A 139,421-nucleotide genomic window follows, 5' to 3' on the forward strand; every position below is an offset into this window, starting at 1 on the left:
CGGGTCCCCTTCAGGTGTGTCGAAGGTTTGAGACTCCTCGTCACTCCCCTCAGACTCGACCGCGCTCACGAAACCTGCTGTGATGTTATATGCAGCCATATACCTACCCGACATCTTGCCCTTGAGTATTTGTCGCGTTTTGCTGTTGTATATGGCTGCTTCGGCTTCCTCGAGTTCCACCTCCAGTAGCCTTTGGTGATCGTACTGGTAGGCCTGCATGATCTTTTTGCAGGTGGCCAGGCTTACCTCGCGGTTTGCCTTTATTATGGCCAGGAACTCGATTAGGGCGTTTTCCGCATGTTGAAACGGTGTGGACGCAGGTCGAAGTCTTGGTGGTTCTACTTGTCCCATATCGGCCCTAGTTCGAGCGGCGAGTGACGCCTCCGGGTGCCTCGGACTGTCGTCTTTGGTGAACCCGCTCAGCGCCCCCGATAGTCGCTCTCCCTGTCCAGCCTTTTTGGGAGAGGGTTGATGCGGAAGCTTACCTTGTTTCGGGGAGATGGTTGCCTGGATAAAGGTCGCCAATGACATCGAGCTCGGCTTAGACTCAGGTGCGGCCCTGAAAATCATATTTACGAATTACATATTTATAAAATATAAATAATATTTTTTTACCGACAATAATAAAAAAAATATATATAAATAAAAAATCAAAAATAAAAAATAATTAAAAAATAATAATGATAAAATATGAATAATATTTTTCGATTTTACTGTCATAATAATAAAAAATAAGAACTGCCTATTTAAATAAAAAATAACGAGTGCAATTAGAAAAAAAAAGAAAAAAATAATTGATCGAGGACATGGGGATTTGAACCATGATCTTCTCGGTTGACCCCGACCGGCCGATTTCCCACCGAGCTATTGCAACTAACTTGACAGATGCGAAATTTACCTTTGTATTCTAACGATATTTTTTCACTCCCTAAAAACAGGGATAAAACGACATTTTCTGAAAATGAATCCTAGCTAGATAGATTTATCTCCTCCGAAACCCCCTATATACTAAATTTTATAAAAATCGTTGGAGCCGTTTCCGAGATCCAGATTATATATATATATACAAGAATTGCTCGTTTAATAGTATAAGATAAGATAGCTCGAAAAGTAGTTGTTAGATCTCAAATAAATTTAAATGGGACCAATTGGCACACACCACCTTTCGATTAAAAGAAAATTTGTCGAAATCGCTCCACCCAGTCAAAAGTTCTGATGTAACATACATAAAAAAAAAAAAAAAAAAATACAGTCGAATTGAGAACCTCCTCCTTTTTTGGAAGTCGGTTAACAAATCGATAGTCCTGTGACTACCTAGTAAAGCTAGAACGTGGTCCGACGCTGATGTTTTTTTTATGTATACGTGTAACACTCACACTCATATAGTCACACAAACATACACACATACATTACATTACATACTTTATATTATACATTACATTACATACTAATTACAAAGTAAGACTATATGAATTATTGAAAGATCTTTATACATAATTATAACGGTTTTTTTTAATACTTTATTTATTTTAATTATGGTACTGGTAACACATTTAATAAAGGATTGTGTTCGATTGCGAAGGAAAAAAACTGACTTCAATTACATAAACCAATAATACAGCAAAAAATAGTCAAATAAATACGTATTATTAGAGATAACTAAGTATTCGTCAGATCTCGATTAAATTTAAATGCCTTTCGATTAAAAAATGAATCATCGAAATCGATCCACTCAGTATAAAGTTTTGAGGTATCATTCATAAAAAAATATAGTCGCATTGAGAACCTCCCTCTTTTTTGAAGTTAATTAATAAATTACTGAAACCTAGTGTTCATAATTTAACAATGAAAAACAATTCTCGAATTTTCGCACTTCATATATTAGAGCTTGTTTCAATGTGTAAGAATTCATTTTCCTAAGGGACTAAATGTACTACGATTTTATACATCAACTAAAATGGTAATTCATTTATAGTCTATATATTTAGTAGATTGTTGTGAAGAATTACATTTTTAATTTTTTTTTTTTTAAACAATTCTATAAAATATCTTGTCCCTTAAGTAATTATCAATATCTGAAGGTTATATAAATTACACTGTAAGCTTTAATGTATCAGACATATGTAAGGATTTGTGTTAATCGTCTGTTCTGGTCGTTCTTAAAGAATCACTGTTTTCTAACAATGGTATAACTATGATTTATTATAACATATCAAGGAGCAAGAACGTGACAAAATTAGCTTAATAAGTAACAAGTAAACGGCTGAACATTGTAGATACAATACAACTACAAAATATTACATACATTATATTTTATTGTATATAAGACATAAAAATGTAATATATTGCAATTAATATTATGAATACACGTGTCACAGAATGACATGTGATGGCAATAATTTGTTATAAGAACTAGCTGTGCCCGCGACTTCGTCCGCGAGGAATTTAATAAAAAAAGTTATTTTTCAGTTTGCAAAGTTATAAAATAAATACATTTCTAAAACAAGAGTAGCTTGAGTTACTCATTATTACACCAGCTATCTACCGGTGAAAGTCGCGTCAAAATCGGTTCAGCAGTTTCAGAGATTAGCCGGAACAAACAGACAGACAGACATACAGATAGGCAGACAAAAATTGTAAAAAATGTTATTTTCATATATGTACTGTGTATACATCCATATGCATGCATTTAGTAAAAAACGGATATTTTAATATTACAAACAGACACTTCAATTTTATTTATTTGTATAGATAACCATAAGTTGATATTAGAACCATACGAAAAAGTTGAATTGATTTTTCGAAATATGAATTCTATATACCATTATTACATAAAGCTAGGCTAAGCTCAGGTCTACTTTTGATGATAGCGAAGATTTTTTTAACCGATCCGTTTTCTTTGCGGTTCAGTGTATTATGTGATGTCGACAAGCCTTAATGTATTTCAACGCATAAAATGATAATAACATTCAACTCTTAATTTTTTATTCTTTAGTACTTACAGATGAAGCTAATACTGATTCAACATATTTTCTCGATAGTATTCAAAAGCACATAAAGGGGACTGTCCATTTTCGGCCCGGTATATGTAAACATTAAAGGTCAGGCAGAGAAGCCATAAAAAAATATTATTGCAACTGCATGGTTGGTCGACGTACAGTAGGTTGTTGTGCCCATGTCATGACAATTATTTGGTTTTTGGGCTGGAAATGGTTTGAAGATTTTATAAATCTACCTGCCTAGTTTTTAGATAACATTCTGTTAACGTACGAATCCAATAAGTAGAACAAAAATAACAAAAACAATGATTTTTTATTTCAGAAACCTTCTTGTAATTATCCACAAAAAAACAAAAAAGAAACACCTGGACACAAAACTATATCATTTTTCTAATTCCTACTTGTTAGTACTACTAACATAATATATAATTATTATTCTCAGTGACTGTCCACTCGGGGCCGAAACCCCCATACAAAGTGGACAGTCCCCTTTCACTTGATTTGTTAAGCTTTTTGTTAAAAATTACGCGCTTACGATCAAATTTTAATCAGAAATCTATATAAAAATATTAAGTGTAAAGAACAGAAAAATAAATTGTCAGACTTTGTTGGTTCTGAAATCAATACAAGTAAGAAATAATTAAGATAGGTACTTGTGTTATAGCATCTAAATTATTGTCCAAGTTATTGTAAACGATGAAATGTTATACATTGCAAGGCTATTTTAAGCTGCGAAAATAATAAATTAACCCACTTTCTAGCTACGCCAAGTTATCAAGATCTTATAAATCGAATTTGTGTTTTCATGGAATCTGTTAACCATGAACAGCATAACTGACTTTGAAATAATAAAGGTGGCCTACTTTTAACGTCCGTATAATATGTAATAATAGGTGAAAACCGCATAATGCTCGTAACATATATGGCAGAACAACGTTTGCGGGATCAGCTAGTATAATTTGGTGGTAAAAAATCTTTTTGTTGTGTGGTTACGGCATTAAAGAATATAGCCACCCACCTCACGTTGACGCCATTTTTGGCGTGAACTTGTGGAGGCCTATGTCCAGCAGTAAACTGCGATAGGCTGAAGTGATGAAGATATATATATATATATATATATATATATATATTCTTTATTGCACTAAGTAAATTTTACAATAGTCATAATAATAAAGGAAGTTGGCAAGGGCGAACTTATCTCTAAAAGAGATCTCTTCCAGTCAACCCATGGCAGTGAGTTATAATGTGAAACGCGGGGCAAAGTAGTGCAGGAATAGAGTAATAATAATAATAATAATAAAACATATAAAATGCATACACCACACATACATAAACATATATAAACATACACAGATACATCTAAATTCATACATACATACATACATACATATATACATCTACATACATATATACATAAAACATAAATATAATACATATATACATCTCATACATCTGTAGTGATTTTGGAAAGCAGATAGTTCTTAAGATTGTTTTTAAAAGTGGACAGCGATGAGCTTTCTTGGATGAATTTTGGGAGATTATTCCAAACATTTTTGAATATCATATCAAAAATTGACCGCTCCAGCGGGATCCGAACCCGCGTCTCCGACTGACCGTGTCGGCGCTCTAGCCAATTAAGCTATGGAACGATGTACCCGCTAGAGCGAAATTCTTGATATAAAATTTTTAAAATGTGTGTCAAAAATGTTTAGAATTCCTAATGTGTGGGTAACACAAAAATAAAATCGTACAGATTATTCCAAAGTTTAGCGGCGTATACGGAAAATGAATTTAATCGGAAGTTGGTGTTATGCCTAGGAACTTCAAGCATTGTTGTTATGCAAGAACGTCTAGAGCGGGTGGGGGTAGGAAGCAATTTGAAACGGGATCGAAGGTAAGGAGGAGATTTTTGATCATGGAGTATGTTATAAAGGAAAGAAAGGATGTGCATATCACGGCGAAGGTGGATAGGGAGCCACTTAAGTTTAGTACGAAAGTGGGAGATACGATCATATTTGCGTAAACCAAAAATAAAGCGTATAGCAAGATTTTGTAGACGCTCCAATTTACCAAGTAGCTCCTGTGTCACATCTAAATAGCACACATCTGCATAGTCGAGAATGGGTAAAAGAAGGGATTGCGCAAGCAAAATTTTGGTTTTAAATGGTAAAAAGAATTGGAGACGCTTCAGAGAGTGAAAAGTATGGTGCATTTTTCTGCTGACCTCGCTGACATGAGCTATCCAAGATAAGTTTTTGTCTATAACCAAGCCCAAGTTCCTAACTTTTTCACAGTAAGGAATATGTGTGCCACGGTACAAAATGGGAGGAATAGCACTCCAATCGATTCGGTTTCTTAAGCAACTGCTACCGACAATTATTGCTTGGGATTTAGCTGGATTAATAAGAAGACCGAACGATTTAGCCCACAGGTCAATAGCTGAAAGGTCTTCGTTTAGAGTTTTAATAGACTCATGCAGCTCGGTCAGCTCAAAATGACGATATATTTGCAAATCATCTGCATACAGGTGGTAGGGAGAAGAAATAGCACGAGAGATATTATTAATAAATACAGAGAATAATAAGGGAGACAGTACGCCGCCTTGTGGGACACCAGCGGTGAGATCCAACCAGTCAGACGAGTTATCATCGGACGTTACTCTCTGCTGGCGTCCAGAAAGATAAGAATGAAACCAGTCAAGGACAGCAGGTGAAAAGTTAACTGCACGGAGTGAGCCAAGAAGTATGTCATAGTTAACAGATTTGAAGGCACTACTGAAATCCAACAAGACCATTGCAGTGAGCTTGGTGTTATCCATAGCCCAACGAATATCCTCCGTGACATTCAGCAGCGCTCCAACAGTGCTGTGGGACGGACGGAAGCCAGACTGGTAAGGACATAAAAGAGAGTTGGAATTAAGGAAAGAATAAAGTTGATTGTGTACTATAGACTCAAGGACTTTGGATAATATTGGGAGGATGGAAATTGGACGATATCGAGCGGGGCCGGAGGGGTTAGCGGTCTTAGGAAGTGGAATAACAATTGCTTTCTTCCACAATGTTGGGAAGACACTGCATGACAGTGAGAAATTGATAATGTGAGTGACCACAGATGCAATGTCGTCCAACACCGGAAGAACCATCTCCAAAGAGAGATTGTCACTACCTATGGCCTTCGTGGAAATGGAACGGACATACTTCTTTACTTCTTCCGCCGAAACTGGTTTGAAGGAAAACAGAGCCACGTCGGGGAGAGCAACATCACCCAAGAGAGACAAAGTAGTGTTCTTGACGCTGGAGTCTAATGTTATAGGTGGAGTAACGAAGTGTGAATTTAACAAGTCTAGATCCATTGTGCTCTGAGAATCTTCAGTGAAGATGATGATGATGAAATCTTTTTATCCCATAGTGCCTGGTTTTGAGTCTTATTATTAATTATTTTGTCGCTGATTAAATATATAGCATCAACATGAAAAAGATATAATATTTTTGGGAATACTATTGACAATATTTCCAATGCAGACACGGTGATTTTACGCTTTTATTATATAGAATTAAAAAAAAAAAAGAAATACTGGAACAAAACTTTTTTCGTCACAATAAAAAAAAATCTGAAACTTTTTAATTTATTTTATTAATTTGTTCACCATCAGAGACATTATCCAGAAAACTTAAGCTATAAAACAACACGCTACCACGCAGAACGGCAGAACAGTAGCTCAAAACACGGGTGAAATCGCACGATCGTCTAGTTAATATCCGTCACAATTAATGACTAACAAACAAGTCATTCATAGTTTCTGTGGTTTATGAATGTATTAATTATAACATTTACGAGGACCTCAGTAAACACTTGGAAAATTACATAAATGAATTAAATCAATTTATCCTGCTATTTTCATCGTTAATGTCAACTGTAGTCACAAAGTGACTCACCTTGATTTCAAAAGGAAAAACATTTATGTTTTGGTATTGAAATAAATTAATAGACAAAATCGTAAAAAGATATTAATCTCTTTATAACTGGTGACTCATTTGTATAATCAGGCCGTTGTAAGAATGTTTTTTTTTTTTTTGATACTTGTCAGCTGATCAGCGAATGATGATAACAACATCGTTGTGACAAGGAAAAAGTTATATTATTTCGTAGGTATTCAGCCTACAATGAATAAAAACATATAAAACCTTTTCACTGTAATATGTATTGTTGGAAATTTTCTATTAGACATAGATTTTCTTGCAAAAAGATAAAAGTTTCAATACATTTTTTATTATTTTTCAATAAAATTTGTAGCCACAAAGACCATCGTTTCTATACATGTCAAGACAAACAAAGTTCGTAAATATTTGAAATAAAGTTTGAAAGTATTATGCTTGTTTGTCATTTTTAAAAGATGGCCATCTAGCCAATCTCTTATGTTTAATCTATGTGTTTATTATAGACTGACGTTTCATTAAACTGAGAGAGACAGGTAACGATTTTATATCCGTGTGATATTGTTTACGCATAGATCAAGTAAAAAAAGGTAGATAACGCACCTAGAACAGAAAACTGAAGCCACTTTTTTAAAGATGTGTGAGTGAGTGAAGTGTTGACACCTTTTAAAAAAAGTCCCTAAAATTTTTATTAAACAATTAATTTAATATAGGTAAAATGGGTATGTGAAAATAAAAACCTGTTTATAGTTTTAAATAAATTTACTAAAAATAAAACAAAAAATCGGTAGAATAATAAAAAAATATATTCGTAAGATAATCGTATGAATGGACACTTCCTATCCCCTCTGTTTATCTGTTTTCAGTTTGCAGTCGGTTTTTTTTAACTATTTTTCTTAAACCTAGAATCCTTTATGTTGTATAGGTTTTTTAAATTTTTGTCGCTTAGAACTCAGAGTCATCGTCATTGTTTGCATTTTACTAATATGATGTAGTCTTATGTTCAAATATTTTTCAATCACTAATCGTATTAAATTGACTTTATGCGCATGGCCAGCATAATCGTGGTCATTTTCTCAGTCTTACAGCCGCTACCCATTCACCTCTTATTAAAATATTCGTTGGACACCTAAAACCATGAAATTTGATAGTAAAATATGGGTACCTAGTTTACTCAAAAATTGTAAAAAGTTAAAACATAAAACAAACGAGTTAATAATTCATAAATATATTTTGATTTTTTTATTTTCAATTTATGTAACATAAAATAACACGAGAAAAAAAAACAATAACTGTGTCTACTTTTTACTTAATTATTTTTCTGATTGCGTACAATTTACTTACCCACATTTTGGGGTATTGAAAAAAAGAACTACTGGCAACACTCCCGTGGTACGTCGTTTCGTGACATTGAAATTATAAGTTCCGAATAACCTCAATATTATTTTGGAATAACAATAAATTTAAAGTTTTATATGTACTTACGTGTGAAACGATATTCCTTCAGATTTTTTGTTTACTTTGGTATTGTTTTTGCACCATTTAATCACACAAGACGGCATTTTATAAGCAAAGTTACTGTATGAAGCCTCGTGACATACTAACGAAAATGAGCGTAGTTTGATGCATATGTGTGCGTGAGCGCGTGTATTTACTTGAAGGAGCCGAGTTTTGTGGCTTCACTAACAACAAAGGCCGCGCATTATCTACTTTTTTTTTACTATATCTATGTGTTTACGATACTGCATCTGTCTTATTTGTCATAATCGTTTAGAACAGTGATCTGAGAAACATTTAATACAAAATGTATGTTATGTCTGATTATAATATTGTAAACTAAGAAAGTGTATAAAAAAAATAATAACTTGTTAATAGAATACGATTAATTGTTGTAAGAGTAGTCATCAAAGGATACATAGTTATAATTTATGTACACTGAGAATATATGCATACACTGAGAACTGCAGATGGTCTAATTTAACAAGTTAAATGTTTAGAATTGAAATGTGTAAAACAAAAATTTGTTTTTTTAACCGAGTTCAAAAAAGGGAGAAGGTTACTCAATTCGACTGTATATAGGTATATATTTTATGTATGTTCGGGGATAACTTCGTCGTTTATGAACTGATTTTGATAATTCTTTTTTTGTTGGAAAGGAGATATCCCTAGTTTGGTACCGTGATAAGTAAACCAGGATCTGATGATGGGATCCCAGAGAAATCGAGGGAAACTCACGAAAATCCGCATAACTTTTAACTGGGTGTACCAATTTGAATGATTTTTAATTTAATCGAAAGCCGATGTTTATCATGTGGTCACATTTACATTTTATCGAGATCTGATTATAAATTTTGGAGTAATCTTTGATAATGCGTTACATATTATACGTGCGTTACTTGACTATTTTTTCGTCTACCTACGTTGTATTACTTGTCGATATAATTGAAGTCAGTTTTTCTTCGTTTGCCTGCAAACACAATTATTTTTAAATGTATTTTACGAATTAAAAAACAATGATAATTACATCGTCATATCTATGCTTTATGATCATCAAATATTTTAATATTCGATATGAAATTATGTTCGTAATATAAAGCCAGTAATTGAGTAACCAAGATATTCATTGTATATATACTAGTTACAAAGAAATATAGGTAATATAAAGTTTAGAGAAAGAATTGTATTAGTATACATGTATTATTTATTAATTATGTGTAGCATAAATTAAGCTATCCATCGCTATATATAATTATAGCCAAGTTTTCATAATAATTCTGTTCATCAGACAAAAATAAAACATTATTTACGGACTATTGACACTCAATTCTTTGAAACAATACTTTTCAACAGATAAAGAGACACTGGCTAGTAATAAAAAAAAGAATAATAAATAACATTAAAACTTTTTTATTAATCGACCGCTTTTATCTGCGGTAATCGTGCGCAAAATAATCTACTAGTCACGTAAGTCGAAGGAAAAACGGAGATTGATCGTTTGAATAATTATTAAGTTTTATCGAATGCTATTATTCAAATTAAGATAGGTACAAGTGCCAGTAAAATTTAAAGCAGTAAACGTTTTAAAATAAAATTATGATCCAGATAACAATTTTAAAATAAATGCTCGTGTACTTAATAAATCATAATAGATTTTACGAAAATAAAATGTTATTGCTTTAAGAGTTATTAAACGTTTAAAATAAATTTGTTTTTTTTTTTTCTATAATAGTATTATATATAAAAAAGTGTGTACACACAGTGTGTGCAATTTACACACGGCAGAAGTGAATCTTCTGAAACGTCGAAGGAAGTTATACTGTTGCAATTTGTTCTATCGACGATGATCACGATCTCGTGAAAAATTAAGATGCCGTATCATTGTCGTGTCATTTAGATGTCGTACTTGTAGGTCATTCGATTTAGATGACCGAAACGGTACAAGGATTGCAGAACACTATACATAAACGGTAGATAATGACAGGATACATTACATACTACGAGTACCTATAAGTATGTATGTATGTATGTGTATTATGTACGTGTGTCAATAAAGAATTAGGGTTACTTTAAGATGGTACGACTGAATTTAATGGATATAGGATGGAAAGTTTTACTGTATGTTATTGTTTTATTACTATTCATTTGTATATGTGTTATAGAAAACAGACAATTTTATTTATTTATACTAATATGATATACTTTATATAGGTATACTTTATTTATATGATTGCTACATAGCATCGAAATACATTTAAAAAAATGTTATCGATTATATAAAATATATAATTATTTTATTATCATAACAATAAATTATAATATTATAAAAATTATAAATTACTAGCCCGTTTAGCAGTTTGTAGTGACCCTGCTTTTTGCTCCGGGGTTGTGGATTCGATTCCTGTTACGAGTCTGACTGTAATATTATATATATATATATATATATATATATATATATATATATATAATTTGTATGTATGTTTATTGAAAAACGCCGCGTTCGGCGATCACAGCACTGGTTTGTAGTTGTTGCGGGTTGAGGGTTCGATCCCCGCACATGACAAACATTTGTATTGGCCATACAGATGTTTGCCGTGGTCTGGGTGTTTGTGCAGTCATTGTGGATCTCCCCACCGTGTCTCGGAGAGCATACTAAACCGTCAGTCCCAGTTGTTATCATACGAGGAATATATCCACCAACCCGCATTGGAACAGCGTGCTGGATTAAGCTCTGATCCTTCTCCTACATGGAGAAAGAGGCCTATGCAGAACAGTGGGATATTACAGGTTGAAGCTTTATACAAAAAAAATGTTTCTATATCGATCGGCTGTAATCAGTTACTTATAACACAAGCATTAAGTTACCTGTTATTTTTATTATTGACTATGAAAGCTACACATTATTCTATTAGGTAGGTTCAATTTCATTCATTTCGCATAACGTAGCGCGTTCTCTGAACTCGGTGTCTAATTTGTCTGGTTTCATCTCCTTGTGACTCAACCCTCATTGAAGCAGTTTAAAATAATGAGGAGTAATTGGTACCTTGTCCATTTGACCACGTTAGTGAACTAAAATTTTGTCCAAATGGTGACAGAAAAACGTATATGTAGATAACATATATAGCATGTGTTGTTTTGTAAGACCTTGAAGTAGTTATTATTCACTTGCGTGAGATATTTCGGACTTATTGTTTGTTTTATTCCGTTCTTTTATTTATTATTATTATTTTTAAACTATAACTTAAAGTGTATTTATTGCTTGAACGTATTTCAATATTAAGGTATTACTAATATTAAAACCAAGTTAAATTCCTAACTCAACAAACTTTTTAATCGCTTCATCTTATGACAAAAATATGTTTTTAGTATTCAACGGTCTAGTTAACGGTCTTCGTAAATGTTATGTAATGACGACGTGAACGATTAACATTTTTTTTTAGTTTTTGACAGTACTTTTTCAATTGTCAAAGATAATTTAGTTTTCGAACTATAATCCAAGGTTGAGAGAGGGCTCACGACGATAGAGCTATAAAACTAGACGAACTAATGTAGCGATTATTGAATTATTTCGTCAACATATCAAATATGAACACGACGTAAACTTATGCCATAAGTCATGTTGGTCACGTGATAAAAATAATATTTTGATCAGTTTATATTACGACGTCGTTTGATAATTCAAGGTTTTTCGAATGTCATTTGCTAAATTACTTCAATATTTAGCCGAATCTACCATGGTATGTCATTTAAATGTAATAATCCCAGTAGTCACCGCCTGTTTGAATCTACTCGCGAAAATTCAGCCTGTTATTACTCACTGAAAAAAATAAAACAGGAGATAGCTACTGTACTATAACGTTAGTAAAATTATTAAAATCCCAAAAAAAATTTAAAATCCTCCAAGATCAACAATATTTTATATTATTTTAAAATCTAACAAAAAATTTAAACAATAATAAACTTTTAAGTTTAAAGAACTGCTTTATTTTTTTATTTCATTTAACTAAATCGGCAAACAAACGTACGGATCACCTGATGGTAAGCGATTACTCTAGCTTATACACACGCCTGCAACACCAGAAGCATCGCAAGCGTATTACCGACCCTACCCCCAATTCCGTCACCTTACTCACCAACAGGAACACAATAATGCTTGAAAATAGTATTATTTAGCTCAGATCTTCTGTAAGGTCGAGGAATCTCAGTTGGGCTGCTCCACATTTTGAGCAGGAAATTTTCTACTGTGCTAAGGCACTGAGGTAAGCGTCAGTTTTTCAAATTTTTAAGTATCTTTTTTTAATTAATCATTAATCATGTATTTTTGTATTATATTTATAGAAGAGGTTTTCATTCGCTGAACAAGATGATAATTTTTGGTAGCGAATGACTTCCACTAACAGTATAAGGAATATAGTTTTAGAAAAATACCGTCGAATATAGAACTTCCTTCTTTATTGGAGTCGGTTAGAAAAGCGGATATAACATATATGAACCTAGTCAATAATTTAATCTGTGCTATGGCTGAACAAGAAAATTTCGCATATAAAACATTTTTATACGTTTTCTATAAGTTAAAAAAAAGCCTATTTAAATAAGTAATTATTTATTTTGTAATTTTTGCAAGCTCGGCAGTTGCAATTAATAAAAAAAAAAAACCTTTTGGCTGTCGCCTCCAGCATTGCATAGTTATTAAAGTACAATAATAGCGATATAGGGCAGAGAAATGTATCGTGTGTAAAGTTCTTAGCCAAGCTATTAAAACCGGAGCCAAGGCTGCGATTTCTCATTTGCAATACCACGTGGAAGTAAAATTACAATACGAATCATTTTTAACCTACGACGAAATAAAGATTATATTTAGGTTTACTACTTTTACAAAAATTTAAGAAAAGTTTTCTTGGCTATGTTTTATTTTATGATTTTTTTTCTGTACACTTTTATCGAGTTAACTGGTATTATTCAACTAAACAATTATTTAAGTTTTAATAGCAACGAAATTTCAGTCTCATAAGTATTATTATTCGACGGTGAAATTATGATTTGTATGACAATCCATTAACGTAAGACTCGCTAAAAAGTTAGTAATACTGTGTTCAATGTTTATAATATTTTGTTGTTCTTAATTCAATATTAACTTTTCATTTACATTGCAATATTCAGACAAATTGATATGATATAGCCATAGCCACCTCATATACTACGTGGAATTAAACTGGCGTCCTTCCGTTTAGGAGTTAGAAGGCTTCCGTTAGAGATACATGAAGGCAAACAATATGCAAAATTATACGTGAAAAAAATGAAGCAGAAGTAAGTTCAGCTCATTACTACGTAACTTTAAAATTGACACATTTAAAAAATATGTTGAGAAGACATGGGTAAAGAGGCTATAAATAATCGACTTAACTGTAAAAGTCAAGTGACACGGTCATGACACAAACACCAACACAAGATGGTAATTTTATAAATAGCAATTATTTAATAAAATCTATTTTATTATTTTTATCAAAGCATTAGGTCATAGGTTATAATATCGATTCTGATATCGGAGTTAAATGGAAGGACGCTACTTTAAATAACATATGTGTTCTGGTTAAAAAAAAGTTCTTACTTAGGAGGATTTTTAAATTTATCAAAATTCATTTTGACAATAATTTCATGAAAATCGCGTCAGGATTCTATCGCTACTAACTAAAATTAAACTAAAAATGACTGTGAGAGTAACACAGAATCTTTTCAATTTGGTACCATTCGTTTCTTTTTTTTTTTCAGAAGCGCTGCTGATATTCCATTGGGGCATTAGGGACACAGTTATTTGCGATAGTTTTTGAATGATTAAAACTGGTTTCATAGCATAGCTTGTTCTGTTATGCAATTTATCATACTTTTATTCGAAATAGTAATGAATTCTCTTCCTTTGTTTATTCTCGTATCTGCTGTTATAATGCAAATTAGAGACGTATTAGTAAGTCGGAGAGTCAAAGTAATAAATTAAGTTTGCACTTGAAATTGTGATCACTGAAACAATTTTGTTATTTAAAGACTCATCAAATTACCCGTGATTAACTGCGTCATCTATTTCTTACTTATAAATTTTAAGACGCTTAATAGTATCAAAATGTTATTTCTTTTTAAAATGATGGAAAGTAAGATCTTTTGATGTTTCCTTATTACTAAGACATCACTCTTCCACCATCTATATATTATGCACCTGTCACATACTTTTCAAAATATGTTCACGTAAAAATTAGTGGGGACACGTAGTGTGTGACGTCCTTCGGCCAGCTAGACCGACGATCTACGTGATATTGCCGGTGTAGGCTGGATGAGGATTGCGGAAAACCGGGATATCTGGCGTGAACTTTGGAGACATATGTCCAGTAGTGGACTGCGATAGGCTGAAGTGAGTGAAAAATTAGTGAGCTCCCTAAGGGAAATAGGGTACTTTTTCGAAGTATGTAGCAGTTCCGGAAATACCGACTAACTCTCAGTTTTCACTATCTATTCCTTTAACATGTTAATATGCCCTTTCAAGATATGTTTATAAAATCGATTTTAGCAAATATTTAATTAAATAGACCAAAGGTCAAAGTAAAAAATAAAAACTTTTATCATCTTGTAATGGGGTCGTTATTATGATTTACTTACACTTTTTTAAATCTTTTACTTTAATAAATGTCTTTAAGAGTCTTTAACGAGACAAAGGCGCCGCTTAAAAGGATCTAAATATAACCTCTTAGAATTGACCTTGTTTATAAGAGGTTTTTTATTAAATATCGAAATACAATGACAACACCGAATTGAGTGAATAATTCTTTCATTAAGAAAAAAAGCTCTTGTTATTATTTCTACGTGAAAAATTGTGCAATCAATAAAATAGTAGAATTAAAAAAAAAACTTGTAATTCCGTTAATTCTGAGCATAGAGATATTCACTGAGGTAGAGCACAGCAGGAAATATCCTACTCAAAATCTAAAAAACCTGACTGGGGAAGTGACTTGACCTTACAGAATATCATAGCTAAATAATACTGCTTTCAAGCAATGTTGTGTTCCTGTGGTTTATAAGGTGACCAGAGCTCCTGGGAGCATTGGGGGTAGGGTCGGCAACGCGCTTGCGATGCCTTTTGTGTTACAGGCGTTTATAGGCTACGGTAATCGCTTACCATCAGGCTAGCCCTACACTTGTTTGCCGACCTTACGATGTTTTGTTTGTAAAAATTAAATGTTTTCCCAAGTAAAGTACGTCAAGTAATTTTATTTTTTTATTTTTTTATTTTATTTATTTAGAAAACCAACAGCTTTAAACAATGTATCTTACAGCTAGGTATATGCTATAGAATATAGCCAATAACAGGTTTCCCTTAGAATATTTAAATTATGGAATGTCCGCTTGCAACATCAAAACAACCGCCCCCAACTAAATGCGTAAAGATGCACATCACACATATACTAAAATAACATCCCCTACAACCAGAGGCGAAGTTGATACAAGATTGTGGCTGATAAAAACTATAAGTAACCGACTACAAAAAAAAAGAAAGGAGGAGGAGGCAACTCAACTCGACCGTAAATACATATATACATACACATACACATATAATACAACACACATGTAATAGAATAATAAAGTTATATTACGGGTAAAGAATAAAGCTTAATAGAGCTAAAATCGTACGATTTGCAAGAATCCTAAGATCACGAAATTTCGGTATTTAAAACCTAAAATCCCTTGATTTTTACGATTCTGTCGAGTCGTGATTTGACACAATAAAAATAGTAAAGATTTAACACGGTATAGCGCGATAACGGTGTAGCGTTGCGTTCCGAGTGCGATCCATTGGTTATAGAGGTACCTAATGCGTATCGCCTCTATTTTTATTTTTAAATTGATACGAAAACTGAACTATCACGTGCCCATGACGAAACGTCGACCCAAAATAGAAAGTAGGATTAACTATATATATATATACCCATAACAAACAGGACTATGTATAATTATTTATGGATAGAATTTTGTTTTATTGAATAAATATATTAACCTTTTTATAATGTAGAGATTTTTTAATTACAATACGTCCTCTATGCATTCAAAACATTGATAGATTATGATTGATCGTGGAATTGCAGTAAAAAGCTTTGCGGTTGACCTAACTAATGCAATTATTAAAGTTTTACTTTACACCCTTTTAAATAAAAAGAAATTATATATTAAGTAATTCAACTCGTTTGCAATACTGCATTTTAAAAATAAAAATAGCGTATTTAAGAATTTCAATAAAGATTTTGTAAGAGCAATGTGATATTCATGATTGTGCTAATTCCAATTTACTGTAAAAGAAACCAAAGAGTTTAACAGTTTACGTGTATTTTATGAGTATATTATAACTCAATATCATCGCTAAGTGTAAAATTTTAAGGGTTGATTTTTATTTGTGAAGTTTATTTATTTTTATACATACATTCAAATGTAGAGTAAAAAACGCTTTTGCGAAGTCGATTGTAGACAATAATTTTTAAGTTATCGGTATGAGCTACTATTTATGTAGTAAATATAAATGTTTTAATGTATTGTGAGTGAATTATTAAATGTTTCAATGACTAAAAACATTTTTTACAATTTTTCTGTACCTTTAAATAGATTTATAATTCAAAACATTAAAAGATTTTTATTTAGTGATGATCAATACCTATATATGTACCTATACAATGTTATCAAGATAATGACAAAATTAAAACTAATGCGCATTTGTTTTATCCACACTTTTACATATCATACATGACATACCATATATATAAAACATATTTTCTTCACACATTCAATTATCCGAACGCCTAACAACATCAATTAGACCGGTTAATCAAGTCTCTACTGTAAATGTTTCGTAATGACAGAATATGTAATACTCTAACGCCGAGTTGCACGAAAAGAAATTAAAATTTAAGTAGTGATTAAACTAATTTAATCGCAAGAATTGTATGAAATTCTTGTGATTAAATTAGTTTAATCTCTACTTAAATTTTAATTTTGTTTCGTGCAACTCGGCGTAAGCCTTGCTAAATTTCAAGTAGGTATAACCTCACAAAAATGTTGCGGGTACATTTCACTATCATGTATGCTCATCATGCTAGTGACCATTCTAATACAGTGTTTTATTCACACTTAAGAAATCCGCTCCATGCTTGTTTATAAATAAATATTAGTTTCTTATTTATATCTCCTTGGTCTCGTGCTACGGAGAACATGAAAAGCTCTTGAAATCCAAGTGGTTATCAAAAAATCATAATTGTGATCGTCACTGTTGGTTGGGGAATTACGTCAGTACGCAAAAGGACTGCGTAGTTCACTTTTCTTCAACGTTTCGCTCATGTGGAGAAGAGGCCAATTAGGTACTTAAAGGCTGTTATTGTTTCAACTCAAAATAAGTAATATTTATTAATTTAACTGTCAAAACTTTAATTAAACAAGCTGAACATAACTCATTTTAACTAGCATTGTAATTCATTATAGTTTACATTTTACAGAAAAATAAAAAAACCTACTAGAACAATGACTAAACATTAAACGTTCATTGTGTTACATATAGCTTTGAACCTTTACGTTAGTCACGATGGTGTTACGTGATGAATGAACAATGTCATATTCAGGATAAACAACGGTTGCTTAACCGTCGACCCTGTGTATGTATTCTTTTGGACAACGTGTTTATGTCACCGCGTTATTGTGTAATCTGTTTATTGCAAAACTCTTAAATTTTGAAGTAATAAATAATTGAAATATATTGCACTAAATTACTTTCTATGTTTCTGCTTTGGTGCGAGCTCTTCTTTGTCCTAACACTGGTTTTATTCGCTCAGCACGTGTAACGAACAATTTTATACTAATTTAGTATTAAATATGATATATACATTAACTTTGTTATAGTCATTTTTTTTTTGCCAATAATAATTAGAAATGGTTTACATTTTTACATTTAGTATTAGAACGATCGTATATAAGTATATTTTATCGTTTACATTTTAATTAATAAATTATGGAAGCTTACAATTTAATGTTTATTCATATACGTACAAATTGCATATGTCTTGAAGTTTATACTATGGGTAAAAATAAATAGAGCTTTTTTCAAACAAATTAACATGCATCTACGTTATCTTGGCTTTTTAAATTAAGTTATTTTTCTGTAATAAGATTTTTGCCTACACAATCAAATGCTTTTGATAAATCATAAAATATACGTCACTAATATTTGCCTTGCATTGGATTAGTCACACGATGGTTAGAGCCACAATCTAGGTTCTTTTTTTTTATTACATATATTTCTACTTTATTAGAAAGGACACTATCCAAAAAGTTTATACGAAATATCAAGATATAAGTAAACAATCCCAACAGAAATGTTCGAAAAGTTTTCTATGTTGTAATATTTATTATCACCAGAGGAAGAGAAGACAGTGTAACCATAACATTCGTATTTATAAGTCTACAATTTAAAAAAACACACATCGGATTATATAATACAGAAATGGAATAGATGATTCCTAAATTTTGACGGTGGTGGGGTGATTAGGTCTAAATTAAAATTACCGATCACACGACGATGACTAAAAGATCAATAGCCAAAAACTACCGCTGTCGCTGTAGTGTGATGGTTACATTTTATCAGTTTCAGGAAAGAGTAATATACTTTTCAAATACCAAAGAATCAAACCTTTCTGTCAGTTCCCTTTTATTAAATTATTACGCATACGATCATTTCTTTTACCACAAACAATTATGTACTACCTACATTGATTATTTTTACTATGCTTTTGCTATATATTAAGCTAGTGAACTTAACTTTGCCCATGTACCTAAACTTTTAATCACTTTTTAAATTTGTACATATACTACTATAATAAGAATACATACAAATTTTAGTCACAAATGATTCGAGTCACCCACTCAGTTTCACAAACAATCAAACGAACAATATCCTTATTTAATATTGCTAAATCAACGTTTACTTCATTTCCATATTTTTCGATCCTAATACTAATATTTAACGATAAGTATTTTCTATGATTATCCGACAACCTTTGACAACAGGTGCACCCTACATTAGTAAATGCGTTCGTCGGCGACGCGATGTCGGCAAGTGGGTTGGTGTTTCAGTCTTGGTTGCCCGTCGCGTGAGATCGCTCGCATATAATCAAAATAATTACAAATTTCGTCAATATACACCATACATAAATATGGCCCGAAGTGGAGTGCACCTCTTAAGCTTGGCTGCCCTATTGGCTGTCATAGAAATCGGTATGTTTAATTTTCCCGCCGTAATTTTTTAAGTTAAGGTTTTAAAAAATAACGAACTTATAGATGTAAATATAACAAAGAACTAACATTGTGCTACTTAGTGCGTCGTATTATATTGTTGTTGTTAAAAAACAAAGTCGGAATTTTAATTTCACGGTTTTGATTTCGTTAAATATAGCTTTAATATCAGTAATCATGATTCACATTAACTTAGTTAATGGATAATACACAAAAAATAATAAAATAATAACGGCGCACAGATTTAATAGTAACTTGGTAACAACTTTGATTTTGATAAATTCTATTTTTTATGTTCATATTACTACTATTATTATGTTCTTAAACACTAGCTGAATCGGTGACTTCGTACCTTTTTTTATTTATTTTTTTAATATTCTTAAAACAAACAGTATTTATAACACAATAATATTAATACACATTAACATTTTCAATAACCAGTAAAGTTTTCACAAATTTTATTTATTTATTTTTTGTGAATATATCGTTTTTTTCTTTAAAAAAAAAATCTAATTTAGTACAGTCGTTTCGTTATTATTTATGTGCGCGTACACACATTTCGGCGAATATTTTTTATATCTGTAGATATCTTACTTATAGTAACAATTAAGTAATTATTTATTACGGCAATACCTAAGACACGATTCATCTACATAATTATTATTTATGGGTAATAAAGTTGTTTTGTTTTTCTTCGTTACAAGGACAATCTAGTTATGACATCATAGGTTTTATGGTAGTTACAACTAGTTACAATAGGTATATAAAAATAATAATGTAGCAATTTTCTATACTCATAACTTATATATTTTATAACATTTCTGTCCGGAAAAATACCAGACTTATAAATCATGCAGAAATACTTTATGAAATTGTTTTATTTCAGCTTTTTTATAATATTACTAGCTGCCCGGAGGGACGTCGTTCTGTCAAAATTTTAAAACTGTTTTTTTTAATATTTAAAAAAAAATTAGTATAAAAACCTTCCGTGGCTCTTAAGGAACATACAAAAAAATAAATTAGCCGAATTGGTTGAGCCATTCTCGAGTTATGTTGCAACATTCATTTTTATTTATATAACTAGTCTGGCCATAAATACTCTTACATAAAAACTTTTCTTTTTTTTCAATTTTTTAATTATTTTGAAATTGGAACACGTATATTATTTTAAAAACTTATTTCGATTTTGCGCCATTTCACATATTTTTTCGTGTTCATTATCAAATTACAATATGGAATGGGGTGTTAAAGAAAATAGTATTGCAGTGATCGCATTGCACAAAGTGGGTATGGAGCCATCGATCATATTCCAGACACTTCAAAAACTTGGTATTAGCCGTATATAGTACTATCAACAGATACAGCAACAGGAAAGATCGGGGCGGTCGCGTGTTGTTAAAACTAAAAAGGCTGTTAAAGCCAGAATTCGTCGAAACCCATTAGGAAGCAAAAAATCTTATCGCGAGAAATGAAGATTTGCGAGAAATCAATTTTTATAATTAAAGAGAGTGGATCGATCAAAATACCTTCTGTCGCGATACGCAGGTGAAAGGCACAGAAATATCCTCTTTACCGATGAAAAAAATTTCACGATTGAAGAACACTACAATAAGCAAAATGATAAAGTGTACGCTCACAGTTCTAAAGAAGCTGCTCAAGTTGTCGGAAAGGTACATCGTGGTCATCATCCTGCGTTAGTGATGGTTTGGTGGGGCGTGTCTTATCAAAGAGTCACAAAACTACATTTTTGTGAAAAAGGAGTGAAAACTTCAGCCAAAGTGTATCCAAGATACAGTCTTGGATCATGTTGTGAAACCTCTCAGCAATACACTTTTTAAAAATATATCGTGGACTTTCCAGCAGGACTCTGCACCTGGTCACAAGGCACGAACTACCCAAGCCTGGCTTGAAACCAACATTGTTAACAAACAAACAAGTTGAAGACTGGCCCTCATCTAGCCCAGACCTCAACCCTTTAGACTTCAAATTATGGTCAGTTTTAGAGGACATGGCCTGCTCTAAACGACTCTTAAAAAATCTTTGCAGTAAGCAATGGCGAAATTTCCCTTGGAAACAGTGCGTAAATACATAGATTCGTGGCCAAACAGATTAAAGGCGGCCATAAAGGTGGCCATTTCGAATATAATATATTTTTTATTTTTTGCTGAAATATTAATAATTATGTAGGTTTAAATTTTAATAATATTAAATTACTTCATTTAAAAAAAATGCATTTTCATTTGTAACCGAACTTATGGCTGGACTAGGTAGATGGACTTTCCGGGGCGAGGTGGCGATTGCTAGTGCGACCCCATCTCGCCCCACCCAGGCGGACGACTGCTCACACGTGGTGGTTTTTTAGTCAGTAGGAGTCTGACATAACCCTCTGGCGCCCCCGCGCCGGAGGGTATCCATGATGGATTTTCCCCACGAAAAAAAAAGGTAGATGGAGTTTAGAATCTTAATTTCTTATACGAGTAGTTACATATATTACTAATAAATAATAATAATAATAATAATACTGATAGTAATTAATAACAACAAAGTATATAGTAGTTAAAACACAATAAATATTTATTGTTAATTAGTTAAACATGTAAGTTGTATATTGTTCCTTTTTTAACTTTTTAATAAAATTGTTACTAAAATTTTTTAATATTACGAGTAGGTATATAAATTTACTAGCTGTGCCCCGCGGTTAATTTGAAGGAAAAACGTACTAAAATATGTTTAAAACTGTGAATGTTACACACAATACATATATTATACATATACTTATTCCTAATGCATTAGTAAATTACTGTGCGAGTCGGGCGACTTACATAGACGCGCGGCGCAACGCGGAATCGTTTCATTTATTTTTATATTTTCTCTTAAACTATGCGTCTAAATTAAATATTATAATCGACAAAGTTTATATCCATAAGATTGCCTTATTGATGAAGTAATTTCATTCGTAAGGATTTATATGCCTGACTAACAATAATGCTATAAAATCACCTTTTATTTTTTGTGTTATTTTGTTCCGGAGTTATTTTAAAACTATGATATCTTTTAAGATATTCGTTGAAATTAAATGACGTCATGGACAATAATGTTGAAAAGAAGTACTTGTGATGAATAACTTATTTATTTGGATGATTTATATGTTGTGTATAAAAGAACCTTCGCAAATAACGCATTATTTTAGAATACTTGATTACCATAAAAAATGTAATAATGAGTCAACTTTAAAAGTTAGACATATCTCTGACTTTTTAACTTTTATGGCGACCAATTTCGAAATGATTTTGGTTAGCTTTAACCGTTTACGCAGCGCACGCAACGGAAGCTGTCAAAAAAGAATATTTTTTCCCGTTTTCGTAACATTTCTTATTATTGTTCAGCTCCTATTAGTCGTAGTCCGATGTTGTATGTAGCCTTCCACTTATAGCCTTCCTCGATAAGTGGACTATCCAACAGAAAAAGAATCTTTCAATTCGAACCAGTATATAGTTCCTGAGATTATCGTGCTTAACCAAACAAATAAAGTCTTTAGCTTTGTAATCTTAGTATAGATTACTGGTTATAGAAACATAACTTATTACATAAAACCACACTTTCATAAATAGTCGGTTAATACTAATAACTTTGAGAGGACTAAAATCGTTGCCAAATTAGGATTTCAATGGGAGAAATGTTATATGGAGTACCAAAATATATTAAACCACTGCGACGCCAAGTGTTTTTTGTAAATATGTATGTAAACATTGTTTTTATTTTTTTTAATTCTCTATGCATTATGTTGAATTAAATAAAGTCTTTTTTCGTTAAAAATATTGAGGAAAAACATTGTCATCAACAGTCATAAAAAATTTAGTATGAAATGTTATTTACGTGATCTTATTTGTTAATTGTCATCTTAAATATGACATTATCGTTGGTATAATAAATATTGTTTTTATAAAATAGAGATTATTTTTTAGTCCTTTTAGTAGTCCTAGGACTAGATTATTGATTATTACATTTGTGTTATATAGCATGTTTTTTAAAAATGATAAATGTCAACAAGTCTGACCTTTGTATTATAATACACTGTAAAAATAATAAATAATGAGATTTGTACACTCTTTAGAATGAACTGATCGAGTGACATCATTGTCTGTTTGGCCTTCATCACCTCAATTAAATATCGTCAATACAAAACACTATTCAAATTTTAAATATATACATTCATACATATCTTATACTATTAAACGATTAAACGAGCAATTCTTGCAACGATTATATATATATTTATATATATATATATATATATATATAATCTGAATCTTGGAAATGGCTCCAACGATTTTCATGAAATTTAGTATGCAGGGAATTTCGGGGGAGATAAATAAATCTAGCTAGGATTGATTTTTAGGAAATGTCGTTTTATCTCAGTTTTTAGACAGTGAAAAAATATCATTAGCTCGGTCGATTATTATTTTTTTCTTTTTTTTTCTAATTGCACTCGTTGTTTTTTATTTAATAATGTATGTTAAATTGAAAAATATTATTCATATTTTATCATTTTTTTCATTATTATTTTTTTATTTTTGATTTTTTATATTTATTTATATTTTTTATCATTGTCGATAAAAAATATGCATATTTTATAAATAATGATTTCCAAAAAACACGATTTACTAAAAATACCGAGCTAAACTCAGTCACCCAGGTACTCTATTATTATCCACTGCTGATTTTTGTGTTAAATAGCAATTAGGATGTATTGCATATTAATACAATAACGCATATGCACAAACTTAAATATTCTTCTATATAAACAACCGCTTCACAATCGACGGCCCCCAGTAGGATTTTCTCCTGTTTCGGGGTCCGGCAACATGATGTCGTCCAAGACGTATCCGTCTACGGCGACCCTCTTTTAGCGCCTGGCGTGCGCTCTGAGATGACTAGCGAAGCCAAACTTTGTCTTAAACGTTCGGCAGCAAGAAAAACAGTACAATTGGCCGTCTTTATTGTATGTGTAATCGTAGAAGGGCTTAGGACTGGATTTCCGTTGTTCGCGCTTAGTATCTAGGCTTGCTAAGCGACTGGATTCAAAGATTGATATACTTGATTTGATGGTTCGTCTCCATTCTGTCCTATTTTGTGCCAGCTCCTCCCACGAGTCCACAGACATGCCGCAAGTCGATAAGTGGCGCTTAAGGACGTCTTTATATCGGAGGTATTGACCTCCGGCTTTCCTCCTCCCACAACTAAGCTCCGAACAAAGCAATGCCTTTGGCAGTCTGGTATCGTCCATCCGTACTACATGTCCGCACCATCAAAGTTGGTTGGTCATCAGTAAGCATTCAATACCTTCCATTCCGGCCTTTCGTAACACCTAAGAGTTAGGCACTCGATCCTGCCATTTCACTCGGAGAATAGTACGCAAACACTTCATATGAAAGCTGTCAAGTCGCTTAATATCACCTTTGTATGCACAAAAAACTCTCAGCGGAGTACATTAGGGTTGGAAGTATTATTGCCTTGTATACTATTATTTTGGTTTTAAGCGTCAGGTCATGCGAATTCCATACCCTTGCATATAATTTTCCAAATGCAGCCGCAGCTCTTGCTATACGTGAGGCGATTACAGAATCTAAGCGATTATCGTTTTTGAGCAATGTTCCGAGGTATCTAAATGACTAGACTACGTCAAGTTCCCTTCCATTAAGGTGTATAGCGGACGGATCAGCAATCATGCCTCGAGCTGGCTGTTTTAGTATCTGCGTCTTAGACGCATTTACCGTTAATCCAAATCTTTGACAAGATTTGTCCAGATCTTCCATATACTGCCTGAGGTTGCTCATGCTATCAGCCATTAGACAGATATCATCGGCGTTCAATAATTTCCAGTACCGGACGCTGCTGAACTTTGCCTTTGGCTCTAAATCGAGACAAATTAAAGATCCCGCTATCAGTTCTTGTATTTATAACTATTTGACCGCTGCTACTCCGGAGCGCATCCTTCAGCACTGCAGCGAAATAGAGAGCAAAAAGTGTAGGTCTCATAACACAACCCTGTTTGACACCATTGGTCATCGGGAATTGATCATACACAATGGCCAAAATAAATGTCTGTCGTGAGTGGAAATCGAACCAGCAACGGCCAGCGCAACTGCCAGTGCTGTGACCACTGCGCCAACGATCACTTGTTAATAGCTTAAATTGTCACTCAAAATATTTGCAACAAAAAAGAACAACAAACTGCAAGTGTCAAACAAAAAGTGTTTTGAGACCAGACTAAAATTTTAATTCAGATTATTTCATATCAATGCCAGGACTTCAGTGTTTCATATACCTTTCTGCTATAATATAACAAACATATGCTTATAAGATTCAGAATAAAATAAAGAATTGTGTGGTATTATGAAACAACGATGCTTAGTATATAAAAACATTTACATTAATATAAAAACCAAAACACAAATTGCGCGGAACACATGCGACATGCAATAGATGAACGAAAAATTTTGGCTCTTAGCATAAAGTATATATATTATTTAAAATTTTAACAAAATGTCATATAAAATTGGCTCACTTATTTGGTTTATTTTTTGAGTAAACTGATCGCTACACTTATGAAACCGATATGACATTGTGTTTTGTTTTATGCAGGACGAACATCGAAAGAAATTGGTTTATTAAATAAACAAATGGACTGCTCTGGTGTAATGGTGCGTGGGCCGTGTCGTCGGTGCCTAAACACCGACTGTTTCGATTCCCGCTCGGAGTGAATATTTGTGTTTATACAAATATTTATTTCCGGTCTGGCTATTCGTCCTCCTGGGTCTCCCCACCGTGCCTCGGAGAGCACGATTGTTATCACGTACACCTGATAGCGATCATTACTCATTTACATTACTTTTAACAACCGTTCCGGTGTAGTGGTTCATGTAGGTGCCTAAAGCACTGAAGGTTTGCGGGTTCTATTCTCGCTCGGGATGGATATTCGTATTTATAGAAAAAAAAACTGGTTTGGATGTCTGTCCTTGTGAGTGGATCTCCCCTCCGTGCCTTGAGAGTAGTCGGTCCCGGTTGTTATCATAAATATCTTATAGCGATCGTTACTCATAGTAGGAAATATATCCGCCAACCTGTATTGGAGTAGCGTGATGGATTAAGCTCTGATCCTTTTCCTACATTGGGAAAGAGGCCTATGCACAGTAGTGGGATATTACAGGCCGAAGTGTATACAAACCTAAAATGTTATAACCTCCTCCTTTTTTTGAAGTCGGTTAATAATAAACATAACCGCCATGCACTCGTGCACTACAAATGAAGTAAAACGGAGAGCAGGTAAAACCACGCAAATGTAAATATAATTTTCAAAAGTATCGATTAGAGTTATTAAAACAAGGAATAATTATTAAAACTAAACGCTTCTATTGTAAGCATAAAAGTTTGTACTTTAGATTTTGGACAGCGTCCAGGTTTATAACGACTGCGCAACACAGAAGTTCACGCAATGTATATCTCTGTGTTTCTTTTGTACACAAATTGGTAATGTTCAATTACACAAATTGGTCTGACGTCTGTTGGCTGTTCTGGTTACGTAGAGGCATAATAAGTGCGAATATGATATAACAGTATATTTACATAAAAAAATTATTAAAACTATCAATAAAATTTCAAACATTTATTTTTTTGAATTAAAATTTCTTTACGCGCCTTTGACTTGGGGAGTAAGCTGGTGAATGCGTGACGAGAGTTTTACGAAAAGTGTGATCGGGCGAGGCGAACGGAAGCTGAGAGGGAGAAATATGTTAGTGAAGATAGAAAGTTTTACTTCAGTCGTGTGGTCTAAAGCACACTCGTTATTTGTTAAAACTATAATATTTTAAGAATCTGTTTATGTTTATTTACAATGTTCTCATAGCAACTGAAGTTAGAACGTATATATATATTTATAGAGCTGCAAACTTTACAATTTATATTATTACAAGTAAAACTAAAGTTAACTGTTTTAAAACAATAATATTAATTATACAAATGCGCAGTAGATAAATTTATTTGCTTAATAAAGATATAAAATCTAAGATAATAACGATAAAATATTAAGAATACCTTAAATGGTAGGTACATTTTTAATTTAATTGCACTATAAGTAATGTTTGTACTCATAACTAGTGCACAATATATCTATTAGAAAATTTGTGAAATTTCTATTAAGCTATCGCTACATCAGGAACATCATTATGATAACAAAGTCAGTCTTAAGATACAACATATCTCACGATTATTAATGATATAGCCGATATCCTTGAGAATACCATTGCAATACTAGATCGCTTCACCGCCTTTGCCTTGGTAAAGGTAACCAATACATCTATTTATAAGCAGCGAACCGCTTGAGCATTTGCCTTACTTATATTTCACGATATATCGTGTTGCTAGAAATACATTAATCATTGCATCGTTTGATTTATTTATTTTAGTTTATCGCATAAACTAATAATATATAGGTATGTCAATCTTAAAATTGTATAAAAAGAATAATTTATTTCTTAAAAATATCAAGTTTGTTGCCAGTTCAATTTTTTTTATGTATTAGTTCGGCGTTTATAGAGAAAGTTCATAAACAATGCACGCTTCTATTAATTATGGCGAAGCAGTAACCCAATATGTAAGTGAAATCACATATTTTATCTTGTGTGAAATGATTTTGAAACCCGCTTTAAGTACCCACATAGCACACATGTATGAAACGTTGGTGACGCAACCAATTAGCAAATTGTCGTTACACATGTCATAACCGTGTCTTTAATTTAAATTCTTAGAGAACCAACGACACGTATGTTAATTTTTCTGTAAATATTTAGAAACTACAAATAAATTAAGTAAAAATTAGTGTTTATCTGTGAAAATATAAATAGCGTATCGTAATCATATAAAAAATATTGAGCACGTTAAACATAAGGAATTGACGAAGAAAAAAGCCCGTGCGTACAAAGTACACAAATCAGAAGTGAAACTTCTTTGGCAAACTATTTTTAAGTCTCCTTTAAATTTATACAAATCTAAAACTGTAGATTTCCGTTCCAGCGCCATCGACAAAAACGTTGACTTTTCAATAAAACGTTGCCGTTTCATCCGTAAATTGTACCCTCATGCGCCTAAAGAATTTTCACTTCAAAAATTTTGTACTAATTTATTTGTTTATCGTCTGTTACATAGTAAAGACAGTTTCATTCCCTAGAAACTAGACGAAAAATATAAAAAGAATAGGATTTGATTAAAAATAGGTATTGTATACATACTCGCATATGTAGGTATCTTCATGAGCTGACTCATAACTAGCGAATTCGTTTCCGTAGAGATATCATTTTAAATAGTCGTCATCATATTACCTTGAAATAATTATTATTCATTTTATTTGATTATAAAACATAGAATAACTCTATTTACATTCATTAAGAGAAATGGAGTTTCTCATTTCTGTTTAATTGTCTAGTTTCTATGTTACACTTACACTCTTACTCTTTCAATTTTTTTCTGTCAGAACAAAAAATAGGCCTTTATCTCCAAGCTCAATCTGCGTAGTTATATGGCAGCAGTTAAGGTGCAAAATGTACGAGGAAATAGTGAAAAAGTATTATCTTATTTTACAATACTGGAATGAATTAAAATAATGAAATAACTATACTAAGTGAATTATTTGTGGAAAAAATATCTCAAGGCTTTTGTAATTATATTTTACTACGGACCTTGAAAATTACTGTCGCCTTTTCCACTATTTTTTTTTTGCACAATCAAACTAAATAGTTTTATATCGGAAAATAAATTGAAAATAATTATGAGGTTTATCAAATTATTGTATGATTAATTGAATTTCGACAGTACATTTTTTTTTCATTTGCGGTCGTTTGTTCTTTTTTATTGTAATGAGTTATTATTTTAGAGTGGTAAGACAACTGAAAAAAGAAACATATTTCTTAGTTTTTTTTTTTGTTACATTTATAATACGAGTAATGAGTTTCGGTATTTATGAGACACATTTTTGACATTTACTTTCTCCAATCTTACCTTAAATAGGTCATTGGATATCAACTTTAGAAACTATTTTTCTGACTAGACACTAACAATAGCGCGTCCAAATACAAGAAAAAGCCGTAAACAAGAAGACTACGTTTTTTATGGTAAGACATGGGTTTACGGAATACATTAGGTCAATAAATTTAATGTAATTTGGGATGAAGCCAAAATCAGCGAAAAGCATTGTACCTACGTAAGATTTTTTATTCTATTATTTAACTTAACACGGTTCTAGATTAATGTCATTAGGGACTATCCATAAATTACGTCACACAAATTTCACGATTTTTGGACCCTTCCCCCGTCCTTGTCACAGATCCAGGCAATAAAAAATATTCCGCGCCTGTTTGTTATAGAAACTTGTCGAAGGTGACGCGTTTGATCATGGCCTAAAGATATAAATGGATGGATGATATCATCGCCAACGGAGTCGTATATATCTAGTATATAAGAAGATTCTGATAAAGTAACTACGATTGTTGATAATAGTGAGAACCGGTTTATTTTATTACTGGTTAAGAAATAAGCAAATAAAACATGCTACTTTTATTTACTTTAAGGAAATAGTAACTCGTCGTTGTTAGTCAGTTTAGCCTCTTATCCAATTAGATCATAGTTAATAAGAATATCATTTTCGTATTGTCCAGTTCACGTAAGACGTCGAGACTGGCAGTCTAATTTTTTATTTTAGGCTTTAATTGGTCAAGAGCGGCTATGCTGTGTGACTGCGATGAGTCACTATAATCTTCATTGAACATCAGAAAAAAAGTAAATTGCAAAACAAGAAAAAGTATATAAGGCGGCCTTCTCGCTTAAAGCAATTTCTTCCAGGCAACCTCCATTATAGCATTGTCAATTAATCTTGTCCTAGTAGGTACGCTATACCGAGAATTAGTATTATATGTGTATTCATACTACTTACATAATGATATTATCCTTGGAAATGAAGATACTCATACATCTTTTGTCACAGTACTGTAATACTTATCCAGATACCGTGAACAAATAGAACATTACACTGTATGAGACCCATTTACAGAAGTTACTAGTACCTAAGTTCTTAAATAAGATTCGTAAACATTTCAAAACATCATACAACACACTAGTACTAGTACTCAAGAAATATATGAAATAATAATAAATATACCGATGAATAATAAAACAGCATATATAAATAATCCTAATTATAGTTTGATACACCATGTAGATACAAAATAGATACATGATAAACTCAAAGTACAAACTTATATAAAAGTTCATGTAAGAGATTTTTCGAATCGTAATACAAATTAGAAAACGGATTTATCAACGGAAATATCATAATTATATCGGAACCAACAAATCACGAAAGACACAAATAAGAATGAACAGCATGAGAAAAACACTAAATAATAAACATAAATAAACTAAATAAGAATATTAGATGTACCTCGTGGTTTCATTCGCGTAATTTCCGATCCCATGGGAATCTTGGGACAAAAAGTTTAATTATATAAAGTAATCCTATTCCTCTCCTATCTCCAACTACCTACGTACCAAGTTTCAATATACCTAATCAGTTCAGTAGCTTTGCCATGAATTATTATTATTACTCAATAAACATCCATTCATCCAACCTTCCCCACAAATTTTGCGTTATTAATACTAAGTAGGAACAACGAAACTTCTTATAGAATAAGAAACCATGTTTTCCAATGAATTCATTACAACGTCGACTAGACTAACATTGATTGTTTTGACCTATTTCCATTTATGTTTCAATGAAGATTTATATGGCGTTATAAATATTCTCCGTCGTCGATTTTTCCCAAGTATTCATATTTCTACTTAATTGCTTTGTTTGTGCTGGCTGAGACATAAATTATAACGTAGTACAGATTGTTCTCTTCACAAGTTTATCTTACTACGTGTAAGATACCTCCGGGAAACTAAATAGCTTTTTGAAATTATTTTATAAAAGTTTTTTAATTTGTTTTTGTTTTATGTATAACAATTCAGTTATGAAATTTTTAATTTTATTTTTTGGAACAAACTTAAAAAAAACTGATGTAAAATTAGTTCATAATGACGATACTAAAAAACAATTCAAAATAACTTTTTAACAAACTTTTAACAAAAATTTGATCACATTACATTCAGAAGTAATTACATGGTTACATTTTTGGTCGTGTTTTAAATGATACTATGGAAATATTTATTATATCAACGACACATCTTATTTATATAAAATTCTCATGTCACAATGTTAGTTACAATACTCCTCCGAAATGGCTGGATCGATTTTTATGAAATTTTGTGTGCATATCGGGTAGGTTTGAGAATCGGCCAACAACTACTTTTCACACCCATAAATTATAAGGGATTAAGGGGGTTAATAACATATGTGGCAAAACAACGTTTACGTTGGGCTGGCCCTGAGAAGAGCCATTGGGTTGGCTCTGAGAAGAGCCGTTAGGTTGGCCCTGAGAAAGGCCCTTAGCAACTCCATCTCTGCTCTCGCGTAGAAGAAACACCGCTTCACAGTAGTAGTCACACGGACAAAACAATCTACAACCAAGTACAACTTATAGCGTTCAGTCACCTGCCTGCCACCTTCGTTACCGGGGTCAGGACAGGGTCCAGGGGAGACGATGAGGACGTAGCTACAAACACTCAGAGACTCCCCCCCCCCCACAAAAAAGCTAGTCTTATATATAAAATTCTCGTGTCACAATGTTACTTACAATACTCCTCCGATACGACAGGATCGATTTTTATGAAATTTTGTGTACATATCGGGTAGGTCTGAGAATCAACCAACATCTATTTTTCATACCCCTAAGTTATAATAGGAGGGGGGATTAAGGGGGTTAGTTACATATATGGCAAAACAACGTTTGCGGGGCCAGCTTGTATGTATATCTATTCGTCAAAGACATCTAAAAAGTCGCTTTGTAAAAAATTAAATAGGAAGATTACTATTTTTTTTATTATAAATAAAGTAATTTATTATAATATAAAGTAATTTTTTATAATAATATATAAAGTAATTAGACGCTGAGTTGACGATTGATGATGATGAGATCTCGTCTTATCTTGGTGAATATGATCAAGTTTTGGATAGAAATCGGTTATAAAGTAACTTTTTTAATATTAAAAACTAAACACGCTTTTTTTCAACAGATGTTTCCAATATAAACAGAAATGTTTAAGTAGCCACTATTTTCATCAGCCGTTTAGTAAAAATTCCTCTTGCGTTTGGAATAACATACCTATAGAAAAGCAGACACGATTTTTATAAACAATATTTTCATTTCGTAGTTTAATTTCCGTTCACTCATGGTGAGAAGTGGTAGATGTAGAGCTAATTTTATAATAATTTTAAAAATAATTATTTTAAAAATAATTGAATTTACACACGTTTATTTTAAACAAAATCTGTCTCTATAATAAAGTAAACGTCACGATTCAGCCTGCAACATTCCACTGCTGAACATAGGCCTCTTTCACCATGTAAAACGAGGATTGGAGCTTAATCCACCACGTTGCTCCACTGCGGATTGTCGGATACGCACTCTACTAAGAGTAGATATGATCGCTATAAGATATTTATGATAACAACATATGATGACTACTCTTGAGGCAGGGTGGAGAGACCCACCCACAAGGACAGACTTACAAACCTTTTTTTTTTGTATAAATACAAATATCCATCCCGAACCCGCAAATATTCACGTGTTTAGACGCCTATACACGCACCACTACACCAGAGTGACTAGTACGAGTTTTGTTTAATCCGTCTCGTAATAACGGGCGTAAATTTTAACTTCATTTTGTATGGGAAATTCGGGATTTCAACCTAGTTCTCGCGTTTGCCGCTAGATGATTCCGTATCGATTGTATCGTATACTATTCTTTATCGTCTAGGCTGCACTGTTTAAATTCCCATACAAAATAATCTTCACGTATAAACGCGTTTCTGTCATGTTTCTGTAAATAAAACTCGCACTAAGCACTCTGAGTAGTTGTCAAAGTAAAGTATTTACTTTAAAAACTACAACAATATAATAATATGAATTCACTTGCTATTGTGAAAAATGTACAGACTGTTAGTGTGAATTATAAGTATTTGTTTTCGGAGTCGAGATGTTGCCATAAACAGAATACATGAATAGAACCCTCATACTAAACTTACGGATTGTGCCACTGTAATATTCAGTGATTAATATCTTAAAAAAGGGTCAATCAAGTATTCGTTGTGTGCTATCAATTACCTATGTTTCATCAATCGTCAGCCACGTTCACGATATCAAGGTCATCATTTTTTTGTTTTACTACAAGTCTATTTACATCAGTTAAATATAATGCATATTTAATTATTTTATCCAGGTTCGTGCCTGCAGTGCTACCAGTGTAACTCTGAATCAGACCCGAAATGCAAAGATCCCTTCTCAGCTACTAAGAGCTTAGTGGTAAGTGTTTAAAATTATAACAGGAAAGTTATTTCAGCCTGACCATCTACCAACATCGTTTATTAAATCAATTGTCATTTAATAGGAAAATAGCATAACGTTTAAAGGAGTAAGACATTTTTTAGATCATATATATGATGGTAACAACAATTCTGAATTAATTGCGACAGGTGAAAAAACAGAAAAAAAACAGATTCTTAAGTAGGTCAACAAGAAATAATGAAATTTTTAGGTTTTATACTTTATGTGTAATATGGTATATACCTATGTAAGTAAAAATACTTACACATATATGTACCTATATACGACTTATACATTCCTTTATATTTGTCTTTTTTCAGGACTGCAATACTCAGGATTCGATCAACTACAACCGCCAGTACTTGCGAGACATTCTGCCACGAGAACTCGTCGAAGGAGTCACTGGAGCACCAAGATACTGTCACAAGATTATCATGCGTTAGTACAGATTTTAATTCATATATTATTAACGGTATATAAGTATATCCGACAAAGTGTTGTGGTACCATATGGGTGGTAACTGGTAGTAACTTCCATATCGCGCTGAGTAGGAACGAAAAAAAATATAAAATGTGGTTAAAATTTGAGAAAACCGTAGAAGTTACTTTGATGTACTTGTACTAATACATAACGCAACGACTAACATTGCTCTGATATAATAATAGGCGTTGTAATTATACTTACTTATGTATTATAATTACATAGAATATAATCGAACTTTTCTCAAAAAGTAGATTCATTGTAGTCAAAAAATTTGTCATTGACAACGTGATAGATAATACGTTTGTCATTATATTATGCTTATCAGATTATTTATTAATATTAACTATATTACTTTTTTGTGAATCAAAATATTTGTATATAGGTACTTTCCTTTTCTATTTTTAGAAAAACAGTTTATCGAAAGAAATAATGAAATAAGACAGGGACCAAGTATGTTTAAATGAATTCTTTCTTAAAAATCTCTTAGAAACTGTTTGACGTTTATTAAAACCATTATGATTATTACGTTACGAGCAACGAATCTTCTCAAGAGGTTTAAGATACAGAATTTCCCAAAGAATTTATTGGGTTTTATTTTTGTTTATTGACATAGGTCCTCATGTATTGTAGCGTGAAATTTTACTTTAAAAATGAATAATATAGAGATCTCGTCAGACCTTTTTTGTAGGAAAATACAAGTAGTTTCTAGCTGTAGTTCCTACAAAAAAGGTTCGACGAGTTCTGAGCAATTTTTTTACCAAATATTTAAATTGAACAATTGTGAAATGCATTTTTTTTTTGATACGCTTATTTAAGACAGATATATGTATCATAATTAATTTTGTTTACAAATTCCAGAAAGCGGAGCAACTGTACGTACTTGTTTGGATGCTAATCCAACCGACCTGAACCATTCCTGCCGTCTCTTCAACAACCAGGCTACCCAGGCACCAGCTGATCCCAGCAAGCGTATCAAGTACTGCAGCGTGTGCGACAAGGACCGTTGCAATGGAGCTGGATCCATCGCCGTTTCTATTCCTCTAGCAATCTTCGCTCTCATCACGTCATACCTCTACAGCAAGCAATAATACAATGAACTAGAATCCGAAACGGTCAGCTTTTACCATGCTTACCGCTTTGATGATATTACACCTTAAAATTAAAACTTATGAACTACAACTAAGAGCTAATGCAAACAATGTCACCCTTTCATCACACTGTAAAACGTTTAAAAATTCAAATGAGTTAACGAGAGGTCAAGATTGTGACGATTAATAACAAAATAATTAGTTGTACATCGAAAACCGTAATCAGTTTGTAAGCTACATAAAAGTATAAAGATTTAATTTAAATAAGTTTACATAATTATTCTAGCTTTATATATTTAACTATATTTTTCGTAAAAAAAAATATGATTATTATCTATTGCCTATAAAACAGCGAACCCAACAAACAGTGTAACAGTATTTCTATCGCATATATGAAAATTATTATGATTTTAGAAAGGAAGATATTGTAACTGTTACTCATTACACATTTTTAAGAATAGGCTTTTAAATAGCCAAAATGTAAGTCAAAATAATCCGATGTTTATATCGTGTATTGTAAACAATTTTAAGTGCCAAAGCGGCTTATTTTAAATATATACAAAATTAAAATACAATGGCCTTGATTATATACAACCCGTCCAAAAATTATTTGTTTTTGCTTGTTCGAACATGTTACATTAAGTATATTTAACATAAATGTTATAGAAAGTAATAGGTAAATACCAAAAACTGATATTAATAAAGTTATTGTATAGTATTTTTTTTTAATTTTTAGTTTCTGGTTATAATTTAAATTCCTGCACAGAACATAATTTGTACATTTTACAATTAATTGCATTAAAAATATAATCTGGTATAAAATAGACTCATTTTCAATATTGTCAAGAAATTCCCAGACATTGTGTTACTAATATAGAATGGTTAATTTTAATTTGCAGTTGTATGTAAACAATTATTTTAGGCACAAGATAATTATATTAATCTAAAACATTATTTTAAAAAATAATTAACTAAGCATTTATATATACAATATTATGTGTTGACTGTCCCTTTAAGACGTATGTATTTGTAATAAAGTTAATAAAAACAGGAATAAAATTTTATTCATTACGTAGTATACGGTCTTCATAAAGTAACATAATTGTGTTTGCTAGCAAACGAAACAATAACTACTCTAGTATCTACTCGTAAGTTGTATTCAGTTTTCTTTCATAATTTGTTTCATTGACTATTAGGTTGAATACTGTTATTATTCTGTTATTGTTTTGACATATCTAATAATATTTTTTTATTTGTTTCTTGTGTGTGTGTGTGTGTGTTGTTTGTATTTGTTATTGTAGCCAGGTTGTTGTAGTATTTACTTGGCACCAACTTCAAAATTATAAAATATTTATTTAATCATTTCTGATTAACTAAATCAAAATACGAATTACTTTGTGCTAAGTAAATTTATTTTTCACTTTTTAGTTTCCTGTTTGAAGTCGGTTTTTTTTTTGTTAAAAATTATTTTATTTTACAATTTTTAGTGATGGGTAGACCTAACAAGGATGCTTTTTCTCTTATGTCGGGGGTTCGGAAACATACACAATACACAAGCACAAACACCCGATCATGACAAACATCTATATGGCCAATACAAATGTCTGTCGTGCGCGGGAATTGAACCCACTAACGCCAGCGCAACAGCCGGTGCTGTGACCGCTGCGCTAACGCGTCGACATACTATGAGTAAAGTTCGCTATCAGGTGTACGTAATAACAACCGGGACTGACAGCCTAGCGTGTTCTCCGAGGCTAGGTTGGGAGAACCACAAGGATTAACAACTAGACCAAAAATAAATATTTATATAAACATAAATATCCACTCCGAGCTAGAATAGAACCCGCGACCGTCGGTGTTTAGGCGCCGCCGACACGGCACATGCAACATTATATCAAAGCGGTCGTCAAACAGCAAAAGGTAACTGCTGTAAATTGTTGAGAAATTCCCTCGAGTGTTGATAGGCTCCATCATCAAACCTGGTCCTGCGACACAGACGACCAGACAGCAGGTAATTGCTATATATCGTTGAAAAGTTCCCTCGACTATCTTTCGTCTCCATCATCAGACTGTAATGGCACTTGTAACTCATATAGGTGCAAAGTTCTCATCAATAGAAACGAATTAAGTTCAAATAGCAGGTAATTGCTATAAGTCGTTGAAGAGTTCCCTCGACTATCTTTCGTCTTCATCATCAGATTGAAATGGTACTTATAACTCATATATATGTAAAGTTCTCATCAATAGAAACGAATTAAGTTCAAACAGGTGCTGTGTGGCTACGGCACTAAAGAATTTAGCCACCCCCTCTCTTCGCGTGGGTGTCGTAAGAGGCGACTAAGGGATAACAAGGTTCCACAACCACCTTGGAACTTAAGAAGCCGACCGATGGCGGGATAACCATCCAACTGCTGGCTTTGAAATACACAGGCCGAAGACGGGCAGCAGCGTCTTCGGTGCGATAAAGCCAGTACTGCAGTCACCAACCTGCCTGCCCAGCGTGGTGACTATGGGCAAAACACATGAGTTCATGTTATTTTTGGCGTAAACTTGTGGAGGCCTATGTCCAGCAGTGGACTGTATAGGCTGTAATGAATGAATGAAAGTTCAAACAGCAGGTAATTGCTATAAATTGTTAAAGAGTTCCCTCGACTATCTTTCGTCTCCATCATCAGACTGAAATGGTACTTAAAACTCATATATATGCAAAGTTCTCATCAATAGAAACGAATTAAGTTCAAACAGCAGGTAATTGCTATAAGTCGTTGAAGAGTTCCCTCGACTATCTTTCGTCTCCATCATCAGACTGAAATGGTACTTATAACTCATATATATGCAAAGTTCTCATCAATAGAAACGAATTAAGTTCAAACAGCAGGTAATTGATATAAATCGTTAAAGAGTTCCCTCGACTATCTTTTGTCTCCATCATCAGACTATAATGGCATTTATAACTCATACAGGTGGAAAGTTCTCATCAATACAAACGAATTAAGTTCAAAAAGCAGGTAATTGCTATAAATTGTTGAAGAGTTCCCTCGACTATCTTTCTTCTCCATCATCAGATCGACTCCAGACCTTTATTAAATAGTAGTGCTTTATAGTACTTAATGAAAACATGATTAAATTTACTAGTCACCCTTACGATTTTTGAAAGTTTCCTTCGATTTCTCTAGGATCCCATCATCAGATCCTGGTTTCCTTATCATGGTACCAAACTATGAATATCTCCTTTCCAACAAAAAAAGAATCATCAAAATCGGTTCATAAACGAAGAAGTTATCTCCGAACATACATAAAAAAAATATATATATATATACGGTCGAATTGAGTAACCTCCTCCTTTTTTTGAAGTCGGTTAAAAAATAGTCAAGTAAATACGGATTATCAAAGATTACTCCAAAAGTTTTAATCAGATTTCGATGAAATTTAAATGTGACCAGATGATAAATATCGGCTTTTGATTAAATTAAAAATCATCAAAATCGGTATCGGTTCTTTGAAGTCGGTTAAAAATCAAAAAAACAAAAGTGAATTTATTCCAGTAGGCTTCAAAAACACTTTTGAATCGTCATTTTACAAATTAAAATTATATTTGTTTTATTCAATTAATTACATTGTACAATTAATAATATTAATTACAAAGTTAAGCTACCTATTTGAAATGCAGATTCTGCAGAGAAGTATTAGCGCGAAACTAAAGAGTTGCTCTTTAAAAAAACCTGTTTTATTATAAAATTAGTCATATACTTGCTGTGTGGTTACGGCAGCAAAGAATATAGGCACCCCCTCTCTTCCCGTGGGTGTCGTAAGAGGCGACTAAGGGATACCAAAGTTCTACTACCACCTTGGAACTTAAAAAGCCGACCGATAGCGGGATAACCATCCAACTACTGGGTTTGAAATACACAGGCCGAAGACGGGCTGCTGCCCGTCTTCGGCCGTGCGTTTTCGATGCGGTAAAGGCAGCCCTGCGGTCACCAACTTGCCTGCCCAGCGTGGTGACTATGGGCAACACACGTGAGTTCACGCCATTTTTAGCGTAAACTTGGGGAGTGTGAAGTGAGTGTAAGTCATATCCTGTATGAAATACAGGCAATGCAGATAAATATAAAAATAATAACAATTAATTAGGATATTTCTGGGTAAATACCAGAAATAAGAGATATAAAATCACTTCAAACGCTATCTATAAGCTTAGTAGTTATGTACCATGTTGGCATACACCAGATAACCAGTCAATGTTTTTAAGGTTGTTCGGTAATTTAATATCAAATACCAGTGAACACGTTAGTGTTAGTACGTTTTTAATACCTACGATTTCATTAGAACATTATCACTAAAGAGGTTTGTATTATGTCCTATGATAATGGACAAGTGGGTATTACGTTTATGTACTGAGTACAGGATGTAGATTACGTAAAATAACTGGTATATTTTAATTCAACTGTAAAATGTTTCAGATATTCAATTGTTTCAGCTAATATATGGCATCTAGTTGACTAATTTTTATATTATAAATGTGGTAAACAAACTTATAGTCCATCTGATGGTAACGATTACTTAAGCCCAGGAGCATTACAAGCACCGTCTCCTTCCCAGGAGCTCTGACTACTCTAGTCACGAGAGGAACACAACACTACTTGAGACCAATATTATTAAGCTGTGGTCTTCTGTAAAATTGAAGTACATCCCTAGTCAGGATATTCAAGTATATATCTAAATAATATATTTCCTGCTGTACTCTACGTCAATAAAGACTACACTAGACTTACTGAGACAATGTTATAATAAAGTCCAATCAGATACACGAGTAAACAATACGAGTCTAATATTTAATTTAAATAGTATGTCTAATTATCTTGCAACATTATGATTGCGATTTGAATTTAATTGACTGAGTAATTAATTGAATAATTTTAATAAATTTCGTTCATGCAGACGACGACGAAAAACTTAATAAATAAATATATAAAAATTTTGTTTAAATAGTTTAAAAGTCTTACGCCGAGTTGCACAAAAAGAAATTAAAATTTTAGTAGTGATTAAACTAATTTAATCGCAAGAATTGTATGAAATTCTTGTGATTAAATTAGTTTAATCTCTACTTAAATTTTAATTTTGTTTCGTGCAACTCGGCGTTAGAGTTAATATCTGAAACTTTTCATTCGTCACTAATAAGCCCGTAAGAAAATTTGTTTGTCATACTTCAAGTTTGAAGTCGCCTATACATAAGATGAGAAAAAAATGGTATATTTTTGTAAGTAATTATTTCTGAATTTATGTACAAGCGTGCATTTTGTTAGAAAGAAGCTTTAAAATCGGTCTAGTAGGTTTTAAGTTTATTCATTACAAACAAAGAAAACTTAAAATCTTTTCTCTGTGTAATATAAGAAAAAATTGAGCTATATTTTAAAGTTAAACAATGTGTTCGTAAAATACATGTTGCTGCGGTAACAACATAAAAAGTGACAAATTTAAGTAAAAAAAAAAATGGATCTGATTCAGCGAAACTGAAAACTTATCATCATCATCATCATTACAGCCTAAACAGTCCACTGCTGGACATAGGCCTCCACAAGTTAACGCCAAAAATAACGTGAACTCATGTGTTTTGCCCATAGTCACCACGCTGGGCAGACGGGTTGGTGACCGCAGTACTGGCTTTGTCGCACCGAAGACGCCGCTGCCCGTCTTCGGCCTGTGTATTTCAAAGCCAGCAGTTGGATGGTTATCCCGCCATCGGTCGGCTTCTTAAGTTCCAAGGTGGTTGTGGAACCTTGTTATCCCTTAGTCGCCTCTTACGACACCCACGGGAAGAGAGGGGGTGGCTAAATTCTTTAGTGCCGTAGCCACACAGCACACTTATACTATATATATTAAACTTATAGGTATTAATCTAAATATTTTATTTTTTACATAGCTGTAATAGTTTTATTGTGTTTACACACAGAAAAGTCATACCCATATTAATTGAGTTCCAAAAAGGACGAGGTTCTCAATTTGTGTGTATTATTTTTTAAATGTATGTTACCTTAGAACTTTTTACTGGGTTGACCGATGTAGATGATTCTTTTTAATAGTAAGGTGGTGCGTGTCATGTGATCTCATTTAAATTTCATTGAGATCTAACAAGTACTTTTTGAGTTATGCCTAATAATACGTATTTTCTTGATTATATTTTCGTCGACCTACGTTGTATTATAACACATAACTTTTCACTGGGTATACCGATTTTGATGATTCTTATTTTAATCGAAAGCTAATGCTTGTCTTGTGATTCCATTTAAATTTAATCGAGACCTGATGACTTTTTGACTAATCTTTGATAACGCGTAATTACTTAAGTATTTTGCGTCTACTTACATTACTTGTCGATATATTTGAATTCCGTTTTTTTTTTTGTTCGTTTGCGAGCAAACAAAAGTATTTATTTATTTTTTGCACATTAGCTTCTACTATGGTTCAAATTTTCTCATTATAGTACACCCAAAAATTTTCTGTTAGAGATAAGAAAAATAGAAGAAATAATATCACTTACACTACAATAAGATGACATGTATATTTCTATTGTAAAAAGTCAACTGTAACACACCTTTGAACCTAGTCAAACTCCTTTGAATTGAAATGCCCAAAGCGTGATCTTGCAGATGCCGTTTAATCTTTAACGATAATAGATAGACACCAACAGTAAGATCAATTTACATTTTTTTTTGTATAAGGAACTCTAAAATGTAAAACATTAAATTTAATAGCATCCTATAATAATCCGTTTTTGTCAATTACTTAATCAGCCTTTAAGGTTGAACTATTAACCGTGAAGGTGCGTAAAGAAAATCATTATTTGTTATTGAGACACTTTGACGGTGTAACGCCTATAGTTTATTAAATGAATTTATTTTAATGAAACATCCTTTATAAAAATTAATGTCATATATAATCGTAATCTCGGCCACGCTCTTTATTCAGTGATAGGATATCGATTGTGGAACTTAGAGTTGCACGCGAAATGAAGATCGTATATGTACTTGTTGCTATTCTTCTAGTAGCAGCTGTAGCAGGTAATTATTATAATTAATAAATAAACACATTGAATTCTTATCTTTTTATTATTGGCTCAACAGCGGTCACTTGTGATCGTCGTCCCTGTAGAATGAAAACTTGAACATCTAGCTCGTAGTCGCAATATTTCGTAACTCATTACTTACTAATTTTTTGTTCCAAGATCCAATATTATGATTTTTAAAATATTGATTTAATTTCATTGGAACGGGTCAAGCGGCCTTACTTCGGAAGCTTACCAAATTGAAAATTATTTAATTGTTTAATGTAGGTATAGATATAATTAATTTTACAACAAAATTAATATTAATAAAAAAGTCCTTATTTCCTATAATGTTTGTATCAATATATTTAAATTAAAGAAAGCGTAATTTTATAGTTTAAGTATATAGAATCGATTGATAAAACTTTGTCGCTAATAAGTTTTGAGCTTTATCCTCTTCGATCAAGGATGAAAATTAAAAACAAAACTATCTTGTTCAGAGGCAGCATTTACAGAACTGTAATGTCAAATTAGACAAGTTACAAGTCATTCGTACTTCGAACTAAATACAAATTAGTGAAATCGCGATGATTCATCTATGTTTATTTGTCACGTGACGTTTTTAGCAACTTTGGCACCCTGACCACCCTTGATTATACATATGTGGTGAGGTTTTAAATTACCTTTAGCCCTAGATACAAAAAGTACATGGAAATTATCCGACAAATATCTATAAATACAGCTGTTATAAATATAATCTGAGTAAATTCTGGAAAATTAACCATCGTTATGCAACTTTCTAGACAGACATAAAGGTTATGTAGTTGTTTTTTTTTTTTTTTTGTATTAGAAATCGCGCATTCGATGAAAAATAAATAAACGTTTTTTTCTCATTTCATCGGACCCTTTGTGACATTTCGTGATTTTTCCTCATTTCGAACCTGACCTGATAAATGGACGACTCTTTAAGCAAAGCGTGTACGCTTCAAATTCGTTTATGGTTGATAAACGCAATGTAAATCTTGTATCCTGTGTGAATGTCTAATGAAAAATAAGTCTGTACGACCTATACAAACATTTAAGAGGTGTTGGGTTCGATCCCATGACCACTATTTCAGCCAATTGATGTGACTGCACCAACTCATTAATATTGTTACGTTATTGTAAAAAAAATAGAAATGAATATAATGAAATGAAAAAAATACCATCTAAACTTACAAATTTTCAAGTTCTAATTATTACCGGTCGGCATTACAGACAAACAATATTTTTTCTCTTTGTTTGTGTGAGGGAAGTCGCAGATAAAAGTTAGTTAACTATAATATACCCTGTTCGTTACTTATTACACAATAAGCATTAGTGTTATTATCTTTAATTTACAGCGGAAGATATTAAATGCTACGTATGTGATGACTGTGAAAGCGGTTATGAAAACACTGAAACACAATGTGTAGCTTCGAATCCAGATGGAGGAGGAGGAGGAGGTGGTGACGGCGGCACCTCAGGAGGAGGAGGTGATGACGGCGGCACCTCAGGAGGAGGTGGTGATGGTGGTACCTCAGGAGGAGGTGGTGACGGCGGCACCTCAGGAGGAGGAGGTGGTGACGGCGGCACCTCAGGAGGAGGTGGTGATGGTGGTACCTCAGGAGGAGGTGGCGATGGCGGCACCTCAGGAGGAGGTGGTGATGGTGGTATCTCAGGAGGAGGTGGTGACGGCGGCACCTCAGCAGGAGGAGGTGGTGACGGCGGCACCTCAGGAGGAGGTGGTGATGGTGGTACCTCAGGAGGAGGTGGTGATGGCGGCTCATCAGGAGGAAGTGGTGATAACGGCTCATCAGGAGGTGGTGGTGACGGTGGTGCCTCAGGAGGAGGTGGTGATGGTAGCTCATCAGGAGGAGATGGTGACGGCGGCACCTCAGGAGGAGGGGGTGGTGACGGCGGCACTTCAGGAGGAGGTGGTAATGGTGGTATCTCAGGAGGAGGTGGTGATGGCGGTTCATCAGGAGGAAGTGGCGATAACGGCTCATCAGGAGGTGGTGGTGATGGCGGCACCTCAGGAGGAGGTGGTGACAGTGGTGCCTTAGGAGGAGGTGGTGATGCCGGCTCATCAGGAGGTGGTGGTGACGGCGGCACCTCAGGAGGAGGTGGTGATGGTGGTAACTCAGGAGGAGGTGGTGATGGTGGTACCTCAGGAGGAGGTGGTGATGGCGGCTCATCAGGAGGAAATGGCGATAACAGCTCATCAGGAGGTGGTGGTGATGGCGGCTCATCAGGAGGAAGTGGCGATAACGGCTCATCAGGTGTTAGTGGTGATGACGGCTCATCAGGAGGAAGTGGCGATAACGGCTCATCAGGAGGTGGTGGTGATGGCGGCTCATCAGGAGGAAGTGGCGATAACGGCTCATCAGGGGATGGTGATGGAGGCTCACCAGGAGGAGGTGGTGACAGTGGTGCCTCAGGAGGAGATGGTGATAGTGGTGCCTCAGGAGGAGGCGGTGATGGTGGTTCATCCGGAGATGGTGATGGGGTCTCATCAGGAGGAAGTGGTAATAGCGGCTCATCAGGAGGGAGTGGTGCTTCAGGAGGAGTTGGTAACGGCACCTCTGAAGGAGTCGGAGATAGTGGCACGTCTGGAAGCGAAAACAGTGTCAGTTCAGGGGAAGACGCAGCTAACAGCAACTCGGAAGTGAATGGAGAAAGTGACAGAGGCAAAAATGACGACTCGGCAACAAACAGAAACAGCGATAATACGGTACGATCTAACAAAGCTAAAGATAACTTAGATTTTACTAAAACTATTCATTTTTTTTTATGTCACTAGGTCGGCACACAAGCGTACGGCTCACCTAATGGTAAGCGATTACCGTAGCTTATAGATCCCTGCAACACCAGAAGCATCGCAAGCGCGTTGACCCAATCCCCAATCCCCCCTGGAGCTCTGGTCACCTTACTCACCAACAGGAACACAATACTGCTTAAAAACAATATTATTTTGCTGTGATCTTCTGTAAGGTCGAGGTACTACCCCAGTCGAGTCGAGGTACTACCCCAGTCGGGTCGAGGTACTACCCCAGTCGGGTCGAGATACTACTACCCCAGTCGAAATTCATTCAATGATTCAATTCATTATCGTATTATTCGTATTAATCCTAATATAATCTTGTATAAAAAAACTTACATTTTATCCAAGAGACTAAACTTTCACAACGTTCCTAAGCGAAATAATGTCTTATTAAACTAACTACACTATTATTGTTATCTTAATTTTCAGATCACGAGTAACGAACTCAATCAATTTATCACATCACCGGCAAGGAAAAGATTTTTACGGGAAATAAAAACAAGTCAAGGGACGCGATGTGTAGTGACTTCGTATGAAGGTAATGACAAACATTAAAAAAATATTTATAGACACATATGATTAATACTATTTATTTAGTCGTGCGCTTACGCTTCAACCTGTAATAATCTACTGTTGGCCTCATTCGCCATATAGGAGAAGGATTACGTAGAACTGAATCCACCACGGTGCTCCAATGCGGGTTGGCGGATGTATTTCCTAACGATCGCTATCAGATGTACATGATCACAACCTGGACCGAGCAATGGCTTAAATTGCTCTCCGAGGCACGGTGGGGAGACCCACAAGGACTGCAAAAACACCCAGACCACGAGAAACATCTGTATGCCAATCTATCTACCAATACAAATGTTTGTCATGTGCGGAGATCGAACCCGCAACCGCCAGCACATCAGCCACTAACCAGTGCTGTGACATCAGTGAGCATTTATTTAATGGTAAAACTTAAATGTCATTTATGTTTTTACAGAAAATGGAATATCAAAAATAAAGAGAGGATGTTCCTATGAGTCTGTTGACGATGAAAACAGATGCAGAACATTAATCGGAGGAAACTACACTGGGACTCTCGGTCGTTGCTATGTTTGCGAAGGAAACCTTTGCAACGCTGGAGCAAGAAATGCTTTTACGTTTATCCCGCTATTTATAAGTATTTTTGTTAATCTTTACTTTAGATATTACTAAAGTTTATTTCAAATAAGTTAAGGTTTTTTTTTTATTATTGGTATATTATACATTTTTATTTTTATTTAGGTAGTATATATTATGTACTTATAATGTTACTAAAAATCCATACGTCAGCCGTCTTACTAACTAAATTATTTCATTTTGTTATTTATTCGAATGTATTTCTTTTAATTTCATTTACTGTCAACATTTCAATAAATATGTCGATGTAAATCTTTGGTGTTATTACTTTCTATTTTTTTAATTGTTTAACATACATACACGGTCGTTTTGTTCCTGAGATGGCTGAATTAGCTACATAGTTTTACACACATAGCAATATATTTCTCATTATTTTCTCTTTCTTTCCTTGTAATTCCTCTCGCGTTTGAAATAACATTCCTCATTCCTCTAGAAAAGCAAACACAATTTTTAGAAACCATATTTTCATTTCGTACTTAGTTCAGTTTCCCTTCACTCGTATTCAACGGTAGATGTAGAGCAAATTTTTTGATAATTTTGAAAATAATTATTTTAAAAATATTTTAAATCGTTTTTACTTTTTTATTTTGAAGTGCATACTTCTTTAGCGGCGTTGTGTACGTTTTTGTGATGGGTAAAAAATGTTAAACTCGCGTCAGGACACGCGACCCTGATCGAAAATTTGTAAGACGGAGGGAGATAATATTCGTGTATATGAAGTGCTTAAGAGCCATTTCACAAAAATCGGTAACAATCCGCGAAATTGTAATATTTTGACGTCGTTAATCTCAATGTTGGATGCAATAATGTAATTTATATTCTTGAAATATAATAGAGCAACCTTTGTTGTAGTCCATAGTCAGATCAGAATTTTGATTTATATTATGTGTATAAAATTATTAACCTTTTTATCAACCTCCTCCCTGGGTAAACGGTCGCAATGTATACTTTGAAGTCTTACTTTTCAATAACCTCTACGTTAAAACCATTTTAAAAAAATATCATAATATGTGGAATATAATTTTGTTGTCCACTATCATAGATTTTTATTCCATTTGTATCTCTATTAAACGATAAAAAAAATTTAAAGTTACGAATATTTTCCAAATAAGTACAATTTTAACCCTTAATTACTCGCACAAAGAATATTGCATTACTGCTCGCATGGGGTCACAGGTGACCCCAAATAGTATGAGTAGTTTTTAATATATTTTGAAATATATAAGTAAATGAAACTATTTTATTATTAAAGTGCTTTGTTTATTCTATAATATCTATAAGTAATAACATGAATTACTAACTAATTATACAAAAACAAGTAAAACGAAAATAATTATGAATAATCAACAGTTTGTACTTAGGTATACTGAGATCATAGTAAATACTCGTATTTTTTAGGAAATCTCCGAATCACTCTTGTAACACTGTTGACAGTATATGTCAGATTGATCATTGCACACAAATCTTGTACATTTCTTGCGTTATGTTGGTACTTTGCGATCACATTTTCGCGGGCAGCTATTGCAACGTCCACGTTTTGCAGTGGTTGGTGGGACGCGATTTTTCCAACTCATGCACTTCCATCAGACATTTTTTTACCTCCTTAGGAGTTGCTCTGACTCCAAGTCATCGTTTTTGGTAGTTATGAATAAGTTCAACAGACAATTGCCGCAAGAAATCACGTCTCATATGAGTACGTGATTTTTCGGTATTTGCTCGATGTCGAATGCGTGCATTTATGTCTGAAACGTTTATCAGATGGAAGGAAATGGCTAACGGCCACCATTTGGTTCGCTTCCCTACATTGAATATACCAAACAAAGGATCATTGATGTCCACTCCTCTTTTAGTGCTGTTGTAATATGTTATTATTTCAGGTTTCTGCTTGTCAGTTGATGCTAGGTCAATATGAGCTACATGATGCATGGATGATAACAAGACAACAGCTTTATTTGGTTTTCGAATATAAGAAACCTGACCCTCCAACTTCTTCTGCATCAGAACCTCCTTCGTCTTCTACCAACCATTGCGCATTTGCTGTTCTCTCCTATCCATGACTAACTCGAACAAAAAAGACAAAACTCTTAGTAAAACGGAATTTTTTGATAATTTCACTATATAAAGCTGTAAAAAAACATATTTATAGCAAACATTTATTCACTGAACATACAATACTACAAATATATTTCATAATACACAAAAAAATACATAAAATAAAAAACTTACCTCTCCAAAAAAAGTAACGTAATTACTCGCATGGGGTCACCGCTCAAGAGTGCAGCGACGCATCCTTCCACTCCTGTGACTTGGTCGCTACCAAAATACAAACTTAGATGCGAGTTATGAAGCTAGCGAGGGCGCGGGGGGAATCGGGCCGCACCAAGTGCTTCATTTTTTAATCCGAAAATGCTTTGACCCCATGCGAGTAATTAAGGGTTAAAAGCGATATTTCTCTTAGAAAACTAAGAAATTTTAACGAACTATCTTCATCAAAGTAAACTTACATCATTAAGGAATACAAAAAAAATAATTAAAAGCTGTAATTATTTTTAATACATTTTATATTAAATAATAAAAAGATAGTATATATTGCCACGCATCAAGCCCGGTAAATCAGTCGAGCGCTAGCGCTCTTAGAGGTAAGGTCCATGCCAAATTCTGCGCAGCCGTCTCTTTCGCTCACACGCGCCAAGCGCCTGTTGTTATAGCGGATAAAACGCATTTGATACTTTCATAATAAAATATAAATAAAATAAACATATTACGAAAATGACTGTAAAATAATATAATGATAATTTCTGTAAACAAATGTATAATTTAATTTTCTTTTCTCACACTATCAATACAAATAGGCATTTCAATCTGTTTGTCTTGTTATTTGTTAATTAATATGTTTGTCGGTGTCGATGTCATTAAATGCTTTTTTATTCATATCGTAAATATTAGATTCATTCGTAAACTGAAAAAACTAAATCAATTTTAAAAAATTGTTTCATAAAATTGATTTTTTTAATTTTATTTTAAATTTATTGACTGTTGTTATATAACATACTTGAAATTTTTAACAAATTAATTATGTAAAAAACATTTTATACCATAGTTATAATTTTTATTATACATCAGAAAATGATCACGATGGTCTTTTGGTGTCACACTATACGTTCTAGCACAAAGATCGCGCGGCTCGTACGACTCGCGCGATGCGACCAAATTTACCTAAACTTGTAGAGCGTAAAATTGTGAAATGGCTCTTAAAGTATGGAAGTTGAACAAAGTGCGTCAATTAATGAAAAAAGTGACGAAGAAATAGCGAAAGAAAATGAGTGGGTACTTTATAAATATACTAGATGAAAACCCGGCTTCGCTTAAGTGTTAAAGTTTTAATGCAATACAGATTTACATGTTTGTGTACGATAGCGCAATAAATGAATATTGTATTTTACCGCATAAATGATAGTACTTTATCTTATACTATTAAACGAGCAATTCTTATATATATATATAATCTGAATCTCGGAAACGGCTCTAACGATTTTCATGAAGTTTAGAATGCAGGGAATTTCGGGGGAGATAAATAAATCTAGCTAGGATTCATTTTTAGAAAATGTCGCTTTATTCCAGTTTTTAGACAATGAAGAAATATCGTTAGAATACAAAGGTAATTTTCGCAAATGTGAGTAAAGTAATAGCTTAGGTGGGAAATCGGCCGGTCGCGATGGACCAAAAAGACCATGGTTCAAATCTTCGATCGATAATTATTTTTTCTTTTTTTTTTCTGTTTGCTCTCGTTATTTTTATTTAATAATGTATGTAAAATCGAAAAATATTATTAATATTTTATCTTTATTCATTATATATTTTTTAGATTTTTTATATTTATTTTTTATCGTAATCGGTAAAAAAAATGTTATTCATATTTTATAAATATGTAATTCGTATTTAAATATGATTTCCAAAAAACACGATTCACTAAAAATACCGAGCTAAGCTCGGTCACCCAGGTACTACTGATAATTAAAGCAATTCGTGCAAAATTATTCCCTAAACATTCCAAAATACGATATCAAAAATGCACGACGTTAATATTCAAGTTTTCACTTCTGTCAGCACTCCCGGAGTGCAACTCGTTGTTTTTTATTTATCTATCTTTTAACATACATACACGGTCATTTAAAGCCTAAGATAGAACTTGTTTTATAGATAACAGCCAATTGATACAGCTACATAGTTTTACACACATAGTAAGTATAGTGGGAAAAAATACAACATTTATTTTATATTAGGGTATAACTTATTACTTTAAGAAATATCTTCTCATTGATGTTATTCCTTCAAGATATATATTTAAGAACAGCGAATTAAATAACTAGCTGGTTGATGAAGATGAATCAAAAAAAAGAATAATAATAATAATGAATTATTTATTGTACACCACAATACAAACTAACCAGTAATGAAAAATAATAAATATGTACAAAGGCGATCTTATCGCTGAATAGCGATTTCTTCCAGATAACCTCTGGGCATAGGACATTATATAGCAATATTGGCGAAATAATTAACAGCCAAACAACGCAAAATTGGTGACAGGTACAACTTTTGCTGATATTGATTACTTATTATTGATTCTCTAATCTTACAAAAAAAAAAACTCAATTCAGAACAATTGAATATAGGTTTACGCTTGACAGGTACTTGAGCGATTCACTGCTAAGAAACGCGTATATTTAGGGTCTGTTGAGCATGTCGTATTCATTGATTGCAAAGATAACATATCGTATAAAATAAATGATATTCGAGCTTCGACAGAGCGCCATTTAATTCATCAAGATGTCGAAGATTGCTCTACTTTTATTGGCAAGTAGCATTACTTTTTTACTGAAAATTGTGACCGCAGGTATTATTTATTTATTTACTACTATTAATAATGTTATATTTATCGCTGCCCATTGATATTGATTAAAATTTTAAATAAGTATTTAAACGTAACCACTTGAGTCAATGTCTCTCATATAAAATAATATTAATTGATTATTTTTAAATAATTAAATAAATAAACTATTCTTTAAAGAACAAGTACATGTTCAAGAAAGGGAATTACCGATGTTGGAAGACGTCAATAGCAGAAATGATAAAGACTTAAGTAGTGACCGAACAGCGATTGGAAATCCTCCGAGACAGAGGCCTTTTTCAACAGTATCATCAGTACCAGCAAATGGACCACAGTTGAATTTCATAGAATGCTACTCGTGCACGAATTGTCCGACGGTCCTACTTAATACCACTGCAAAAATATGCCCATTATCTGTGGATCTTACGAAACAGGGCTGCGTTGTTTACGCTGAGAAATACAAGCGTAAGTACATTATTTTCTACATATTATAATATTTGTAGTTCCGCTAATGTATATCGTATTTAAAATATAAGAACACGATTGTATTGTATGATTTATATTGAGAGTTTTTCGCTGTAGAGAAATCTGTTGCTTAAAATCTGGAGCAGTGTGACTGAGGAGATACCTCAAAATTACAAAAGGTTTGAGCCAAATAATACTGAACCTTAGGAGTGTTATAATCCTGTTGTGATTGAAGTAGTCAGGGCTCCTCTAAATGCACTAGTTGACAGCGCGAAAGGGGTCGACAACGCGCTTAGCGATACCCATAGGCTAATGGTGGCCACTTAGTAGTTGAATAATAATCTTATTTGGCATCCTTGTATTAAAAAAAAGAACGATCGAACGATATTACATTACGACCTATTTAGAATTTTATTTTACACACTTTTTTGTCCCTGTAGTTAACTTTTTTGCATTTGTGTAGGTGCATGTGTATGTGCATTTTTTATACAATTAAAAGGCAAACAAGCGTATGGCTCCCCTGATAGTATGTGATTACTGTAGCTTATAGACGCCTGCAACACCAGAAGTATCGCAAGCGCGTTACCGACCCTACCCCCAATCCCCCCAGGAGCTCTGCTTACCTTACTTACCATAGGAACGAGACACTGCTTGATAGCAGTATTATTTAGCTGTGATCTTCTGTAAGATCGAGCTGCCTAGTCGCACTGGTCCAGATTTTGAGCAGGATATTTCCTGCTGTGCCCTACCTCAGTTAAACAACTTAATGTTTGTTTTATAGGTAACAGCCAACTGATATAGCATCATTTTTTTTCGATATAAATAAATATGTATATTACATCCAGACTAGAGGTGGGAATCGAACCTACAACCTCTGGAGCAAAAACCAGGGTGACAAAGTGCGCACGCGCTTGTCAAATTTAATATTAACTAATTTTTTGATTAGTAAAAAAATGACTTTTATTTTTGTTTTTGTTTCGATAATTTCTTCATAATGTAAAAAACAAAAACTTTATGTTTATAGATATGAACAAACCTTGGTATATTCGAGGATGTGCATCAGAAAGAGGATCATGTGCTGACATCAGAAAAGCACACGCAGACCTTAATGATATAGTCACATTGCTGTTTTGTACGGAGTGTGACGGAGACAAATGCAATAAAAATGGCGCGTCTCATTCTGTCACAGATTTTACAATAGCATTCTTTGCCATGGTCGTCACACCAGTATTTGTGAAGTATATGCTCTCTTGAAACTGATAATCTCGCTCTACTGCCAAATATAAATCTAAATCTTAGCCATATTTGACGATTTTTATTAAATAACTGCAAATATATGTGATGACATAAATCTAATGTCTTAAGGATAATGAACCAAAAACTAAATTGTTTTCGAACTGAATAAAAATTTGATTTTTGGAAAGATTTTTAGTATTTTAATTTGTCTAACAGATTGTTTACCTATTTATATTTTTGGTACCTACATTTCATAAATGACGAGTTCCTACAAAAAGGTACGACTTTCATTTAATAGTACGTCTCAATAATTGTGTTTGCTCGAAAACTAAAAAAAATGCGACTACAATTACAACGTAAGTCGATGAAAAAATAATCAAGTAAATACGCATTAATAGATATAACTCGAAAAGTAGTTATTAGATCGCAATTAAATTTAAATGAGATCACATGACACACACCACCTTTCGATTAAAGAAAAATCATTGAAATCGGTCCACCCAGTCAAAAGTTCTGGGGTAACATACATAAAAAAATACAGTCGAATTAAGAGCTCCTCTTTTGGGAAGTCGGTTTAAAATACACTATCACAAAATTGTTCTCATACTTAGTACATCATTATATTTCACGACGTCTAATTATTTTGTATTTTTTTTTTTTTATGAAATAACAATAGTTTATTAGACATTATACATATTTACAATTCACAACTTAAGAACTAAATAGGTATTTACAGATAGTTTTGGTATAAATCATGTCCGCGTGGAATTGTGCGAAGAATGCTGGCAGCATTTCCCCGTTGAATCGCTATGCCGATTTTCTGGGCAAAAAATGCACCAGCCCTCTAGTCACCAGTGGAGGCAATAAGGCGAGGAGTTATCTCGTTTAAAATTTTTTTAGCACTGCTACTCCAAGGTCCAAGTGTTTATTTTAAAACCAAGTCCTAAATGTAGTTCTTATCATTTTATTTTAAGCCATTATCAAGATAAATATTGACATCTAATTAAAACACTGTAAATTATAAATACATCTCTTTAAAACTTAAATATTATTAGTTTTTTAGGGTTTGAGGGTAGAACTGCGATAGCTAGACTGTTGTAATTTTTACAAATTATGTATTTCTATTGCCGCTGCAACAACAAATACTAAAAACAAAATAAAATAAATATTTAAGGGATATACATACAACCATAACCATACAACACATACAACAAACGCGTTTTGTTTGCCCTTTTTGCTCGATATTAATAATATCTAGACAAAAAATTTTGTCTAAATATTCTACCTAGTCAATGGTACGGAACCCTTCGTGCGCGAGACCGATTCGCACTTGGCCGGTTTTATTTATTAACCTATACATAGCAAACAATTTACTCGTGCTGTTAATGTCACAGATATCGAACAACTAGTAATAAGAAAAAAATCAAAAAACATATTTTAAAAAATACTGCCATGGGTACATAACTATGAAATTGTTCTTGAATCTTTGTCCTAATTTCAACGGAATTTTAGCACACAGTATAACGCATGGCTCGTACTAAGTACGTTCTTTACGAGTGATTACCTACATTACGCCTCAAAGCACCGGTCAGTAGGCGCCTCGGGTTTAAGCAATACTTTTGTTTTAAATAGGTGAATTAGAAAAATTGTAAGACCTGAGCCAGTCGAGATATGTCCTTACTGAAACTTACCATATTTGTAACACAAGTATAAAAAAGTTTAATTATAATTTTATTGATGGACTCTATAACGATTAAAATAACATAGATATAAAAAAAAATATAAAAGTTAAAAAAAACCTTGTAGGTAATAGCGAAGACTTGTTCTTCTTCAGCTACAAATGTCAACGTAAGTAAAACTGCAATGGAAATAAATAGCAATAAGATAACGAATATAACTTAAAATAATTTTTGACACAATAACTATACATTCTGCTTGCTCCAAATGTGAATTAGGTGGAAAGTTTTAATAAATGCAATCACAGCCATAAAAATCTATAAAATAAAACTCAAAATGCACAAAATAATAATCTTTTTTGTTTTAGTAGAAGTTAAATAACTCGTAAAACAGTACAATCTGCAACTATTTCCAATACTTTGGATAAATTACATGAAAATCTAAATTAAGTTCCTAAATTTCAAGTAGTATTATCGACTATGGAAATTAAGAAAAAAAAGTGTGTCAGCTCCGACACGCGAGTAAGTAAACTCCCAGAGTTTACTCCAGACGAATTACGAATGACGAATGACGAATTTTCTACAAACTATAAAATCTATTTAAAAAAAATAAAGGATAAAAAACTCTAAATCAAAACCTAAATGGACGCTTTCTATTCGTAACGGTATAGTAAATCCTGTTATACTAGTATGCCTACATCACACACACATCACATCGCATCAGCTTGTCGCAGTCCACAGCTGGACATACGCCTCCCCAAGTTCGCGCCATACATCCCGGCTTTCCGCAATCCACATCCTTCACAGGCAATCTTAGGAAGGTCGTCGGCTGGGTCCTAACGTTTACAACACGCAACACGCTAGCTCCACTCCAGGACACGTCTGCTCCAGCAGCCATCGGTGCGTAACAAGTGAACAGCCAAGTACCACAACTATGTCGGTTACTTTCGCTTTCTCGCGGGTAGTCTCATTTCTGATCCTATCTTTGAGAAAGACTGTAATTCATTTACGGTTATTCTTATTTAAATTTTAAGTTAAAAATGTCAAATAAAAATTATATTACTATAGGTATACAATGTATTACAATTTTGTTGTATTCATCAAAATTTTATTAAGTTAGACATTTCATATTATTATCGTCCCACCTTTGAATTTAACTTTAGAGGGTTCAATGACATTAGAATGGCATAAAAAAGTTCGGCGTCTTGTGCTGGCAGCTATTCAATAATGGTTTCGAAATGACAATGGAGCGCGTAATAAATAAAACTAACTATTAATATTACATGTACATAGACATAAAAATTGCGTAAGAAATTTCTTTGTATAAGACATCCGTAACGATTTCGTGTAATATTATACACACAAAAGTAGATCTCTGGTGATGGATGGAGTAATATCTAGGCACTCTTTTGACAAACTTGTCATTAAAATAAAAACAAACATTAAACTCTAGTAACGTTTTTACATGTAAGCTGCTATTTGTCCCAAAACTTCTTAAAACAAACATTTGAGAAATTCACAAAACGAAAATTTTCTCAATGCACTTTTATTATGTACAAGTAAATTATTTATTATGTTTTATGTAAAACTTTTAACCCATTTGGACTAACTAATGGAACAGTCTAATCGCGAGTTCAACTCACATTCTACTTCTTTAAAAATCATCTAAAACTAGTGAAGGGTATTTGAAGATAGCTGCGTGTCGATAGAAAGTGGAATAAATGTATGTTTATTTAACAGTTTCCCATAGACCAACGTGACGGTATATATATATTTTAATAGAGTTTATTATACGTAGATAGTCGAAATACATATTACATAGTATATTAATAGCCATGATATTACTTTAAGTTTCATACTTATGATTCTAGAAGTTTTATTAAAAATTTCTTATTGACACATCTCCCAGAACTAAATTTAGTACTATGCAAACAATATTGTAGTGAAATTATAATAGAGTCGTTTTTTACACATTTATAATTTTATATCAAGCATCGTAGAGAATGTCACCGGCGTAAACTAGTTTATTAAAGCTCCATTTTTATATCCTACGTTGATTCCGTTGCAAAAGAATAAGTTAGTTACGTAACTTTCGAGACACGTTTCTTTGTAAGTTCATTTGGTCAAAGATCAATAAAAAGAAAGAAATTTCATTAATGGCGCCAAAAAAATTTACTATATTTAGGTACAATTAATATAATAATAAAATAGATATAATTAAAAAGAATAAATTCTAACTAAACTGTGTTATCATTCTAGAACCACTCTTGAATTTTAAAAAGAAAATTATAAATTTTTCCAAAGCGTTTTCGGTCTCTGATTCACTATGACAAACGTACACAGTTTCGCAGTAGGTAGCTACTTATTTTTACATCTACTTCAAAATTTCAACTACAAGACATTTTGCTTTGATTAAACAGAAAAACCTCAAAAAAATCTTTGTAATTTTATGGTTTTTAAAAAACCGGCCAAGTCTAAAAAGAAGTTACAGGCTACTACATTTCAGTTATCTTTTCTTTTACTTATTCTATGACACATCGTAGTAGTACGATAGTGTATTAATGTTTACGTTGTGCGCGGCAAAATACCGCGCCCCAACAAGTCAACAGAGTAAAAATTGTTCGAGGTTCGAGCCCGTCACTCGAGTCACAGCGGCACAACCGAATTGGAATTGGCATTCGCTGGTCGTGACCGAAACGAAACGAACGTCGCTGTACGGTGTTATTCTTAAATTTATTTTAGTGCTTACTATCGTATAAAATGGTAAAGTTGTTAATTGTTGTGTCTTTGCTGGTGGTGGCCTTGTACGCTTCAGAAGGTATGTTTTTGTTGCTATTTACTGTTTTTATGTAGAAAAAATTAAGACATTTGTTTATTTTGTGATCGTTTCCTTTACGACGCAGCATTGAAACCTTTTTATGTTGTGATTTAAGTGCAAATCAAATTTACTGCCACTATGAAAACAATTGAATTGTAGTTTATATTGAAATAAATATACATTTCATTTTGATATGTTTGTGTTATAATATTCTTTGGTAATCTTTAATATATTTAATTTAATAATATCATCATCATCATTACAGCCTATACAGTCCACTGCTGGACATAGGCCTCCACAAGTTTACGTCAAAAATAACGTGAACTCATGTGTTTTGCCCATAGTCACCACGCTGGGCAGGCGGGTTGGTGACCGCAGTACTGGCTTTATCGCACCAAAGACGCTGCTGCCCGTCTTCGGCCTGTGTATTTCAAAGCCAGCAGTTGGATGGTTATCCCGCCATCGGTCGGCTTCTTAAGTTCCAAGATGGTTGTGGAACCTTGTTATCCCTTAGTCGCCTCTTACGACACCCACGGGAAGAGAGGGGGTGGCTAAATTCTTTAGTGCCGTAGCCACGCAGCAGCATTTAATAATATAATAGGTATTTAATATTAAAACTTAATATTAATATTTAATCTAAGCTAATCTTTTAAAACCTTTATGAGTCCACTTAAAAACTAAGTTCATTTGCATATTAGATTTAAAAAAAATAAATATTTATATATTCGGTTTATTGTAATCGTTCACGTATACTGTTATGTGATTAATGTAGTAAATAGTCCGTTTTACATATACATATCGTAGTGCAAGTGACGTGAAAGTTTGACAACTTATTATCTTACTACTATTAAGAACATGAGAGTTGTATGATTGAACGGAACGGATACACACGCATCGCCAAACATAGATGAACGGATGCTATGTTTGTTACACTTTCCAGCAAAAGTTTTTGCTTACCCTAATACTTAACCGATAATAATAAATCTTGAATCAAATTTTATTTAAAAACAGGAAAAAAGAAGACGTTACGTTTGTTTTTTCAATAAATTATTTTCCAATTCATTCGATTTCTCGATTACGTACACAAACTCTTGTTACGAAATAAATGTCGAAACCTTAGGTAAAGGGTATACAAAGACATATATATGTTTTGACCTTGTAGCGTTTAAAGTTAAAATGAAACCGGTATAGCCTGTTTAGGTTTTCGAATCGTAAGTATATATATATATAAACAAACAACATATCCGTTCTTATTTTTTGTAATTGGTAATTAATATATCTATCGTGAAATGTTTGCAGTTAAACAGAAAACCAAAAAAAAACAGCTCATTTAAAATAACCTTAAAACAATAGTGATCAAAATAATAGTGATCGATCTTGTACTTTAAGTTCCTTTTATTTCAATCTTTTATCAAATTGAATTATGTAGATTAAAGCGTTTTATTAAACTCTAAGGTTAATAAAACACGTAAATAATAGAGGGTATGTATTTTACCTACCTAACGCACACAATTATAACAGTCTTTGTAATATAGAAAAAATCCTAATTTCTAGAATAAATTGCGTCGTAGTTAAAATAATTAGAGTGGGAAGGACGTTTCGATCGTTTTAAATACATAGTTCAGTTTAACTACAGCAGTGTAACTGGCGTAAGTATCTATATATAAAATCAACTTGTCTCTACCTAGTTATTGTATGAAAAAACTCGTCGTTACATTTATGTGTTTAGCCTTCTTCCAAATACGAGTGAAACATATTCGTTTGGATTTGTCGTCTCAAAGACATAGTACCAATGAACATTAAAGCTTATCAACCCATTCGTTAAGACAATTTAAAAATAAAATGAGATATCATTAAATTATAAGTTTTACTTTTAATTCAGTTATCGCGTTTTGTTTATCTATATTACGCACGAAATAGAGGTCACTTATATGGAAAAAATCATCTCATTGACTCAAGACATACATTTTAAGACAAGTACCAAATCAAATCATTTTTTTTAATAGAAATAAAGGACAAGGACTTCTAATTTCTCTCTAATCTCAAGTCGTTGTCTTTATCCTAATTCGAACGATTGTTGTTACAACGGTATTTGTAATAAAAATCAAAATCAAAAATTATTTTATTTAAGTAGGCTTCAAAAACACGACGCGTCATTTTACAAATTATAATCACATCAGACTTTAATAAATTGATTACTTATATTTATTTTGTTTTTGTGAAGCTAACACCGATACGGACTGTAGATTACGCAGAGAAGAAACTTCGTAGTTAATCTTTTAACAAAAAACTAACCTAACTAGCTGCTTTGATAATACAATGATGCATTGTATAATATAAATAAAATATGTGCAGCAGTCTTACAAGCGGTGTCGCTTACATATGTACGTTTACATTATCAAGGTAAATTGAAAAGCAACCGTCTCGGTCGTGTAGTCGTAATATCTTATATAACGTTTATGTTTTTATGTAATTACTAATATGTAAGTAAAGGTAAAGTTACTTATTATACCACCTTATTATACACATCATCGATGGTTCTATTCCCATATCTGAGATATATTAAAATCTTGTGATTAAATTGTATTTTATGTTCTTTTATAAAATTTTATCCTAACAATATTGAACACAAAAAATAATTATCCAATTTGGAGCAGTCATTTAAAAGTTATACGAATACAATTCAATTCAAATTACAATAGTATGTAATATATTGATAGACTAAGCTATTTATTATACGCCTGACATATCAAAAAAGATAATAATCCTTAAAAAAATGTTTATTTGATTATTGATTGAGTTATAAACAGTTATCGTACAAATTTTGTTGTGAGGAAACCAAGCACTACCGCTCAGTTCTTTACAAGTTGTGGCCTATACAAATAATATGTTATTAACATCAAACCAATAAACACTAGTGTAACAGTCAGTTATTATGAACATAGCATTAGCCTGTTATAAATAAGTATAACAAGCTGTACCTGCGACTTCGTTAGTCATTTTACTTTTGGATTTTCACTCCCTCTCCCAAGCAGAAACAAAAATTAATTTCATACTAAAATGTATTCAGTGTTCTAGTTCGTAGTATGATTTTAAGCTATATCAAATTTCATTAAAATTTATTCAGTATTTACCTATTCAGCTTAATACCTACGCGGTCAAAATACAGACAAAAACAAAGCCCTACCAAACTTTTTAACGTGGAATAAGAATAAACAGAATAAGAACAATAAGAATAAGACTTGCAGTTTTAAAGTTTAGATTTATAAGGTGAATGAACTTTATTTTTTTTTTTAATTCTAGTCATGATTTTACTACGGAGCTATAAAATATGCTTAAAGATAATTATGCAAGACATATTGACTTACTAGAGAAACCTTATGTTCTAGAATGTAACGTGTATGAATAAAGTGTAATTTTAGGGTACCGCAGTAAAATATTTATACTTTGTATGAGCTGATTCATTAAAATAATACATACATTTTAATATTTGATATAAAACATCTGTGCTATTTCCTTGGAAACGGAACAAATATTAGTTATTTATTTTGTTACATTTAAATGACGTATTTATTAAAATTACAAAAAAAAAACAAGGCAAATATAAATAAAACTAAATATGAACATAACGCTGTGTTAGCGTTTATATGCCACGCAACTTGTAATACTCGTAGATTTCACTTTTAGAGCGGTGACACAGATACGCACAACGGGCCCTTGCAACGTTGGGCACTTTTACTACTCACAACACCATGACATTTACAAAACATACGTTATATAAAAGTTATATTCACACTAGCTGTCCCGTGTAGGCTAAGCTCACTGTTTATCTATTAAATAATTTATTGTACAATTTGAATTTGATTAAAAAAATAACAATAAAGAAATAATACTTGTAACTTAATAAAGTGTACATATATATGTACCCATGACGGTACGTAGCCATTATTTTTTTTTATCGATCAAGGTGTAACTATAAAATTTCCATGGTTCTTATGTCTACCTTTTTATATTACGTACATAAAAACAGTGTAACCAAGACTCGAGAGCATGTTCACACTACAATAATATACCTATGTAAAAATGTTTGAAATAATATAATGCCATGACCATCTGTAAGAAATATCCTTTATACGTTGGATTCAACAAAAAAAAAAACATTTTATTTTTTAATTTAATACCTACTTCTTTATTTTAAACTTCGTAAGTAATACCTAATAACTTATTTAAAAGTACCTATATCTTATAGCACTTATACACAAAAAAAATACGTTAAGAAATCTTTATTCAAGTCATAATGCGTATAAAACTAATCAGGAAATTTCACTAAATCCATTACTTGAATAAAACCTCTATAAAAGGGTGCACTTTTATAATAAAAATTCCGTGTTTAAGTGCATTTACCCAAATTAAGGGTGAGTGACCATCCCTAAAAATCAATAAACACGACAAACTGTTATTTATTTTCGACTGCCCGGAACAGGGTACATGAGTCAGTTTCTTATTTTGTCCGAAAACGTTAATTAATTTGTGTAGGTATACCTATAGATAGGTACTATGGCACCCCACGACAGAGCGTAGGCCTCTTTCTCTGTGTAGAAGACGAGTTGGAGCTAAAGTCCATATTATGTTAAATAATATAAGTGTGTATATTTTAATACTGAAATAACTGTCGAATCCTTATAAATAATTTTAGTGTATCATAAAAATTAATTATTAAGTTGTAATTTACAAACAAAATTTAGTGACACACGCGAAAACTCTATGTACCTTAATTTTATTATGTTTCTATAAAGTCGTAAAATTACAGGTTACGTCAAACGGATATCCGTTCCTAATATACACTTACTATTTATAGTATTATGATATAAGCAGATATAAACGTATATATAACACGCTTGTGCCTAAGTAAATTCTGATTCTCTTATTACATTAATAAGAATGGCAGAAACGTAAATTATTAATATTGTTAACAAGAATAAATTATATTATATACCTATATAACTTTCTATCAAAGTATTAGTATGTTAAGTAAGAGTGTCTCCTTCTTCTGGAACGGGACCTTATTGCACTCAAAAGAAAAAGTCAACCTTTGTGTTATTGATAAAATAAACATTTATTTTATTTTATTATTATCATAAATATCTTTCCACATCTTTTCATAGAATATGTTTTAAAAAAAGGAAGTACTTTATTTATAAAATATTTCCGAATAACGAGATATTATTCACTGACAAAGAAAATGTTGAACGATAGCTTAATCTAAGGCCCGTATGATTCTTAATCGAATTTAATAAAAAAGGCATGACCCCGATATGAAAAGTTAACGCTTATTGTTATTTCAATGGTGGCAAATCGTGCCATTTGTTTGTATTCTTAACAATGTACAAATTAGATAATAGATGTTGTCATTGAATTGTAAAAAATTATAATTGTTAAAGAATGGATTTATTAAAATAATTGTGTTTGCAGGCAAACGAAGAAAAACCGACTTCAATTATATCGACAAGTAATACAACGTAGGTAGACGAAAAAATAGTCAAGTAAATACGCATTATCAAAGATTACTCCAAAAGATGTAATCAGATCTCGATGAAATTTAAATGTGACCACATGATAAACATCGGCTTTCGATTAAATTAAAAATCATTAAAATCGGTACACCCAGTAAAAAGTTATGCGGATTTTCGAGAGTTTCCCTCGATTTCTTTGGGATCCCATCATCAGATCCTGGTTTCCTTATCATGGTACCAAACTAAGGATATCTCCTTTCCAACAAAAAAAGAATTATCAAAATCGGTTCATAAACGACGGGGCTATTCCTGAACATACATAAAAAAAATATGTATATATACGGTCGAATTGAGTAACCTCCTCCTTTTTTGAAGTCGGTTAATAAGTGTCTATTTCATTGTTTATATTTTGTTACCTTTCCATATATTACATTTTTATATTATTAAATATTTTATACCATACACACATTGTGTTGTTATAGCTGTTTGTTAACCTAAGAAAATGTACTTTTTATTTTTCCAAATTAAAAAAAATCAATAAAGTGTAAGTTTATTATTAGTGATATTGTTTGTAAATTATGCGATAATCGTTTAATAATTTCTACGATAAATCTAATATCATCGCATTTTTTTAAATACTTCTTTTTCTCGTCATCTTGTAGTAGTAAATAGTCATTTTAAAGTTTTTCATATCGTAATTGACCTAGGGTAATTAGGTGAATCTTAATAACGGTCCGTGACCTCTTGTAGTAAACACGAGGCCAGGTCAAATTAGTCACCATATAAGAGATTGTATAAAGACGAGAGGATTAAATGTTATTAAATTAGTAGTCATGGGAATCAAGTACTAAAAATAAGTACCCACTGGGTTCCCAAATTCAAAATGTAATCGTTATAACATAAATGATAGTTTATTTTTATTTTACACGACTAGAGTAGCAAATAAGCGTACAACCTACCTGATGTTAAGTGGTTACCGACGACCTATAGACGCCTGCAACATCATAAAAATATAACAAGGGCGTTGCCGACTTTAGCCCCGGGTCTCCCTGGGAGCTCTGGCCACCTTATTCGTCACAGGAACACAACACTACTAACTACTAAGTACTATTAAACAGTGGTATTTAGCTGTGATCTTCTGTAAGGTTAAGATACTACTCCAGAAGGTCTTCAGATTTTGAGCAACATATTTCGTATAGTACCCTACCACAATAAAATTTAATTATTAATCAATTTAATAAAATATTACTCAAACAATGAAAGTATTCGTAAAATAAATAATATAAAAAACAGTATTATTAAATACCTTAAAGGTGATCAAAGTGTATAAACAAACTTCTCACGATTATAAAAAAAAAATCTTAATCGGCCTCTCACAGCGGCGTTTGTTGCTAAAAATAAACGTGTGTCACTGTCATTATCCAGTACCTACTCTCTATACTTCATCTTAAATTAGCTAATTAAAAAAATATATTTCCGACAATGCTTATAATAGAATTTTCGACTGCACGACGTACTTGTTAAACTTCACACTTGTCAACAATTTAAAACAGTTGTATTAGGCGAGGTCAAAAACAATTACTAGAATCATTGTGTTAAAAACACAGGAATTCATTCATTCGTTCATCATATATCATGTACAAAAAACACACAGTGAGTTTTTAATTTTAAAATTATGACACAAGGTCTAATCAAAATTTTAAACACGGGCACCAAATTTGATTGAATTAATAATAGAACCCATAAAGTTTAAGTTAGACAAAACGGGTGCAATTCTGCCAATTCAATTGTATTCATTGACTAGGCGATGTGAGTATAGTGGCCTTTAAGAAAATAGCCTTTAGTATGTATAGTTGTATATATACTAACCCTTTAAGAAGATAGCCTATCCGAATAGCTTACTTGAACTAGTCAATTTGAACACGGCGTTCTAATTTACCACGATTTAATTTGGTAAAACGGCGTGGCTAAAGTGACAGCGATGAGTCACTTTTACTTTCCTAATGAGAGTATATTGATAATTATTATTCAAAATTTAGTTATAATCTTTTACTAGAAGTCATTATGCTATCATTTTTACACTATAAAATAGTCACATTATAATACTTTATAAACAATTTCAAAATTTACCTTCGTATTATAATGATATTGTAGCCATTTTTTCATTGCCACAACAGGAACAGGGGGACATTTTTTTTAAAATGAATCCTAGCTAGATCGATTTATCGCCACCGAAATCCTCTGTATACTAAATTTCATGAAAATCGTGGGAACCGTTTCCGAGATTCAGATTATACATATGCAACAATTGCTCGTTTAAAAATATTAGATTAGATACCAAAACTGTCAAAGTAGGTAACAATTACGAATTTACAGATTCTCCACCAATCTATCAGTCTACACGATCCTAATATCAGAATTGAACATATCTTAACGTTATTTCGATAATTTATGGTGTTATTAATATAATTTAAAATAAAAAAAAAATATAGAACTAAACTTATTAACATATACATTGTTTTATTACCTTTGTTCTCGTGACTACACTATATAACTACTATGTTATAATTACTACTATATTAAAATTTGTTATTCAACTTAATTAGCGTAAAACAGTTTACTTTGTTAATTTTAAAAATATACGAGTATCAAAAACTATTCAAAAACGCGATATTTACCATATTTTTTATTTTCATTTTGCGGAGCTCGATATTTCGACATTAACTGCGAATGTCTTGTTCACGAGACTAGTTGTTTTTTGAATAGTTTTAGTAATAGAAGTAACCATGTTAATCTAAAATCTTATATATACAAGAATCGTTTGATAATAAAAGAAACTTATAATAAAATATGCACCAAAAGAAATAATTCACAAAAATGTTGAGATTATAACAACTATTCAAACTACATAATTGTTATGGTTATGTTCATAAGTAAAACAAAGTTAAAACGTTACGACGCATTTACGTTTATAAATTATTTATTATTTAGGAGTAATATTACTCACGGGTGTTGGTTTATGGTCTATAGTTCTACAATGTCACGCGTAGCCCTAAACAGATATATACGTACAATACTACAAAATATTATACTGTAGTACATACATTATTAACTAAATAACGAAGACACTCGTACATAAATTACGTTAGGGTCTCTAAACGTCGGAAGTGGACAAATTGATCTTTTCAATGAAAGTTGTTCAACGTAATTAATGATATGAAGACTGTCTGGGCCCCTCTATTTAATAATAATATGTCTTTGAAGACTGTTTCCATAATATCGTGGCGACCTTTTGTTGAGTATCATTTATATATTGATTTACGAATAACAAAATCATTGAAAACTTGACTAATCCCATAGTTATAAAAAGGTTATCGAATACATTTGAAACAAGTCATGATTAGCTTAATTCATAATAATAAAATACAATTGTTAAAAGTTAGCTCTATTGCAAGGTGAAATTTTTATGTTATCGCGCTTCAGCCTGTAATATCCCACTGTTGGGCATAGGCCTCTTTCCCCATGTAGGAGAAGGACCAGAGCTTAATCTACCACGCTGCTCCAATGCGGGTTGGCGGATATATTCCCTACTATGAGTAACGATCGCTATCAGGTGTACATGAAAACAACCGGGACAGACGGCTTAACGTGCTCTCCGAGGCATGGTGGGAAGACCCACAAGGACTGCACAAACACCCAGACCACGGCAAATATATGTATGACCAATACAAATGTTTGTCATGTGCAGGGATCGAACCCGCAACCACCAGCGCAACAGCCATAAACCACTGCTGTGACCGTTGCGCCAACACGGCGTCTATGTTATCGCAGGATAAAAATTATACCTCTTATGGCTTCAAATACAAATACAAATACAAATACAAATATACTTTATTGTACAACCAAAAACAATACAAATAACATAAAAGAGAAAGAAAAAGAAACAAGTGAGAAATAATAATAATAATAACAAAAAAGGAATGTACAAAAGGCGGTCTTATCGCTAAAGAGCGATCTCTTCCAGACAACCTTTAGAAAAAGGACATGAATAAGAATAAAGCGGCATAGAGGTGTACTTTAAAATAATATATGTAAACACATATAATTATATAACTATACATACACTTGAATAGATATAATTACAGGCATGCAACTACATATAAGAGTACATACATAAACATACATATACATACATACATACATACATACATACATACATACATAGATTCATACATACATACATACATACAATATAAAAAACTAATAGATATTATAAATATAAACGACAGAGTACAAGAGAAATATAGCACTAAATCAGTAACGATATTATAGCAACTTTAAGTAATGGTCTTTCAAATGGCTCTTAAATGACTCTAATGATTGTGCACGCCGTATACTTACGGGTAAAGAATTCCACAGTCGGGCCGCTTGGACAGAGAATGAGTTAGAGTAAAAAGAAGAAGAATGAGATGGAATTTTAAGAAGGAGGTAAATAGGGATAGAAAGCTATGTTTGTCAATTCGTCCGTTCCTCATTTTTAGGATGAAATTTTATTTTAAGGGATTTGATTGCATATAACATAAATAAGTATCCCACATAAGCAAGCAGTTTGCGGAAATTCTACAATTCTGCGTGGTAAAATAGGTGATTAGATCGTATTACTGAAATTAGCTAAAAATGACTTGAGAAACCTAAAGGAAGACTGCTTTTCGCACGATTGTTCCATGAAGGTTGAGAGCGAGCTTTGTGAGCAGTCTGGTAGTTTTAACACACGAAAGTTGAACCCTAAATGCGGTGCAAAGAGATAAATTGTTGTAATATAATGATTATACATTACTTTAGCCCCTCTATGTATCTATATATTATCAGTTTCTATGCGAGTAGGTCGCGGGCAACTGTTACTATTTTTAAATTAAATTTCGAAATAATGCTGATATTATGTTGAGTGCTAAAGCTTGTTAAGTAGTTATTTATTTAACAATGTAGAAGAGGTACCATGGACCTATCAAACACGTATTTCACATATTGTCGTAGCAAATAAAGGAACGATGAAAGAGTGATTTATTAACGAAACTACTTTCTTAGAAGACCCCATAAATTATTACACTTGATACTTCAGGGTATTTACCCTCGTTATGGAACACGAACGGACTAATAATGGAATGTTTTTAGAACACAAAATTAATTTAAAAATCAAAAATTATATCTGATAATTTTCTACATATCGAAGATGTGATTTCAATGAAACTATCTTAGGTGGCTGCTAAATATACTGTAGGCATACTTATGGGAAACGTAGTTTTTTTTTGTAAGTTTTGTAGTGCTCAATATCTGGCTATTGAAACGATTTTGAAAATTCTTTCAGCTGTAGAATTAAAAAAAATCTGTAATAATAAGTTTTCAGTGTACATAAATAACGAATTTTTTTTTATTGGGACGTGTAGATTCTTTAACTAGTGTATGTAAATAAATCCACTTTTAAACGTTAATTATATCATGTCATACAAATATTAATAACATTTTTATAGAACAAATATTTTAGAAATTAAATGTATCTTCACGCTGGCTTTCCATGGTATTGGCGTTGATTCAAAAGATTTCGAAACACGACGGAAGGGACGACTTTATGGGCTATATATAAATAAATTGTTATAAAAACAGATTTCGTATAAAATCGTTAACATTTTTTTCTGTTTATATTGTTTAGTCTTTAGTGTAAACAAAAATGGAAAGTCGAAATGTTTGTGCACGAATAATTCAGAACGACTGCAGTCTGCACCAAATTTGATATTTCTTTTTTATTGTGTTTGTTAAGACAGGTTTGTATAAAAGAAAAGTAAATAAAATAAATATATTTACGAAACAAAACGAGTATCCTTTAGACCAAACTGAAGTAAAACTTACGTAACGTCTCCTTCTATCTTCAATTTATATCTCCTTCTCAACGTCAACAAGCCGATCACACTTTTCGTAACACTCTCGTTACGCATTCACCAGCTTACTCTGGAAGTCAAGTGTGCATAAAGAAGTTTTACTTCAAAAATATGGCGGAGCGAAGTTCACCAGGTCAGCTAGTTTTGAATAAAATCGGAAATAGGTCAATAGGTAGATATAAAACACACATCAATCTCAATAGGAATTTAGTTTAAAAATTAGCACACATATAGGCACACATATTTTTAGGTGATTGATGTAATTTTTTTTTTTTACTTATAAAAGTTTAATTATAATGTAACGTGATCATATTTTACAAACGTTATACATATTTACAATTCACAACTTAAGAATTAAATATTTACAGATAGTTTTGGTACAAATCATGTCCACGTGGAATTGTGCCAAGAATGCTGGCAGCATTTCTCCATTGAATCGTTATGCCGATTCTCTGGGCAAAAAATGCACTAGCTCTGTTGTCACCAGTGGAGGCAACCAGGCGAGGAGTTATCTCATTTAAAATTTTTTTAGCACTGCTACTTCAAGGTTCAAGTGTTTCGACTGATTATTTTATTGATTTAAAATGTAGAATATATTTTAATGTAAGATACATGTCTCTCTGTTGCCTTTGCACTTAATAGCTAAACTAGTTTTTTTTAGGTTCAGTAAAGGTGAAAACCTCTATTTTACAATTCACATAATCATGTTTGTCCTATCTTGTGCTTAGTTTCATTAAAATCAAATTAATAGTTTTTGAGCTTAGCTTTCATACATGAGAATATAAACTCTAAATGTTAATTTTTTAGTAACAGATGAAACTTTTACAGAAATATATATTATACTGTATTAATTAATATAGCATGTACCTATGTTTGTAATAACACTTATACAAGAACATGTTATATAAAAAAGGCACTTAAAATTAATTAGCTTAGCTAATGAATCGTGTGTTTAAGTTCAATTTGTTTTTTCGTAATATAAGAGTACATAATCTATGACTCAATTATAATGAATAAAGAGAATAATAAATAATAAAATAGCAATTAACTTTAAACCCTATGATGACTCGCGAAGCTCGTCGTGACCTACATACATACGATTACTCGTGGGCTACTTATATAATAAAGTTAATTTTGTATTTGATAATAATTACACCTACTAAGATCATTACATAATTGTATTTGCAGGCAAACGAAGAAAAACCGACTTCAATTATATCGACAAGTAACGTAGGTAGACGAAAAATAGTCAAGTAAATACGCATTATCAAAGATTACTCCAAAAGTTCTAATCAGATCTCGATGAAATTTAAATGTGACCACATAATAAACATCGGCTTTCGATTAAATTAAAAATCATCAAAATCGGTACACCCAGTATAAAGTTATGCGGTATAATACAACGTAGGTCGACGAAAAAATAGTCAAGTAAAAACGCATTATTAGATATAATTCGAAAAGTTGTTGTTAGATCTCAAATAAATTTAAGTGGGACCAAACGACACACACCACCTACGATTAAAAAAAAATTGTCGAAATCGGTCCACCCAGTCAAAAGTTTGAAGTAAAATACATTAAAAAAAATACAGTCGAATTGAGAACATCCTCTTTTTTGGAAATCGGTTAAAAAAAGCAATTAATTTTAAGCCCTATGATGACTCGCGAAGCTCGTCGTGACTTGCGGGCTACTTATACATTAATAAGTTAATTTTGAATTTGATTAATATTACATCTACTGACATTTTTACAAAAGACACATTTTTTTTTACGAATTTCATTAAAAAAATTACCAGAGATTATATTAGAAAAACAACTTAGAAGTTGTGGGTAGGCACTTACTAAAAGCACATTAAAATAAATGTTAAAAGAAAAAAAAATACAATTATATTTCGATAACACAAAATGTAGAAAGAAATACACTAGTGAATCAAAAATTTGAAACCGTGACCTAGTAAACTATTTCCGCCACATGGAAAAATGTGAATGATGCACGCACCTGCTGTGTGATTGTTCCAATGCCCTAAATAAGAACCATCAATGTACCTACTTACCATCTATTCTTCGATTCAACAGTGAGAATAATAACCGTGTTAGTTCTCAAACAAAAAACTTACTTCGATTTATATCGACAAGTAGATAATAATAAAATGAGAACATCATTTACGTAGTTGAAGTCAATTAAATGTGCATTATTAGGGATAATTAAAAACCTAATACTTACTTACTATGGAACATACGCAGTATGTAACAGACAAACTTAAATAGTGCGTAAATGCTCCAGGCGTATAAAGTTTCAGCCTACGACGTCTCCAATAGCTCGACTATTCCAAGGCTGATACTCCAAGCGTTATTGTTGAATTTAATTTTAAAAACTGCTCTGCCTTTACAAAAGTTTTCTTTGTGTAGTAAAGCTTATTACGACTTTCAGGAGCATTAAAATGATGGAAAGGCATTGGATCGTCTTATTTATTAGATGTAGATACACTGTGCGAAAGGCGTATGATGATTTCGACGTTTACGATTCGCTTTCTTACATCTATCCGTCCCTATGATTTCATGCTAATACTCCGCATCCTTGTGTACATGTTACTTTAAATTTTAAAAGAGTACTCATAACTTTTTTCTTGCGGGCAACACTAAACACGCTAGGTTTCTTACTGTTCTGTTTGGGAGTTAAGCTTATTACTTTAACAAAATAATAATAAAATATTTAGGTTAAACATAGTAATTTTGAAGGTGACATTTTGTACATTATACTTACGACGAAGCGATGGCGCAACGGTCAATCAACTAATTAACGTATTATAAATAGAATTTTACTCAATTTTATAAAAGTTATAGGTATATTAATTAATCTGATCATTATAAGTTACAAACCATAATATTTAATTGTAAAACTACCTATTATATGCTTCTCGCAGGCTCGCCAGCGTAAATTTCGATACCGAGAAAATTGCTATATAAAATAATATAATTGTGTTATTCTGGATCTCAACGGTCTAAATATGTACGAAGTTTCGTTACAGCTTACAGTGAAAAAGTTAAAAACTTGTATCTACCAATCCTTACAAATTTTTGCATTTACAATATTAGTAGGATAAATTTATAACAAAAGCTTTTTAAGGAGCTTTATAAACTGAGGTAGGAAACAGCAGGAAATTTCTTCCTTAAAAAATGGAGCAGACCGATTGGGATAGTACCTCGACCTTACAGCAGATCACAGCTAAATAACACTGTTTTCAAGTGTTCCTGTTGGTGAGTAAGGTGACCAGAGCTCTTGGGGAGGGGGGGATTGGGGATAGGGTCGGCAACGTGCTTGCGATGCTTCAGGTGTTGCAGGCGTCTATAAGCTACGGTAATCGCTCTTACCATCACGTGAGTCGTACGCTTGATTGCCGATCTAGCAATATAAATAAATAAATATAACATACACACACGGTCGCCGGTTCCCATTTAGAGCAACTTAATGCTTGTGTTACAGCCGACTGTTATAACTATTTTATTTCATAAATAGACATAGAAATAATACATATATAAATACACATATTACACCCAGACTCAGGCCGGAATCGAACCCGCAACCCGCAGAACAGAAAGCAGAGCCACTATAAACTGCGCCAACGGGCTAGTCAAATATATAAAAAAAGAGAGTATAACAACTTTAAATTATAAGCCTATTTTATTTAGCAATACTTTACACGTATAATACGTGATCGAGAAGTGAAGTATTCTTATGTTACTTTAAACACGCGTGACAACAATACGTACAAGAAAATAAAGTTACATAAGCAAAGAGTTTTTCAATTGTCAACCATCATCGTAGCGTGACCGCATAAAAACCACATAATGATGGTTGAGAACCTTGAGTTTGATATTGAAATTATAAAAAAATATCAAGGGCAAGTTGACATCACACATAAAAGGTTCCGTTTCACTGTATAATAACTAATAAAACAGAACACCTCGGAGAGCCTTTGAACTACAAAAAATCACAGGCCAAAAATAAAATCACGTGACGGATCTCTAAACTCAATACGCGCCGATAGATTTTTAATTTAAATTGACTAGTAAGGTATGTGTGAAGGTATTTATTACGAGTAGTCTATTGATTTATGCTATCGATACTTAAGTAATGTCATTGTAATCGATATTTAAACTTTACTCCGTATAAAACTGGATTTGCGGGTCTGGAAGAAGCCGAAAAGATATAAGTTAGCGTATAATATGGGGAATATATAATTGATGCAAATGAAACTTAAAACAATGTACATGTACGAATATTATATTATAGAAATTAATTTACTATGCTTCTGTGCCTAATGTAGACATGATCTACACATACTTGTAGTATACTCGTAATACGTATGCTAGAAGCTGTGGTATTTAAAACGCAAAAGAGTATAATATAAGAATGGAGTTCTATTAGTTTTATTCGAACTTAGATAACAACTAAAAGGCAGCATATATAGTTGTATATGGTATCTTACATTAGGTTTATCTTATACGTACTGTGAAAACAATAATGTGATTAAGTCTTGTTTTTGTCCTATTGTGTATTATTTATATGCACTTAATAATGGATATAAAAAACAAAAATCGCGATTTTTGAGTATTCGAGAACAATTTTTATAATTGCAAAATATTGTAATTTAACAAATATCTTTTTAAATTGTGGGAATTTTATATAAGGTGTTATATAAGGTAATATATATTCAATTTATATAGTTATCTATCTGTATTTAAAATGCAGGCTTGTGATAAAAATTTAAATGAAAAATGTTATTTTAATTTTTATAAAATACACAATTGTTTCGTTAAATTGTAATAATGGGATTTCACACAAATTATAAGTTAAATGGAAAAATTTTAATCACAAAATATAAATTTAAAAATGTTTATCTTTAACTACCCGAATTATAATTCAGATCATGAAGTATGATGTATATTGATATAATTATATTCTTGGCTAAAGTTTGCTCAACACGTAAGCACGTTAAGCCGTCGATCCTGGTTAGTATCATGTAGGTACACCTGATAGCGCTCGTCACTACGTTAGGGATAATAATCAATAACAATATATCCGCCAACCCGCATTGTAGCAGCGTGGTGGGTTAAGCTCTGATCCTTCTCCTACATGGGGAAAGAGGCCTATGTCCAGCAGTGGGATGTTACAGGCTGAAGCGTAAAGTTTTCTCAACTGCTTTAAAGTCAGTAAGTCTATAAATGTTACTAGTAACAGCGTAGGCCTTTTCTTATATAGAAGAATCTTACTGGTTGAGAATGGAAATGTTGGTGGTTTGAGAATATACATATATCGGAAATTTGGAAATTTTCGTGTATATATAATTCTAAGATACCACTATGGTGCTGTGTGGCTACGGCACTAAAGAATTTAGCCACCCCCTCTCTTCCCGTGGGTGTCGTAAGAGGCGACTAAGGGATAACAAGGTTCCACAACCACCTTGGAACTTAAGAAGCCGACCGATGGCGGGATAACCATCCAACTGCTGGCTTTGAAATACACAGGCCGAAGACGGGCAGCAGCGTCTTCGGGGTGACAAAGCCAGTACTGCGGTCACCAACCCGCCTGCCCAGCGTGGTGACTATGGGCAAAACACATGAGTTCACGTTATTTTTGGCGCGAACTTGTGGAGGCCTATGTCCAGCAGTGGACTGTATAGGCTCTAATAATGATGACTATGGTGACCAACAATAGTGCGGTTCGCCTGACAGTAAGCGGATACCGCAACCTTTGAACTGCTTAACACAGGGAGCATTATTAGTGTGTTGCTGACCCTAATCCCTCTAAGGAACTGCTCGGTATACTGTCAGTTTTTAATCAGATGACGTCGTGGCATATATGCGTCAGTGTTGCCACTTGTGAGTTTAAAAAGCGCCATATTTGAATATGACTCGAAAAAGCGTGTGTTTTTTCTAGAGTTTAATGACTACTTGACAAAAACATAAGACCACCCCCCCCCCCCTAACCTATGTGACCAAACATGGTATTTTTAAAGACACCTTCCCCCCAATCAATGAGTCAAGCAGTATGGGTACGTTGCCTAACATATTTATCAAAGGTACACAACATTATTTATTTATTTATTTATAATTTATTGTACACCACAACTACGTTTTAAACAATAAACACATTTAAAAAAAAAAACATTTACAGACTATGAAGTACAATGGGCTGACTTATGGCTATTTAGCCATTTCTTCCAGACAACCCAATTAAAGGAAGAATAAATTTAATAGACTCTCAGACAGGGTAGGTGGTGCAGTTATATGTTACCACCTATAAAATTACTTGAAAAAATCATTAATTTTCTATAACCTTCTGTAAGATGCGGCAAATTTTGCCGTTACCTTCCAGGAGAATATTACAAATAAATCTTTCTTAGCCTGAAAACTAATCGAGATAAAAATATTTACGAAGCATATTTTTTTTATTTCGTAGTTTTTTTTACATTTGTAAGAATAAAATTTGTAAAACCTCTACCGCTGACTTAACTATCAAACCGATTACACAATTATTTCATTACGTGGAAAACTATGTTATCTCTATGTACAATAGGCTATAATACATTACACACATACGTACAAAAGTTAGTAACACGGCAAGAGACACCTGCAGTAATAATAATTACATATGTGTGAATTTATTAACAATTTCTTTCTTTCATTTACAGGTGAAGCCGTACGTTGCTGGACATGCTCATCAGACATGAATCCGTACTGTAATGATCCGTACATCCTGGGCCGAGGTGGTGAAAATACTGGTTTGTTCCGCCTGGAATACTGTGACTCTAACGCCGGCGCCACATACCCTTATCTAAGTACCTCGAAATCAGTTTGCAAGAAACAGAAGAAATATGGTAAGAACGCATTTTATCATCATTGCATAGTAAAAAAAAGTCGTCTCCCGCTGTCTGCATGCTTAGATCTTTAAAAATTACGCAACAGATTTTGATGCGGTTTTCTTTAGTAAATAGAGTGATTTCAAAGTAAGGTTTATTTGTATAATACATGCATAATATAGTAGAGGAAACCTGATAGTTTTTGCAACCGCACGAAGCTGGGGCGAGTCGCTAGTAGTAAATATAATAATATCATAGTAAATATAATAATGCCATCTATAATTATGAATATTATAAAGATGAAGAGTTGGTTTGTTAGTTTGTTTTAACGTGCTAATCTCAGGAATTACTGGTCCGATTTAAAAATTCTTTCAGTGTTAGATAGCCCATTTATCGAGTAAGGCTGTAGGCTATATATTAACACACCAAGGCCAATAGAAGCAGAGCACCGATGAAAAATGTTTCAAAATCGTTTTTTTTAATATTTTTGTTCCGCAAAAATCGTGTACGCGGACAAAGTCGCGGGCAGAAGCTAGTATATAAAATTATGTAAGTGAATGTTTCCAATGATCAACAGAGAATTCACACTTCTGTTCTATTATTGCTCATGCATATGACCTCGTGTCAAGCCAGACGTACAATTTAAGATCTATTTGCAATTCGCTCAAAACTGTTATTTAAAGAGTTCTAAAATACTATTCTCGAAATAATATCATAATACTACATAGACCTAGATATTATTTTACTATTCGACATTCAAAGAAGTCATTTACTTATTATAATGTACGAAACAATAATAACCGTCCGTTCGTGTACTCTTCCAATTCTTTTGTTCATGATAATTGCCTCAGTAGAATGTGATAAATAACATTTGTGATGGTTACACACTTGTCCTGACTCAGTGCCAGTATTATGTATTAGCTATAAAAATATTACCAATAAAATATGTAAGTCATGTTAATATAAATATTTAATTATTACAATTATCAAATTACGTATTCATTATCTACTTCTTGTCGCGTTATCCAATCCTTTCTGAGTGGATATTTGCCCTTGTGGATTTGACCATCGTTTCTTGAAGGGCAAAAAAATGTGTGTGTCATGGTTGTTATCGTAAACGCTTGATTGCGATCGTTAACTTTGCTAGGAAAATTATCGTCCAATTTGCAGTGGAGCAGTACAGCTCGTTAAGATATACTCCTTATTTTCTAAGCCTTTATCCAATATGTTCCTGGCTGTTCCAATTCAGTAATAATACTCAATAGTGAATACCATATACTATAGTGCAGTTTTTGAATTGACCAATTTTCGTTTACAAATTGCTCGTGTCACGTTTTCCTCAATTAAACCTCATAGGTATGAGAGATAAAATAAAGTGATCAAGCGGTTTTTTTTTAGTTTTTTTGTAAAATTTTAGTTTTAGCGCTAAATCACACTTAATCATCACAATTTCATATTATTTAATAATAATGTAATTGTACTAACGTTTTCATGACTACACTGCAATGACGACTTTGTTTGTATTGTTGATCTTTAAAGATAAACGTAGGTGGGTAGAGACAACAGAACTACCTACGCTGGCACAGTTATGAGCCAAATCTTACGTCATGACTATTACATCGGATTACTCATTACCCTTTTTATTTAGCGCTCATGTTTTTATTTACGTTTTTATGTAATCTGCCTTTTTTAGTTTTGCGACCTTGTTATGTTTAACTTACTGTAACAAGATCATGCGCGTCGTATAAAAACACCAATAATGGTCGGTAAAATTAAATAAAAAGTGACCAGCCGTCACTTCCTTTTTTTTAGTCATTATAAAACTTTTCATTATATTACATTTAATGACGCAAATTTAGGAATATCAAAACGAATCCATATGCCTGAGCCTAAATCCCTTCATTTTCCTTAATGTTTTTCTTAACTGCAGATCAGGACTACACTAGTAATTAGTATTTAAAACAGTTTTATTCACAGGCATATATCAGATAACTGAAATTTTATAATTAAATTTTATGTATTTTACAGTTGGAGACCAATTAATCGTATCCCGAGGTTGCACATGGAAGCGACAGGATGACTATTCAAACAACTGCGCCAGCTCTTCAAACGGACCGAACGAAGTTACCTTGTTCTGTGAAACCTGCGACTACGACGGATGCAATGGAGCATCCGCTATTACCATGACTTTGGCTTTAATAATGGCGCCACTTGGTGTCCTCCTCTTCAAGTAATTTAATGCATAATTATGGGTATATAAGAGCAGTGGGGACCATACCAAATTACCATTTTACAAGCCACATATAGCATTTTATATGCCCACCGCAAACCAAATATAGCAGTTTCTTAATATTGTTTTTAAACGTATTTTTTTAAACTAAAAATTTCAACAGGATTTTATAGACAATTGGGCGCACATAGTGTTGCTACAAAGATGCAATAATCTTCTCAAGATGTATAGATTCAATATAATTATTTTTAAAATAATCGGTAAACGCCTGCAGAAGTATACTGATCAAATTCGCTAAACATTCTTCGTTATAAGATGTATTTTTTAACTTTATTCTTAATTAACGATATATTCGTGAATTACGTCCCGTAATATAAAAAATCTAACGTACTAATATTATAAAATATAATTTGTTAATAGTTTAGTTATAGTGAATGGGTGAATATATTATTACAACTTTTTTTTACTAACCGAAGATATTATACGTACCGTTGTGTTTTATTACTTGCTGGTTAAGAATATATTCATAATATTTGTATAAGATATACCTGTAATGTAAATATTTTCATATACTTACCTTTGTTTTCATAACATGTTAATATCTCATAATATTTGTAAACAGAATTAATTCTTATTGTTTTATTTCTCAACTCAACTTTTTATAAAAGTTTTACATTTAACATTTTAGATGTAATATGTATTTTCGTAAACTATTAAATCTCAATACAATATTTCAAAGTACAAATTGTTTTTATTGCCAATAAATGGTTTATCAATTATGGTGGTTTTTAATTTGTATTTTATCATTATAATCATTACTTTATAAATGTTATGACAAATCTTACATATAAAATTCCGTGTCACAATGTTAGTCACAATACTACTCCGAAACGGCTGGACCGATTTTTATGAAATTTTCTCTGCATATCGGGTAGGTCTGGGATTCTAAACTTATCTAAATCTTAAATCGATAATCGAATATAATATAATTAATTGCTTGCTTTTTATTTAGTCAATAACAATGTTTCTAAAATAGTTTATTTTTCACCAAAGTTAAATGTTTTTTTACTAAAGACTATATACACTTTTTTACTTTTATAGACTATATATACTTTTTTACTTTTATAGACTTTTTTCTTATTAATTCGATTTAACAATACTTTTAATCGATTTTAACAAATAATTGATTTAAAAATATATTAAAATCGATTGTTCGTTAATAATAATTGTTTGTTTAAGACTGGCAACGTGGTATAATCAAATCACCAACCGAAAATAAACTAGAAGTATGTAATTAATGAATTAAAATACTTATTAAATAAACTTTTTATCAGTTTATATTGATACAACTGAAAATCACGTATAATCATGATTTAATATATGAAAATTTTTGGTATATTTGCTTTTTTGTATGAATTCTGTTCACGCTGGGCCGAAAATGGACAGTCCTCTTTAGCTAATGAGCTAACATCTATTTTTCATACCCCTAAGTTATAAGGGGAGAGGATTAAGGTGGTTAATAACATATATGGTAAAACATTGTTTGCGGGGACAGCTAGTCTATAATATATAAAAATGCATCGCCGATATACATGCGCATAAAATCCATGTTTCAAACGACTGGAACAAATTAGATAATTCAATTTGATGCGTTCGTTATTTTCAGGACTAAGTTTTGTATAAAAGAAACTTTATTTGCAAAAAAAAATGGCGGTGCGAAGTGCGCCTTGTCAACTATTATTAAAACATTGTATTATAATAAGTAAAAATTAATAAATATCTTTAATATTTAGTATATGTATTAGAAATAATTAAATAATACGCAACTTTTATAAGTTGTGCTGATAATTAAGGGATAAAAACGAATCTGAAATAAATTGCAAGGTTCTATAAACAAAATTACTTTAGAGTTGACGAAGTTACAAAAAAATTGCTTTGTTTATGTTATCTTCTTGAAACGTGGCTGACGGCGATTACTCATCATCAGTCGCTCGATCGAATTAATTTAATTTTACTTCTACAACAAACAACAAAAATAATAGTTAACCTTCAAATGAATATAATAATATTCAAAAATAAATACTTAGTTGTAAATAATACGTCTTTTTAGGGTTTCGTACACAAAGGGTAAAAACGGAACCCTATTACTAAGACTTCGCTGTCTGTCCGTCCGTCCGTCCGTCTGTCACTAGGCTGTATCTCAAGAACGGCGATAGCTAGACAGTTGAAATTTTTAAAAATTATGTGTTTCTGTTGCCGCTATAACAACAAACACTAAAAACAAAATTAAATAAATATTTAAGGGGGGCTCCCAAACAACAAACGCGATTTTTTTGCGCGTTTTTGCTCCATATCAATAATGGCAACACGTAGGCAGTTGAAATATTCACAAAATACTCAGCTGTATTTTTACTTTAATAATAAATAAGAAAATTGAAATAAAATGCATATTTAAGGTCATGAGGGCTCCCATACAAAAAATACATTTTTTGCCTATTTTTGCTCGATATCAATAAATGGTAGAACCCTTAGTGTGCAAGTCCGACTCGCTCTTGGGCGATTTTTATTAATACTCATATTACAATATCAATTGATCTTTATGATAATATGTAGGTATCTGTTGTTTTTCTTGCAATGATATCTCAAGGACTTTTTTTTACTATAGTAAAATTTTCAAAAAAAATTTAACCGATTTAAAAAGGCGGGACTGCGTCTGTATGTGTAAGGGGTGACTATGAGTTATGAAGTTATTTAATAAAACTCCTAAATCCTGATGATTCGTTCATTGAAAATGATCGTAAATAAAAAAATAAAAAAACATTGTATAATAAAGAGAAGATCTAATTCTCATAGATCTCATAGCCTCTCATAATCGGTATGAGAATTTGATCTGCATTTGTCCACTTTTTATGAAGTTTACTAGGAATTCAGTGTCTCAGGGATGAATTGGAGGTATGTCAAATAGGGCTATCAAATATTAATTCGAAAACTACAGGCAAATGCCAGCCCTGACGAAAAATTCTATTAACTCCATAAAAGTCCATAAGCGACCCCATTAATTCAAGTATCTGGGTGAATCCCGTCAAGTACTAATAACGGCTTAATTATTTTTTCTAGCATGAATCAAAGAGGACAAGTGAAGAAAATTCTAGATTAACATAAAATGATCCCGTTTACCCATTTTACGGTAGGTATAGGTACAATTTATCATCATAAAAATAATCTCAGTTTTGCTATCTCAAAGTCAAAGGGCGACTCGGTTACAAAACAGACTATACCGGGGCTTTTTCGTTACGACGATATTATTATATTATTATTATTCACTTATGTTAAGTTTCGATTATTTTGATTAGCTGTGTGGTTACGGCAGTAAAGAATATGAACACCCCCTCTTCATATGGGTGTCGACTGCGGTCACCAACCCGCCTGCCCAGCGTGGTGACTATGGGCAGCACACATGACTTCGCGCCGTTTTTGGTGCGAACTTGTGGAGGCCTATGTCCAGCAGTGGACTGCGATAGACTGTAGTGATGAAGTTTCGATATAGGTTTCCATTACTTAGGGCCCATTTCACCATTTGCAGTTAAAGTTTATCTTGCACATTACACAAAGTTATTGATAAATGTTATTTTGTTGATAGCAGTAGATAAACCAGATCAGTTTTGACCTGAAGGATTATACTACAACTTTTGGATTTACGAGTTAGGAATAGAAATATAAGACAGATAAAATAGATTTTGCTAATGACAATTAAATATACATGAAACTTTTGTTTGTTGCCACTATATGTCAAAAAGCTGTACCCGCAACCCGTTAATACGGCGATTATCTGGCTAAATTCTTTGTAACACAAGAGACATTTTATAAAATACTAGCTAATCCAGCGCACTTCAGCGCACATATGTAGAATGTAGGTTGCAGACATAGAAGGATGCAGGTCCTTGATGGGCTTGTTGATAAGACTGGTTAAACCTCTTTTAAAAAAAGGAATATTCACAAAACTGGAAATACTTTCAAATAAAACGAATTTAAAATTAATTTTAAACGCGACTGTCGGAGTCGGAGGTAGGAATAGGACTGACTGGGAGGAGCAGGCGTCTGAGGGTTCTAGAGGAAAGGTGCTGAGATAGCAGGGCAGGTAAGGGATAAGGCTAACATGTTAGGGATATAACAGTACAGTCAATCTTTTTTTTGTGAATGTATTTGAAGTTATACTTCTTTTGGCGCGTTAGGGCAAAATGATGAGAGTACATTTTTACAATGCGCACGGACACCGTCACAAAAAACCGACACCCTGAAGTTAGCTATTCAATGAAAAAGAAGTTAGCAACGTGAAGTTAGCTAGCCAATGAAGTATAACTTATTACCTGCGTACATACGTACACACATACACAAACACGCGCGCGCGCGCGCGCACTCGCACACACGCCCACGCACACGCACACACATTTTTTTAACTTTTCTTATATACAAATTATGTCCTAAAAGTAACGAACATAACAAACAATACCCAATTCGGTGCAGTCGTTCACTTAAAATAAAAAATAAAACAATTTTTTATCTCAAACAGTATATTAATTAACAGTTACAATAGCTGTGTATGTATTGTCTTTTCATATATGTGGACGGCACAATCAGTCTTATATATTTCTATATACATAAATATTAAAGACTTTGTCGTAATGGCAAACAAGAAAAATATAAAATAAAATCAATGTGCATGTGCTATATTACATTACCTATATACTCCAGACACTGGTGGGAAATATCGAGTATGCTATCGACTTAGTTCATATCTTAAGTGGAACAAAAATGTTAGTCATTATATATATCAAGTAGATCAAACAATAATCTAGGACAATTGGTAAAAGATAAAATTATGAGTAATGAATAAAAATAAAATATTCAATTGTTGATATCTACTTATTTTTACACAAATACATACATGTAACAATTTTTAGTGTAAAGTTATACAACTTTTATAACTCTTGATAGCGAGTTCTAAATACCTTTAATTACAAAATAAAAAAAAATATATGAGTTTTAATACATACCTATATGTTTTACATATGTAGTTGTAACAAAACAGTATAGTATATGATAATAATAAAAAAATACATAAAGATTTGATTGGAAAAGTACACCTTTGATCTATACTTACAATTATTTGTGCCTTTTTGATTATGATTATTCATTAGAGTATTCATATGAGATTACTATTTAAAAAGTTAAAAATATTTTTTAATAACAACTACTTATAAAGTTTGTAACGATTAAACTGTTTGAAAGAAATTATTAAAAAATAATAAAATACAAAACTATAAAATTCATTATTTTTTAAGAAAAAAAATAGTTACCAGATCTAATATTTGATATATAAAATTATAAACTATCCTCAAAAAAATTATTATCTTATATATATTTTAATATTTAGGAAAATTGTGTCTGTCACACATTCATTTGTCAAAACTTTCTTTTTTTGTATATATCGTACACCTAACAAAAAAAAAAACTTACAATTTGTAAAAAGTTTGTATAAAATGGATTAAGAACTAGGATGTCTTAAAATAAACCCATATTAATGACACAAACATGAGTAATGGAACAGGGCTTATAAAAGTTGAAGAGTTACATCCATCTTTACTGTTACAAGTACAATATTCTATGAATATGTTATAGGTACCTGTTCTCATCAAACAGAACCTTTCATCTCCTTTGATACCAACTTCACCTAAATATGCGCAGTCTCTGAAGTAACGCCATTCTCCATTGACTGAAAAATTGAAATTATTATTACTTTACAAATAGTTTTAAAAAATCATTAGCAAATATTGTAGAAACCTCATAAAATCTTACATTAACTTTAACAAAATGTTATCCTAATTCGTAAAATCAAATTATATCTATATTTATGTAGGCTTCAATCACTTCAGCCTATCGCAGTCCACTGTTGAACATAGGCATCCACAAGTTCACGCCAAAAATGGTGTAAGCTCTAATGTGTTGTGTGTATGTACAAGTATTGCAGCTTAATCCACCACACTGCTCCACTGCAGGTTGGCAGATATGTTCCTTACTATAAGTAACAATCGCTTTCAGATATTTATGGTAACAACCAGGACCGACAGCTTGATATGCTCTCTGAGTCACGGTGAAGAGACCTACAGGGACAGCTGTCCAAACCAGAACAATACAACAACAACAGAGCTAGATTATTAACAAAGTTAGGCAACCAGTAAGAGGAATCGTTAGAAGAGACGATACGATCATCCTGAAAAAGGAGGCGGGCGAACGTCCATAGAAAGTTGGGCCTGAACGTTACATTGATGATTTTAGTGTTATTCTATAGAAACTATAGTCCTTTATCAAATACAGAACATTTTGCATAAATCCTTCATGGGAGAAAAAAGTTACAGGATGACTTTGTTTAATAAAAAAATAACCTCAAATCGTTATAGTCACTCAGTACTTGTGTTATTTAAAGTACAATTACACGATTATGGACACCTACAATTTAATGATAAAGCATGTCTATTACAATTGAATCTATGTATTTGTTATTTTTCATTTGTCAATAATAAAGGGGAGAGTTAAATAAAAATTGGTTAATTATTTTAACATTTATTTATTCATCGTCATAAATTATTAGAACGTTATCTAAAAATTGCGCAGGTGGTATTAGATTTTCTTGATGTCTTGCCTAGCCTAGGTACCATATTACGGACATTACTTGGCAACGGCAACCTACTGTTCGTCTCCCTATAACATAATTACAACAATAAGCTCGGATGGCGTCCCTTCCTCTGTGAGAATTGTCAACTAATATGTAAAAAACGTCGTTGTGTTGTTGATGTTAAACATAGCGAAAGTCGTAAAAGAAAACCAAAAGATCAAACGAAATGCACAAAACACCAAAATATTCACTGCCGCAAGCTGAGAACAAAACGAGTGAATGGCTTTGACACTTGACTTACACTTGACTTAATGTTTTTACGCCTTCGATTGCCAGCTTAAAAAATAAAGTGAGTCGTTTTTTTTATATTTAGAATTTCTTTTTTTTAGATAAAACCATTATACCCATTGCAAATCACGATAGCATTGCATACACTTAGTATGCAACATAAGTACATAATAAAAACCTTAAAAATAAAGACAAATAAAACGAATCGGTAATCCAATAATTCGTTTTTCTCAGCTAGCAACATTTGAAGTGTCTCTATAGGACAGAAAAATATACTAGGGCACAGGAAAACAAAAGTATTTCAATTTGTTAATCAATTTACTATCCCATGGTAAAATAACGAATCGTTTTGCCATTGGGAATGAAAAAACTTGAAACGAATATTGATAAATATTTCAATGATGTAACGGACCGTAAAGTTCAGGCCCATTTTCGCCCGTCGCCTTTGTCTGAAAGATTTTATTTTTCTCCACACAAGCGAGGCAGGAGCTCGCGGTGACAAAGACTCGCAGAAGTTACGCCACCCACTAGTCTTTTTCTTTGAGAGTAAGCGCTTAGTCTTAGCAGTTGTTTTCTGTAAATTTAGGTAATTAATCATCGATAAATCAGAAAGATAGGTAACCTCAGCAGCCTTGCGTTTCCGAATACTATCTGTGCATTCAGAGTCCCACCGTGGGGGCGAAGGTATTTTATCTAGAAAAGAATTTTTAAGTGGAATTGATTCATCAGAGGTTAGACACAAAATAAACAGATCATAACACAGTAAAAAATTATTGTCAGAGACCGGAGGAAGGGTAGCAATTTTAGAATCAAGAAAATATGAGAATTTACGCCAATCAGCTTTCTGAGTTCGGTATTTTAAGAGAGGAGGGAGAGGAGCCGATTTATTAGGAGCGGAATCAAAATTTATTAATATGGGAAAGTGATCACTACCGAATGAGTTCGGTAAGACCATCCACACGAAGGACATGACTAAACTCGGAGATGACGCGGAGAGGTCAACTGCACTAGGTTTTTCACTCGGGGCACCTCTTCTTGTCGGAGTACCATCATTTAAGACACATAAATTGAGATTATCAAAAAATGACAACAGTGATGAGGAATTTGAGTCACATTTACCGCAACCCCAGAGTGTGTGATGAACATTAAAATCTCCTAAGATGACAAGAGGAGACGAAAATGTGGATAAGATATTGTTTAATTCTGAAATTAATGCTGAACTAGGGTGTGGTAAATAGATTGAAAAAAATAATACATTAAATATTTTAGCACCAATTATTTGAAAACCAGGACCATGGTAAGGGATATGAATTTGCGAGAAGGTAACAGTTCTATCAATCAGAAGAGCGGACCCTCCGTAGCCATCATCTCTGTCATCACGTAAGCACAAGTAGCCAGGTACTCTAAATATAGAACGAGGCTGAAGCCTAGATTCTGAAAGAGCAAATATTGCAGGTTTATATTTATTGATTAAATAAATTAGTTCATGTTTTTTATTTCGAATACTTCTACAATTCCATTGAATGATCGTGCGACCCAGCATTTTTATTAACTAAAGTAGATATAAAAGTTTGCAATAAACTTAGGACATTGTTCGGTAAAGCGTCTCCAAACTTAGAGATCATGTTGACAAGAGCGCAGATCAAAATCTCTATTAAATTATCGTTAGGAGTTAAATTTGGGGTCGGCTCAATCATTTGGGGATTAGGAAAAGCACAACCGTTAGGCATGGTAGATTTAGGAGAGTTGGTGAGGGAGGAATGAGCATAAACATCATAAGAGGGGCGCAAAGGGGTACTAGGACGAGGAGTACTGAACACCGTTTTACGGTAGGAGGTAGAGGGAATGGTAGGAGAGCTTTGGGATTGGTGAGTGATTTGAGGAGAAGGATCTGTAGGAGAGCTTTGGGATCGGTAAGTGACTTGAGGGGAGGGCTCTAGCCTAGGCGACGCTTGAGAAGCTGCAGCATAGGATAGCCGGGGCAGATGAGGGACACGTGATGAAGCCTCTGTGTAACCAATACTCTCTTTGGTCATAATTATTTTAATTTGCTTTTGCCTTTCATGCTCCGGACATTTTGAAGATTCTGTAGCCTTATGATTGCCTCTGCAGAAAAGACAAGAGACATTTTCATCTGAGACAGAGCAGGTTTCGCCAGAGTGAGGTTGAGCACATTTGTAGCATCGGGGGGTGGAACGGCACTGGCCCTTAGTGTGACCGAAACGGCAACAAGCAAAGCATTGGATGATCGGTAATTGGTACAAAGAAACAGGAAGGGATGCGTGAAAACAAAAAACTCTCTCAGGTAAATTCTGTCCAAGAAAGGTTAGGGCAACTGTAGTAGTAGGTATCCATTCAGGTTTTCCATCGGTAATTCTTTTTTTATTTAGGCGACGAGCTTTGATGACTTTACCGCAGTTATGAGGGTATTCCATTCCCTCAACCATATCTGATAAAGACCATTCAATGGGGACAGAGCGGACCACGCCAGTCCTCGTGACTTGATATTGTGGGATAGAAGCCTCGTAGTTATTTGCGGATAGAATAGGATTATGGACAAATAAATTTGCTAGATCAGCCGACAAAAAATCTACAGAAATCCTATTTCTGCCTAGGTTTTTAATGCCTCCGTTAACAATTCCATTTATGGAGTTCTTATGAAGGAACTGTGCGAAATTGAGAAGGCGAATGGATGGACCAGATTTTTGCACAGATTCCAATTTAGAAATATGAACAGAAAAGGGACCTTTATCATCCTGATTATAAGCAACTTTATTACCTGTGAAATCTGGATCAGTATAAGTGTCTTGCACAGAGGCAGACGGAGGAGAGGCTTTCTTTACACTTTCAGCATCAGGATCCATTGACAAGTGCCTTTTATTGCCGCCAACGCCGCCACCTCCTCCATCAGGAGGAGGTGAAGCGTCCCACTCCATATTAGAGACTACCACTTATTACATAAAATAAAAACAGCACTACTATTCAAAACAAACCGGCACAGTATACAAAGTTCAACAATAAACACAAAAATTTCCACCAAATAATAGAAAGATACACTAGCACGTGTTGACTCTCACCTACCCTCAAACGAAAAACCTTATTAAAACAGGCTAGTCTTTAGATTAAGAGCCGTCATTTTAAAGTTAGATAGATTAGGGTTTTTTTTAATGTAATTATGTCGATAAACGGTCTATTTTTGAAGTTAGATACGTTAGATAGTCTAACTTAGACTTATTTTTCTTCTTTTGTAACGAAATTATGCCGATAAACGGTCTAATTTTGAGCGTAGATAATTCGACAGCTCTTAATCTAGACTTACTCTTTTTTATTTAAAAACTTACATAATTAGTTAATTACCTTTTTGTCTTATTTTCCTGCACATGCTTGGTCGCAATCCCGGCAAATGTTGCAATCCTTTTTCTTGGTCGCAATCAGTTATTGGGACAGTACTATTGTCAAACGGATCTGCGCATTTCGGGTCATTATTAGATCTGCAGTTCCAACATTTTATTGAAAAAACTGAAAAAAAATGTTTTTCATAAAAGTTGCGGTATCTACTGGGCGTGCCCTCAATCTACACAATACGATTACTTTAATATTTACCATTTGATACCAAATTTAACAATACAAACATACAAATAATTTGTTTGAAGTTCGGAACCATGGTTTAAATTATAAAAACCGAAAGAGAATTGTTTTAAACACAAAAACTTTAACTTAAAGCTTGCTAAAGTCTGATTTTTGACAGCTATGTTGTAAATTATGTTGTTTTCAACTTTGAAACTTTTGATAGTAAGGTATAATAAGTGATGTCTAAAATTAATCGAATATAATGCTCTGGAAATCGATTACTTAACTATATTTTTTATTACATACGAAAATATAAAATAGCAGATCTTAATAAATTAATCTGTTTATTTTGAAAATAATATAAACGTATTTTTGGTATATTGATTTAATATGTAAAATGCAAATTTAATGTAATTTTTTTTTTTTAAACTTGTGTACTTTATACCAAACGATTAAAGTAAAACTTCTTTAGCTTCATCTAATCTATATATCCCACTCAACTTTGTTCGCCTCGTCCGATCACACTTTTCATAATCGTAACGCTCTCGTAAAGAAGTTTTTGTGAGAGGGAACTATAAGTTAGTGAATATAAAAAAGTGTGTATGTCAGCTCCGACGCACGACGTGAGTCCTTCAGATCAAGTGTCTAAATAGGCACAAAAAAGGCTAACTAGTCTAAGAAAAAGATTAAAACCATATCAAATGATAAATAAACGTTTTACGACTTACACTCCCAAAAAGCCTCACACAAAGCAGTTTTCTCTCCTAACTTAACAATTCTTATAACGTAAACTAAGCTTCACTCAGATATTGGCAAATCCTTCAGGGAGCCAAAGTAAAAGAAGAAGAAGACTAAATAAACGCATTAAATAACGCCAGCTAGATGACGTTACAAAAACGTAACGAGGTCATTCGTTCAGTATATTTTACTCCTTATATTTTTTTCATACCATGGGTCTTATATGAAAATTGATTCTTAAGGAGTAAACTTCAAGAGAGAGGGAGAGAGTTACGTTTCGTAAGTTTTACTTCAGTCGTGTGGTCTAAAGCACACTCGTTTTTTTAAAAAAAATATTTATATCTACTCTGTTATCGTGAATAATGGAGGTTTTAAGCAGTTATTAGAAAATATTTCTATAAGATTATTCTTCTATCAAGTTGTGTCATATACGTTGGAGTCAATTGACAAATGTATGAACTAAGAGGTGTGTTAGGTGAGGGTGTAAAAATCTGTTTATTATACTCTTATTAATTACTTTTTTATTATTTCACTACATATATTATACAAATTAAATTTAAAAGATTTACACAATATGAATCAAATATTAAAATAAAATAAATGAACATAAATAATTTTTAATTCAGTAACAATGACTAAAGTTTAAAAAATTAGTAGGCGCAGCATAATTTACACATGTACATGCAGTACATGTTTCCGTGAAGCGCAAATCTATATCAATCCATCGATGTTTTTATCGATTCTTGATGTTTCGATTTTGTAAGTTAGAAATATCGAGTGATGCGATTACCGATATACAAATTAAAGTTGTTAAGTTGTTGTTGTGGGTGTGTCAACAGTCAATTTTACAATATTTTTTTTATTCCTTTTATTGCTATAAGTTAATATTGTGTTATGAAATAGACAACTTTTGTTAAATATAATTTGCGTATATCATATACTTTTTGCATTTTTCTATATGAAAATGATTTTGAAGTCCATAATTTTAGTACTTTTCTGCTGTACCCCTACAGGTAAATACAAACACTTCTTGTAAGTTTATTTATAATTTATTTAGGTTTTTATGAATAAAGAGGAGCTTAATATTTTTCCAGTTTTCTGCGTAAGATGTTACCAATGTGCGTCGTCTCAGAATTTACAAGAAGACGTATGTGGAGCATATAAAAAGTTTGATTCAAATAGTCACATAGCAGTTGAATGTGGCAGTGATGAATCGCATACGCCCGGATCATTTTGTATGAAACTTACTCAGCAAGGACCCAAAGGATTTATATGTAAGTTTATTGTTTAATATTTGATTGACCGAGGTGTATTCATTCAAATAACCCATTTTACTTAGCCAGAACACAACAATAACCACCAATTCTTATGTAGATGCATTTAATGTTTAAAATCGTCACTGTTCTTGTACGATGTACTAAAAGGTTACGTTACTTAGTAAGGTACGAAATGTAATAGTACCAAACATCAATTGCTATTCTGACCTAATCGGACTAATTACTGTAACAGTAATATCAACTATCACAGTTCACTGCGGTCTGACGAGTTTGTATTGTACGTCTATGGGTACGAGTATCACACTGTATGACTGTCCGACTGTCCGAGATGAAGTTAGTCGTACAACGTTAGCTCTAAAATGAAACAGAGCTATACAGCAGAATGGTATAAATGAACGATTAATGTTGAATGTGTTAAGATCGTACAAGTTACTTCGCGTAGGGCATTCTTTTCATTTAGCGTTTTAAAGCCCCCTTTTTAATCAAAGTTTTATGAAAATAATGTAAACTATTTCCTTTTACTTAAATAAAAAGTTGTTTTTTTTTATAGTTTTTGTTTAGCGTAGGTATGTAAAAATTGAGAATTTTAGTGATTTAAAAACCTTTTAAATACACTTTTACGTAAAAGGAATTTGTTTACTTTATATTTATGGAAATCAAATATGTAATGTGTATAATGAGGTTGCTTATTTCACAATCGTATCTTTATGCTAGAAGACAAAAAAAATATATCAAAATGATGAAGAATAAAAAAGAATTTCGACCTGTACACTGTTTTGTAGCCAGGTACTATTTATTATCATTGGGTCAAAAAATCTGAGTACTACTAAGTACTAATAATACAAATAAGGTGTACTAGTACATTTTTCGAATTGTACGAATAGTGTGCGCACCTGACAACGTCCCATTGAGCCCAAGACTAATTGGCACCGCTCGATATATATTTATACTTTACACCCCTGTGATATGTATTTATACATTGCTATTTATTTATTTGAAAAGCATACATACAACATATGTATATATAAAAAAAAAATTAAACAAAATATAATAATAATGTATCTAATATGCATGTCACTTACAAACATAACACTTTGGAATACATGGATTAAAAATACAAAAAATCACAAATAATAAAAATATTTGAACTTTAAATCTATATCTTTACAATTCAATATTTGTAATATTAAAAAAAAAATTGCAAACTATGAAGGCAGTAACTAAGTACTAATATATACCTATTTATATGGTTGTTAGCTCTATAATTATCATAATTAATGATAAAGTGTTCTGGTTTCAATTTGAAATAATACAATACAAATAAGTATATTATTTTTTAAACATTTTTGAGTATTTTTTTGAGTATTTTAAGTATATTATTGTTACACTGATTTTTCATTAAATGTCTCTAAAGCTGACATTGAAATAGTTCTTCTTTTCCATATAAAAATATAAGACTGCCTCGATTGAATCTTGAGTAAAGAATGAAACAAAAAAAAAAATGCACTAATTAGTTTTGAAGAATTTGTTACATGCAATATGGAAATAATTGATTAGTTGAATTTGGAAATGTGTGTTTCCTTTTCAGGGGATGGTCGTTGGCGTCAAGTGATCAGACGCTGTGCATCAGTCTCAGAAACAGGAGTGACAGGTGTTTGTAATTGGGGTGTTTATGAAAATGGAGTATATTGGGAAGAGTGTTACTGTTCTTCTGATGAATGCAATGTTGCCTCGTCAATTTACATTCACGGAGCACTGATATTGAGTGCTCTTGTCGCAATTATGTATAGAAATAGTTTTACGTGATTTTAACTTAAAATGTTTTTTGTATTCATTACCGATTTTCCATTATGGTTAAGTAAAGAATAACATGTAAATTATAATTTTCTTAAATATCTATTTAAGATACTTTAACTGAACATTTGAATTCAACTCATGTAAGACAAAAATTCTTGCTGTATACTGTATAGTAGTTAGTATTTTATTCTAATCTCGTTTAGTTTATTATGATAAAAATCAAAAGAGATTGTGAAATGTTTTGTGCAATTAGTATGGGGTTTTCCATTAATTGCACGATGATGATTTTTAGCAACTTTTTGACCCTCCTTATTATGTGGTGAAGTTTTACCCTTCCCCCATACCCAAATAACAAGTATATTTTTTTGTGCAAAGTAAATTAATATTTTTAGAATATTATCTTTAATTGCAGGAATAATCTTAATAAATGTTGGAAAATTAAACATCGTGATACAAATTTCTAGACAGGCATCAAGGTTGCAGGGTGTTTTTTTAGTTTAGAAATCGTGTCTTCAATGATAATAAAATATAAGGTTGATATATAAGTATAGACCCCTCTTTCCTTGTGATATTTCGGGATTTTTTTCGATTCTCGTGTGATTAATGGACGACCCCTTTGATAGATTTATTGAGATATACAAATGCTTTTCTAGAAAAGTTACTAGAGGTAAAAAAAAAATGCTATAGTTGCTATAAATCAAACTTTTGCCATAACATACAAATTGTACTACCTTATTGTCATTGTACTTAAAACTAAGTGCTTACAAAATCTGTATTATTGAGATGGTATATTTTTGTTAAATGCTTTGCAATATTGACAATATTCATATTAAAGTAAAATTTACATTGTTTCAAAAGCCATGTGAACGTTTTATCATGGGTGTGGGTTTACAGAGTATTTTGGTTTAACTTTATGTCTCTAAGCAGCTTTATTGTTTATATGAACGTGACAAACTTAATAATATTATTTTTTTCCTTATCATAATAATCTCAAAGAGCTTATGAATGTTACAACAGTGCCTTATGTCATTACTTGTAAATGTAATTAAGTAAAATATCCGTCCATTGTGTGATACTTTTTATATTCCACTGAATATTTTATACTGAAGGCTAATTTATTTTATAGTGAGTGTCTGGACTAGTACCTATATCATGATGTAAATGAGTTGATTTTCATACTTTTATATTGCTATTTTATTATTTTTCACAGATATGTGTATGTTAGAGATAATGTAACGTTGTATTGTGTTTAAATTTAAAATTATTACACCAGCATTTCATATTTTATCTAGATGATTTAATGATATTACTTACTAGTTTTTAAAGTTCCGTATCCCTATCATTAACACTATCTGTCTATCTATATCAGGGTTATGTTGTTGGAAAGAGAATATGTATTACTAAATGGATTATGGTTAAACAAAAACAGGTGTTTATAATTAAAGGCAATATTAATATAATTATTATACAATAAATGCGTATCTGAAGTTTATTTATTTTAGACTTGGCAAATTTGTATTAATTTGTTAAGTTTAAGATAATTGTAGTTGTTACGTTAAATAACATTACAATTATTAAACAGTAAAATAACTGAGATCGGAACCTTTTGTGAAACAATTGTAACCTCATTTAGCTGCTTAATTTTACAAGCTGATAACATCGGGAGAGGAGAATTTCCGATAGCTGTAAAATTTCTTCGTCACCATACCTATCTTTGTATTTAGAAAAAGTAATATTAGCTATATTTTGTTTTAAATGTAATGAAATCTCAACTTTTATAATATATATGTTTTTTTAAATAAAAGGTAACGATAACCAAAAATTAGATGGGTTTCTTTTAAAAAAAATGTAGTAATTAGTAATTTGATGGGCATTAAAAGACAATAAAGATAATGAAAAGATACTAATCGTTTCATTTACACAATAAAATACTATAATAAACTAGATATATCAACGCTTCCAATATTTAGGCTAGAAACCGATTATGCTAAAAGACCCGCCATCTTTTCTTTTAACGTGACCAATTTTTAGTTCTTGTTATAAGTGTCACAAGTGGCTAAAACTACTTCAATTTCAATCGAATCGAATCGAACAATCAAACCTCCGGTTAAGCGCCTACACGGCACAAGCACCACTGCAGAGTTGTGGTCAAAATATCGTTATTTTTTACAATTTTGAATATTTATGAGTCGTAAAAAATAAATTTATTTTATGAAAATGTCGATCTAAAGAATGATTTGACTGTTTGAGCTTTAATTTCTCAAGGTGGAAAAAACTGCAGATATTTAGTAACATCTAAATTTTCTGCTGTCGCCGGGACTTTATATAGTCGTATTATACGATAGAGAAACAAGGATATCAGATATAATAACATAAGGCTGTGTGGCTATGGCAGTAAGAATATAGCCACCACCTCTCTCCCTGTGGGTGTCGTAAGAGGCGACTGAGGGATAACACAGTTCCACTACCACCTTGAAACTTAAAAAGCCGACCGATGGCGGGATAACCATCCAATTGCTTTGAAATACATAGGTCGAAGACGGGTCAAACAGCCACAAGCAAGCCCTGCCAAGCCAGCAAAGCTTGTCTGCAATCAGCAAGCCAGTCCTGCGGTCACCAACCCGCTTGCCCAGAGTGGTGACTATGGGCAACACACATGAGCTCGCGCCGTTTTGTACACTCATACGGCAATTGTTAATGATTTTATTACTTCGCTTCATTATTGATAGCAAGGTGTCAAGGTAAAGGTAAAACCACGAAAAAAAAATACTAGTTAATTGTTTATTAATCCGTGGGTAAAATATTACCAGATTGGGCGGTTGCTAAACCATTATCAGATACGCTATTCGTACGTTAGAGGTTAATATACAATTTTTATGTTTAATCAAAACAATAGATTTTTTGCGCTCCCTTTTGCTCAGTATGTCTCAAACATTTGTAGGAAATATTAAAAAAAAAAAAACTTATGACTCCGCTGTTGATTATAGATATTTATTGTTATATAGATGTAGCGATACAATACGGTACCTGATGTATGTATGAGAATGATGATCAGTGACAGCGTTTAACAGTGTGTTAAAAATGTACAATACTGTCTACAATATATTATTTCAAATATACTAATCTAGATGCTATGAAAGTGAATAAAGAGACAATGATATAAGTTTATCAATATAATAAGAAAGTTATGGAAAACCGAAAAATGTTTTGTACCTAAATAATTTTTTCTTCGTTACCACTTCCCAGCTACTTTCTATTATTCCTTTGTAGTGTGTTTTACCCTGAAGACAAAAAACTATGAAATTTAAGAACAAACACACACAGAAAAGTAAAGAAGCTCGCTAGTTCGCAACTACGCAAGCAAATAGTTTGGTATGAAATTAACCAATTGTTAAGTCGCTAGATGAGCGATTTGTCAACTTGTTGACATTACTTAAGTCTAAAAATATATAATATACCTACCTAATGTAGTAAATTTAAGTAAAGAATGTAGTAACTTTACTACTTAGCCATATAAATAGTCGAACTTTTTAACTTTTTGAACATGTTATCTTTACACTATAACACTTAAACGGTTGCTGTAAGTTCTTGAGGTAAAATTTCTTTATTAACCGACTTCCAAAAAATGAGGAGGATCTCAATTCGACTGTATTTTTTTTATGTATGTTACATCAGAACTTTTGACCGGGTGGACCGATTTCGACAAATTTTTTTTAATCGAAAGGTGGTGTGTGTCAATTGGTCCCATTTAAATTTATTTGAGATCTAACAACTACTTTTCGAGTTATATCTAATAATGCGTTTTTACTTGACGCTTTTTTCGTCGACCTAAGTTGTATTATACCGCATAACTTTCTACTGGATGTACCGATTTTGATAATTCTTTTTTTGTTGGAAAGGAGATAGCCCTAGTTTGGTACCATGATAGGGAAACCAAGATCTGATGATGGGATCCCAGAGAAATCGAGGGAAACTCTTGAAAATCCGCAATAACTTTTTACTGGGTGTACTGATTTTAATAATTTTTAATTTAATCGAAAGCTGATGTTTATCATGTGGTCACACATAAATTTTATCGAGATCTGATAAATAATGTTTGAGTAATCTTTGATAACGCGTAGTTACTTGACTATTTTTTGGTCGATCTACGTTGTATTACTCTTCGATGTAATTGAAGTCGGTTTTTTTTTCGTTTGCGAGCAAACACAATTATGCACGCTTGACTTGGGGAGTAAGCTGGTGAATGCGTGACGAGATGGTTACGAAAAGTGTTATTGGATGAGGCGAACGGAAGTTGAGAGGGAGATATAAATAGGGAGCTCCAGCTAAAGAAGTTTTACTTCAATTGTGTGGTGTAAAGTACACTTGTTTTTTTGATTTTTTTTGTTGAATCAACTTAGAAGCAATGATATGAAAAACCCATTTAGAAATTGATTCGTCAACAGTATTTGAATGATTAGTTTAGTTAGATGAAATTAAAAAAAAATCTGAATCAAATAAGTAAGAAATTAGCAACTATATATTTGAGCAGAGTCAAGACATTGACCGAACAACTACTCTAACTGCAAGTTGAACTATTGATCAAGTAAATAACTTACTACTTAGTATGCATATTGTTATAGTTTTATTAATTCGTATTGAGTAAATAAGCCTTATAATCAATGAAAATTAAATATTAGACGCATTGGAAAGCTTGACGAAGATTCTTTTTAATACCTTTACGAAAAATTTAAATATAATTACTCTCTGATAACCACAGAGATGAATGCATAAATAAATTTTAACACGCATACACACACTACAACATACTATATATCAAATTAGAATAAAAAAATATGTAGCTCGAAAAATATTTGTCGGTACCTAATGTTAATATTGGGCAGTTATTTAGCTAGTTTATTATGAGGCGACATGAGTACATGGCACAATGTTTGTCCGCGATGAACTCTTAAACTACTTAACCGATTTTAATCAAATTTGCACACCGTGTGCAGTTTGATCCAACTTGAAAGATAGGGTATATTTTGTTTTGATATTTGTAATTATTATATTTAAGAAAAAAAATAATGCGATACGAAGTTTGCCAGGTCAGCTAGTAATACATATAACGTATAATTGAGTATGTTCCTACACGAAAGTGAGTGCCGAAATTTTTTGCGCTAATTTATCTCTTATAATATCTTTGTGACAGGTAGCTGCAAAATAAGATGAAGCACAAGAAGATCTCTTCAGGAATTGAATATCTACGAATGTGTTGAAGATGGATGTTTTCTTTTTTTCACGGGCGATTTTTCATGTTATATATTATTACATACATACAGCACCTATGCAACAAGTTCTTTATATTATTAACTAATGACGCAATTATTTCTTATGTGATTTTTTAAAATATACGAATTTATCTTCCAATTATTCAATTTAAGTTAATGAATAAATAATATATAGAGAGAATATAATAAATTAAATTTTAATGCGACATCAACATAATATTAGGTTCCTGCTATAGTTTATTTCTATGTAAAATTTTCGAGACGACTTATAAAAGAAAAGAGTATTAGGTTAATGTAAAAAGACAAATTATTTCAACGAACATTACAATGAATGGTCTTGTTTCTATCAAAAACAGTAAGATAGAATGGAAATTATCTTTAACCGTTGAGCTTTTTCCGATGGAACCGAGTTGTCGTAGGACATCGTGAAAATTCGTCACCTTTCGTATAATTGAGATACGTACTGACCGTAACCCTGTCGACCCTCTCTGACTCATAAAGTTACGCATTCACAGAGTGAGTGAGACAGCACTCAGTTGTTGCTAACAGGGTTTGTTTTCACTGATTCCCGGTCGAGGCTTGATATTTTCCCGTAGGCTTCAGGCTTCAGTCGTCTGAAACCAGCGGATGGGGTATTGTTGACCGTTATATCTTAAACCAATTTTACATTGAATGATTAAGTAACCACTTGGCGGTGCGATCTTTCTTTAAGTCGGAGTGATGTTTGCAAAATACGATATACACTGAGTGAAATGTTTGAATGTTTGTTTTAATGAAATTGTGATTGTTTTATAACATTTCTGTGGACTAAGCAGGGGGTAAATCAGGGTTAATCTCTAAGCGCGAAGTTGAGATTTATAACATTTCCGTGGTAAGTATTTTTTTAAGTGTATTGATTAGTATTTGAATAAAGACGGATATAATATTGAGGGATGGATACTCAAAAGGTTATGACCCTCAGTTGAGGGAGCCTGCGAGACGTTACCTAACAGCTTTCGAAATTAAATACGTCTCATTTAACTTTGATAAACATTAACAATAAAAATATTATTACAAATAATATGAAAAAAATTGAAATACATTAAATTTGAAATATATTTTGACACATTTATTTACGTTTCTATTTTTAATAAAAATATGAACTTTTTTTAAATTATATAGTTAATTTAATTTTAATAAAATAGGGATTAATTCGTCTTTTCTAATTAATATTTGTTAATTATAATTTTACTATTTCTTATTGTAAACAACAACAAATGTAAATTTAATGGTCGCGTTTTATGAACTAACAAAATAAATTATTTATCTATAGTAAATGATTTCTGTATTTTTTTAAAAAGTTTGAACGTACTAGAATGCTTAAGACGTAAAATTGTTATTAATAAATATCTTGTTTACAATACCAATGTTCTCGGTTCTGACAACGTTCTTAGTTCTGTTGGAATGACAAGTTAATTGATTTAATGAATCATGTAACTGAACATATTACTCATCGTTTGTAGTTAGGTATATAACATGCGTCATCAGCGTTAATATAACTCATTGTATAGGATAAATTTAAAAAAAAAGAAATATTAATCTATACATATAATAAAACGGAAGGAAAGTCAAAACTGCACATTGAATATTTTTTTTTAAAAGAATACTTGGGGTGTGATCTACAATCGATACCGAAGCCAAAAATATAAATTTTAAAAATTTTGTCTGTTTGTCTGTTTATCTGTATGTATGTCCAGGATAAACTCAAAAAGTACTGCATGGATTTACTTCAAATTTGGCACGAATGTTATTAATAATTCGGGTCAACATATAGGCTACAAATTATCACGCTATCACCTATGGGGAACGAGCAGTGAACCTTTATTTCTTCAACGCATTCTGTAATGACGTGTAATCTAACGACGCATATTTGAATGTTGTTATTATGTCAATAACCATGCTATAAGCTAGCTTCATACTATAAATAAAGACATTCTGTAGTATATTTAGTGTCAGCATTGCACCCGTGCGAAGCCGGGGCGGGTCGCTAGATTTTAATAATAAAATAACAAGGAACTGAGAAGTTCAGGAAGATAAATTGAGTTATTGTATTTCGTTTTATTAAAACAAATATTTTGTGTCATTTCGTGGGTTAATATTGTTATACGACAAGGTACACAATCTTTAATATTTTTGTACATAACTCATTAAAAATCGTTAATGTCTTTAGATAATAACGATAAGTATACCTATCATTACACATACTGTTACAGGTTTGTATAAAGGACAATGATGTGTGTGATTATTCGCTTTAATACAAGACGAACAGAAATATGGAATTATTAAATGGTATTAAATTAATTAAATTACTGTACTGTTACTGAGTTTCTTGCCGTTTCCTCTCAACAGAATCGACATTCTCTATCTGGTAGTAGCTTCGCATGCTACTATGAATGTAAAATGATGACTTAAAACATCTTTTAACACTCCTTAAATATAGTTTTTTTTTTTTTTGTATTGGTAGATTCTTGATATTTATTTTCTATAATGTTTATTGTTATATCATAATTGTGTTTTAGAAGCGCGCTTCAGACTAACTTCGGTTATTAATTTTGGATCACTCACACACGCTCATTTCAGCCTATCGCAGTTCACTGGACATAAGCCTCCCCAAGTTCGCGCCAACATTCCAGTTTTCCACAATCCTCATCCAGCCACCACCGGCAATCCTACGTAGTTCGTCGGTCCAATGGACCGGATGCCATCCCACATAGCGTTTGCTAACATGCGGTCTCTACTCTAGGGCATGTCTGCTCCAGTGGCCATCAGTCCTGCGACACAAGTCACCAGTCCACAGCTAAATTTTATATACTGCTGGTGAAAAGTGTTTGAAAGTTCTACTCTACTTTTTTAACCGACTTCCAAAAAAGGAGGAGGTTCTCAATTCGACTGAATTTTTTTTATGCATTTTACTTCAGAACTTTTGACTGGGTTGACCGATTTCGACATTTTTTTTTTTAATCGAAAGGTGGTGTGTGTCATTTGTTCCCAATTAAATTTATTTGAGATCTAAGAACAACTTTTCGAGTTATATCTAATAATGAGTTTTTACTTGACTATTTTTTCGTCGACCTACGATGTATTTATTATACAGCATAACTTTTTACCGCATAATTTTGATGATTTTTAAGTTAATCGAAAGCTGATGCTTATCGTGTGGTCATATTTAAATTTCATTGAGATCTGATAACAACTTTTTGAATAATCTTTGATAACGCGTATTTATTTCACTATATTTTCGTCTCCCTACGTTGTATTACTTGTCGATGTAATTGAAGCCGGTTTTTTTTTCGTTTGCGAGAAAATATATATTATATTATTTAATCCTAATTTTATTTACAAAAGATTTAATCCTAATTTTATTTACAAAAGATTTTCATCTTTCAAAAAACAAATAATTAAATAAATAAACATATTTAAGTAATATCTTTTTATTTTACATAAAATGTAAGATGCTGTTTCATTAAAATCAATTGAGATCAAAACAATTTGTATCAGTTACAACAACATTCAAATTTAGGTCACGATATGTTAATACAGAAGCAATAGAAAACTGGAGCGTAGTGTCCCTACGAAAGTATCCCTTAGGAAGATACCGAATGAACACTTTAGTATTCTCAAGTAGTCATGATCGGCCTTATTAAATAAATACTTAGATTACACTAGTTACATGCATTGTTGCCTTTAAAAAGTCATAAATTTCTGAGCTAATGACACATTTTGTATCACTATAATTCACCGGCTGGAAACATCGCGCTACATTTTGAACACAAGTATCCATGCGAAAAAGAGGTTGATTCTTTTGAACTATATAACCTTCGTAGAATAGTGCATATAATCTTTACCGCCACAGTTTCCGTAAAGAAACCATTAAAAGAGCTTTAGCTCTTATTGAGGCCACTGGCATTAGGCGTGATGAAAGCAAAACCTTTATGATATCTTAGAGGGTATAAGTTATATATATATGTTTCAGTTACTATTACGGTCAGAGGTTCAGGAAGTTACCTGGTAGGACGACTACGAAGTAATTTTGGTGTTTCAATAATAAGATGATGATATTGCAGTTGCATCATCGTGGCATCATAAAGAAATTACTATAACAGCATAAAAAACAGTGTTAGGCAGCAAAGCCATATTTTGGAGTAGTAGTGGCTTCTTTATGCGATAAGAATTATGTTGTTACAACAGTTTAGGTCGATTATATATCCTGACCTGAGGTCAGCAACCCGCCTGCCCAGCTTAGTGACTATGGGCAACACACATGAGTTCATGCCATTTTTGGCGCGAACTTGTGGAGGCCTATGTCCAACAGTGGACTGCAATAGGCTGAAATGATGATGATGATGATGATGATGATATATCATATAGTTATGTTGTATGTTAAATTAACCCACAGTAGTCAAAACCTCCTGGATTTCCCTTGGATGTCAATGTTTCACTGATATGTAATAATGGTGGACTAAGAGCAAATTATTGCGCCATTAGCTTCTAGATACTAGTTTACTTCCTTCCATGCGGAAAGCATTATTATGTACTACTTTGTACTGCTTGTGATCTTAAAATAACGATGTTTAGCTAAATTCTTTTAAATTATTCAACAAATAGCTTTTGTTGGTGTTAAACTGTTGTTGGTGTTTAACTGTTATTTAAAGATAAAATTAATCGACAGAAAACTCAAATTATGTACGTTCACGTGGAATGGTAATAAGTGTGCGGGTAGAAATTCTCGCTTGAATTAAAATTCCGATATCCTGGGCGAAAATAAAACCACTCCCTCTGTTAATATGAATATAAAACGCATAATATAATATTAATGTTAACAGATAATTATCTATTTTACTGTTCGAAATTATCGACTATAGTTTGATGTGTTCTTCTGTAGTCAGTAGTTCCTATACGCGGTACTCTTAGTAGCTGCCCAATTACTGATCTAATTTCTGCCTGCCAGGTGACGTTCAGTATGCGAGGTCTAGTAATGGTAAGTACAGAATTTCTAGGCATTTGAAAGTGATCTTTTATCAATGAAAGTTTTTTTTAATTATTATTAATTTAAGGACGCTAACAAGAAGTGTACGCATTTTTACAATGTTATAAAATATATAATAAAGTCCTTATAAACACAATATCAATAACTAGCATACATAAAACACAATTAAATCAGCAGGTAAGATTAAGTAAGGTAAATATGTAATTATTTCTCGTTGTATCTGTTTCCTAATACTATTAATGTTATGCGTTATTTCCAAATATACTCTTTGCAGTAACACTAATTCAATCCGTATATATTGCATATACGTCGCTGTATTTGTTTCACAATGGACTACGATCTATGATAAACTTTTGATTTACGACTTTTCGCCTAATTGATTTACGTTTTTTTGGAATGTGCAATATTTTAAATGGAGGAAAATTTTCAAACGAGATGTATTGGAGGCAACAATGCTAGAGAGTGTATCAACGCACGTCAACAGAAATTTTATTCTATACTATTACTTCATTTAAATTTTATACTCTGAAGTAGGCTCTGTTAGCGTCTTAAGGTAAATTGATTGCTCTGCTTGAGATTAAATTAGGTGATATAATTTTCTCACTATTCAAGTCCAGACTTGCAGGCGTTTGCATTTTCACTTTTTAGTATATATTTGTTGCGCTTAATGTTTTTTGTATCTACATCAATATTAGATGTATAGCTTATTTTAGGGTAAGTTTTAAGTACGTTTAATGATTAAACACATTTAATGCCACAAAAAAGAACAGTATAGTTATGCTTACATTTCAAAATCTGAAAATAAAAAAGGTTGCAAAACAAGCGAAAGCGTTCTTTATTTACTATCGATAGCCTAGAGCGTTGGGTGGTAGCGTTGGATAGGTAAGCTGTATTTAATCAATCAGAACGCTTTATTGAAATAAAACTACAAGCGAAAGTGTTACGAAAAGTTTGATCGGGTGAGGCGAACGGAAGTGTTGATAGGGAGATAAAAGTTGTGAAAATATAAAGTTCACTTCAGTCGTGTGGTCTAAAGCACACTCGTGTTTTTCGTAACCGTTTTAATTTTTTTTAATATATAGTATATAATCTTTATTTAATAATGAAAACAAAAAGAGAATTTTTCGTTTTGGTGTAGTCGTTCGGAAGTTATTCACATAATTAATTTATGTTATATTGGCAGTAATTTGGTGCAACTATTTTATTAGTGATGATGGCTATTTTCCAGAACCACTCCACTTCCCAACACCCCGACGAGCACGGTCTTCAAATGTTGTAATTATTCACTCTTAATGGAAAGAGCTGAGTGGAGCAATAGCCGCGTATTGCGCTCGAAGTGCATCAGCATCGTTAGAATCACAATTCAAGTTCAAATCTATTATGCTTGTAGCGTTTCTCTGTATATAATGATAATAATATTATTATTAATTTATCGAATTTTGTGTATTTGAAAAACATTCGTGTGGACATACCATCTAAAGTTTGTCTCGTGCTCGTTAAATTAAGATACAAAAGTAAACTCTTGAAATTCGAGGATTTAGCTTATATATATGTATTACATAACATGGGTGATACATTTTCACATCTATGCCAATTTAAATAATACTTACTTCTTTAGTAAAAAGTACCTAGGTGTCCGAGCTTAGCTCGGTATTTTTAGTAAATCGTGTTTTTTGGAAATCATATTTAAAAACGAATTACATATTTATAAAATATGAATAATATTTTTCGATTTTACCGATAATATTAAAAATATATAAATAAATAAATATAAATAATTTAAAAAAAAATTACAATGATCGACCTGGAGACGAGGATTTGAACCGTGGTCTTCAGTTCTCAGTTGTTACCGACCGGCCAGTTTCGCAACCAAGCTAATACAACTTTATTAAAAGTTACGAAATTTTCCTTCGTATTTTAACGATATTGTAGCCATTAGCCAGGGATAAAACGACATTTTCTAAAAATGAGTCCTAGCTAGATGGGTTTATCGCCCCCAAAACCTCCTATATACTAAAATTGATTGCGATGATTCCATGGAAATGGAAACGTTATGATAGTACACTGTACGTAAATGTTTAGTAAAATTGTTTCAAGTTTCAGACTTAATTAAGATATCAAGATAAAAAGAATCAATGATAAATTATTATTTTAACTTCTCTGTACTAAAATATTTTAGGATAAGTTTGCTTTAAAAAATTATTTGTTAACTTAGCACATATTTTATATTGTTTAGAACCATATCATAAATGTTAAAAATAGACTAAAAGAAATCTACAATGAAGTATGATTCTTCTTACATTAGAATGTTAAGAAAATGAAGTAACAAATTAGAAACCACAAAATAGCACGCATTTTGTAATCTACGAAACCTGCAAATACAACACAATTTCTTGAAAATAATTTTATGCTGCATATTACTTTAATATTAACCAAAAAATTGTTATTCGTTGAAGAAAAGTGCGAGATAAGAAGCCAATATATATGGTGATGGGTCTTTCTCTCCTCCCGCTGTAAGCACTATTTATTACAGAATAAAAATCTATGCGTGGCGTTGTATAGATTTTTACACAAACACATATAAAATTTATTACTACGTATAACAATTGTTTCACGCACATGTGAATAGGAAAACTATATTTTTATTATTTATGAGGTTATTGTTTTTTTTATCAAATAAACGTTTTGTTGTTCAATTTGAGTAATACTAAAATTCGTCGAATCTTGTGGTTTTTCTTCTTCTATTTAAAAAAGAAAATAATTCATCTACAATTTATTCTACCTCAATAAATATATTTATAGCTGTGCTCGTGACTTCAACCGCGTAGAATAATGACTTTGGACAGCATTTTTTGGATATACCTTTTCGTTTATTTTGAATTATTAACACCCTTTTGGTATTTGCATGTTCAACATGATTTTGTAAATTGGCATAACTTTTTTATTTATGTGCGTATTATATAGAATTACTGAACATTGACATGCAAACAATAGGTTTAAATTTCGGGTAAAACCGTTAGGAGTGCATTTATAAAAATAATGCAAATAAAAAAGAAATGAAACGCATATGTGATTTAATGTTACTTTTTAGAAACATGTGAATTAAGTAGGTTGGAAAAATCCAAGCCGCATGAAGTGCGTGTACAAAGCGTGTATGTATGCAAAAATAGAGTCTTTACGTCACAAGTAAAAATATATCAGAGTATATTTAATAAACGCTTCTCTGAACAATATTTTATTAATGGTCACAAGACCTAGCCGAGCTAATAATTAAATAATAGACGCTCGGTCGAACATCCAAGCTTTACTCAAAACAGATGGTATTAGCAACTTGTTTTGACAAGCTAAAACAATACGTAACAATTAAAATGGATATTTTTGGCCGAACCTCTCTAAGATACGTTCTATAATTTTTGAATATAAAACCAATTAAAATAGTGTACACCGAACAAAGGCAAAATTAGAACTCTCTTAAACTAACCTAATATAAACATTTTAAGTCATGATTAACTTTTATTCGCCATGTGTCAACTAACGAAAATATGTACTACATATTTTAGTCATACATGCAGATTTTCTTTCGTTCAAAACCCAGTCGCCGTTGATGAATTAACATAAGCTGAAAAAAGAAGATTCAGTAGGTATTGCTAGCCGAGATTAAGATACAGATTTACATAATATTAAATCTTAGTGTAGAATGTTAATCATTTTGATACGAACCTTTATTGGTATCTATGTATTATGGCAATTTGTTAGATATATATTTTGTATAACTAGTGAAACCTTCCATCCAGTAGGCTCGAATCAACTTACTATTAGTAGAGATGAGTCTTGAAAAGAATTCGTTTTAGTTGGGCTTATATAGAGATCTCTTTCATCCAATCTGTGATAGTGAGAACTAATATTATATAGCAGACTAAGGAAATGCAGTAAAATAGTAGTAGTAGTAGATTTTGAAAATAAAAAGCATTATTGAATCTGATCGTAGTATTGAATTTTTATACTTATGCCGTTCTTATTATACATAATACTGTATGTAGTATTTAATTATTACTATGATTAAAAAATGTATAATTTTTTTAACCATCATAGAATTCACTTTAGAAATTACCGTATATTTTAAAACCATTAACAAAAAGTAACAAAAGAATGAACATTTTCTTTTCGATATAGTGGACGTCAAAATATGAAGTTGTACTGTTAAACACGATAAATTTTCGGAAGTTATTAGATAAATTTATCTAGTAACGTATATTGATGAAAATGACACGTGACATGACAGTTTCCATTGTAATATTAAAAAGTCTGAAATTAGACTAGTGCAGACCAAGCGGTTGGTTTTAATTTGGAATTTAAGTATGAGATTCGAATAGAAGTTATAAACAGGATAGTACATACTTTGCTCATAATACTTTAAAATAAACTGCAATATATTGCCGTAAAAAAACTGTAATTACCTCGGTGGTCCATAGTTTAAAAAACATGCCTACTTCATGAAGTTTCTTAAATGGTATTTTACTCAATTTTTTTATTGTCAAATTACCGAGTTATTGCTACCTGTGTTTCTTTAGCCCTATTTTTCTTATAACCAAAACAAATAATAAAATAAGAATTCTATTTTGAAAATCAGTGAAAGTACATTTTACGGTGGATACATATAGTAGTTATGTATTATTGATGGATTATTTATTACATTATCTTATTTTCTGTGATGAATCTATTGTGAATTTTATTGAAGGTATACAAATACATCATTATGTGACGATTAATGATACAAAATCCAACATTCAGTTTGGTATACAAACACATAAAGAAGCATTACCCAAGTATAACTGAAATCTAAAATCGAATTTAAAATAAAATTTCATAACGGCAATAAAATTCAAACATTTCTTGAATAATTGGTTTTCAATAATAAGCGAAAATAATTTTCAAAAACCTTCTACATTTTAGATAATTTCGTAATGAAAATATAAATCTATGCTTTTGAATAAATATTAGCATTTAAACCTTTTTCGCATAATAACCTTCTTGATTTTTAGTTGATATACCTACTTGTAGTCGCGGCTTTTCTTGCTGCTTTCTCGTTAAATTTGTTTTAAGGTGAAATCAAAAATTCGCATATTTATCGCATAAGCTTAGAAGTATTCGTCTCAAGTTTCGCTCATTCAACAAAATTGCTGATTTATTGCAAAATATATAAAAAAAAAAATAGAAAACACGTAAAAAAAACTTTTTTTTAACCATTAAATGCGTAGTTTTATTAATTTCTCCATTTTGTAGGAAGTATTTTTAATATCTACCTAGCGAGGACTGAGATTCTCTATGGATGCTACCTAGATATCATCGACAACAATTATCGGATTAGCCAATTAGTCTGCTAAACTTTCGTCTCCCGTATTACGAGTATATTATTAAATAGCAGTGTAGCGGTCCAACTTAGAAAGAATACAGATATTAAGAGATATTAATTTTGAACTTAATAACTTGTATGAAATCTACACAAAGAAATAAAATTGGAGAGTCTGTTTGTAATATTAAAATAACCGCTTTTACTAAATACATACACGGTACATATACCAAAATAATATTTTTTTATAATTTTTGTCTGTCTGTATGTTTGTGTGAAACGGCTGGACCGATTTTGATAGGACTTCCACTGGCGGATAGCTGATATAGTAAAGAGTAACTTCGGCTACTTTTATTTTAGAAATGTATTTACTTTATAACTCTTCGAACTGAAGTAGAAGTCGCGGGCACATATATATATTTTCAAAGTATTGTTTTGACAAAGAATAGTCAATGTTATTTTTAAATTAGTTTTATAATAAGTACACAAGTCTTGACAAATTTCCAACAAGACATATTGTAACACGTGCGATTGTCTCTACAAATACAATACGACGAATCTTATATAAAAGTTTTATTATCTCTTGCAGCAAAATAGAAGATAGAAGTTTTTGTCTGTAATGCTGTTGTGACTTATTTAATTTAAACATTTTGCCATCGTAAATAAAGTACAGAAATCACGTTATTAAATTTTTATACTCATGCCATTTTTGATAACAATACTGTATCTTAGTTTTTAGGATAAATTTTTAGGACAAGCATCGAGACATCGTGATGTATATATAGACGTTAATAGAAAAAAATCAGCTTCTACAATATAAAGAAAATTAACGTAAGTAGTAACTTTCCTTATTATTGTACTCGTATAAGATGATAACTTGTCAGAAATTTTAGTAGTTAATTTGCCGGTCATGTGTTTTGAACTTTCGTATATTTATTGATTAATATTGATTAATATTGATCATATAAATATAGAATTTTTAATATCAATAGAAACTTAAATCAATATTTCATTTTCAACAACTGTACGCTAATATATTATGCTAATTAATGAATTGAATATGAGAGCCTGCACGTATTATCAGTTATTATCATAACGATTTTCAGCATAATCCCTTAACGACGAAGGCTATGTATTTTATATGGGTATACAATAACTGACGCCGCGTTGGCATAACGCTCGCAGCACTGGTTTGTGGCTGTTGCGCTGGCGGTTGCGGGTTCGATCACCACACATGTCAAACTTTTGTATTGGCCGTACAGTTATTTGCCGTGGTCTGGGTGTTTGTGCAATCCTTGTGGGTCTACCCACCGTGCCTCGGAAAGCACGTTAAGCTTTCGGTCCCGGTTGTTATAATGTACACCTGATAGCGATCGTTACTCACAGTAGGGAATACATCCGCCAACCCGCATTGGAGCAGCGTGGTGGATTAAGTTCTGATCCTTCTTCTATATGGGGAAAGAGGCCTACACAGAGGCGATACAATAACTATAAGGTCTAAGGTCCAGGTCATCAAATATTTTGGTTTCAAGTCACGTTCCCTTTGAAAATTGGGGTGACTTAAATTAATTTTTAGGAGAGTCTAGGTTTTAATTAACGCCACGATGAGTGTGATATATTTGCACGACACTTGTTTTTCTAAATTGCGTACCGGTTAATTTACTCTACCTAAAATATGATGTTTGAGAATAAAAAATGTTTCCTAGTTAATTCTTTTAAGTATTTACCAATAAAACTTCGTAAAATGTAGGTTACTTTACGGTTTTTTTACTTTGTGAACTGGGACATTGCTTCCCCTTGATGTCGACGCAGAAAATTTTATTTATATGCTAATTTTCGTTTTAAATTTGACACTTTATAAAAATAACCATTTTTGAGGTGCATAAAAATATATAAAATTACAGTTGTTGAAGTATTAAGGAATTTATTCATACATATTCGTACAAATTCTGTGACAGGTTCAAAATTGATCTTTCAAAGTGTAGCGCACGTCAACAATGATAGCCAAGCTTTCGAAATATTCAATTTAACCAGGTTTGTTTTAACAAATTATGCTGTGTATATGTTTATTTTCCGAACGAATGGTTTCGTACACACGAGTGGATTTTCGAAGCGTTGCTTCATGAATATGTTGATATTAATGTGTCAGTTTGTGGAAAGCAGAATGAAGGCTAATTCCGATGAGTTCTATATTGCAACTTTTAAAATGTTACTGTTCTCTCTCGTAGTTGACAATTTTTACATACATTTTTCATATATATATTTTTTTGTATACATCGTTGACATAGTGTGGCGCAGGTAACAATAACTTAAGTGTTCACGAATAAGGTTAAAACAAAGTTTTCTAATTTTTTATTTAAATTTACTATAAGACAAAATAATAATAATCAAATGTGACTAAAGTTTTACATTAAAATATAGTTTAGTATAAAAATTGAATGAATATAACAGTCTTTTCTTTGGTCAAAATACATGTATATGTGCGTTACAATTCGCATGACTTTGACTTACATCATTTGAGTAAAAAAGGAATCATCAAAATCGGAACACCCATCACACAACACGAAACAGTCGATTTGAGAACCTTGTCCTTTTCTTGATATCAGTTATAAAGCAGCATTTGGTATGATTTACCATTATCTTCTATGTTCCACAATACTCAAATTCGTTTTGATAAATAAATAATAATGAATTGTGGAAATTTGTGTGCACGGTCATAACTTCCGAAAGACTTACACCAATATGGACAATTCCTTTATATTACATTCGTGATTGTTATGACAGTGCTTGTATTAAAATCGATATATTTATATATTCATATATAATATATTCGCCAAATTAGTTATTAATATAATTGTGTTTGCTCCCAAACGAAAAAAAAACGACTTCAATTACATCAACAAGTAACACAACGTAGGTAGATGAAAAAATAGTTATGTAAATACGCGTTATTAAAGATTACTCAAAATTTAGTAATCAGATCTCGATTTAAATGGGACCACAAAACAAGCATCGATTAAAATAAGAATCATCAAAATCGTTATACCCAGTAAAAAGTTATAAGGAATAATATAACGTAGGTCAATGAAAAAGTAATCTAGTAATTATACATTATTAGATATAAAAAATCATCGAAATTGGTCTACGCAGTCAAAAGTTCCGGGTTAACTATACATAAAAAACGCAAATGTATTGATAACCTTCTCCTTTTTTAGAAGTCGATTAAAAATAGATCAAAGGAGAAGTTAACTATGGAGTGCCATATTATTAAGTGCTAAGTAATGACAGATATAACTGACAATTAACTGCTTATTTGTTGAACATTCGATATAACGAATAGTACGTTTCATTAAGTTGAGGCTTTAATTTTATTATATTGATGTGTGTGAGTGAACTCATGTATTTTTACTATAGTCACCACGTTGGGCAGGTGGTCTGGTGACCGTAGGGCTAGCTTTGTCGAACCGAAGACGCTGCTGCCCGTCTTCGGCCTGTGTATTAAAGCCAGCAGTTGGAAGATTATCCCGCCATCGGTCAGTTTTTTAAATCCAAGGTGGTAGTGGAACTGTGTTATCCCTTAGTCGCCTCTTACACCCACGTGAAAAGCGGGGGTAGCTATATTCTTAATATCGTAACCACCCAGCAAAGTGTGGTTACTTCAGCAATATTTATTTATTACTTCTGAATAGATTAAAATTAATATGTATATGTTTACTTAAGAATAAGGGGTAGAGGGTACCCTAGATTTTCCTGACTTTCGCTGACAAGGGGAAGGAAGGGGTTGAAAATTACTAAAATTCTGCTAACGTAATACTTGAAACTTAACAGAGCTAAAGTAGTTTGTACCTAAATTAAGCCGTCCCACAATTGGGCAATATCCTGTTTTCTTATACAGGAGTAGGCTTGAAACTCAACTAACTTGAGTTCAACTCAGGTTGATAGGTTATTTCCGTATACAAATTACTATTGATTATCAGGTGTTTCAAGACAGACAGGTAAAAATTTGTAAAATTTTTAATAACCTTTTTGAGAGGAAATCAAAACGACGACCGCCACACCAAAATTTAATCAAAACTACAAATGTCAAATAATTTATGCCTAGTATAATGGTAACAGGTTTGAAATGTAGATAAAGCGAGTGACGTGAAGACAATAAGCTATAGTACGCCCTAAGGGAGAGGACCGGTTGAGTTGAAATGTCCATTTATTCCTTTTCGAAAAACCTTGCACTATTATTGTACACGTTTTTCGTATTTATACACTTTAGAAATATATAATAACATTTATTTTGACTTGCCTTTTCAAGAAAAAATATGACTGAAACATTGTAATAAGTAATCTAGGTAATTTTCAATTAAAGAAAAAAAGGCAGGGCATCAGACAAAGCAATTAAAAACCATGAATTGTGAACGAATTCCGATTCAATAGTCAATTTTAGTAAATTTTATGCTGACGGAATAACGCGTACCAACAGCAGTTACATAATATATTTCAGAGTAAATATTTTCGTGATTTTGCAATTGTGTATTCACGAGCAAAGTTTACCCATTTTAAAATTAGGGACATACATACATACGGACATATTACCGACTTTTGACGAGGGGCGACAAAAATATTTCATGCTGCAAGAGGCCGGTGCCCTAAAAATACATATTTTCACAATGTATCTTAGGATTTTTGTCGATAGATATCGCATTGGCTATACTTTTGTTATTATATTCGATTTATATAAATTTTAAAACTTGAAAACTGTGCCTTAACTTGTTACCATTTTACGGATTATTTAGCTAGCCTGAGTTCACTAAAACGCGCTGTGTGGCAGCGGGGATAGGGTTGACAACGCGCGTATCCGTAATCCACTTAGGAGTGTATGATAATTTGCCCTAATGATACAGAAAAAATACGTCAACCATTGTTTATTATATACTTATTCTGACTGACTAATTAATTTGTCATCACAAAACCTAAAGTAGTCATGTAAAGTTGGCATGAAAGACACTTTCAAACGATGCAAATTACAGTAAAGGAGGATTTCGAGCGATATGGCAAAAGTATGTAGGAGAGGATTTTCAAACATTGGGTGGGTGAGACTTATATAGAGATAAGAGTATGAAACTAGTTTTTTATATGTTTCATTATTGTTTTTGGGATTTAATTAATCATACTTTAAAGAGGTAAAATAAACAAATATAAATATCTATTCATTTTTATTTTCTACTTGAAATTCCATCACTAAGAAAGTCAAATTGGAATTTCTACGAGTCTTTGAAGAGATTTTCATTAGAAATATTATAAATAAAGGCCTTCGAGCGTTTATGGAAGTTTCGTTATAAGCTAAAATGGTTTTACCATTTTTGAAGTCTTAGAAACAAGTAGTTAGTATATGTAACTGAGAAATATTAAAACAAAAAAGAATATGTATCTATAAGGTGTTCGACTTCTAATCAAATTTTATATTGTTCGAAAACGCTTTAAAGGCGTATTATGAGATGATATTTCAATTTATAGTTTGCTACAGTGAGCTACAACACAAACACCTATACGAGTACCTATATATAGTTAGGTCACAGATTACTAAATAGTTACTACGTAAGTTAGGTGTAGTCAGGTGACTGGTGCTTTAAATACGGTGTGACGATCGTTCTGGCATTAATATTATTCTTCTTCGAGTCGTCGGGCTATTAACATTATTATTATTAATGTTCGAATTCGTGTTCATTAAAATAAATTTTATTGTTTTGATTTGAAAATAGTTTTCAGCAGGAAATTTTCTGCTAACAATATCGAGGAGCCCGATTGGGGTAGTAATCTCGACCTTAGAGAAGAACACAGCAAAATAATACTGTTATTAAACAGTATTGTGTTTTGTTGGTAAGAATGGTGACCAGAGCTCCTGGGGGGGGGGGATTAGGGATAAGGTCGGCAACGCGCTTGCGATGCTTCTGGTGTTGCAGGCGCTATAAGCTATGGTAATTGCTTACTATGAGATGAGCCGTACGCTTGTTTGCCGACCTAGTTATATAAAAAAAAAACTCTTTTTTTATTTAAAAAAACTCTTTTAAGGAATCAATAATTGGTGAAACTTTATTAATATCATTAAGTGTTAATTAACTTCATTAATAACATTAAAAAAAAATTCTCCATGTTGTTTTGTTTCATTTTTTTCCCCCAAACAATATGTTTCACGCAATGTTATATGTATTAGTTAATAGTGGAAAGTTTACTGATTTCAGTTATTGTAATTAGTCATAATATAATAATGTAATATAAAATTGTATGTTTCCCAAATAAAAATAAAAAATAAAGTGTCATCCATTACAAGTACAAAATATAATAATTTCTAAATTTACAAAATTCAAAATTTCGAGCTATTTTGATGTAATCGTCGATCGACGTCGTTAGAAGTTCCTTACATCGCTTCGTTAGGGGATACGTTCCACGGGTGGTTGGTTCAATTTAATTCAATTAGTCTCAAACGTTTTGATCGAGTCGATAAAATCGCGTTGAAACTGCAAGTTGGGATTCGATTTTAATTGTTCAATCAAGGCTTTTTGTCTTTGAATGTCATAAAAGTAAATTTAAAAAATACACCGCTATATGGAGTGATCATACTTACCTTTATTGCTTTTTAAGCTGTAAAAACTAACCTTTAATTAACGTTGTTTTGCCGTATATGTTTTTAACCCCCTTTATACCCGATATGCACACAAAATTTCATAAAAATCGGTCCAGCCCTTTCCGAGGAGTATGTTAAGTAACATTGTGACCCGAGAATTTTTTATAAACTGGGTAGTTGCCTACCGTTTCATTAAATAAAAAAAATATTTTTTATAAATAGAACATTTCAAAAATAGAATAGAACAACGTATGAAAATGTGCTCAAAGCAAAAAACAAAATAGAAAATTGAACTGTAATGTTTAAAAGTAAGAGTTTTGTATTATTTTATAAAATATGTAGTTCAACCAGGTCAAAACATAAAACTTTCGAGACCAGTATCAGAGCACCTATTGAACAATGTAGCTCTTTATATATAATAAAATAAATGCTATAGTTAAATTATTGCATTACGATCGACAGAAGTTGTGTTGTTAAACGCGCGAAGGTAAAACAATCATAATATCTTATACGAAATTACCTTAATTTTAATTCGTAAAAACCTAAAAGTTGAATAGCCCATTGGCTCAATTCACACGTTAAACCAAGTATTTAAAAAAGGAGAAAGAAACCAGTCAAGCCATTCTCATTTTATCGTACAACCAAAAAAAAAAAAAAAATAAGCTATACATTCAAATTCAGAGGTTCCGGCGCAATATTCTTTCATATTTGTATAGTTTACTTAATTTCTCTAAATAAACGTGAGGTTTCTAAAAAATCTGTATACCCTCTGTATACCCTAGGTACTAGAAAATCCCACTTAAGATTTTACAATTTTTAAATAATTAATTATATAGTATATTAGTAATCTTTCGATTATTATCTTTTTAATAGATGTAGTTTAAAATATTTGTTTAAATAAAAAACCAAACAGCAAACTATTGTTAATTATTTAACATCATTAAGTTTACCATTTTACTTTTCGCAAAATAGTTTTGTCAAAAATAATAAAAATAACAAATATTTACAAAATCGTAACCACAGAACCTAAGATTGTTACGGTCAAATATATATACTCCTCTGCTTTCTCCTTTTCGTTTACTGTTATATCGCACAATATAAAAATAAAAACTGTTTTTAATTACTTAAAACGTATAACTACACAAAAACATGAGATTCTGCTATTAACTATTTTCACCCGCGAAAGAATTGCCTAGTGAATTTTTGGTTATTGCAAATGTATTGACGAATCCTGCATGAAAAATTATGTCTCTTATTTTCATTTCATTTTGCAACTGTACTGCGGATGCAATACGACCTTAATCTATCTTTTATTCTTTCCTCTGTCCTTTGTCATCGCTCTACATCTCTTTTAGAATACAAAGTGTAGATTTTATGCCTCTTAACTTCCTTTTAAACTCTAACATGTCCACCTATTTCTGGGAACAAATGCTTAAAGCCTTTTGTATTCATCACTTCTAAACTGTTTTTGAAATTTACCGCTATAATTATTTTGTGATTTTCGAATTTTTTTTGCCGTCCCATGATTGCACGATTGCATGATTGATTGATTGGTTTGAATTGCGTGTGCACCGAATATTGGGAATGTAAAAATAATAATTGCGGATATTCTTGTTTAATTAGAAATTTTAATAGTGATCGTGTACGATAGCCTTATAATTTGGATATAATTAGTATACGTCTAAAGGTCTCGATTGTGATACATTAAATCTTCAAACTGCGAATGAAACACAACAACGCGCCCTTTAAAATAATGACCAAAGTAAGTAGTAAGTTCTATAAAACAGCAATAGTATACAGAAGCAATAAGCATTGTGATTATATGCTTCCATTTTTCTGCATTACCGATAGTAAGCCTTTTGTAACGTAAGTGAAATATGAAACAAATTCACCTTTGTGATCAACCTTTACACGGACGTATGGAGCAGAACACTTTGTATTCCGAGAAATTGAACAGTATTGATAATGATAGAAAAAAATACTTTATAAACTAATATATATACTTTATTGCACTTAAAAAAGAATATACAGAAAATTACGCGTATAGTTGATGGCTAAGGTGGACTTATCCCTAGAAGAGACCACATAGCGGGGGACACAGTGCAAGAAATAACAACTTATGAATGATTATTACTTTTGACATAAAGGTGACAAAATATTATTATTGTATTGTACGAGTATGTTTTGTACATCTAGCATTAGGACAATTATGACTGTATCATCCGTGTACCTGCGAAATGCCTATCTGGCGCTTCAGATCCAACTGCAGTATCCAGTAATTGAGTACGTTGTCAACAACATCGTAGAGAGCACGTACATCTATTTCGCGACATATCTATGATTATGTCGATACCAGTACTAATACTCTAATACTAGTAGCCTATGTGCAGTTGTTCATATAACTACACCGAAATTAGACTTGTAACGAGTTAAAAAAATGCAATACTCGTTTTGAAGTAAATCTTCTTTACGCACACTTGACTTGGTGAGTAAGCTGGTGAATGCGGAAGAGAGCGTTACGAAAAGTGTGATCGGGCGAGACAGACGGAGCAAGATAGATATGTGCGAGCCACATTTTCTTACTCTCTTTCTCTCATAGCCAGTTACTTTTCGTATATCTAAGACACAGTGCAGGCTTACTGTGCAGAAGTTTTACTTCAGTCGTGTAGTCTAAAGCACACTCGTTTTCTTTTAAATTATAATATGCGGCCTATTGTAATACATAATATGATATATTTATTTAAAGAGAAACAATCACAATACTATTAGTAAGTTATTCTGATCTATTTATTGGCTATAATAGTTAGAGCTAAGCCGTAACATTTTATGACCGGCTTTATCGGCTAGGCTTTCTTTGGTTTTTGTTATCATTATACGAACTATAATACTCTGTGGGAAATGAATTATCAACATCTTAGTTTGCAGTGTAACATTTATTTTATGCTAGCGTATCTCTAGTGTATTGCTGACCACAAAAAAGCAAAAATTAAAAATTTACCAATAGAAACGTAACTTCAGAGATAAGTAGCTTCAATCAAGTGAATTGTTCTATTTTTATTTTAACATCGCAATAACAATATATATATATATATATATATATATATATATATATATATATATATATATAACCCTCATAATATACAGTTGATACTAAACTTTGTATTATGAGGGTTAGTACATTAAGCATGTATGATTTTGTAGCAAATTATAATGATCCATATGGGGTTACATACCTCTCGCTCCCTTTAAGCCATGCCTATTATAAATAATAATGTAAACTTAATAAAGCTTTGCCAAAATATTGATCGTCTATATAAATCTAATAATCTCTCCTAATCTCTCGTATATTATGTAAATCTATTAATGGAGTAAATTTTGATCATCCTGTGCAAATCCAAAAAGGCAAATTTCGTGTGAATATAGGTAATATCACTCATTTAAATTCTTTTATAATTTTAAAAAGTAAGTAAATTTGTGTTTGGTTTAGATTTCTGAAAAATAATTTCTAATTTCGAAGCCTGTCTATTTAGACTATGCGATTTCAACCCAGTCAATATTTTTCATTACTTGGGATTATAATCTTTAATGTTTTCATAGTTTTCATCCTTTAATAATTTTTCGAAAATTTCAGGTGAAATATTTTTAAAATTTTATTATCTACCCGTACCGTACATCTTAAGATTGAAGTCGGAATTTCGTTTCAATAATTGTGTTGTGCTCGCAAACGAAACAAAACCGATTTCAATTATAAAGAGAAGAGAAGTAATACGACGTAGGTAGGTGGTAAAACAGTCAATTTAATGCGGATTATCAGTAATAACTCAAAAAGTTGACTCGATCAGATTTAAAGGGGCCACATGATAACTGTTAGCTTCCGATAAAAAAAAAACATCAAAATCTGTTTATCCAGTAAAAAGTTGTGAGGACCTTCTCTTTTTTTTAAAGTTGGGTAAAAAAATTCACACGTATGTTCTAACCTTTAAACGATGACTCGGGTATTGTTACATATGTAGATCAGTTTTTCATTTGCAATCTCATTTATTTGTGTACTCTAGTAATATTCCATTTCATTTGCCACGATCCCTATGATTACTTTTGCTTATTGCGTGAAAATACCAACTTTTTGTGTTAATATATTTTAATAATGTAGGATTTAGATGTTTCTTTACCGCTTGAGGCCAAGTGTAATAAAGAAAAATAAATTTTGTTTTAAGTATTAATTGGCTTGTGTATTATAATATTATTATCACAGAAATATGTAAATATATTTTTATTAATTTTTGTTTTTTCCTTTACACTGAAATTTTATTTTATACAGTTTAAAAATTAAAACAAAATTAAGTTAAATGTGCTATTATTTTTACATATGATACAGTCTTAAAAAACTAAAGATAAATTCAAAATATTGTTTTACTGAGTGAAGTAAGAATAATGAATTAGAAAAATCTAAACATTTATTTCAAGTTTTAGGAATAATGAAGGAACTCAGTCGAAAATTAGCATTATCAAAAAATAATATTTTCACGCGATAAGTAAAAAATCTCATGAATTTTTAAATAAGCTAAGATTAGACGAAGATTCGTCTACAATTAAAACTTAGTCTGGGCAGCTAAAATGGACTATAATAAAAATAGGTTTCAGATTTTAAAAGATATTCAGATTTACACAAAATAAATATAACATACTTATACGATTATGTGTATTATGTTATAAATAGAATATTCGTATACTGTACACTATAGAATTATAAAATACTACAATTTGTTTCCGAAAAAAGACTACTGTAGTCGATAATGGCGTGACGTTAGAATGACGAATCGCCGTTGAAAATTTAATTTACTTGACAAAGTTCAATTGCCGAGTTATTTTTGTTTTTAACTCTCATTTCTTTCGATTCTCATTTAAGAATTAATAACAATCAGTCAGTGAGCCCGCGTAAACGATTCATTGGCGCCTTCATTCGGGCCCTTCAATGGGCGTCAATTAAATTTTTCATCAACGTCCTTCAATGACCTTAATGCAATCAAAAATTGCTTCAATGGCACTCGTAAGCGATCCATTACTTAGTATTCTCGATTGCAATTTATTGCGGATTGATATAATGATTATTAAATAAATATCAAGTAAAATCTTCAAACTTTCACTTCTGTATACACATTATTATTTTTAAACGTTGTCAAGTATAATAATAAAAAAATGTAGATGCAGACTTTTGTTTTTATTCAAAATTTAAACATTTGAGTATTTAGCCATAGATTGTAATGTGAATCGAAAAACTACGTTTAAAATTTGATCTTTTAAAATATTTTATCAGTTATGAAATTTGTGCTGTGTGGCTACGGCACTAAAGAATTTAGCCACCCCCTCTCTTCCCGTGGGTGTCGTAAGAGGCGACTAAGGGATAACAAGGTTCCACAACCACCTTGGAACATAAGAAGCCGACCGATGGCGGGATAACCATCCAACTGCTGGCTTTGAAATACACAGGCCGAAGATGGGCAGCAGCGTCTTTGGTGCGACAAAGCCAGTACTGCGGTCACCAACCCGCCTGCCCAGCGTGGTGACTATGGGCAAAACACATGAGTTCACGTTATTTTTGACGTAAACTTGTGGAGGCCTATGTCCAGCAGTGGACTGTATAGGCTGTAATGATGATATGAAATTTGAGTATTGTTAGGTATTTAAATGTGACTTAATTTTAGTTATTTTAACAGTATACTAAGGAGTATACTATGAAGTAGTTTTTGAAATAAATCTATAACAATTTCTTGTTCTTGAATTTTTATGGTATGTTAAAACGCTGCTTACCTTAAAGCGGAAATAACATTGACGTAAAATATTTTCCTGCCTTCTTTTGTCACTAGGATTGTTTTTTTTTTCGTTATTTAAAGAGGGGACAACGGCGTTTTGCTATTGTTACGAGCTATTTTTAACCGACTTCAAAAAAGGAGGAGTTTCTACAATTCGACCGTATATATTTTACATATATATTTATATATATATTTTATGTATGTTCGGGGATAACTCCGTCGTTTATGAACCGATTTTAATAATTGTTTTTTTTTGTTGGAAAGGAGATATCTCTAGTTCATATCAGATCCTGGTTTCCTTATCATGGTACCATGATAAGGAAACCAGGATCCAGGATGATGATGGCATCCCAGAGAAATCGAGGGAAACTCGAAAATCCGCAAACTTTTTACTGGGTGTACCGATTTTGACGATTTTTAATTTAATCGAAAGCCGATGTTTATCATGTGGTCACATTTAAATTTCATCGAGATCCGATTACAACTTTTGGAGTAATCTTTGACAATGCGTATGTACTTGACTAATTTTTCGCCTACCTACGTTATATTACTTGTCGATATAATTGAAGTCGGTTTTTCTTCGGTTGCCTGTAAACACTATTATTATGTTAACTAGTGGTCGCCCAGTGGGCGAAATTCGACCATAATTAATATAAATTATAAGTTTGAACATTGTAAGATTCAGTTATCAAAGACTATACTTCTAAAATAATAAACAAAAGAGTATATGGAGATGCGTGTGTGTGTGTCAAATACATGTATGTGTACAAGTGTGTGTGTAATGTTTTTTTTATTTAATGTAATTTTCACGCCTAATTAAAAATAAAATAGTTTTCTGCATTCTTTCTCTACATAAGCTATAAGTGTGCAAAATTTCACACTCCTCCGTCCGCGCAATTTACGTAGAAAGGGACACAAAGTTTTTACTTCACGAATTAATATATAGAGATAATCTATTATTCTAGAATTCGATTCTGGCCTCCTCTCAACACTTACACCGCACGTTTACCTAAGACACGCATTTATAAGTCTAACAATACAATATGTTGTTTTTGTATAAAATAATATATAGTTTTTATTTAATGACATTTTCTGACATTTTCATAGCTGTGACGCCGCCAACATGGCGAAATCTATCTATCTATAATATATATAAACACGAAAGGTCATTCATCACGAAATCTCCGAAACTATAACACCTACAAACTTGAAATTTGGCAGGTAGGCTCCTTATAAGACGTAGGCATCCGCTAAGAACGGATTTTACGAAACTCGACCCCTAAGGGGGTGAAATGGGGGTTGCAAGTTTGTATGAACGTCCTATGATTTTGAAGTAAGAGACTTGAAATTTAAAATGTATGCTCTATAGATGATAAGGTGTTCAAATAATATATCTTTAGAAATCAACTCCCTTTTGGGGTTGAATCGGGGGATGGTAGGTTGACTCACTCATCACGAAATCTCCGAAACTATAACATCTACAAACTTGAAATTTGGCAGGAAGGCTCCTTATAGAGTGTAAATATCCGCTAAGAACGGATTTTATGAAATTCAACCCCTAAGGGGATAAAACGGGGGTTGAAAGTTTGTATGAAAGTCCCATGATTTTGAAGTAAGAGACTTGAAATTTAAAATGTATGCCTTATAGATAATGAGAAGGAGTCCAAATAATCTATCTTTAGAAATCAACTCCCTTTTGGGGTTAAAACGGGGGATGGTAGGTTTACTCACTCACCACGAAATCTCCGAAACTATAACACTTACAAACTTGAAATTTAGCAGATAGGCTCCTTATAGGGCGTAAACATTCGCTAAGAACGGGTTTTATGAAATTCGACCCCTAGAGGGGTAAAACGGGGGTTGGAAGTTTGTAGAAAGTCCTATGATTTTGAAGTAAGAGACTTGAAATTTAAAATGTACGCTCCATAGATAATGAGGAGGTCTCTAAACAATGTATCTTTAGAAATCAACTCCCTTTCGGGGTTAAAACGGGGGATGGTACATTGACTCATTCATCACGAAATCTCTGAAACTATAACAGCTACAAATTTGACGTTTGATAGGCAGGTTCCTTATAGAGCGTAAACATCCGCTAAGAACAAATTTTACGAAACTCGACCCCTAAGGGGATAAAACGGGGGTTGGAAGTTTGTACGAAAGTCCTATGTTTTTGAAGTAAGAGACTTGAAATTTAAAGTGTATGCTCTATAGATGGTGAGGAGGTGTCCAAATAATCTATATTTAGAAATCAACTCCTTTTTGGGGTTAAAACGGGGGTTCGTAGGTTGACTCACTGATCACGAAATCTCCAAAACTATAACACTTACAAACTTGAAATTTAGCAGGTAGGCTCCTTATAGATCGTAGACATCCGCTAAGAACGGATTTTACGAAACTCGACCCCTAAGGGAGTAAAATGGGGGTTGGAAGTTTGTATGAAAGTCCTATGTTTTTGAAGTAAGCTACTTGAAATTTAAAATGTATACTCTATAGATGGTGAAGAGGTATCCAAATAATGTATCTTTAGAAATAAATTCTCTTTTGGGGTTAAAACAGGGGATGGTAGATTGACTCATCCATCACGAAATCTCCGAAACTATAAGAGCTAAAAATTTGATATTTGACAGGTAGGTTCCTTATAAGGCGTAGACATCTACTTAGAACTGATTTTACGAAACTCGACCCTTAAAGGGGTAAAACGGGGGTTGGAAGTTTGTATGAAAGTCCTATGTTTTTGAAGTAAGAGACTTGAAATTTAAAATGTATGCTCTATAGATGATGAGAAAGTGTAAAAATAATGTATATTTAAAAATAACCTCCCTTTTGGGGTTGAAACGGGGGATGGTAGGTTGACTCACTCATCACGAAATCTCCGAAACTATAACAGCTACAAATTTGACATTTGGCAGGTTGGTTTCTTATAGGGCGTAGACACCTGCTAAGAACGGATTTTACGAAACTCGACCCCTAAGGGGATAAAACGGGGTTGGAATTTTGTATGAAAGTCCTACGTTTTTGAAGTAAACGACTTGAAGTTTAAAATGTATGCTCTATAGATGGTGAGGAGGTGTCCAAACAATGTATCTTTAGAAATCAACTCCTTTTTGGGGTTAAAACGGGGGATGGTAGATTGACTCATTCATTACGAAATCTCCGAAACTATAACAGCTACAAATTTGACATTTGATAGGTAGGTTTCTTATAGGGCTTAAACATCCGCTAAGAACAAATTTTACGAAACTCGACCCCTAAGGGGGTGAAATGGGGGTTGCAAGTTTGTATGAACGTCCTATGATTTTGAAGTAAGAGACTTGAAATTTAAAATGTATGCTCCATAGATGGTGAGGAGGTCTCTAAACAATGTATCTTTAGAAATCAACTCCCTTTCGGGGTTAAAATGGGGGGTGGTACATTGACTCATTCATCACGAAATCCCCAAAACTATAACAGCTACAAATTTGATATTTGATAGGTAGGTTCCTTATAGAGCGTAAACATCCGCTAAGAACAAATTTTACGAAACTCGACCCCTAAGGGGATAAAACGGGGATTGGAAATTTGTATGAAAGTTCTATGTCTTTGAAGTAAGAGACTTGAAATTTAAAATATATGTTCTATAGATGGTGAGGAGGTGTCCAAATAATACATCGTAATCTATATATATAAAAGAGAAAGGTCACTGACTCACTCATCACGAGAACCCAAAAACAGCTGGAAGGTCCATCCATCTAGGATGGATAAAGATGAAATTTGGCAGGGAGGTAGATTATAGTTAGCAGACGTCCGCTAAGAAGGGATTTTAGGATATTCCACCGCTAAGGGGGTTTAATTGGATTTGATAGTTTATATGAAACACACACAGCCTGAAAATAAAACTAAAAATGTGGTGTATAGAGAGGTTTTATAAAAATAACTATTAAATTTTACTAAATTGTGCCTTTTAAAAAGTTACTCAGTCTGATAAGCATTTCAAGTGACTGAAATAAAAATAATTTGCGTTAAACATCTTAATAGTAATGCATATCTTCATAACCACGCGGACGTAGTCGCGGGCAACATTTAGTGTATTATAAAAAAAAGTCCTCAAAGTGTATGTGATCGATTCGCTCAAAATTTACTGAACGGCAAGAGGAAGGTTTACGGAATGGCTAAGCCGATTTTGATGAGAGTTTCACTGGAAGTTTGCCGGGAAAACTTTGTGACATACTAATTTCAACGCGGGCGAAGCCGCGGGCACAGCTAGTCTATAATATAAAAATGAGTCGCTGAATGTGTTGCTAAGCGCAAAACTCGAGAACGGTTAGACCGATTTCGCTAATTCTTTTTTTAAAATATTCCTTGAAGTACGAGGATGGTTCTTACAGAGAGAAAAATTCTAAAAAAAAAAATTTAAATTTCCTGAAAAAGTCTAAAAACAACACTTTTCTATACTCCCATACAAAAGATTTGTGATAATACTTAAAAGTCAATTTGAACTTTAATACCATACGATAAAGTTTGTGTTAGGCGATACGAAGTTCGCCGGGTCAGCTAGTATAATATATAAATGAGTAAACGGACTACCTTATTTGTACCGGCACAATATTAAATAATACGGAGTTTCAATACCTATACATATATACCTGCAATAGACGCTACTATGGTTTCACATACGTAAGGTAGGTACTCTGTTTTGCCAAGTATTTTATATAATATATAATTCATACTATGCTGCTAGGTACTTACGAAACAACTACGCAAATATGATAAAGTTGCTAAAAAGACTTAAATTATAATGCACAAACTTAAACATGTTTAACTTACTTTTTATGAGTTTTTTTATTCTGTTTAGAAATACTGGCAATAATGCACTTAAAAAAACGATATGAAATAAACAAACAAATCACGTAATATAAATAGAAAAAAATAAGTATTAAAAGTTTGTAAATAATATAAATTGTCTATAAATCGAAAGCAATAAAGTCAAAGACAAACATGTCTACTAAAAAGATATTTTTGTTCGTCTTTAAACCATTCTCTCTCAGAAATTATTTAATTGATTAATGCTCGGGTTCGTTTTAAGCTCCTAAATGCTTAGGGAGACGTATTATCTATTTAAATATTAAATACGAGATGTCACTCACAGTCTTATTTGCGCTGACATTTATGACTATAATTCTGCTCCTTAGATTCGTTTATAATGACTGAGTTTTACTTTAAAGTAACTCTTCCTATGTTACAAAACTTTCCTCTAAAAATAATTACAATAGGTACAATAATTTTAAAGTTAATCAATTACAATTCAACAGACAAATTTTCTAAAATTTTGAATTATATAATTAAGAAATCCTTATAGTTTCCCCGTGTATATACTCTGTGACGATTTTGTGCCACACTAATTTGGAATATGGATTGGTAATATGTAATAAGGATTATATACATATTAACACTTAGCTTGGATCAAGATTGAATTAATAATCATTTTGCGGAAGCATGCTACAGCGTCCCCGCGACCCCGCCACATAGGCGCATCGGCGGAACACACGTGGCGGTTTTTATTCCGTAGGAATATGAATCCCCTCTGGTGTCCCCGCGCCGGAGGGTGTCCATGAGGATTTACCCCAGGCAAAAAAAAATTGAATTAATCATGTTCAGATAAGAAAAAAAATGTATTTATTTTTAACTTCTATTCATTATGATATAACTATATCACGTTTTACGTCTTCATAGTGTTTGTTGATTGCATTGCAATGGAATTCTGTTACTCTAGAACCTTCGATTAGTCCTTCCAACCATCGATATTAAAGAATAAAAATATGTAAGTAGTTTGTGCAGTATCTTCTGAATACAAGACTCACTCGAATTCGAATGGTTTGACAGCATAGATTACAGTTATATTATTTGTTGTTGACGTCGGGCGGGGACATCGCTGGACCCAACTGTATGTGGCAATTGTGGCATCCACGTACTTGTACACGTACTGTAATGTAATGTATTTTATAGTTATTATGTCACTCAAAAATCTTGATAGTAGTACATTTGAATGAATTTCATTTTAAACTATCTCACCCTAAAAAATATATAGACTGTTTAACTGCCACTTCAAACAGAAAAACGGATATCTTATCTGACAAAATCATAATCTGGAGTCTAGAATATTATAAAATAACGAGTTACGAAACTTTGCTACTACTGTTACAAAAATAATATACAAATACGTATATTCATATTTTTTTTTTAAATACTATTTATGTAGAGCTGAAAATATAATGGTATTCTGAGAGATGTTAAAATAATAAAACAATGTAGGGAGATTGCGTTTCAAGTATTTCAAGAAGTTTGTTTTGAAATACGTAACAATATTATTTACAAAGACTTCGAGTCTTTTTACACTTTCGCGGAATACAATGAATATTATTAAAACGAACTAAAGGTTATTTTGAGTTGTGTATATTATTAATTTACACGTAGTACAAAAGTACTCGGCTCAATTTAAATAAGACCACATGACAAGCATCAGATTTCGAATATAAAAAATATATGAATTTTATGATTTTTATCATCGAAAATTAGTACACCCAGAAGAAAGAGGCAAAACATATAAAAAATACAGTCTTATTGAGAACCTCCTCCTTTTTTGAACTCGGTTAAAATGCTAAAGTTTGGTGTAAACTAAATCTTGACCCTAATATCGTACTTGTGTATAGAGTATTGATTAAATAGAGACTATCTCATCATATTTGCCTCATCTATTCCAATCATAATTATCATCAACCACCAACCATGTGTATTGATGACGAACATTATATTACAACTTCAAGCAGCGCTTTCGATTATCGTATGGATTTGTTGGAAAACCTATTTTTATGGGTCGCACCGTCTTGATCATCGATTCCGATTATTATAAAAAAAAAGCCTGACAGTGTACGTAAATGCTGTTTGGAAGCATGTTCTGACTAAACGTTTTATTTTATTAGATTTAATTTTAGGAAAAGTCTTGTCTCTTCCTTAGGTAGGCAACTTAATGCTTGTGTTATAATTAACAGCCGATTGTTATAGCTACATTTTTTCCCTAGAAATACATATAAGTAAAATAAATAAAAAAAGGTGAATTGAAATTTACCTAGGTACTTTTCTTTCTTTATGAAAATGTCGATCTAAAGAATTAACTGTGATTGTAGCTTTAATGTCTCAATGTGGAAAAAACTATGCAGTTTGCTTATTTAGTAAAATATAAATTTTTTGTTGTCGCCGGAACTTTGTGTACTCGTATTATACTATAGAGAAACAATTAAGGATACCAGATATCTATACAACTAAATAAAATATGAGTATCTGTTTGTAATACTAAAATATCCGCTTTTTACTAAATGCAAATGGCTTTATACATGGTACATATACCAAAATAACATTTTTTACAATTTTTGTCTGTCTGTCTGTCTGTTTGTTCTAGCTAATTTCTGAAACGGCTGACCGATTTTTAAGGGACTTTCGCTGGCAGATAGCTGATATAATAAGGCATAAGTTAGATTACTTTTATTTTAAAAATTTATTTATTTTATAACTCTGCGAACTGAACAATAATTATTTTGTTAAATTCCACGCGGACGAAGTCCTGGGCACAGCTAGTAATTAAATAAAGACATATATCACACCCAGGCTTGAAGCGGGAATCGAACCCACAACCCCTCGGATCAGAAAGCAGGATTACTACAAACTATGCCAACGGGCAATCACACAAGTAAAACAGCAATAAACTTTTAATGTACCTACAAGGAGTAACTATAATTTGTGACAGTAACAGATTAACAGCTTTACGTGCTCACCGAGGTTGACTTGAAAGGTTGACAAAACCACAAGAACAAACATTCACACTATCAAACAAATACTTGTACAAACACAAATATCCGATTCGAAGCGGAAGCTAAGACGTGATAGCGAGCGACATAGGAACTTTGATCACATAATGGGTAATGGTACCAGATGGTCGGTAATGTATGTGTGTACATACATAGATGTTATGTTGTTTATATGTGTGATATGATTAGGTATTTCGCTTATGATATACATATCTGTAGGTATTTGTTAGTATATATTAGTATATATTCGTATATATCTGTAGGTATTAATTTTTTTACTGTACCTTTAATTGTGTATGAAATTATTATTTTTATATATTTCCCTGAAGGTTATCCAATGTGTAGTAGATATTACAGATATTAATAAAAAAGAAGTATTTTATTGACAACTAGATACATGCCTGGCTTAGCTGGATGTAAATACCGTTATTAGTAGGGTTTAGCGTTAACACACAACCCGTTGAGCGCTTTGAGACATTTTCGGTTATGTGCAAGATAACTGACATGTTTCTATAGATAAGTATTAAGATTTTATATAATATATCATTATATATACATTCATACATACTCTATATATACACGCGTATAGGTACTAAAAATAAACGTCTGGAAAATGTACTCGTACAATAGCAATACCTAATAGAAAGTCGAATTTATGTTAGGAATTTCAAGAAATCTACAGATAATAAGAAACTAAAATTAGATCATGCGGTTGAATTAAAACTGAAATGCTTCCGCATAAATCGTTAAACCTTATACAGTCCAGAATAAGGCTCACAATACTTTGAATAAAATAAAAATGTAACCATAATATTTGTTAGAGCGTGGTAAAGGTACAAATATACTGTCAGTTTCAATAGTTATATCGTGAATCAGAGTTAGAAATCAATGTATCTAACATATTAAAGCTTAAACGAGCGCTCGGGTATGAGAATGTACAGAACTTTTATCTTGATGACATGCCAACATTCTTAAAAGTAGAGCTATTTATAATTGCACGGCAGCGAAGCAAACATAAATGAACTGGCTAAGAAGTTGCATTCAAGCATTCAGCTTAAAGAAGATCGTTGTCTAATAAACGAAATTTTATAGTCAATGACAACAAAACATGTTTGAGTGTTTGAAAATAATTTAAACGCTGATCTTACATTTTACGATTGGCATCAAAGTAAGCACGCACACATATATATATGACCGCTATATATAGTAGTGGTGCAGTATTTTTAAAATTTTTCAGGCTTGGAAATAAGCATTTTATGGTATCATCGAACATATATCGTCGAAAATACTATTAGAATAAGCAATAGATTTTCGATATGCATTTGATACTAACACATAAAGTAATACAAAAAATATTATACACAGTAGCAACACCAAAACATAATATTTATTGATTACTTCGTTGTTATATATTATATAAACACAGATATAGATGTAAATAAATCTACCAGGAAAACTGAAATTGTAGTCTATTTTTATAAGTATCGCCTAGTTTATGCGGTTCTTGTAGTTCCACGCTACAGTTTTCCGTTGCTTGTTCTACGGCTTAAAAGATATAAGTATTCAATATACGCGCTCGATTTAAAGTTTTTAAGTGCTTTTTAAACACGTTTAAGTACAATACCGTTATATTTTATTAAATGTTTTCTTTTAAACGTCATAATACTTTATTTTAACACTTCAAGTGCTATACAAAATGTTTAAAAATAATTTTGTAGCGAGAGTAATGAAATAAACGTTCCTGTTGTAAAAATATTAACAGAAAAAACGTTAAGTGATAATAAAACAATGGAGTCTATTAATTTTTATTGTATTATGTGAAAAAGTACTGAACGTAAAGTTTAGTTCAAACACAATGATGTACGAATATTAAAATGTTATTGTTTTGAAATTTGATTTCAAATTTCTATTACAATATATTCTCGACTAATTGAAAATGCATATGTACAGATATATTTCATAATATGCGTTTACAATATAGATAGATGTGAATAATAGATATGCTTACATAATATTTTTTTTATTTAAATAAAATACAAAATATATACATATTTTTATGAGTGTGAATATTTGTATTATATGTTGACATAACCGCTGTTACCCAATAAGATTATTTGCAGTACTGCGTGTTTGCATGAAATCTACATGAAACTGATATGTTCCGATACACGTAGAATAAACCAATTGTGTGTCAATACAAAATTAACATAATTACTACAGCACAATACCACATAACACAGAACCTAATACAAATATATTTAATGTACGATTATCTATATTACAAATATTATTATTTTATTATTTATTATTTATATAATATACTGTAAAATAAATACTGTGTACTGTACCATCTCAAGTATTCATCATTCATTCATGGATCAATTCAATGTAATTTTTTTGAGTGATTGCTTAGAAAGATCGTGAAAGTTCTGGTTTAAAGCAAAAGTGGAGCAAAATCTATTGTCCAAAGATAATGAAGACACTTGACCTCTGCTATGCATTTATCGTTGCAAAGAAATTATTCCCGCAAACTTTGTTTCGTCGTGAAACTTCATCAGGATACAAAAGAATAAACGCCTTTCAAAACGATTAAAACGTTTCCTTTTGTTGTGACGACACTGAAAACAACACAATATTTTTTTGATAGTACGAGTACATTTCTACGCTATCATAATCTATACAAATAAATAAAATTGGAGTGTCTGTTTGTAATATTAAAATAACCGCTTTTTACTAAATGCATATGGCTGTTTACACAGTAAATATACCAAAATGACATTTTTTACAATTTTTTTCTGTCTGTCTGTTTGTACCGGCTAATCTCTGAAACGGCTGGACCGATTTTGACGTGACTTCCACTGGCAGATAACTGATGTAACTTAGGCTACTTTTATTTTAGACTTCTCGTTTGTTTGTTAAATTTAAGAATGTATTTTTGGCTTAGAAAATTAAATCGTCAAATCGCCAACGCGTCGTCAAATTAAAGATAAGTCTGTTTTTTCTTCTTTACTATATCACACTTTCATTGAATTTAAAATATCTTCGATACAATAAAAACAATAAATAGTTCAAAAAAATTATTTTTACGTATTTGAGTAAAAAAAACATAAAACTTATAAACGATCACACTTAGGGGCCGAAAATGGCACCACGGCGCTTGTTGTGTTAACTATCGGTAACCAATGTCAGAAATATCATGACCACTTATTTCAATATCCTTAAATTGCGTAGTTAACGTTAATAACGTAGAGCCCGACATTGACACTTTGTTAGGTGAAAAAACTACAAACTGAAATATGTCAAACGCAGAGTGCAATAGATCATAAAATAATTTTTAACAAAAAAAAAACCGACTTCAAAAAGGAAACTAAAAAGTGAAAAATAAATTTACTTAGTACAAAGTAATTCGTATTTTGATTTAGTTAATCAGAAATGATTAAATAAATATTTTATAATTTTGAAGTCGGTGCCAAGTAAAACAATAACTACTCCAGTACCTATCTACTCGTAAGTTGTATTCAGTTTTCTTTCATAATTTGTTTCATTGACTATTAGGTTGAATACTGTTATTATTCTGTTATTGTTTTGACATATCTAATAATATTTTTTGTACTTGTTTGTTGTGTGTATGTTGTTTGTATTTGTTATTGTAGCCAGGTTGTATTTGTATTGTATTCACTTGGCACCAACTTCAAAATTATAAAATATTTATTTAATCATTTCTGATTAACTAAATCAAAATACGAATTACTTTGTACTAAGTAAATTTATTTTTCACTTTTTAGTTTCCTTTTTGAAGTCGGTTTTTTTTTGTTAAAAATTATTTTATTTTACAATTTTTAGTGATGGGTAGACTTATCAAGGATGCTTTTTCTCTTATGTCGGAGGTTCGGAAACATACACAATACACAAGCACAAACACCCAGATCATGACAAACATCTATATGGCCAATACAAACGTCTGTCGTACGCGGGCATTGAACCCACTAACGCCAGCGCAACAGCCGGTGCTGTGACCGCTGCGCTAACGCGTCGACATACTATGAGTAAAGTTCGCTATCAGGTGTACGTAATAACAACCGGGACTGACAGCCTAGCGTGTTCTCCGAAGCTAGGTTGGGAGAACCACAAGGATTAACAACTAGACCGAAAATAAATATTTGTATAAACATAAATATCCACTCCGAGCGGGAAAAGAATCCACGACCGTCGGTGTTTAGGCGCCACCGACACGGCACATGCACCATTATATCAAAGCGGTCGTCAAACAGCAAAAGGTAACTGCTGTAAATTGTTGATAAATTCCCTCGAGTGTTTATGGGCTCCATCATCAAACCTGGTCCTGCGACACAGATGATCACACAGCAGGTAATTGCTATAAATCGTTGAAAAGTTCCCTCGACTATCTTTCGTCTCCATCATCAGACTTTAACGGCACTTGTAACTCATATAGGTGCAAAGTTCTCATCAATAGAAACGAATTAAGTTCAAACACCAGGTAATTGCTATAAGTCGTTGAAGAGTTCCCTCGACTATCTTTCGTCTCCATCATCAGACTGAAATGGCACTTATAACTCATACATATGCAAAGTTCTCATCAATAGAAACGAATTGAGTTCAAACAGCAGGTAATTGCTATAAGTCGTTGAAGAGTTCCCTCGACTATCTTTCGCCTCCATCATCAGACTGAAATGGCACTTATAACTCATACATATGCAAAGTTCTCATCAATAGAAACGAATTAAGTTCAAACAGCAGGTAATTGCTATAAATCATTAAAGAGTTCCCTCGACTAACTTTTGTCTCCATCATCAGACTGTAATGGCACTTATAACTCATACAGGTGCAAAGTTCTCATCAATAGAAACGAATTAAGTTCAAAAAACACGTAATTGCTATAAATCGTTGAAGAGTTCCCTCGACTATCTTTCTTCTCCATCATCAGATCGACTTCAGACCTTTATTAAATAGTAGTGCTTTATAGTACTTAATAAAAACATGATTAAATTTACTAGTCACCCTTACAATTTTTGAAAGTTTCCCTCGATTTCTCTGGGATCCCATCATCAGATCCTGGTTTCCTTATCATGGTACCAAACTATGAATATCTCCTTTCCAACAAAAAAAGAATTATCAAAATCGGTTCATAAACGAAGAAGTTATCTCCGAACATACATAAAAAAAAAAAAATATATATACGGTCGAATTGAGTAACCTCCTTCTTTTTTTGAAGTCGGTTAAAAAGAGTGCAAATCGACTTCCGGATATACTTTCCAGTTTATTTCACCTGATAGACAAAATGATGACAATAATGTTACACTTAGTAGTTGCGATAGTTCTATCGTCTCGGAATATAATTGTTAAAAATTTAAAAAGGACACGGCATTTTTGCGTTTTAAAAGCTCAAAATTATGTGTACTTAAAAAAATTTAAAATAAAAAAATCTCTACTAATTTTTTTTTCTACTGCTAATAACTTCTTTGTAAAATACTAGGCACTTAGAAATTTTTCAAATATTTTGTTAACTTATGTACCTAGAACATATCATATGAAGGTTAAGATTTATTTGCTGTATATGTATTCTGAGTATGTAAAAACTTTAACCAAATTCTGGTCCGAAAGAATTAGCTGAGAAAAATAAAATAATACGCCCAACGCGGCTTATAATATTTTTGTTCTATATTGCTATACATAAAATTCTAGAACAATTTACTTATTACGTACAGTAGCAGTAATAAATAAACATTGTTTAATCATTAGTGAACAGCTCTATAAAAACGGGGAAATTGCCGTGAAGAAGCTTCACCATATAAAATTCTCGTAAAATTGAAAAAGTCATCGTTTACTGAAACCCTTGTGAATACTTCATATCGGGTTTCATTTCATTTGCGGTCTGTTAGCTGTTCGCGTCTACTAGTTGGAACTGAAATGAATCTCGCAGATATGGATGAGGATTACTTTTTTAGTGGTATTTATGAATTAGTGTTCAGATTTAAATTATTTATTTATTAATACTTTATTGTACAACACATTAAAGAATTGTACAAAAGGCGGGCTTAATGCTAAAAGCATTCTCTACCAGCCAACCTTACGACGTACAAGAGCAGAGGTTTGTAGGTGTGCAAAATCGGGTATTAGTAAAATTCAGATAAAGAAGAAAGAAAAGGGAGGAAATATAAAGTAAAGTTCTTAATTATGAGGGAACATCGTTTTCTTAATAATTAGGTAATTTCTAAGCAGTACATTGAATAAAATAAATTGAAACTAGAACATAAGCCAATAAAGTTTCCGCCTAATGTAGTAATAATGTAATAATTTTTCTTAAATATTTTATACTTTTTTAAAAGCAAAATTATTTTTTTTTTCTCTCGTGACTTAATAATAATAGTAATTTGTTTTTTTATTCTTGTATAGTATTAATACCCTAATTTTATTTTGTTCTAAAATATTTCTGTAAAAGTATTTTAGTTATTATAATCATACACCTTTATTTGTTTAATTTGATTTTATTATTTCTTTCAGATCCGATAATGATTTGAACATCTTTATGTAAGGAAGGTAAGTCTTATAAATAACAAGCAACTGCCCGCAGCTTAGGTTGCGTAAAAATTAATAACATTTTCGAAGAGGGTCTGAAAAGTATTTAAGGTTAGATTTTCAACAAAAGCTGAAACATGTGCATGTGTAAGCACACATCAGTAGTCCAGAATTAAAATTTGATGTTTCCAGTTTCAAAAATGATAAACTTTAAATTTAAACTTTCGACCCCTATTTCAAGCCCTTAGAAGTATAATTTTTTGATCTCCATTCGTGGATAGTGTACCGTAGATTGCAATCCACGATGCTGAAATATGTATTTGTTTATTTTTATTCAGTAGTTCAAAAATTAAGTTTCATGGTTTCAAACATTATAGACTTTCAAACATACAAATTTTCCTATTTCACCCCCTTGGTATAATTTTTCAAAATCTGTTGTTATTGTTAGAGGAGTAGTGTCTATTAGCTTACCTAACAGACACTTCTAAACTTGTAGTGTTTATAGCAAAAAAACTGACGGACTTTCATACCAACTTGCTTGAGCCCTTAGACCACTTGAATTTGGTCCTGTCATAAAATCCGTTCTTGGACATCCACAAACTATTATCTATCTCTCTGCGAAATGTCAAGCTAGAAAATAAAGAACCTTTATTGTGTACCCCTTAGAACAAATTTATTTGTTCGTGTCACAAAACTACACTTATGTAATCTTTCACCATTCAGCAGCGAAGAGCAAGTGTTTACATATATCTTGCTTGCTCAGGAATACTCAGTGGTTCCGAGTTCACCCGATCGAGCCTTTCATCTAAGAGCGTGACGGATCAGCCTAATTTACTACCTACGAAACAATGTGTGTGCGGTGAAAAATCTTTCAGAAACACTTATGTGAGCTATTAGACCTCTTTAATCCACATTATGCATTTTTAAGCATTATTTATGCATCCTATATTTAAAATCATTTTTTTTTGTTTTCGTATAGTTTAAATAACTATGTGCACTACAAGAACACAGAAATTTTGAAACCACAAACATACACTTTTATTTATATGTATAGATATATTATAATCCCAAAAAAGTATAACATAATTTCATGTATAGATCAATCATAATTTATAGCTCAAATCAATATCATAGCAGGATATTGATTCGTGAAAAATTTGAAATGTTTGGCTCGATGTGAAAGTACTATCTTAATCTGTACATAACCCCGAGATAGTTTTGCTCTCAAAGCGACTCTAGAATTGAATCTCATTTGTTATGTGTACCTTAAGGCTCCCATTATTTCTATTTTTATTCTGAAAATTTCTTACACAGAAAGGACAGAAACACTTTCAATAATACGTTCCGATAACTTGGAACCCGAATAAGTATGCAACCCTTTGATTTCCATCACCTTTTCCAAGGGAATCGAACTGAAGTTTGGGATACATTATACCATTACATTATCATTTTATTGTTTTGCGTGACGTGTGACACAAGCAAAATATAAGACAAAAAACATTTTTAAACATTATTTAGTGTTGATTGGTTGCCAACAAAAGTTTTTGAAATGTCTTTAACGAAAAGAATGGAACTGTTACTGTTTTATTATAAGTATAAACAGAAAAAAATAACGTACATTTATCTTTTGAAGAAAATTGCTGGAATAAGTCCAGGGATTTTCGAGCTACTTTACCAATTAGATCAGTAAATTTGTAGGTACTGAGAAAATGCTTCATGCTTTATGCATACTTTTATGCATAACTAGCTGACACTGCAAAATTCATATTTTCTTTTCTCGTGAACCTGTTTTTTTATTGTAAACTATATGTGCCCACGGCTTCGTTCGCGTGATTTAACAAAAAAGTTATTTTTCAGCTCGCAAATAAAAGTAGCCTAAGTTACTGCTTATTATATCAGCTATTTGCCAACGAAAGTCCCGTCAAAATCGGTCTAGCCGTTTCAAATATTAGCCGGAACAAACAGACAGACAGAAAAAATTTGTAAAAAATGTCATTTTGGTATATGTACCGTGTAAACAGCCATATGCATTTACTAAAAAGCGGTTATTTTAATATTACAAACAGAAACTCCAATTTTAGTTAATTGTATAGATTTCCTTCCGTCCTTTTTTTATTTCACTAGGTCGGCAAACATACGTACGGCTCACCTGATGGTAAGCGATTACCTTAGCTTGTAGACGCTTGCAACACCAGAAGCATCGCAAGCGCGTTGCCGACCCAATCCCCAATCCCCCCAGGAGCTCTGGTCACCTTACTCACCAACAGGAACAAAATACTGCTTGAAAACAGCATTATTTTGCTGTGATCTTCTGTAAGGTGGAGGTCCCCAGTCGGGCTGCTCCATATTTTGAGCAGGAAATTCCTGCTGTGCCCTACCTCAGTTGAACCTCCTTTTCATCTTGATTTAAATCTGATGCAGTAGTCCAGAAATTATGCCCGTATAAGCATTTCAGCGACTAATTATTATCGAGGAATTTCCCAAAAATAAAATAAACAGTATTATATTATACTTTATTGTTTTACGTCCCAAATGATAATATGCAAAGGTATAGTGACATGGTTCAATAGTTCTTCTTGTATTTTTATATTAAAAATTACGATACACATTTCTATGAATTATGAACACAATCAAGTACGTTGTTGAAACTCGCTCATGTTACTATTCACTCATTCGGTCGGCAATTAACTTTAGAAATTTTAAATGTACAGCTTGAGTTAACTCCACTACAACTTTCAAACGCTTAAAAAGTTTATTTATTTTCTCATTTACTTTAAAAAGAATAATCTATCCTTTTTAATCCTTCATATATGTTCTTTCAGTGTGGTTTAAAAGTAAATAGCAATATAAATAAGCTTTGGTATTAATAAATAATATTAAAGAAGCCAAAAATAAATAATAATAATCGTAAGTACTCGCAATATAACATATTAAATATTAATAATAATTAATTAATAAACGCTTCACACTCAACGGCCCCCAGTAGGATTTTCTCCTGTGTTGGGGGTCCGGAAACACACGTAATACATACACAAACACAACGCCCAGACCACGACTAACATCTGTACGGTCGATACAAATGTCTGTCGCGAGCGGGAATTGAACCCGCGACCATCAGCGCAACAGCCAGCCTATTACCGCTGCGCTAACGCCGCATCGTCGAACTATATATATATATATATATATATATATATATATATATATATATATATATATATTATCAAATATATATATTATATATATATATATTATCAAATAATCTAAACTTGGTGATACCTAGTACTCATATAAAAACTGTCTCTTTTGTAATACAACTTAAAAGAAGTTTACCACAGAGCGCTACATTTAAAACATAAACTAAAAAAGTTAATTAAAGTTTTATAAAGTATCAATAATCATATTAATATAATTATATTTCCGTCTGTTACAACACGTTAGCTCATTTTTGCTATCATAAAATTGGTCATTGATTTATTATTCTATATTATGTTCACGTGTCAGTTTATCGCAATCCACTGCTAGACATTGTTCTAGCCAAGTTCGCGCCAAACATCCCAGTTCGCAACAATCTCATTCTGTTATGTCTACATGTCATAATTATTTATTTGGCTTCAATAGTCCGTAAGTAATATCATTATCTGCTATTATGTGCGTGTCCTACTAACTTAACTAAACTAAATACACAAATACAATTTGACTAAACGCTTTGACAAAGGACGTAGTCGCTTGAATTATTCCGGGTACATGCTTATTTGACAGTTATTGACAAAGTTTCCCAATTAATTCGTCCGTTTTGTCGCTGTTAGACAGGAATACATCACTGAGACCTATAACTACTACACCTAGACCACTAATGAGGTCAGTATGGCTATGACTCTTTGAAACTATGATGCGCGCTTTTCAGTTATAGTATTATTATAACAGCTGATCTAAGGTTTAAGTAAGGTTTTGTGGAGAAAATGAGGGTAACGGTAATGTCATAGAAAACATTAGCTTCCATTATTATTGAAAAAAATCGAAGGATCTGTACTGTATTTGTTTAAATGTTTGTGTAGTTTAGTGTTGTTATGCGAACAAAAAGTTCTTCCCATTATCATAGAAAAGAAAAA

At 32.2% G+C, this 139,421-nt stretch overlaps 6 protein-coding genes and 1 long non-coding RNA gene across 7 annotated transcripts; 6 read left to right on the forward strand and 1 right to left on the reverse strand.

The window, feature by feature from the left end:
• Positions 1–19,549: 19,549 nt before the first annotated feature.
• On the forward strand, positions 19,550–36,900 carry LOC123660443. Its single transcript, XM_045595524.1, has 4 exons — positions 19,550–19,723; positions 34,172–34,254; positions 34,596–34,713; positions 35,617–36,900. Exons 1-4 carry the CDS (start codon positions 19,663–19,665, stop codon positions 35,844–35,846), a joined length of 492 nt encoding a protein of 163 aa, XP_045451480.1. The 5' UTR covers positions 19,550–19,662; the 3' UTR covers positions 35,847–36,900.
• Positions 36,901–42,855: 5,955 nt separating this feature from the next.
• Positions 42,856–46,952, forward strand: LOC123660643 (glycine-rich cell wall structural protein-like). The gene is made up of 4 exons (XM_045595698.1): positions 42,856–42,907; positions 44,274–45,643; positions 46,163–46,271; positions 46,722–46,952. The coding sequence occupies exons 1-4, from the start codon at positions 42,856–42,858 to the stop codon at positions 46,934–46,936; spliced, it is 1,746 nt and encodes a 581-aa protein (XP_045451654.1). The 3' UTR covers positions 46,937–46,952.
• A 5,049-nt stretch (positions 46,953–52,001) lies between these two features.
• LOC123660506 lies at positions 52,002–53,675 on the forward strand. Its single transcript, XM_045595568.1, has 2 exons — positions 52,002–52,256; positions 53,281–53,675. The coding sequence occupies exons 1-2, from the start codon at positions 52,004–52,006 to the stop codon at positions 53,508–53,510; spliced, it is 483 nt and encodes a 160-aa protein (XP_045451524.1). The 5' UTR covers positions 52,002–52,003; the 3' UTR covers positions 53,511–53,675.
• Positions 53,676–57,787: 4,112 nt separating this feature from the next.
• On the forward strand, positions 57,788–79,301 carry LOC123660509. The gene is made up of 3 exons (XM_045595570.1): positions 57,788–57,986; positions 76,125–76,310; positions 78,321–79,301. Exons 1-3 carry the CDS (start codon positions 57,929–57,931, stop codon positions 78,524–78,526), a joined length of 450 nt encoding a protein of 149 aa, XP_045451526.1. The 5' UTR covers positions 57,788–57,928; the 3' UTR covers positions 78,527–79,301.
• Positions 79,302–83,919: 4,618 nt separating this feature from the next.
• LOC123660510 lies at positions 83,920–89,271 on the reverse strand. Its single transcript, XM_045595571.1, has 3 exons — positions 89,087–89,271; positions 88,841–89,002; positions 83,920–84,295 (listed from the first exon to the last, which is right to left on the reverse strand). Exons 1-3 carry the CDS (start codon positions 89,145–89,147, stop codon positions 84,075–84,077), a joined length of 444 nt encoding a protein of 147 aa, XP_045451527.1. The 5' UTR covers positions 89,148–89,271; the 3' UTR covers positions 83,920–84,074.
• Positions 89,272–90,854: 1,583 nt separating this feature from the next.
• LOC123660644 lies at positions 90,855–93,323 on the forward strand. Its single transcript, XM_045595699.1, has 2 exons — positions 90,855–91,065; positions 92,657–93,323. The coding sequence occupies exons 1-2, from the start codon at positions 90,855–90,857 to the stop codon at positions 92,872–92,874; spliced, it is 429 nt and encodes a 142-aa protein (XP_045451655.1). The 3' UTR covers positions 92,875–93,323.
• A 15,707-nt stretch (positions 93,324–109,030) lies between these two features.
• Positions 109,031–135,940, forward strand: LOC123660460. Its single transcript, XR_006744198.1, has 3 exons — positions 109,031–109,178; positions 109,244–109,342; positions 135,298–135,940. It is a non-coding gene; the product is annotated as an uncharacterized LOC123660460 (long non-coding RNA).
• Positions 135,941–139,421: the final 3,481 nt, after the last annotated feature.

Source organism: Melitaea cinxia, chromosome 15 (genome assembly GCF_905220565.1).
Source record: "Melitaea cinxia chromosome 15, ilMelCinx1.1, whole genome shotgun sequence".
In the NCBI taxonomy this organism is placed as follows: Eukaryota; Metazoa; Arthropoda; class Insecta; order Lepidoptera; family Nymphalidae; genus Melitaea; species Melitaea cinxia.

Coding starts and splice junctions, on each gene's coding strand:
- LOC123660443 (XM_045595524.1), top strand. CDS start 19,663: ATGGCCCGAAGTGGAGTGCACCTCTTAAGCTTGGCTGCCCTATTGGCT. Junction 19,724..34,171: donor ATTGGCTGTCATAGAAATCG/GTATGTTTAATT, acceptor TATTTTATCCAG/GTTCGTGCCTGCAGTGCTAC. Junction 34,714..35,616: donor CTGTCACAAGATTATCATGC/GTTAGTACAGAT, acceptor TACAAATTCCAG/AAAGCGGAGCAACTGTACGT.
- LOC123660509 (XM_045595570.1), top strand. CDS start 57,929: ATGGTAAAGTTGTTAATTGTTGTGTCTTTGCTGGTGGTGGCCTTGTAC. Junction 57,987..76,124: donor GGCCTTGTACGCTTCAGAAG/GTATGTTTTTGT, acceptor TTTCATTTACAG/GTGAAGCCGTACGTTGCTGG. Junction 76,311..78,320: donor CAAGAAACAGAAGAAATATG/GTAAGAACGCAT, acceptor TGTATTTTACAG/TTGGAGACCAATTAATCGTA.
- LOC123660506 (XM_045595568.1), top strand. CDS start 52,004: ATGTTGGAAGACGTCAATAGCAGAAATGATAAAGACTTAAGTAGTGAC. Junction 52,257..53,280: donor TTACGCTGAGAAATACAAGC/GTAAGTACATTA, acceptor TTATGTTTATAG/ATATGAACAAACCTTGGTAT.
- LOC123660644 (XM_045595699.1), top strand. CDS start 90,855: ATGAATAAAGAGGAGCTTAATATTTTTCCAGTTTTCTGCGTAAGATGT. Junction 91,066..92,656: donor AGGACCCAAAGGATTTATAT/GTAAGTTTATTG, acceptor TTTCCTTTTCAG/GGGATGGTCGTTGGCGTCAA.
- LOC123660643 (XM_045595698.1), top strand. CDS start 42,856: ATGAAGATCGTATATGTACTTGTTGCTATTCTTCTAGTAGCAGCTGTA. Junction 45,644..46,162: donor ACAGAAACAGCGATAATACG/GTACGATCTAAC, acceptor CTTAATTTTCAG/ATCACGAGTAACGAACTCAA. Junction 46,272..46,721: donor TGTAGTGACTTCGTATGAAG/GTAATGACAAAC, acceptor ATGTTTTTACAG/AAAATGGAATATCAAAAATA.
- LOC123660510 (XM_045595571.1), bottom strand. CDS start 89,147: ATGGTTCCGAACTTCAAACAAATTATTTGTATGTTTGTATTGTTAAAT. Junction 89,003..89,086: donor GTTAAATTTGGTATCAAATG/GTAAATATTAAA, acceptor ATTTTTTTTCAG/TTTTTTCAATAAAATGTTGG. Junction 84,296..88,840: donor CAGGAAAATAAGACAAAAAG/GTAATTAACTAA, acceptor TCAATTTTTCAG/TCAATGGAGAATGGCGTTAC.